The 122,487-nt window shown below is 51.1% G+C and overlaps 29 protein-coding genes and 1 non-coding gene across 30 annotated transcripts; 14 read left to right on the top strand and 16 right to left on the bottom strand.

Moving 5' to 3' along the window:
• Window positions 1–1,747: 1,747 nt before the first annotated feature.
• Window positions 1,748–4,282, bottom strand: STE12 (homeodomain transcription factor ste12; the record flags this gene model as incomplete). The annotated part of the gene is made up of 4 exons (XM_024471343.1): window positions 4,096–4,282; window positions 3,925–4,024; window positions 2,233–3,867; window positions 1,748–2,111 (listed from the first exon to the last, which is right to left on the bottom strand). The coding sequence occupies exons 1-4, from the start codon at window positions 4,235–4,237 to the stop codon at window positions 1,748–1,750; spliced, it is 2,241 nt and encodes a 746-aa protein (XP_024320991.1). The 5' UTR covers window positions 4,238–4,282.
• Window positions 4,283–7,472: 3,190 nt separating this feature from the next.
• VC83_07777 (uncharacterized protein) lies at window positions 7,473–8,712 on the bottom strand (the record flags this gene model as incomplete). Its single annotated transcript, XM_024471342.1, has 2 exons — window positions 8,142–8,712; window positions 7,473–8,024 (listed from the first exon to the last, which is right to left on the bottom strand). Exons 1-2 carry the CDS (start codon window positions 8,610–8,612, stop codon window positions 7,473–7,475), a joined length of 1,023 nt encoding a protein of 340 aa, XP_024320988.1. The 5' UTR covers window positions 8,613–8,712.
• Window positions 8,713–8,761: 49 nt separating this feature from the next.
• HIS6 (Enzyme that catalyzes the fourth step in the histidine pathway) lies at window positions 8,762–9,786 on the top strand (the record flags this gene model as incomplete). Its single annotated transcript, XM_024471341.1, has 3 exons — window positions 8,762–9,123; window positions 9,207–9,393; window positions 9,488–9,786. Exons 1-3 carry the CDS (start codon window positions 8,821–8,823, stop codon window positions 9,784–9,786), a joined length of 789 nt encoding a protein of 262 aa, XP_024320987.1. The 5' UTR covers window positions 8,762–8,820.
• VC83_07775 (uncharacterized protein) lies at window positions 9,587–18,109 on the bottom strand. The gene is made up of 5 exons (XM_024471340.1): window positions 18,007–18,109; window positions 14,092–17,741; window positions 13,897–14,020; window positions 11,039–13,809; window positions 9,587–10,989 (listed from the first exon to the last, which is right to left on the bottom strand). Exons 2-5 carry the CDS (start codon window positions 14,095–14,097, stop codon window positions 10,459–10,461), a joined length of 3,432 nt encoding a protein of 1,143 aa, XP_024320990.1. The 5' UTR covers window positions 14,098–17,741; window positions 18,007–18,109; the 3' UTR covers window positions 9,587–10,458.
• On the top strand, window positions 14,521–16,807 carry VC83_07774 (uncharacterized protein; the record flags this gene model as incomplete). The annotated part of the gene is made up of 2 exons (XM_024471339.1): window positions 14,521–14,853; window positions 14,903–16,807. 2 exons carry the CDS (start codon window positions 14,521–14,523, stop codon window positions 16,805–16,807), a joined length of 2,238 nt encoding a protein of 745 aa, XP_024320989.1.
• Window positions 18,110–18,333: 224 nt separating the features above from the next.
• On the top strand, window positions 18,334–20,561 carry VC83_07773 (uncharacterized protein; the record flags this gene model as incomplete). The annotated part of the gene is made up of 6 exons (XM_024471338.1): window positions 18,334–18,450; window positions 18,500–19,232; window positions 19,367–19,847; window positions 19,903–20,268; window positions 20,316–20,396; window positions 20,448–20,561. Exons 2-6 carry the CDS (start codon window positions 18,502–18,504, stop codon window positions 20,559–20,561), a joined length of 1,773 nt encoding a protein of 590 aa, XP_024320984.1. The 5' UTR covers window positions 18,334–18,450; window positions 18,500–18,501.
• A 631-nt stretch (window positions 20,562–21,192) lies between these two features.
• VC83_07772 (uncharacterized protein) lies at window positions 21,193–24,055 on the bottom strand. The gene is made up of 4 exons (XM_024471337.1): window positions 23,693–24,055; window positions 23,544–23,610; window positions 22,512–23,491; window positions 21,193–22,457 (listed from the first exon to the last, which is right to left on the bottom strand). The coding sequence occupies exons 1-4, from the start codon at window positions 23,752–23,754 to the stop codon at window positions 21,566–21,568; spliced, it is 2,001 nt and encodes a 666-aa protein (XP_024320983.1). The 5' UTR covers window positions 23,755–24,055; the 3' UTR covers window positions 21,193–21,565.
• Window positions 24,056–24,590: 535 nt separating this feature from the next.
• VC83_07771 (uncharacterized protein) lies at window positions 24,591–25,875 on the bottom strand (the record flags this gene model as incomplete). The annotated part of the gene is made up of 4 exons (XM_024471336.1): window positions 24,591–25,085; window positions 25,139–25,203; window positions 25,255–25,553; window positions 25,601–25,875. The coding sequence occupies 4 exons, from the start codon at window positions 25,873–25,875 to the stop codon at window positions 24,591–24,593; spliced, it is 1,134 nt and encodes a 377-aa protein (XP_024320986.1).
• Window positions 25,876–26,291: 416 nt separating this feature from the next.
• On the top strand, window positions 26,292–27,926 carry VC83_07770 (uncharacterized protein). Its single transcript, XM_024471335.1, has 2 exons — window positions 26,292–26,567; window positions 26,620–27,926. Exon 2 carries the CDS (start codon window positions 26,750–26,752, stop codon window positions 27,743–27,745), a length of 996 nt encoding a protein of 331 aa, XP_024320985.1. The 5' UTR covers window positions 26,292–26,567; window positions 26,620–26,749; the 3' UTR covers window positions 27,746–27,926.
• VC83_07769 (uncharacterized protein) lies at window positions 27,927–31,464 on the bottom strand. Its single transcript, XM_024471334.1, has 2 exons — window positions 31,185–31,464; window positions 27,927–30,986 (listed from the first exon to the last, which is right to left on the bottom strand). Exons 1-2 carry the CDS (start codon window positions 31,422–31,424, stop codon window positions 28,008–28,010), a joined length of 3,219 nt encoding a protein of 1,072 aa, XP_024321081.1. The 5' UTR covers window positions 31,425–31,464; the 3' UTR covers window positions 27,927–28,007.
• On the bottom strand, window positions 31,465–32,575 carry VC83_07768 (uncharacterized protein; the record flags this gene model as incomplete). The annotated part of the gene is made up of 2 exons (XM_024471333.1): window positions 31,465–31,727; window positions 31,785–32,575. 2 exons carry the CDS (start codon window positions 32,573–32,575, stop codon window positions 31,565–31,567), a joined length of 954 nt encoding a protein of 317 aa, XP_024321082.1. The 3' UTR covers window positions 31,465–31,564.
• Window positions 32,576–32,604: 29 nt separating this feature from the next.
• ITT1 (translation termination inhibitor protein itt1) lies at window positions 32,605–35,175 on the bottom strand. The gene is made up of 2 exons (XM_024471332.1): window positions 34,146–35,175; window positions 32,605–34,092 (listed from the first exon to the last, which is right to left on the bottom strand). Exons 1-2 carry the CDS (start codon window positions 34,729–34,731, stop codon window positions 32,795–32,797), a joined length of 1,884 nt encoding a protein of 627 aa, XP_024321079.1. The 5' UTR covers window positions 34,732–35,175; the 3' UTR covers window positions 32,605–32,794.
• Window positions 35,176–35,920: 745 nt separating this feature from the next.
• VC83_07766 (uncharacterized protein) lies at window positions 35,921–40,103 on the top strand. The gene is made up of 2 exons (XM_024471331.1): window positions 35,921–38,859; window positions 38,917–40,103. Exons 1-2 carry the CDS (start codon window positions 37,595–37,597, stop codon window positions 39,485–39,487), a joined length of 1,836 nt encoding a protein of 611 aa, XP_024321080.1. The 5' UTR covers window positions 35,921–37,594; the 3' UTR covers window positions 39,488–40,103.
• Window positions 40,104–40,161: 58 nt separating this feature from the next.
• On the top strand, window positions 40,162–41,523 carry VC83_07765 (uncharacterized protein). Its single transcript, XM_024471330.1, has 2 exons — window positions 40,162–40,395; window positions 40,458–41,523. The coding sequence occupies exons 1-2, from the start codon at window positions 40,370–40,372 to the stop codon at window positions 41,326–41,328; spliced, it is 897 nt and encodes a 298-aa protein (XP_024321077.1). The 5' UTR covers window positions 40,162–40,369; the 3' UTR covers window positions 41,329–41,523.
• Window positions 41,524–43,931: 2,408 nt separating this feature from the next.
• NAM2 (Leucyl-tRNA synthetase, mitochondrial) lies at window positions 43,932–46,956 on the bottom strand. The gene is made up of 2 exons (XM_024471329.1): window positions 46,401–46,956; window positions 43,932–46,348 (listed from the first exon to the last, which is right to left on the bottom strand). The coding sequence occupies exons 1-2, from the start codon at window positions 46,911–46,913 to the stop codon at window positions 44,009–44,011; spliced, it is 2,853 nt and encodes a 950-aa protein (XP_024321078.1). The 5' UTR covers window positions 46,914–46,956; the 3' UTR covers window positions 43,932–44,008.
• A 44-nt stretch (window positions 46,957–47,000) lies between these two features.
• Window positions 47,001–49,435, top strand: VC83_07763 (uncharacterized protein). The gene is made up of 2 exons (XM_024471328.1): window positions 47,001–48,288; window positions 48,339–49,435. The coding sequence occupies exons 1-2, from the start codon at window positions 47,281–47,283 to the stop codon at window positions 49,161–49,163; spliced, it is 1,833 nt and encodes a 610-aa protein (XP_024321075.1). The 5' UTR covers window positions 47,001–47,280; the 3' UTR covers window positions 49,164–49,435.
• A 44-nt stretch (window positions 49,436–49,479) lies between these two features.
• On the top strand, window positions 49,480–53,031 carry VC83_07762 (uncharacterized protein). The gene is made up of 4 exons (XM_024471327.1): window positions 49,480–51,038; window positions 51,090–51,250; window positions 51,297–51,673; window positions 51,721–53,031. Exons 1-4 carry the CDS (start codon window positions 50,773–50,775, stop codon window positions 52,816–52,818), a joined length of 1,902 nt encoding a protein of 633 aa, XP_024321076.1. The 5' UTR covers window positions 49,480–50,772; the 3' UTR covers window positions 52,819–53,031.
• Window positions 53,032–53,797: 766 nt separating this feature from the next.
• On the bottom strand, window positions 53,798–58,967 carry VC83_07761 (uncharacterized protein). Its single transcript, XM_024471326.1, has one exon. It carries the CDS (start codon window positions 58,493–58,495, stop codon window positions 54,062–54,064), a length of 4,434 nt encoding a protein of 1,477 aa, XP_024321073.1. The 5' UTR covers window positions 58,496–58,967; the 3' UTR covers window positions 53,798–54,061.
• Window positions 58,968–59,162: 195 nt separating this feature from the next.
• VC83_07760 (uncharacterized protein) lies at window positions 59,163–60,973 on the top strand. Its single transcript, XM_024471325.1, has one exon. It carries the CDS (start codon window positions 59,378–59,380, stop codon window positions 60,794–60,796), a length of 1,419 nt encoding a protein of 472 aa, XP_024321074.1. The 5' UTR covers window positions 59,163–59,377; the 3' UTR covers window positions 60,797–60,973.
• Window positions 60,974–61,121: 148 nt separating this feature from the next.
• VC83_07759 (uncharacterized protein) lies at window positions 61,122–63,831 on the bottom strand (the record flags this gene model as incomplete). The annotated part of the gene is made up of 4 exons (XM_024471324.1): window positions 61,122–62,588; window positions 62,638–63,164; window positions 63,243–63,496; window positions 63,581–63,831. 4 exons carry the CDS (start codon window positions 63,829–63,831, stop codon window positions 61,122–61,124), a joined length of 2,499 nt encoding a protein of 832 aa, XP_024321000.1.
• Window positions 63,832–64,882: 1,051 nt separating this feature from the next.
• On the top strand, window positions 64,883–66,397 carry VC83_07758 (uncharacterized protein; the record flags this gene model as incomplete). Its single annotated transcript, XM_024471323.1, has 3 exons — window positions 64,883–65,040; window positions 65,752–66,206; window positions 66,262–66,397. 3 exons carry the CDS (start codon window positions 64,883–64,885, stop codon window positions 66,273–66,275), a joined length of 627 nt encoding a protein of 208 aa, XP_024320999.1. The 3' UTR covers window positions 66,276–66,397.
• A 4-nt stretch (window positions 66,398–66,401) lies between these two features.
• VC83_07757 (uncharacterized protein) lies at window positions 66,402–69,728 on the bottom strand. Its single transcript, XM_024471322.1, has 8 exons — window positions 69,458–69,728; window positions 69,218–69,395; window positions 68,900–69,106; window positions 68,645–68,840; window positions 68,495–68,588; window positions 67,853–68,441; window positions 67,274–67,779; window positions 66,402–67,215 (listed from the first exon to the last, which is right to left on the bottom strand). Exons 1-8 carry the CDS (start codon window positions 69,554–69,556, stop codon window positions 66,865–66,867), a joined length of 2,220 nt encoding a protein of 739 aa, XP_024321061.1. The 5' UTR covers window positions 69,557–69,728; the 3' UTR covers window positions 66,402–66,864.
• Window positions 69,729–86,032: 16,304 nt separating this feature from the next.
• Window positions 86,033–87,226, top strand: VC83_07756 (uncharacterized protein). The gene is made up of 3 exons (XM_024471321.1): window positions 86,033–86,343; window positions 86,395–86,546; window positions 86,652–87,226. Exons 1-3 carry the CDS (start codon window positions 86,215–86,217, stop codon window positions 87,037–87,039), a joined length of 669 nt encoding a protein of 222 aa, XP_024320995.1. The 5' UTR covers window positions 86,033–86,214; the 3' UTR covers window positions 87,040–87,226.
• VC83_07755 (uncharacterized protein) lies at window positions 87,227–88,324 on the top strand. Its single transcript, XM_024471320.1, has 3 exons — window positions 87,227–87,606; window positions 87,665–88,114; window positions 88,175–88,324. The coding sequence occupies exons 1-2, from the start codon at window positions 87,322–87,324 to the stop codon at window positions 88,067–88,069; spliced, it is 690 nt and encodes a 229-aa protein (XP_024320994.1). The 5' UTR covers window positions 87,227–87,321; the 3' UTR covers window positions 88,070–88,114; window positions 88,175–88,324.
• Window positions 88,325–89,087: 763 nt separating this feature from the next.
• Window positions 89,088–91,966, bottom strand: FAR11 (Factor arrest protein 11; the record flags this gene model as incomplete). The annotated part of the gene is made up of 6 exons (XM_024471319.1): window positions 89,088–89,983; window positions 90,036–90,372; window positions 90,422–91,264; window positions 91,311–91,399; window positions 91,444–91,598; window positions 91,647–91,966. 6 exons carry the CDS (start codon window positions 91,964–91,966, stop codon window positions 89,088–89,090), a joined length of 2,640 nt encoding a protein of 879 aa, XP_024320993.1.
• A 939-nt stretch (window positions 91,967–92,905) lies between these two features.
• VC83_07753 lies at window positions 92,906–93,004 on the bottom strand (the record flags this gene model as incomplete). The annotated part of the gene is made up of 1 exon: window positions 92,906–93,004. It is a non-coding gene; the product is annotated as a tRNA-Glu (tRNA).
• Window positions 93,005–93,032: 28 nt separating this feature from the next.
• On the top strand, window positions 93,033–95,227 carry VC83_07752 (uncharacterized protein). The gene is made up of 2 exons (XM_024471318.1): window positions 93,033–93,441; window positions 93,504–95,227. Exons 1-2 carry the CDS (start codon window positions 93,304–93,306, stop codon window positions 95,079–95,081), a joined length of 1,716 nt encoding a protein of 571 aa, XP_024320998.1. The 5' UTR covers window positions 93,033–93,303; the 3' UTR covers window positions 95,082–95,227.
• Window positions 95,228–95,355: 128 nt separating this feature from the next.
• On the bottom strand, window positions 95,356–96,153 carry VC83_07751 (uncharacterized protein; the record flags this gene model as incomplete). Its single annotated transcript, XM_024471317.1, has 4 exons — window positions 95,356–95,449; window positions 95,504–95,760; window positions 95,915–96,077; window positions 96,128–96,153. The coding sequence occupies 4 exons, from the start codon at window positions 96,151–96,153 to the stop codon at window positions 95,356–95,358; spliced, it is 540 nt and encodes a 179-aa protein (XP_024320997.1).
• Window positions 96,154–96,474: 321 nt separating this feature from the next.
• On the bottom strand, window positions 96,475–96,927 carry VC83_07750 (uncharacterized protein; the record flags this gene model as incomplete). The annotated part of the gene is made up of 2 exons (XM_024471316.1): window positions 96,475–96,582; window positions 96,631–96,927. 2 exons carry the CDS (start codon window positions 96,925–96,927, stop codon window positions 96,475–96,477), a joined length of 405 nt encoding a protein of 134 aa, XP_024320996.1.
• Window positions 96,928–97,598: 671 nt separating this feature from the next.
• On the top strand, window positions 97,599–101,932 carry NEO1 (Putative aminophospholipid-translocase). The gene is made up of 2 exons (XM_024471315.1): window positions 97,599–101,663; window positions 101,716–101,932. The coding sequence occupies exons 1-2, from the start codon at window positions 97,765–97,767 to the stop codon at window positions 101,831–101,833; spliced, it is 4,017 nt and encodes a 1,338-aa protein (XP_024321083.1). The 5' UTR covers window positions 97,599–97,764; the 3' UTR covers window positions 101,834–101,932.
• Window positions 101,933–122,487: the final 20,555 nt, after the last annotated feature.

The following is a 122,487-nucleotide window of genomic DNA, read 5'->3' as shown; positions in this document are numbered from 1 at the left end:
CGGCGACAGTGGCTGCTGTAGTCTGCTACTAGATCACTACTAGGCTACTCACGGTACAGGATAGCTCGCAAATGCGCAAAACCGGCGAAGGGTTGTGCCGGCAGCGCAGCAGCAGCAGTGTGTTGGCGGCCAGCTTCTGCTTGATTGCTGCCAGATTTCTGCCAGATTGCCGCCAGATCACCACTAGGCGACCGTGGTGCACGGTTGCGAGCTGAACTTTGCGCAAAACCATCTATGATTGTCTACAAATGCGCAAAATTCAGCGTAGAGGTGGGCGGCAACAGTTGTAGCAGCACTCCTCCTGCACTCTGCTGCTAGATTGCTGCCAGATCACCACAGACGACTGTAGTGCACGGCCCCCAAGCGAGAGTGCGCAGAGGGCAGTTCTAAAATGCGCGGAAATCAGTGAGGAGGGGGCGGCAGCACTGGTGCACTGTTGCAGTCCGCCGCCAGATTGCTGCCAGATTACTACATACTAGCGACTGTGGCGCATGGTCTGCAAGTGAAAATGCGCAGGATTGGCTAAAACTGTTAAGCAATGCGCGAAACCGGTGAGGGTGGGGCGGCAGTGGTCGTGGCAGGCGGCGTGTGGCTGCCACGTGGGGAGGAAGAGGGCGGCTGTGGGTGGACAAACTTGGTGGTGATAGATAGGGGGAGGGGGCACGGAGAGATGGGCAGACATGCACGAATGTTTTCATAGTTGTTGCCGTGGGAAGACCAAGGCACACGGACGGCTCCTCACAGACCTGTTGACACTCTCTGCTATGTTATGGAGGAGAAGCAGCTAATTCCCCTACTGCACTATGGAAAGGGTGATAAACAAGTTTGCGTGAGCTGGAGATGAGTCTCCTTCGTTGCCCCCACCCCCCTTGGAGAAATACAGAGTTCTTATGATGTCTAAGCAAGTCTATAGATGTTCATTCCCTTTCTCCACCCTACACTACCCCTTTTCATTCCCGAGTTTGCCCACACCCGCTGCAACTGTCCAACCGCACGCAGCTGCTCCCACCCTCGCCATCTTGCTTCTATTGCTATAGATGCGCGTATAGATGCAATTGCTACTCTCACAGTGAAAATGTGGTTTGTACTTGCTAGGTGCTGCTGTAGCTGTAGTTTGTGCTCGCGCTGTTGGGGTTGTGGTGGAGATGTGGTGGCACCCAACTCTGCCATTTAGACACCGCGCCGCAATAGAATAATGGCCATATAGAGAGTCAGACAGAAATATCAATAAAGCCCCATCCATCCATCCACCCTTTCATCACCTTGGAATCTCTTTCGTCCAAAGACAATTGACACATCACAGGCCCACAAAGACACACATCCACATCCACATCCATATCAGCGCAACAAAACACGAAAACGGCCAAATTCTAAACCTCATATCACATCATATTATTTTCTTCCACTCCCCTCTACATCTCATCAAGAAATTCTACCACAACACAGTCCCCTTTCTTTCCTCCTTCCATTCCTCCTTCCGTTCCTTTCCATCATTCCTCCCTCCCTCCTTTCTTTCTTTCATCACCAACAACCACAACCACCAGCGACATCATAAACCACCACCACCAACATTCCAACATTCCACCCTCCAACATTAAAAACAAAGAATTACAAAAACAGAGCAACAACAACCGCAAATAATAATGAAAGAAGATTTTCGATCTGATCAGCGAACAAAATGATCCTCAAAAAAAAGCTAAGATGGCGAATATCATCCATCGGGGACATGGGGCAAAAAATCAACCATCTACATCAACCCCCCCGCCACAATCCCCATCCCCCCAACGCCCCCCCAGCGCCCCCCCCAACCCCCATCATCCCCCCTCAAACTGCCCCCAATCTCCAACCCTTCCTCCACAATCTCCAGCCCCCCCTCTTCGAGCCCCATCAAACTCCCATGCCTCGCATGATGCGACACAACAGGGTTCGAGTGGCCAGGGTGCGAGGAGGAGGAGGAGATGTTATCGAGATTAGCCGCCACCTGCTGCTGAAGGGACGAAAGCTCGTCCTCGCCTTCGTAATCCTCCTCCTCCTCGTCGTCTTCGCCGGAGAGGGAGGCGTAGGCGCCGCCGTCGCTGGAACCGTCGCCGCGTTCGTGGGTGCGTCTGTGTCTGTTTTTTTATTAGCTGAGGCTCCTCGAAAAACAAATCCTCCCCCCCGCTTCACTAACCCCCCAAATCGGGAAAGCTGACTGACAAAAGGGTAGATTACAGGAAAAAAAGGAATACTCACTGCGCAAGATTATCACTCCTCGAAAACGCCTTCCTACAAACCCCACAAACATACGGCCTCTCCTGCGTATGCGTCCGCACATGCCTTTTCAGGTGCTCTAACCGCTTAAACAGCCTCCCACAAGTCGGAATCGGACACGAGTGGCTCTTCTGCGGATACGGGCTCCCGAGCTCCATGATCGTCGCGCTCCGAGCCCTGCGCACCGCGCCGCTGACGCCGACATTGCTGCCGCTGGCCGTCACGCTGCCGCCGCGCCGGCTGTCCAGCACGCCGTTGGATTTGGAGGTGGACTCGAAGTCGGGAGAGAGGTCGGTGGTGAAGTCGTGGTGTAGGGAGAGGGGGTGCACGCTGCCGTTGCTGGAGCCGTCGGGGGTGCCCGTGCGAGAGAGCACGAGAAGGTCCTTATGGTGGTGCGCCATAGCGTGGGCAGGGTAACTCAACCTCGGTGACCTAGGCTCTACATCCTCCGACACAGGGTCCACAGAATTCGAGACCGAGCGACGGAGATCGCTAGGTCTGTGAGGAGGGTGGGAAGTAGTCCGCTGCTGCCCCCCCTGCGCCGGGGTAGGAAGCGCCGACAATCCCGGCGGAATCGACGATCGCCGTCTCCTCTGCTTATAAGTCGCCGACCCCTCAATAACCGAGTACGACGCCCCATACGGCCTCGTGTACGCCGGCCCGGGGAGCGACGTAGGCGGCATCGACATCATCCCGTGCATATGAACCATGTGCTCCGGAATCGCCGAGTACAACCCCGTATCCTCATTCGCGATATACGTCGGCTCGGGGCCCATCCCCGACGCCTGTGGGGGGGTGATCGGCTCGAACGACAGGCCGCGCGAGGTGTAGTCCTCGTAGTGCGACGACACGAAGGAGGGCGCGGGGGAGTACTCCATCCCGTAGGCGGGCATGGAGGCGTGGCGCTGGTGGGTCTGCGTGAGCGGGACGCCGTTCTGGTTGTATTGTAGCCGTCCGAAGTCGTGCTCGCGCTTGACGACGTGTTGGGCCATGGTGGGCATGTTCATCTGCGCGTAGGCGAGGTGCTGGGACATGTCGTCTTGCATTGGCATTGCTTGTGGGATCATCTGGGGTGGGGGCATGGAGTCTATGGCGCGCATGACGGGGGAGGTGGATTGAGATTGCGAGTAGGATGGCTGATGTTGTCGTTGTTGTTGCTGGTGCTGTTGCTGCTGCTGCTGTTGTTGCTGTGCGGAGAAGGACGACGAGTTGGCCTGCTGCGCCTTGGTGAGCTGCTCAAACAGCGACTGCGAGGAGTCAAACTCAAACGACAACGCGGGCTCGTTGGTTGCCATGGTCGTCGCCTCCTGGCCCATCTTCTCGCGCTTAAGGTCGCGCTCGAGCGCGTCGAGGAAGAGGCGGTCATGCGGGACGCTGTACCAGTAGAACACCTTCTGCTTCTTCTGCGTGCGGATGCAGTTGTTCTTGTACAGGAAGTCGAGGAAGCCGCTCTTGGGCTCCTCGAGCGACGCGTCGGTGCCCGACTTGAGGTTGCGCAGGTCGGAGAAGATGCCCTCCTCGAACTTCTTCGAGTTCTTCACGGGCCGGCCGAAGGCTTGGAAGCGGAACGAGAGGCATCGTACGATGTCGGTGCCGGAGATGTGGAAGAGGTTGTTCCTGGGGGGGAAGGGTTAGTTGGGTTTTCGCTGTTAGGCGCCTTGATGGATCACTCACCACAACACACACGACACGTATTCGCCGGTAGGTAATAAAAAGCGTCTAATGTACTGATCGGACGTCCAGTCAACCGGTGCCGAGATAAGGAAATATTTGACTACATCGCATTAGTCGGAGTTGCTCGGCATCATCACCACTCGCGAAGCCGTCGCGGATTCGGAAACTCACGATTATCAACCTGCTGCAACGCAACCTGCGCATCCTGCGGCAGGCTCTGCTGCGCCTCACTACTCAACATGAACGTCTCCGGCTTCTGCGGCGGCGCCATCGATGCATGCGCATGATGCTGGGGATACATCATGTGCGCCATGATGCGCGAGGTTCGAAACGCCGACCTAAAACGGCGCGCGTGTGCGAGGGCTGGTTATCGACGTCGACGTCGGGTGGTGGTTCGCGGTTGAAACGACTACGGCGTGGAAGAGCAGCGGCGCGGCGCGGCACGGTGTGAAGCGCGCGCGGTGTCGTGTGTCGTGTCGTGTTGTATTGTGTTATTGTGTTGGACAGTTGTGGTGTCGATGGTGCGGAACGTGTTTACGCGCGGTGGACCAATCGCTCTTCTCAGTCTCAGGACCAGCCTCAAGTTTCGATAGCGATAGCGATGGCCAAAAGAAACGGATGTGTGTGTGGGTGTGTTGTACTTGTTTCGCGCTCGGCGGGGTGAGGTGAGGTGTGAAGCGTATGCTGTTGCGGAGGAGTAGCGACGAGGTCAACTCGGGGCTGCTATTCAAACTCGACTCTGGGGACGGTGTGTTTTGCAAAACCCGCTGGGTCTTGGGAAGGGGGATGGGCGAGGGCGGTTTCGTCGAGCGGGTGTGAGATGATCCGCGGCTGATGAGGGCGACAGTGCGTTGATTCTGTTTTCTCCGCGATATGTAACGCGCAGATGCTTTCGCGATTGACGGTTGGTAGTATTGGATGGGATAGATGGTGTATGAAGATGCTCGCCTGCGACGTTTTGGAAGTGGGGTAGTAGTGCTGTAGGGGAAACGGGAGATGAAGCAGAAAAAGAGAGACTGGGAGATGCAAAGGAATGCAAAGAATGGGATGCAAAACGAGAAGGGAAAGATGGATGAGGGAGGACGAGGAAAGCGTCAGATGGGTTTGAGGATGGGGGGGGGTGTATGGTGTATGGGGAGGGGGGGGGATTTAAAGGGAGGTGGTAGGGATTTGGGGGGGGGGGGTGTGTGGATGGATGGGGATGTAGGATGGGGATGTAGGATGGGGGTGTGGTGGTGGTAGGTGTGGTGGTAGTGGTGTGTGGTGTTAGGTGTGGTGGTAGGGTGGTAGGGAGAGGGTGGTAGGGAGAGGGTGGTAGGGAGAGGGTGGTAGGGAGAGGGTGGTAGGGTGAGGGTGGTAGGGAGAGGGTGGTAGGGTGAGGGTGGTAGGGTGAGGGTGGTAGGGTGAGGGTGGTAGGGTGAGGGTGGTAGGGTGAGGGTGGTAGGGACTGTGGGTGGTGGTAGGGTGTTAGGGTGGTAGGGTGTTAGGGGATGGGTAGGTGGTAGGTGGGTGGTGGGTGGTGGGTGGTGGGTGGTGGTAGGTGGGTGGTGGGTGGTGGTAGGTGGGTGGTGGTAGGTGGGTGGTGGTAGGTGGGTGGTGGGTGGTGGGTGGTGGTAGGGTGTTAGGGGTGGGGGTAGGTGTTAGGGGTGGGGGTAGGTGTTAGGGGTGGGGGTAGGTGTTAGGGGTGGGGGTAGGTGGTAGGTGGGTGGTACAGTAACAACTGTAGAGGGTGTTAGGGGGGTGGTGGTAGGGCGGTAGGGGTGGTGGTAGGGCGGTAGGGGTGGTGGTAGGGCGGTAGGCGGTAGGGGTGGTGGTAGGGCGGTAGGCGGTAGGGGCTGTGGCTGTGGCTGTTAGGGGTGCCCGAAACACGGAAGACGGAGAAGAAAGGAACTCGCTCCCATCAATCACCCAACCACGTGCCCCCCCCATCCATCTATACTTACACCCAACCACGTGCCCTCCCCCCCTCCTCCAATCCTCACCACAGCAAAAATACGTACCTTTGTCCCAGCGACACGCCCATATCTAGCGTCTTGGCATCATCCACATCCCACACCCACGCCCCCCCCTGCCAAACGCCCCACCAAGACGAAACCCGTGGACCAATGCGAACACCCCACTCCCACTGCCACTCCCCGTCCGTGCCTGCCAAGAAGGGGTTTCAGATGAGCCGCTCCGTGCGTCCCATGCTCCTGTGAACCTGCATCTAGACCTACGATGATGCATGGAGCTTTGTCTGGTTTGTTTATGGCTATTTGTGGAGCTTGCTGTACGGATCGGGGGAGCTGGCCCGGGGGGGGCCTGCGTTAGCTCCAGGGGAGTGCATAGGCAGGTCCATGTGGGCAGCTGGGCAGGGGGGAATGGATGGATGGATGGATGGAGGGATGGATGGAGGGATGGATATCGATTAAACGGTGGGGAATGAACGGCGTCTCCGATGTTATGCATATGATGCGTGGTGGTATTTATAGATTCGCCCCCCCCCCCCCCCCTTACATGTCAGTGTGTGTGTGTGTGTGTGTGTGTCTGTGTGTCTGTGCGGCGAGGATATCGGAGTTTCTTCCTGTCCAGAGGGGGGGCGTGCATTTGGGTGTAAAAGAGTTTTTCACGTTAATGCTAACCACTAAACCTAATATAATACAGAGATCTTACTAATACGATACACGGTTCTGATATCCTTGCACCGATGTCGGGGTTGGTAATCAAAATCACCAGTGAAGCCGGTGATCCTAGTGCAAAGCCCCGAGTGCTGTTCTTGGCTGTTGGCTGATGGGTTGATAGAGGGGCGGATGGATGGATGGATTGATAGGTGGAGGGGGATAGCGAGGACGCGTATCGGCACCCAGGCAGCGGCGAGGCGGCTCGGTGTGCGTGATCTCCTTTCTGTCCATCCTTCTGCCGCCCGTTTGTTCACCGAGAGTGTGTAGAGAGGGTGCTCGTTACCATTGCACCTCAGAAGTCGAGAAGGGGACGTTCTCGTGAAGTGATACTGATATTAAAGCTAGTGATGAGGGTTTCTACTCTTTAGTTTCAAATCAGATACATAGCTAGGTTATTAAAGGAGGAGGGATATAATTTTAATATTATCGGATTTGAATACAAAAACGCTTTTTGTATTACCATCCACTCATAGAAGGGGGGTATACCTGCAATGAAGGATCTATATAGCTGTATTCTTTCCTCTTTGATACCCGGGGGGCTATTACACACTCCTATAACGGTATCACATCCATAATCAAATACACTAGCCCATACATGTAGGCGTCAGCTTTAATCACTTTTTGGTTAATAATAATACTAAATAGGTCCCGGTTATGCTCTTTTTATATCTAGATATTTTATATTTTATAGGTTTTTTTTAACTGCAATATAAAAAATCACATCTCGAGCAATATTAAATCTTCAAATGTCTCTTTAATTTATAATCGCTATAAACATCCACAGCCGCCATAGTGTCTGCGGGCTCATCCTAAAGTCTGGGTAACTGACTCTTTAAAACCACATACTCCGTACTCCCCCCCTCTTCTCATCATCTCCGCATCTCACCCTCACTTCCCCCTCCCCCTCCCCTTCCCCCTCCCTCCCTTACCCCCTCTACTCTTCGGCCCCTCAATCTCCCTAACCTCCTGTTTACTAATCCTCAACGCCCCCCCCACAAACCTCCCCACCCCCGGCGCCCCCACATCCCCCCTCCCCCCCCCCTTCCCCGCCCCCCCTCTCCTATCCCTCTCCTTCACCTTCCCCCCCATCCTCTCCAAAATAATCCCACCCTCCCTCGCCCCCTCCCTCCTTCCCCTCTCCCTCTCCTCCGCCTTCGCCGCTATCCCCTTACGCATATGCATAGGCATCTTCGCCTGCACGAATAACGATCCCTTGCCGCCGAGGGCTTGGATCCGGAGATCGGTCGCGCGGTGCCGGTTTGTGCCTTCGAGGGTGTGGGTTGTGTGCGAGGAGGTGGTGGAGGAGGTGAGGAGGTGGGATTCGGTGAGGAGGCGGTGCAGGGCGAGGTCGTTGGCGGTGTTGTCTTTGTCGGTGGGGTCGGTGGGGGTGGGCGTTGTGAGGGCTGTGGTGGCGGTGGAGGAGGAGGGAGGGCGGGCGGACTGGGGGGTGTTAGTTGGATTCTTGCTTTGGTGTTTGTTCATAGTCGTTGCTGGCTTTGGGATGGTGGGAGGGGTTGAGGTGGTAGAGGGCGGAAAGACGCCGGAGGGAGAACGTACCATGAAAGCTTTCAACTCTGCCTTTGACATCTTCGGCGCTGAGGCGGTAGAGGTATGTTCGACAACATCAACTTTCCGCCTCTTCACGCCGTCATCCTCATCGCTGTCTTCCTCATCGCCATCCTCGCTATTCCCAGAAAGCCCACCACATTCTTCATCTTCGTCCTCATCCTCTTCTACCACGACCGCACCCTTCTTCCCACCCTTCATCTCCTTCACATCAGGTAGCGGCTTAAACCTTGCCTCGAAATGCCGCCTAAATATCTCCGCCGCATCGAGCTCTTCCTCTTCCCCTTCCCCTTCCTCATCCTCGTCCTCGTCCTCGTCCTCGTCCTCATCCTCGTCGCTTGACCTCTCATCAACCTCTTTCGTCGCAGACTCCTCCTCTAAAACTCGAATTTTCCTCGCCGATACACCCTCCTCACGCTTCCGCTTCGTAGACACACTCTTAGCCATCGTTTTCGCTGCCATTGTCGTGATATGCTAATCGCGAAATAAACTCGTCGTCTCGAACATTGCCTCAAGGCGCTACAAATTATTTTTCTCAGCCTCGCGTGCACGGACCCTTCCGTCGCCGGCCCTCCCCCTCCACCACACCACCCCTCCTCCTCGCTGTGCCAATTCCCGATTCCCAGCCACAAAACATAATTACACGGCACCTAAAATAAAGGCAGGCACAATGACCCGATTCCGCCCCTGCATCGACCTCCACGCCGGCGCGGTAAAACAGATTATCGGCGGTACGCTGTCTACTTCCTCCCCGAACACGCTGAAGACGAACTTCGTATCGACCCTCCCCGCGGAACACTTCGCGAAACTATACAAGGAGAACAGATTAGATGGGGGACATGTCATAATGCTTGGACCGGGGAATGAGGAGGCTGCCACGCGGTCGGTGGCGGAGTGGAGGGGGGGGTTACAGGTTGGAGGCGGGGTGAGGGGGGATAATGCTGCGAAGTGGATTGAGAGGGGGGCGGGGAAGGTGTGTTTATTTTCCTTTTGCGATGGGGGCTGCAGGTGTTGATATGGATGGTTTGTGAGGGAATGAATGGCTAATGGGCGCAGGTGATAATAACATCGTACCTCTTCCCCTCCGGCGCCTTCTCGCAGGAGCGCCTCGACGAGGTGCTTGCTGGGCTGGGTGGGGACAAGGAGAAACTCGTTATTGACCTGAGTTGTCGCCGAAAAGATGGGACGTGGTTCGTGGCTATGAACAAGTGGCAAGATTTGACAGATATGGAGATCACTGAAGGTAAGCCTCCCCCTCTACCGTCTCCCTCCCCACCACTCCCCCAACCCCCCCGACAACCCAGACAACCAAGCTAACCCCAACCCCAACCCCCCAGAATCAATCAAATCCCTCGAACCCTACACCTCTGAATTCCTCATCCACGCCGCCGACAACGAAGGCCTCCAACGCGGCATCGACACCGACCTCGTCCGCGCCCTCGGCTCCTGGTGCTCCATCCCCGTCACCTACGCCGGCGGCGGACGCAGCATCGCTGACCTCGAGCTCGTCAAGAGCTTGAGTGGCGGGAAGGTCGATCTCACGATTGGGAGCGCGCTGGATTGCTTTGGAGGTGCGTTGCCGTTCGAGGAGTGCGTGGCATGGAATCGGAAGCAGGAGTCGGAGGAGGGGAAGTGATGAATCTGGGGTGAAGGGTTGGAAAGGCGCTTTTGGGTAGAGGTGGGGGGGTGGGAAAAGCCTGGATGTTTATAGAAGAGGGAGATTTATTTGGGTATAAGTGCTATAGAGTAGGTCACTACAATAACTCAAAGCGCTTGACAATGCAGTATATTGCATGCTAGCTCGCTCGGTCGCTCGAATTCTTCTATCTTGGTATGAGTGCTACTAATACAATTCTCAGAACCAAAAACCAAAATTACGTTCGACGAATACCATATCGCTGCCTAATAAATACCACAAGGTTTTCACTACCCAGCTATTATTGGAGTCACGCACCAACTGTCCAAGATGATCTATTCGCGTTTGGCTCTACAATCCACACTATAATAACCGGCCTTTACCCTTTTCAAGAGATGGACAGCGACGAAGTCATTAAACGCTACGAGGCTCACGAGTGGCCCGACTTGACGGGAGTACTGTGTGGAGAGATAATTGAGCAATGCTGGCGGTGCGAATTTGTTTCTGCGAAGGAAACAACGCCATTCAAGAGAAGATGAAGACGAGTAAGATTGATATTCCCTTCCTGGCTCTACAACCACAGCTAAAGAGTGCTACTTTAGTTGACAAATTGGAGACATCCTAACAACAATCTAGCCGTCTCACCACAGACTTCTCCCACCAAACCAGCATTCAAGCACCACCCCCCCCAACCGCCTCCCATCCCCTCACCGCCCTCGCCTCCTCGAGCTGCACACACCACCACAGCGCCTCCTTCGCTTTCCCCTCCATTCTCGCATCCTCATACGCCCTCGCAAGCCCAAACCACGCCTCACTATCATTCCACCCCCCTCCAAGCTTCGTCAAGCGATCCAGCAAGCCGTGTGCGCGATCACGCGCCGCCAGCCTGTCGAAGAGCGAGAGCTTTGTTGTAGGCGGTGCTGGGCCCTGAGAGGGCGGCGGAGGCAGCCCGAGAGGTGTCGAGGTGGTGGAGGTATGGGTTGATGGCTTGTGCGAAGTGGAGGTTGCGGAAGCGGAAGCTGAGGGCGGCGTGGCGATGGTGGGGATGGAAGGTGGATAGACGAGGGTCTCGGACGAGATGTCGAGGAGGATGTTGGAGAGTCCTACGATGGCGGCGGGGTGGTCGGGGAAATGGGTCAGTGCGGACTCGAAGTGTGATAGCGCCACGAATGGCCATGATTCCGCGAGGGAGACTTGTCCGCGCTGTGAGGTGTTAGCAAGGTGTTTTGTTTGAATCGGGGTTAAGACTTACCTCCGTACACACGTCCGCCCAGAGCTCCTCGACGCTCTTCCCTACTCCCCACTCGCGTGCGTCAACAAGAAGCTGCCCGCTCGCATCGCGCAGGATATCCTCCTCCAGCCCTTGGACGAGCTCGCTGGCGGCTTCGATGGAGACCTTGGCATCCTCATACTGCTCTGCGCGGCGATAGAAGCCGGATATCAGGAGCCAGACGCGCACTAATATCCCAATGTGGTGTCGTCGCGATTTACTCGGCGGCAAGCGCGTTGCCGGGCTGCTGAAAGGCAATAATGAATATGACTTCAACGGCTTCGTACCCTGTCCGTTAGGTCGAGAAGCCTCTTGCGCCTGTTGAGATGTGCTATCAACTATTTTCGTAGGCGAGATCTCCCCGTCACTCGCTGGATTCGACGTCGCTTTCGAGGTAGCTACATTCTGATTCCGGATGCTAGCGTGGCTCAACTTATGGGCCAATTTGTCTCCTTTGTTGGTCTTTGTTGAGGGGTGCTGGCTCCGCCGAGTGAGTTTTGCTGACGCGCCACTCTCTCCTGTCAGCTGGATCTTTGGAGCCGCGGTTGCAGTTGTTTGAGAGGTTGGTGGCCGGGAAGCAGTGCTTACGTTTTCGGTCGTAGATGAGGCAAACGTCGTGGCACCAGGTGCATCGCGGTTGGAGCGTTTTGAGCGTCCAAATATGCTGCCTTTAACGCTGCGAAGAGTGCTAGTTCCGGTGGCCGGAGAGATTTGCTGCGACTTCCTTGGACTGGCAAACGGAATTTGGGTCTGGCCAAAAAGCCTTGAATAGAGACTTAGAAGCTCTTCAGTCCCGTTGACGGCGACGTCTGGCCCGTCTTGGATCTCGATAAGAAGCAACTGAGACATTTTGACTTCTATAATTGCCTCCTTCTCATAGTCGTCCATATCGTCAATAGCCGAACTGTGCTTTTCTTGCATGCCATTCAAATGCTCGCTCTGGTAGTCTTCTTCCCTCTCGCCGAAAAGGGCTTTTAGGTCGCCAAATTGCTTAAAGGCGCCCTCGCAAGCATGGAATGCTTCCGTAAATTGCTCTTTTGCGCTGAGCAACAGCGCTAGTAAATGCCACAGCCGTATTAGAGACCTCTCTAGGGCAAATTTGGCAGGGTTTGGGGCTTTGTCGGCATTTCGTTGTGGTGCTAACGCAACTCCAACAATCTGGATGGCCTCTCCAATCTGTCGTCTCTCTGAAAGGACCAATGCAAGTGCAAATAGGGTATCAACGTCATCAGTGCATTCGTACTGTGGTTTCAGCGCTGTTCGTAGATTCGTGATAGCTTTCGTTTGGTATTCAGGTCGTGATTTCGCATCAGGAGTCAATCGTGCCCACTGAGCATTACTTATGCCAATTGCACGCCAAGCGTGCGCATACACATGAGGTGAGACTGTGGACGTTTCCGCGGTGGTACCATTCCCGAGCAGCTTTTTGTTACCAATTGTAACCCCGCTAGAGTCGCCATTGGTCAACTCCTCCTGGCTATGTGACGGGTCGTGCTGTTCTAACCATGACTCGAAAAAATGGGCAAGTTTCTTTGCTTTCTCAGCCCCGGCAAGCCCTCCAAACTGGCAAAGAGCCCTTATACACTTGGATGCCGTGACTAATACATCCTCGTTGCTGTCCAGTGAATGTTCTGGTTCTCCTGTCTTTTGCACCCGTTGTTTCCCTTTATTGACAATCTGAAAGTATGTGTCAAAGGCTTTGAAGGCTAGTTCAAAGTCGGCGAGAGCTAGATGGACTGTGAAGAGGCCTCGTAGAATCTGGGTTGAATGGAACGTTTTTGTGGCGGCCCTGTAAAGGATTTCGAGCACACTACGGCTGATGCCAACTCTCCCACCAGATCCGAGATCGTGCTCATCCCAACAGCTGCCACACAGCACCGCCCAGTTGCCTAATACAAACTCAACCAATTCCTCAATCTCTTCGCTACTTTGTTCCGCCTTTGGGAAATGCGCCTCTTTGAGAAGTAGAGATTCATACCGTGCTTCCACTCGCGCCAATTCACCTCGCTGTATGATCCTCATTCCATGGTTGTTGGTGGTTGCCCCCAGGGCAGTGGATGGGTATGGCAGGTCGCTTTGGACAATAAACGAAAGCGTGGCATAATATTCCTTCCAAATCAGCCGTCTCGGCACGTCCGCTTCCGTTGCATATCCCCCAACTGCCGCCGTCGACGAGCTCGCCAGTCTTTCCCAGAAATCCGCCCATGCTCGGAATGCCACCAAGGTCTCTGCCTCCATCCTCGGTGAAGCATTGCTCTTTATGGACTGGCTCGTGATTAGGCAGAACTTTGTCAACAGTAGCTCCGTCCACTTGCGCAGCTCCAAGGCTTTTTTCAATTCCGACGCCGTCGCAGAAACTATGGGCATCCCCGATTCGAATACCTCAATCGCATCGCCCAGCGACCTAGACCTCTCTAGGGCCACGCCTTTTATGTATATTGCCTTCAAAGCGCAGGTGCGCGTCCATCCCGATGCTTGTTTTGAAGTGCCGTCGAGCAGCGAGAAATCCCCTTCAATGTTTTTCGGCAGTCGCAAGGCGGCAAGCTCTGGTTCGCCGAGCGCCCAATGCACCCATCCAAGAGCGACCCGAGCCTGGAAGACATCTTCGGGGTGGTTGTGCTCCGCATCGATGGCTCCGATAAGGGGAGGTACATATTGGACGAGACTTGAGATCTCTGGGTTCGTGCCTGTCGAGGGTTGGTGCTTTATGGCTTGTTGAACGGCATGTGTAGCATTCGCGGCGAGTGTAAGACCTATCTAGAGCAATCAGTAAACGAAGTTCAAAACGTGGACGTCGCAATGAACGGGCGCAAGGGGGGCTACTTGGGGCCTTCACGTACATGCTCGGGCAGGGGCGTGTTTGCTGAACTTGCGAACCAAATTCGGAACTGCCTCCCAATCACCATCACATTGTGCCTGATCGAGCTGCTGGATATACTTCACAGCCTTCGACTGATCTGGGCCCTGGGGTTTCAATCAGTATAGTCTTCGTTTGCTGGCCCCGCTCGATATTGACCTTCGGAATTGAATCTTACCCCCATTTTGGACGGATTACTGAAGCAATGGAGTTCCAGACAGATCCTCGGCCAGAAACATTAACACAAAACAACACAACAGTTAAACATTCATTCTGGTCGACACCCAATGGAATCTACGTCAATGGCCAAGTTAACGTACGGTCCATCTCGGGACCTGTTTCGCGACGATCTGAATTCAAGCCCAGGTAAGTAAGCATGCGGCCAATCAGAGAGAGCTGGCCCAGAAATTAATTTATTCTGAATTATGTACCGAGGCTGGATCCCGTGCAATTGAAACTGCAGCGAAAAGCGAAAACTAGGAATCTAGGTCTGTTTTTGGAGACAGAGAAGAGTCATTACAGGTGAATAAATAGACACGGCCGTGCTTGTTATATACTACGAACGATACAGCCAACTCCGAGAAGCAGAGAAGCAGAGAAGCATCAGATGTCTATCCCACCCGAGTTACGGGTGCTGAACCACCAGCTCTCCACTGTTCCGGCCGCCCAGTTGCCTCAGATAACACCTCTTCTCCTGCGGAATGTACTGAGGTGCCAGGGACCTTTATCGTCGCCGTCTACGAATGCTGCCAAGGATGATTCGTCTGAGGCATCTGCTGTCCACACGCTCAAAAGTCACGTGTCCAGATTATTATTTGGCAAAAGCGCAGAAGGAAGATTCGCAGCGATAATACTGGCCAAAGGTATCATTGACGTCGGCGGATGGGAAGTTCTACGAGGGGCTTTGAAATGGGTGCAAGGGCTGTTGGCGATATTGACAGTAAGCAAATCTACGACGTTTTTGATCCAGACGACTGACATTTTTGTAGAAGCCAGATCCTGCCGCATCAAAGAGACTATGCATCATTACATTGACAAGTATATTTGTCAAGACGCATCAGTATCAGAGCATCGTCAGAGAGATCACTACGCCACATCTGTCACCTTTTGTGACGTCTTGCCTTGCCTCCGTCTCCTCAAAGTCCACCGGCAAGGTATTGGAGGTTCCGGCATCTCTTACAGAGTCTGTGTTGGACGCCTTTTCTACGCTGATGCCTAGACATCCTGCAATCTTCCGACCTTTTGCCAACCAGATTAGGCAAGTGACGAGAGTGTATGTGGCACCTACCTTCTGTGATGCATTCTTCGTGCCCGAATCTCTGAAAGAGTCCGCCCGCTCTCTCGCCGTATTATTGCATCAGACAGCGCCAAAAAACACCAGCGGAGAAGAATGGGGCAAAAACGTCCGAGAGCTTGTCAAGGAAATTCATGCCACGACAGATCAAGTTTATCGTGCTGTTGTAGAGGATTGGGAGTCTGCTGCTGGGTACGTTCCACAGCCGATTGATGTCAACGAGGAGCTTCATGGCGGTGGGAAATCAAAGGATGACTATCCAGCCTGGACTGGGATCGACTCTGGGTTGGAAAGGCTTCAAGGCTTACTTGGTTACCTGGAAGAGCACTTCAGACACCACACGGCGACCGCTGTTACTGTGCCTCTCGGTATTATCGACGACCTCCTCACTAGGCTGATGTCCATTGCCGCTCCCCAGCCATCGAACAATGGATCAGGCCAGGGTTCCATGCGACTCCACCCGGCAATCTCTCGTGAAGAGCGAGAAGGTTTATGGTCCGGTCTACCGCAAACCTACGTCGGAGTCATGGAAGTGTATGGAATCCTCATTGAGCGTCTCCAGCACAATTTTACGTCTCTAGCGCAAGGTTGCCTTGAGCAGATTACGTGGACCTTCCGATCAGGAAAACAGGATGAGCAATACCGCTCAAAAGCCTACGACGTCATTGCAACCATTTTACCACTATGTGCATCGGGCCTTCCAAAACCTTCCATTCATAGAATGACGTCGGTGATAGTTTCCTGCTGCAAAGAGTTACGTACTGTCGACGAGGTGGTTCCCGCTATAGCGCTGAAAGACAGTAGCGGAAAGGCTATTTCCAATGGCGTCGCCAATGCGGACAGTTTTCTCAAAAACAAGTCAATTCTGTCATCTACTGACGTGCACGATACGGCAGTTGTTAGAAGCGCCAAAGCGCTCCTGCCACTATTCTTCACACTTATTCCTCAGCAACACCTTGAGGCATATACACGAGCTGAGCTAGATAGGACAGCCATTCTATCACACCACAAAGAAGCAATGCTGGCTAGCGTTCTGAGCCCATTCTTGGGGCGGAATGAAAAGAGTTTACCTAGCATTCTTCCGCACCTTTGCCGGGCATATCCGCGAGATGCCGCTGTGGAGGCGCTACTGAGGCCGCGACTGCCTGTTATCCGCCAATCTGGGCCTGTAATGGGTGCGCCGCTCGAAGAGCAGCTTGTCGAGGACGACGATGTAGCGATGGGTGATCTGCAGCCAGTGGACGAACAAGAAGAGCTCTCCGAGAATATCGTTAATGCCACTACGACATCGATATCAACAAGCAACGATGCTACTTCTACTGATGCTGCGATCGCGTCAACCAATACGAGGGAACCAGAGACTAACCATTGGGGGAATATCGCACCGGATAAGGTTTACGCTAGGAAGGACCCACAAAATAAGGATGTGGCGGCCCCTGCCGCTAGCATTAGCGAGGGTACGTCAAGGGTCGAAACAACGTCACGTACAACAGTACAGTCCACGACTACAACTGTGGATGTTGTCGAGGAAGAGGACTCTGATGACGAGTCTGTGCATTTGGAGGCTGGTCTGTCTGATTCTGAGGAGGAGGAGGAGTAAAATATGGGCTTCATGGTGTGATAATGGTATATTACTTGTTACATCTCGCTGAGATACAATGTTGTACTTTTGACATAATTATTACCGGAACGCTCCTTCCTTACCTGTGACTTAGAGTGATGACTAGTTTGCCTAGTCAACTGTACGTTTGTACCTTCCTTTGCTATTATCTACTAGAGCCAATTTGCCTAATCAACCGTACGTTCGTACCTTCCGTTGCTATTATCCGACTATATTCGCTCCATCGTAATTGCCTTCTCACGTCAATCTTGACACTTTTACCTTCCGCCGTCGATATGTTGCCTTTCTTCCATTACTTTCCGCCATAGCTATTGTAGTTATGGTTCTCATAATGAACCTTGGCCATATGTGAAAGCTAACATTCCATCTGTACCAAGTTACCATTACTTGGAGGTCAGCCGCCAGAAAGTGTTCAACAAGCTCTCGACAGAGATGTAGAACGCTCTTCTCAACACTAAATTCGTACCTAGCGGTACCAAAAGTTCCAGATGCTTCCTGTCTCCCGCAATTGTTAAGATTTTAGCGTCAACCTGGAGCGATTGGCCATCAACTCTAGGTCGGCAGCTGGGAATTGAGCCCATAAGGTTTCCAACAGTGACCTAACAAGAACGCCCATCAACACTAAAACAATCGTCCAGAAGCTTCATATACCTGCCAATTGTGAACGATCATGCGTTCTCTTGATGCAAATAACGCCAATCCGAGGCCAGCCGCCAGAACTAGCGTTCAAGAAGCTTCTGATAAATAGTCAACTCCATGACGACGACGCTAGATGTCTGACTCCTCTGTTAGCATTGATGTCAATGGTGCTCTACTACTGCCTGGAGCCATTCAACGCAGTATCACCTGCCAGAAGTAGCGTCCAAAAAGCTTCTGGTGCCGTATTAACTCTCCTGACGACGCCGCCAAATGCCTGACTCCTCTGTTAGTGTATGCTAATGGTGCTCTCTCACCGATTGAAACCATTCCACGCTGTATCACCTGCTCCTCGCAGTAACTTTTTAGTCTGCTTCCCAAATACCTATAATAGTATGGCCCTTTTCGCCCTCCCCCCGATTTGCTCTTCCCTCCTACAACACCAGTCACACACAGCTTCCAGGGCCACCTTTGCACATCTCAAGCACAACGTTTGTTCAAAGCTAACTTACGTTTGTTCAAAAGCTCACTTGAACACCCACCTTGTCAAAGTACAAGATCTTGCCAAAGTACAAGAACCCTACATTCTGAGGAATAGATCAGCACGTCCGCTGCATCACCCAGTCATCTACGAGAGATACTGGATTTTTAAGTCTTGAATTTGTGTCTGACACAGAAAATTGTGAATAACAGTAGAAGGCCCCTGGCAGAAGTGAGTACTCCTATCACATATATATGGACTATGGACTTGGATTCTAACTCACAGGTAGAGCTGTGTGTCCACTGGTGTCGGTATCACTGATATTGGATATCCATCAAAGATACCAGAGGTCCTCAACGACAAAGTTCGGAAGGACCCTCCTGAGTGACTACTGTCAGGTTAACAGTGCCTGTCGGTTAGTATCTTTATCATTTTGACTCTGAACATGGCACTGATAAATAGCCCAGTCTCTCTTTCAGTCACTCTACCGACGTCCAACTAAGGAGTAAGTCCCCCCAGTAACTGACTTTGCGGCCCCGAGCTAACTTCAGTAGCAATGCATTCCAAGTTGAACACAGTCGCTCAGGCACAGATGGCGGAATCCAGACTCCAAGCTGCCGTGATTGAGGCCACTGAGCAAGCAACAGCCTCTCGGCCGAGCGAGACTGCGTCGGTATTCAACATCCCGCCAGCGATGCCTCTCCAAGGTGCAAAATCCTGTGTCCAAGGCCTGCCCGTCCATGAACTCTATCCCATAGAGGTTTATAATAAACAACACTCTGTTGAGCAAACTGTAGCTCCAGGGCTCGAGCAGTCTGAGTTCGGAGAAGGAAGTTCCGGCGGAGAAGAGGGACAAAACATTGAGCCACAAATGGCTTCGATCATTGGTGAGTGGCCCTACAAGGCCCGGAAGTCCGCGAAAAATCCAATTCCAGCCATGATCGAAAATGGCCAGGCTCGCGCCATTGCTGGAGAAGATACCGCTCGCCTCAAGGCAGACCAGAGAACGGCCGATGAAATCTACGGCACCGACGGCCCGGTGACCGAAGGATCACATCCACACACATTCTCGGTGCAGTTCCTGGAGCATGGCCTCGCAATGGACGCAGATTTTATGGGAGTGCGTAGCTTCCAAAATTGTCTGGAATGCTACGTTGCTGGAGAGGCGCCAGTAAAGCAGCGTTCTTCTCACAGACCTGTTGACACTCTCCAACGCATCGGGGAGAAGAACCCAATTCCTCCACCGCACTACCCAAGAGATGATAAAAAAGTTTGCGCAAGCTGGAGGTAGGTGACCCCCTCTCGTTACCCCTTGTAGAAATACCGAGTTTTCGGCATGTCGGTTGAGTTGCCGAAGACCTCCTTGTTTCTCATACAAGCGTATGAATGACTGGACAGAGACATAGACTAACAAGTTGCAGACATGAGATCAACTCAAAGTGGGTCAGCCACGACGAAAGAGTCTACAGACTCACAAAAGCCAAAGTCAGAGCATACGTCCCAGAAATGCCAACAGAAAATTGGTACACCCTCCTTGCCACAATCCACCATGATCACGGGCACCAGGGTCGGGACGCAGTCTTCGAAAAAGTCAAATCGATCACCCCGAGTATTTCCAAAGGCTTTGTGGCCGCGTACGTCTCATGCTGCTGCTTACAGAGGAAGTCATCCCCTCGTAAGGACAAGAACGTACGCGAAGCCTTTGCCGGACAGGAGCTTGCAAAGGCCGGCAAGCCCTCGAAGGGCAAGAAGAGGGCGATCGCGGAGGCTGACCCCGAGTCTCCGTCTCCAGCGGCCAGAAGGCCGAGAGCGCATTCCACCGAGCCAGCCATGGTGAACGCCGGTGATGAGCAAGATCCGTCCTTGCGAATTGACTATAGTCCGCCCCAAATGGGTGTGGAAGTAAGTACCCATCCTCCAATAACCATATGAAAAACACCGACTTACTGTAATGCAGTTCCCAATTGCCATGGCAGACCCATACCGGGATGTCGCTGGCCCGGTTGAGAACCACAGGGAGGTGATCGCGCACCAAGCCGCTCCGTATATCCCGGAAGGTCCGAACAATGCTTTGGCCTTCGACGTGGCGGGTATCGCAGCAGTGGCTCCTGTTGCTCCCGGGTCAGAATCGACCCAAAACGACTCTTGGTCTCGGCCACAGGACATGTACGGATCGGGTGCCGAAGAATGGCAAGGTGATGACAGCGATTGGCTAACGCAAACTGCCTCTGATGTGTCGGGGCTCTCAAGCTTGGGCGGGAGCTTCCACACTGATGACGCGGCGAGAGAACAAGCCTCGCAAGCTACGATAGACCCACGCTTAGTAAGTCCCCATTCCGCCAAAGAGAATTAACTGACCTAACATTTCAGTTGGCACTTCCTGCACCACAAGGAGACAATACCAGTCGCCTGCAGCCGAACGACAATGACGCTGGGCTATCGTTGGGCCTTGTGAGTTTTACCACCTTAATTCCGAAATGCCATTACTGACAGCATTTTCAGGAGGACCCATCTGTTGATACAAACGGCAGTCTCTCAGATGCGGAATTCGGCCAGTTGGTGGAGGACATGTCAGAATGGGATCTGACTGAATACCCGTTGGATCCTAGTGCATAGTCGCCGATTTTACATTTGCGGGAGTTTAGAAAGCGTCAAGCACGGAAAAAGAAAAACGGATATACCCACGAGAGGAAATGGCAACGGAGTTTTAGGAGTTTTTGAAGTTTTGTTGTCTTGTTTTTTGTCATGCCTCCCAGAGGCCGCGGGGGTTTCTGAGGGGATCATGTGCAGCGGGACGCCGTTGCATGTGACCCCTGAAGACACTCCTGCACAAGTGCGTCCCTGAGCATAAAATACAAAGGGAGCGAAAGCATAAAATGCTATCCTTTGAACGTTGTTGGAGATTTGTACCATGGGGGAGTCTCTGCGGAGAACCTGTCGAGCGATGACCTGGGGCATGAAATGCAACAGGGGTTAGAGCATAAAATGTAATAACTTAACCACTAATATTGAGGTATTATGACGTGAACTTGCTTCGTGACTGTGAATAGAAGACCCTGAGATCAAACCATGCTATCAGTTGAACTTCATCAGCAGGCTCACAGTAAGGCTCGGTGGCATGGTGCTTGACATTGTATGGACAATAAGAGTTAGTGAACCAGCTGAGTTGACAGATAACAGTGAGACTCAAATGAGAAAGGCAAAGTATTCACGGTCATAAACATGATGGAGAAGACAGTAACAAAAGCAAGCAAGCACTACATTGGCTTAATATAAAATCATTTGACAGAAGTGATGCACACTCAACGACTATAATCCTGGATGCTTTCCTGTAGTTGCCTTAGCTTCCTTTCGTAGCATTGCCCTGAATACTAAGTCCGTGTGAGGAGCTTAATACCGGTTGGGTTCTCTGCCGCCACTATCTCCTCCTAAAATTAATGCGAGTTGTAACCGACATCGCTGGCCCGCTGCCCGTGCCACGCCTCCTTACCAACTTGCCAATGGCCCCCATAAGGCCTACCCGATGTACCTCTACCCGAAAACACCAAATCAACAAAAGCTCCCTCCAACTCCCAGCTATGCACAATTCTTCATTGACACTTCTATACAGAGCCGGGCGGTTAATAATTCCCATTGCTCTTCGTAGGCGACGCATGGGCTTTGACACCCGGCGTGTTTTGAATCTCCCCGAGAACTTTGCTTCCTTTCCCAACATCTGCTCGCAGATCCTCCTCTGGATCATCAATGAGATGATCCATAAAACTGACATAATCGTACTGTGGCATGCCTCGATCCTCCTGCAAGTCTGGCCCCTTATGTGCTGGGATTATCTTGGTTAACTTCTCAATGACGTCGTCAGGCACGAGACTATGTCGCAGGTCCATCTCTGTAACATAAGGCTTTCCATCAGCAACCTCTCGGAAACTCTGGAAGACTTGCTCGGCCGTGTTTTGATCCTCCGTGACGTCCACCATGAAGTTGATAAATTGCTCAAAAGTCACGTGGTCATGGCCGCGAGATGTCTCCAGGAAGTAGTCGTGCATCTCGTCCTCGCTAAATACCAGCCCAAGAGACGCCAGCGCGGCGCTAAATTCCAGCTCCTGGAGACTGTTGGAAGCATCACGATCGAAATGGCGGAAGACGCTTTCGAACTCCTCCAGCTGTATAGGTGTGAGGTTTGTCATATTTCGTGCCACCACTTGGTTGTCTAAGAAGGCCAGCTTCTTAGACACCGAACCCTTTACGAGGCCAAGTTCGTAGGAAAGCTCATCATATGTGTATGTCGTGAAGTCGTTCTCTTCGATGTTTGCTTCTTCACATTTCTGGTCGAGCTCGGCGATCGTCTCGAGATACGAGTCGAGGGGTGCCACGCTTTCATTTAGACGTTTGACATGCCTTAACTGATCTTCAACGTCGCCTTCCAGCCCCGAAACGGCAAGCTGCATAGCATTCAAAGCAAGTGCAAAGTCATTAGCCTTGTCCGCAAAAGTTCTCCTCAAGGCATTTTTGATGCTGGATGGAATGTTAGACCTGTAGAATCTTGAAGGTTGAAAGGTTTAGTCTTACTCTCTGATCGTTTCATTGATGAGCTGTCCCCTTGCCATCTCGGCCCTCATCAACACTGCCCATTCTTTCTCCAGCGTATCCAACCGGAGCTCCTGCGGTGGGTCGTAGGGCCGAAGGCGGTAGGTGCTCATCTTTGTCTTGATATTACCCAGCAACGCTGCCAGTTCGCTCTTCTCGGCCACCCACTCCCTCTTCTGTCCCCTTTTATACACACCAAACTCCGAAGATTGACTCTTTGCGTCGACATATGTGCCTTCAAAGTCAGCATCCTGCCAACTTTGACCTTGCTCTTTGATGGCCTTCAAGAGGGCTCGCATTCTCCGCTCAAATGCACTCTGCATCTCCCAGGCGCCTTGCATGCTGCTGACAAATTTCTCAACTCGCCGGCCTGCATTTTCAACCTTCTCCATTTGTGAGAAAGCATGAAACCAGTATGCGATGTACGTCATCAACGATCTTTCATCCGGTTTAGCGACGTCGCAGACGTCCTCTACGTCGAGAAGATCTGGTATACCGATCTCTTTGCTCGCGATATCAAAAGCTAGTTGCATATTCCCACGATGATCTTTCTTGTCCAGTGCGTCGTAGTCGATCAGATCTGGGCGATGGATATCCAGCAACGCACAGAATGCCAGCCCATCATTCCAGCTTGCACTGAAGTCCCTGACTTCCACTTCATCGTAACAGGCCGTTTTCCTTTGGCACCAGAGTAGCAAGCCTTCCTTCGCAGTCATACCCTCCTGGTTGATATCGGAGATTGTGAACCGTAGAATAAGAGTCCATATAAGCCCCAGTATAATTTTCCGGTTTCCATCAACCACATCTTCGGCGCCTATGTTGGTCATCTGAATTCCTTTCGATTTTATAAAGTCGAGCGAGAGGTTGGCATTTTCGAACCGTTGCACTCGTAGCTTTGGCTTCGCCGCATATCGGCCCAGGGACTCGCTGGAGAGACATTCGAGAAGATGGATAAGTATAACCTATGGTAGGTCTTAGCACACTGTAGTTGGATATTGACAGTTCGCAGCTTACACCGTCGCTTAGATCTTTCACCAAGTCCTTTACTTCGACCTCCCTAGCTGATATCTTGGCGTTCAGCCTGTATGAGGTACCAGTTAGCTAACCATACATCCAAGAAATCGCTCACTGCGCCCCGAGCCAGGGGTTGTATGTCAACGCACCATTTCGTGAATGTCTTCTGCTGCACGTTGATCCACTTATGCTGCTCTGCTGCGTACGCCATGACTGATCGGCTCCTGAAGGGCCCCCCTTATCATGAACTGCTCGATATTCCGCCTGTTTTCCTGCAATATTCGATCCGGCCTTTCGCTGCCTCGGTATCAAGCTTCCTTCCCCACGTATGGCTTGGCTGATATAGATTCGCTGGCGGCTGGTAACCTTTGTAAGAGCTTATTCGCGGGACTCGAGTTTGGTAGTAACGCACGACAGATACCGGCTTAGCAGTGAACAATAGTGAGCCTTATAGAATGTAACCTGAGTTTCGTAGTTATGTGGTTTTCTACATTCGTCGGCGTTGTTCGCAGTGTTTACTTTTGCGGTAGAAGTCGCCAGAGCAACGATACCTAATTGGCAGCCTCGCGATCCACATTTTCTAGCTGGACTCGCCATCATCGCATCGTTCCTAGCCAAACACATGAACGACCCTCCAGCACAGAGAAGCTGCCGAGTTCTTTACCACAATTTGGGACACAAAAGCCATACAAGGCCGATCACAACAGACGGTATTATGTTCACAGAAATGTCTTCATATAACACACTATTTTGAATCTGAATTGGATTTCTTTGTCCAAGATAAAACTAACTGCGTGCAACCGTCTACATTTCAACAATTTCATTCCTTTCAAAAGAGCCTGTGGGATATCCCCAATATGCGGTATTAAATCCAAAAGATAACAAATAATATCCAATTCAAACAGCCGTCTCAGGCGTTGGGCTGCTCGGATATGTAAAAGTATACCTACTCCGACCGCCGTCGTCCATTACGACGCAGGCCATCAGCAACTTGGATATAAACTAACACGCCATGCAGTAAATAGGCCCCGGTGTTGTCGATGGCATCTAACATTTCACGGTGGCCGGCTGGGCGTCACGGTACCAGTTTCGACGAGGATCGCCAAGGCAGGTCCCAACAGTCACCGAGGTGCCATATCCAGCTTCGCCCATTGCCTTGAGGATGTACTCTGTGAGAGAGTATACCGAATGGTAATGGATATCATGCTGGAGGATGAGGAAGCTGCTTTGACTCGGGGCGGCAATGGCGGCGTCCACGTTATGCATCGAGTTGTGGATCAACTCGGCGTCATTGTTCCAATAGTCAACGGTGTCGACGTCGAAATAGATGTTGTGGTAGCCCATCTCGTCGAGCTTCCTAGCGCAATTGTAGTCGCAGGAAATGTATGGTGGTCTCATGTAGGTTGGGATGATGCCAAGGATATTGCGGATGGCCATTTCGTTCCGGTACATTTGTCTGTCGAATTCATCTTCATTTACCCCGCTGAGGTCAGGATGCCCCCAGGTGTGACTGGCAATTTGATGACCTGAGTTATACATCCTCTGTGAGTAAGTTAGCATGAGTTACATTTTTTTTAGTCGGCGCTGGGGCATACCTTGATGATAGCTGGATAACCGGTCGAGCAGTCGTCGATTTCATGTACGCCATTATTATTACCAGCTATGGGAAGTCAGTGGGATATGACTACCATGATAGGGGCATTTTACTTACTGATGAAGAATGTCGCCTTGGCGCCGTACTCGTCTAAGAGATCCAGCAAGTCATCGGTATACGCAGATGGGCCATCATCAAATGTTAAAGCGACAACACCCATCTCGGTACAGTGCCGAATCTCTCCACTTCCTGCATATGGAACAGACCCGACCTTGCGTCTGGGAATTATCGAGGTCGTAGGACCCATTGACCGTTTGTGTATATTGGCGCTGGTATGCGGGGGATAGAGGGTGCCTGAGTTCTGGAACTTGGTGCTGTTACGGTCTCCGCAGTACGGCTCTTGGATGCCACAATAACTGCTCCATGTTAGCGTGATTAAAACGACGAGGAGAGGGATACCAACCCATAATCAGAGCAGCAAGAACCAATCTCGCAGCCACCAAACCCAGATCCACAACGTCCATAATCAAAGCCAACTGTGGCCATGTGCACGTTTACTCGGTTTCTTTGAGAAGTATATGTTCCATTGCTGACCGTGCTTCCGTTGGATGCGTCCCATGTATTGTTATATTCTGTTCCTGGGGTCGAGTCTATGGTCTCGTTGGATTCGAAGTGGTCGAAATTGTGAGGAAGGGCAACTGCGGCAATAGCCGCAAGCAAAACCGTGGCAGGATGCATTTTCACAGGAGATCGTATTGCTGTTTTATTGGGCTTTTACGGGCGAATGTGGATTTAATAAATAGTAATAGCAGAAGTTATATGACCTTTCATTCATATGAGAACTTCTGGGATGTGATAGACGCTTTCTCGATGAGTTACTTGGCACGACTACCGCTGTCGCGCTGGTTGGTGATGAAGCCGTGTACGGTGAAGAACAGGAAGAAGAGAGGAAAGAGGACAGGGAATGGGAATGGGAATTGGAATGGGCGGACTATCGAGGGCATTACGTGAGACATCATAGCTAGTTAGTTTGGAAATGTAAATTGTCTTCAAAATCATACGAATGCTTTACTCAGACTTGGAAGCGTAACTAGCTTTCCATACAAAATATGAGAAGAGCAGAGCATGTTTCGAGTCCCTAACAGTCATTGATTCTCACTTGGGATGCTTATTTACAGGCTAGTGATTTTAGCATGAAATAGCGCCATTTCCCCTTGCTATAACTGCACTAACCTGGATTAAACCCTCGTCTCCTCGTTTACTCCGTCATTTCCATTAGGACTCCTGAATTAGCACAGACACCTGAGATGTAACAGCCCGGACGCATGCTCGCCAGTTCGTCACCTATCATGATATTAACAAAACTCAAGTTATTTAATGGAATGTAGGATGATATATAACTTTATGGCCTGTGTATGTGTTATTACAACGTATGTAGTCGCTATGCCATCGAAAACACGTGATAAACTAACTTCTCATGAGTAATTTTGAGTCACAAACTATACTAAGATTAGTTAGTTAGTGCAAAGATTATAAAGATATACTTCCTGATAATATCGAATGGACTCAAGATTCCATTTCTATTCTATATATTATTTTCTTTGACATAGATATGGACACACCGGAAGCAGTTGCTGGCGCCGTAGTCTTCCACCGCTGGCCCCAAGACCTGGCCCAAACCGTCCTCATATCAGTCCTTCAAGACCACCTCCCCCACAGCAACCCACTCTACAACCGCATCCTCGCTCCCCAAAACACCCTATCCCGACACTGCCTCTTCGCCGCCACCTTCCTCCCTTCCACCTCTCCGAACCCCTCCTCCACCCCGACTATCCTCTTCGCCGACCGCTCCCGCCACACCGAAGCCCAAATCTGGCTCTTCAACCCCCTCACGGCCCTCCCCTCTCTATCAGCTCCTCAGTCTCAAACCCTCAATGCCCACGCCAAAGCCGCAATCGCCTTCCTTCGCGACACCCCGGTCCCCGCCGCGCCAGGCTGGCCTTTCCTACCCCTCCTAAAATTCGGATGCATTCCCGCCCACCTCGCCGACGCCATCACATCCGTTGCGCGCCCGTTCGATGCCGTGAAGCATGACACGAATTGGACGCACTTCAACATCCCATTGGCAGTCCCCCACACCTCGCCGCTGCCGGGGGGATTCAAGATCGCCGCCGTCCCCAGGAAGCAGCTTGGGCTCGTCATAGCAACGAGCGGGATCCCGAGGGAGGCAGAGACGCTGCAGGGGTTGCCTGGGGTGGCTATTTTGGATGAGGGCGGGGAGATGGTTGCTTGGGCGTTTGTGGATGTTGATGGCTCGTTGGCGACGCTGTTTGTGGTGGCGCAGCAGAGGGGGAAGGGGCTTGCGAAGGCGGTGGCGGGGGGTCTTTTGGGGAAGTTGGGTAGAGGGGAGTTTAGGGGGATTAGTGGGGGAGGGAATGGTGCTGTAAGTGGCGATGATGGGTTGCTGCCTTTTGGGCAGGGGAGTGGGTGGGTGCATTCTGAAGTTAAGGAGGGGAATAGTAGGAGCGAGAAGGTGGTTGAAGGGTTGGGCGGGAAAAGGTGTGGAATGAGTAGGTATGTGTTTATTGCTTCCGACTTGATTCCCTAGATTAGGTATTCTCTGTGAATAGGTGGTGTATGTATATACTTTCTAGATATATAGCAGTAGAACTAGACGCTTCAAAATAGAACCATGGTCGTAGATACTATACACAGATCCGAAGCTCATAATCCCTAAATGATATGTAAATAAGTATCAGGTTCCCGCAAGCCGATAATAACAATATTCTAAATAATCAGCTATGCTAAAACGTCGCTCGTCACACATACCTTCGTAACTACAATCCATCCTATCCCACCCACCCCACCTCTCACGAAGCACTGTCCAAGACCCTCACATACGGCGCCGGAAACAGGCCCTTCGCACCCATAAACGACCCGTGGAACCAATCCCCATTCACATCCACAACCTCCCGCACCTCCGCCCCCCTCGGGAACAGCAACTCATTCGCCCCCTCCCCCTCCTTCGGGTACCAGCTCCACAGCGCCACGGCCCGCATACCTACCCCACCATCGGGAGGGAACTCCGTCGTCATTGCCGGGTTACCAGTCGGTGCCGTAGAAGAAACATCATTCGTCACAAGCCGCGCCCTCGTGCCCCCCGCCCAGCTCCACTGTTGAAGCCCTGCATCCGCAGCACCCTGCGTCTTTGCCGGCTCCTCAAAGAGCCCACATCCTCCGACGCGGTCCTGCACGACAACGCGCCGCTGACCCCCCCCCGCATCTTCAAATCCCACAATAATCATACGGTGGCCTTGGAGACAGCGTCGCCAGCCTAAATGACCATTCTCGTTGCTAGTCCGCTTCTTGTTCACCATAGAGTGGTAGCACGTCGTGCAGATATCATAATCCCCGGCTTCGCGCCCCGGCAGTGCTGACGTGCACTGGAAGCAGTGGAAGCGCGTCTGAGTAGGCTGGATGGGATAGTGACACGCATCGCACTCGACCCTGAAGCTTAGCGGCTTGAAGCTGCCCAGCTCCACGACACCCGGTCCTGTCAATAGCGTCGCTGTCCTTGGAGTCTGGTGATCATGGCTGGGGCTCATCGGCTCCGCATCGCGATTATCGGGCTTGTAGAGAAGTGGCAGCAGAGCGTGTGTACAGCACCGTCCCTGGTTCACACAGTTGTTGCAAAATCCCCAGTCTCCCTCATTACAGGAGTCGCAGCGCCAATAACACTCATTTGCCCACTCCTGGCAACTCGCACAGAACGCCCCGCTCTGTAGCCTCCTCGCCGGGTCCTCTGTCGTCAGCGTCCTCCTGCCCTCTGCACCACCAGGCGTGATTCTCGGCGGTAGATAGCGCTCGGCGAACAGCATATGCGGCTTCTCGGCATTGGGTGGGATGTGACCGGCAGTACGGGCTTTCTCCCATTTCGCCCACGCGGCGTACCCGAAACCGAACCACTGCTCGCAGCCGCGACCGGACCGGTAACAGCCAAGACACAGGTTCCACTCGCCTCTGGCGCAGATTGGACAGGAGTAATGGAGCTCGTATTCGATGTGTGATTTGTGGCAGCGGTTGCATTGGATTGAGGGCTCTGGGAAGCGGGGGAGGGATACGCGCTGGGAGGCTGTTGACTCGGAAGACGTGGGGCGGCTGACGGCTTGGAGGGCGGTGGCTCGTTCGGTGGCTGTGCAATGATGGGAGAGTGTCGCGGCTGGGATAAGGCCAGGCTGTGAATCCTGTTGGGTGGTTGCTACAGGTACGGGTGGTGGGGGGTAAGCTGAAGTTTGCGATGCTGTGCGCGCGTGAGATGGTAGAAGCTCAACTGGCGACGCAGCGGTTTCAGCTTCCCCTGCAACCTGGCTTCTCGGAGAGAGAGTCGGTGGTCGCCGTCGACCTGCCGCAAGCTCAACAACGTCAGCAACTGTCGACGATGTTGGCACCGGCTCAGTTGTGCTTCTTGTGTCGACGGACATGAGAGGACGTGTAATGTGTGATGAAGTAGACCGCTCTGTAAGATCGGTGGCAGATCGAGCTGCAGGTCGTCTTACTGGGGATGATGATGGAGCGGGTGATGTGGCACTTCTTGTGCTCCTATTTCCCCCACTAGCCGTCCGCCGTCGTCTCCGTCCTTCATCACTTGATTGTGGTTCGAGGCGAGTTGCACTAGTACGGGGACTTGCTCTCGTAGCCTCATCAGCTTGGCTAGCAGCACTCAGTGATCTAGAGTGTGGAAGTCGTCGCGCTGTCGCCATAGGAGGTGCTGTAGTTGTGCTCTGGCGAGTCCTGCTCGATGTAGCTGATCGATGTTCATTGCGATCGCTCGGGCTTCTATTTCTTGGCTCTGAGGCAACGACTTGTTCAGCCCTTTCTCTCTGGCGTCGTCTAAATGCTTCCGCAATTCGCTCACTGATCTGGTCTTCCTGGTTGACATCGATGTTCTCGAGATCAATGCCGTCTAACAAGCCTTCTTCGCGAATCTGGCGTAGGATCTCTCCCTCCATCTCGCGCGAATCCACATCCGAGGAGCTTATCAAGGAGCGCAGGGACGACTGGTGCTCAATTTGCCTCACAGCAGTTCGATTTGCGTCGTCGTTCCTCCTTCGCGAGTCATCCTGACTTCTGCGAGCTGCTTCTTCGCTCCTTCGGCGTCTCCTCTCTAAAGCTCGAGTAGACTCGGGATGCAATGTAGTTGGTGATGAAGCAGATGCCGCTGCCCTCTCCTCGCGCCTCTCCTCGCGCCTCTCCTCGCGCCTACGCCTGCTCTCACTCCCGCTGTCCTCCTCGGCTCTCCTTCGCTCTCTGTCCGGCCCTGACCCCGCGCGGTCACTGTTTGCCTCTCTGCTAGCAGTCCGGCTAGATGTGCGCCCTGTGGCCCTCGCCCTTTCTTCTCTTCTCCTCCTCCTCTCCCTCCTTTCTTCTGGCAGCTCGACCCCAACCTCCCTCAAACTAGCCATTTGAACCTGCTGTATCAGCCTCCCATCGTCATCCTCCGCCATTCGTTCCCTCAGCGTCTTCTCCCGCTCCTCTGTTTTCGGAATAACATCGTCGCCCGGGCTGTATTTCTTCTTTACATCCTCCTTCTCCTCTGCCGTCCTGCCTTTGTCCGGGTTCGCGGCGAGGAACATGTCGAGGAGCGTCGTGACTGTCGCATTGTTCTTCGTTGCGCGCACAACGGCACGACATGACGGGCAAGTGACGGGGTTGCTGCTGCGCGCGGAAGAGGCGCCGGAGGCACGCGCCGAGTTGAGCTGGAAGGCGAACCATTCCTTAAGGCACGCGCCGCAGAAGGTATGGAGGCAATCGAGGAGGGTGAGGGGTTGGTAGAGGACCTCGGTGCAGATCTACAGGGCGAGCTGTTAGCTAGTGATCAAGATAAACGCGCTGCAAGGCGTCGCCATAGGAGCCAAATGCGAGTAAGCATTGCTCCCAAGCTGTCGTCAGCGTCGTCACGACTGCGGCTTAGCTGTCGAGGCTGAGGTCCGCTTGTGGCCGCTGTGACGTTCGCCTGGCATGAAACAAACGGGTTGTGGCTTCCTCACCGAACATGTCAGCTCCCTCTCCAAGTCCAGTCCTTGGTTTGCGGCCTCCATAGTTATGGTGTCTGTGCTCGCTCGATGTACTCGTAGCGGCTTCAACTTTGTGAAGGTAGGAGCTGATACGAGATGCTCGAAGAGCTCATGGCCATAAGCCGCCACTGGTCTGCGCGTATACGAATTGTTGTGCCTTGCCTGGCGGTTAGTACCATATGCGTATGGAGAACAAAGGAACAGCAACATCATAAATAGTAACTACGAGCAACAGGATCAGGGCATCTGCGAATATCTTCACAATATATTATATCTCCCCAATAAATATTTACACCTATTGCATTACGCACTATAGCCATCCACCAATAATTCCAACACGCACCAGGCGCACATCACCTCGCCTTCTTACTCTCCTCCCTCTTCAGCTTCTGCTCGCTCGCGACAATGACCTCTGTGCGGACATCAAAGGCATTGCAGATATCCTTGTACGAAACGTAAATTGCATACATCGGGATCCAGACCCACAGCGTGTTGAAGAAGAACAGGTACACCCATCTATCACATGTTAGCTTCAGAACCCAGCCTCAACTGCCAGGAACAGGGAAAACTCACGTAAAGACCCAATTGCTCGTATCCAAGCTGGGGCTTCCAGTCAACCACTCCGGCGCAAACGTCATGAACCCGCCATACAACTCCGCGACCGCAAGCGCAATCATCCAGATACTTGCTCTCGCATCCCCGCGCGCGATCAAAATCGCAACGTACGCAGCCACTGGTCCGGCCAGGAGCACCGTCAGAAGCTCGATGCTCACGACCGTCGCGTCGGCGCCTCCCCATCGCGAATCAGCCTGCGCGTACACCCTCCACAGCGCCGCGAGGTGGTTCTCTGGGCCGCCGAAGTTCGAGCCATAGAGACGGTCCGTGTAGCCCAGCCAGTTCGGCGCAGCCGTGGCGAACGACGGCAGGGAGACGTACGTGAAGAGCGCGTTGTAAAGGAAGGAGCCTTCGAAGATGAAGTGGATCAGGGCATCGAAGGCGTGCCAGATGAAGAGGAATCGCAGCGCGCAGGAGGTGCCGCGGCGCAGTGTGGCGAGGGAGAGGACGTAGGCGGAGACGATGAGGGCGAGGACGAGTGAGAATGAGAGCACTGTTGTGCGGTCTGCGAGAAGCTCCGCGACGGAGGTGGGCGGTTGAGAACTCATTGTTGGCGATGCCTTGTGTGTATGATCCAAGAAAGCTTGATGGTAGATATCTACTATAGCCGGTGAGGCGATGCTGGTTGTTGTGAGTGCTTTTGGGAAGAAAGTACTGTACCCAAGTAAATTAGGGGTCTTTGAAATACCCCAGACCGATGGGAAGAACACCAGTCCCGATGCACGTGCGCGGTCCGCAGCACAGCTCATGTCTCACCTAATGAATTGAATTTCAACGACTTCATTTCTATCTATGAATATCTACTGCTAGTGCCCTAAGCAATACGGCAACGCCTAAAAAACTTCTCATAACCATAGAGTTTTAACTCCATGTCAACTCCATGTCAACTCCGTAATTGATCCCACTCTACGAAATGCATGACTGATAGACCCATAATCATCTACTAAAAAGCGCCCCAAAACCATGCCTCACATATCTGGTCCTCCGTGCTCAGGTCGCGCATCACGACCCATACGTCTATTCCAAGCCGCATTGCGTGCACCGAGACGTCTTTCAGCTTCTTCGACCTCGGCTGCCGCGCGACGTGCAGCGGCACGGGCAAAGCGCCCGCCTAAGCGGCCAGGGGCTACCTGAGGATTTGGTTGTCCTTGTCTTGCACGAAGAGCAGGCGCACGAGCAGGAGCAGGGCCCGGGGGAACTAGGGCAAGACGGAGGACGAGTGGTCCATCGTTTTGTGCCGGTGGCGGGTCTCCAGGATCACCTCCATGTGCCCCGTCGGCGATTGGGTCTTGTTCAGGCTCAGCTATAAGAGGTTGGGGTTCAAGGCGCATGCCCTCAATCATATGTAATTGGCCATCGATATGGCCGGGGCCGTCATCTTCAGAGCCATCGTCTGAAAACTCATCCTCATCGGGACGGTGGTCCCCGCCCGCATAGTTGTATCCGACATCATTTCCATCACCACCTTCGAGCTCCCACAGCCGTTGATAACACCCTGTTGTCTCGGTGTTGTAGTGCTGGTATGGGTTGCCCACATCCAACCAGCTAGAGCACAGGTAACAGAAGTGAGTACCACACCGCTGGCATATCATGTGGTTGCATCCGTGGGTTTTCTGTGCAGGCACTGCACATGTAGGGCAGGGTGTAGTGTGGTACTTGATGTATTCCAGAGAAGCTTTGTCCTCAGCGCTGAGCTCGTTCGTATTCCGTGGCGGCCCACACAGCACATACTCCCCGTGCCAAGTCTGGAGGCACCGACTGCAAAAAGCAAACAGACAATCTTCACAAACACGGAGAAGGTTGGCGCGGTTTGGAGGCTTGGTTGGGTCAATGGTTGCCAGCTCATCATCAGATTCTTCGTCCGCCTCTTCGTCGGCAGTAGCTGTTACAAAGGTTGGCGTTATTATTGGCTTTGTGTGCTTTTTCGATCGTGCGGCTCCCTGGCAGAAACTTCTTGGGCAGTATACCGTGCTCTTGTCATTCTCAAGTTCGATCTTGTGTCTCATGGTGACATACCGTTTAACCATGTCGTGTTCCAATGGGATCAGAAGAAGCTCACTCGGTAGCAACGTAACATTCGGCTTTCGTTTTCGCCCTGATTTAGCCAACTCCTCTTCGCGCCTTTTGGCACATCCCGGGTCAAGGCACTTGACCGAGTCGAGATCGCCTTCGGTAATGGCATTGTTATAGAAGTCCTGCAGGCACTGGCGGCAAAAGACGTGCCCACAGTCATTCAACTTGTGACAAGTAGTTCCTCGTTTCGGTTCTATTTGCCGTCAGTAACAGGTTACATTCCATCAATATCGTCAAGTCACTTACCCAGGCAGATCCCGCAGTTGTAGCTTTGTCTATCAAATTCCGCTTGCTTTGCGGATTTATCCTGATCAAGAAGTTCGATCTCAAGGTCAGGAGATAGTTGTAGATGTTCTTCCCCGTCGAGGAGTCCAAAAGCCCCAAGAGCAGAGTCTTGGATGTGATCTATGAACAGGTATAGCACCTGGTCATGCCCCATATCCTCCCAGAACTCCTTGCACTGCCCTAACAGCTCCTGTATTTTCCCGCGAGGGAGCCAGTTTGGTGTCGCAGACAACTCTAAGACTGGAGGGTTTTCAGCAGGGTAGCCGTCGGGTAGGGTAATTCCAATGTGAATGTTGGGCAGGTAGCTCAGTCGATGGATCTGGGGCTGTCTGTCGGCTTCGATGGGCGATTTATCGGACACATCTTTAAATACAATAGGAACCGGCTCTGAAGGCGCAACGGGTAGCTCTAAAGTGGCCGTAAATTGTTTCTTCTCGTCTATAATAAGCTCGGGAAAGATTGCTTGGAGAGCAGAAAGCTCCATAGTTCGCTCGTCATCTTCGCTGGCGCTGGCCATCGTACCAGTTTCCCCCGAGTCATCCGCCATTGTGAGATCGTCTGTATAGACTGTCGAGAGACGACATTAGGGCGGAACTGCAACCATGCAGGGCTTTAGTAGAGACAAATAGATAAAAGATGGAGGAAATGAAAGGGAGTTTGGATTCAGAAGCAACAAAGGCCAGTTCAAAGATCCAGAGGTGGCGGAACTTTTTGACGTTGAAACTATCGCGATTAGATATCCGCTATCGTTATCCGCCCTCGTCTCCTCCCCTCCCTCCTCTGGAGAACGATGTCTCATACAAGCCGAAATATTTAAAAGGCAGAGAACGATAACATAGTGAAGAATGACGAAGTGAAACGATTTTTAGTCTTTTGATGTCTTTCATCAGGCCGGGAAGTGTTATTCTCGCCTTCTCAGGGTAAGATTGTGTGAGGGACCTCCTAGTCCAGACATTCCAGACATTCCAGACATTCCAGACATTCCAGACATGCCCGGTCTCTCGATCCTCAAAGGTGACGCTCAATACTCCGCTCAGACATGTTATGCGCGCAGCAATACCTAGGCATCTTTCATTCAGCTTCCATTATTCCCTGTCGACACCGGAAGAGCTGTAGCTCTTCCGGCCTCCCCGCGCATACATGCATCTCTTTTGTCAAGGAATGAAGTTGCTGCTTGTCAGTGCAGGATCTGACAGGCGAGACAACGACAACCGCCGGTATTTCCGTCGCCTCGCCTTGGCTCTATTCGTCCCACATCTAGAACAAGGTTTGTGTTATTCTTCCCAAGGGAACATATTTGAATTTGACTTTACCCCCTGATTCTAGCATGTGCTTCGAACATAACGGCGCAGTTCACCTACTCGCAAATGCAGGGAAAGAAAGGCTCGACGGGTGTAACGGACGGATGGGTGTCTGTTCTGCCACGCTACTGCATGTGGGCGTAGTCGAGGCCGCTGGATCGGCCTAAACAGGGGTATTTCGAACTGATAGTGCGTCCTAAGCCCTGCTAGAGTAATACCTGGGATAGGCACTTATCCCAAAGTATAGGTATGGGAATACTTTGGTTACTGGGACAGGCCCTATTAGAGAGAGTGCTATGTATGGCACAGGAATATGCACCAACCGTGGCTTCAAAGATTGATTTGTGTTTGTATATTTTTTTATGAGCGAAACTCCCCTCTGTTGATGGCAAAGTCCGAGATTGCGAAGAGCCATGACGAAATATACAACGCCGGGAAATTTGAAAGTCGAGAAATATTCGATTCGCGCTGTAGATCAGCATTGGGGAGGGAGAATAGCATTACCGCCAGGGGTTCACGGGCAAATCGGATGCGTCTGCGTCCGATAATCACAATATTTCACTTGTACTCCGCATCTAAAGCTCAGCACATGATGCCTAAACCGGACCGTTGGGCGCGGGGGGGAGAGACAGGCTCAAAGGCCCTGACCGACTTACCATCCCCACCGCAAAATGAGTCGTTTTGGGCGACTCGTACTCTCCTCCAGTGGTCGTAGCCAGTATCCACGAGGGAGCACCGGGATTCTCGAGATTAATTGGCATGGGTTATCAACCTTGGCAACGGCACAGGGCTCTCCTCGTTTCCTTACAGGCCCCGTCAGCGCCAATATGCTGGCCCCGCCTCGAGACACAAAAGTGTCTCGAGTGTAGCGGCGGGTGGCACTTGTAAAAGGGGCTTTTCACGATTTGGGGCTGGTTGGCGATTTGCTATGAGAAATGCCCTCCACGGGTTCGGCCAAATTGGACACCTCTCCACTCCAGGAAGGCGGCGTCAGGGGCAACAAAAGCTGTCAGTATGACCCCACCCCAGCATTGGGTCTGTCTATTCACAACAGGTCTCACCTCACCTCACACCACACCCCCCATCCTCACCGATCGATCCCTTAAACGTGTCTCTGATGGCTCTAAAAACCGACGTTTCTCCGCCCATGGCTAGGCGTCTTTGGGCCGAGCTCGGGCAACTTGTAAATAACTGACCACTGCGCTTGCTAGGTTTTTTTGCACTACTGATCCCCTCTTTCATGCCTCTCAAGAGACATAGCGCCACGTGCTATCCCTGTTCGGGGCATACGTACTTTCAGACGAGAGCCCAGCGCCAATGTGGTTGAAGCGCCTTCTACTACTCCGTAGGTTTCAGGGCGCCATACAGTCCGGTCCTTGGTACCGCTACTCGAACCTATCCTCGCTGTTCTGGAGATACGAAGACTGTCATCTGTTCCTGGGGGCGGCCGTTCTTACGTCAGGAATCGTTGCTAATAGCGCGCAGCAGGGCCCATCAACTCTTCGAGAATGTGGAAATGTGGACGCTTTAAGTGTATGCGCGACCTTCCGCAATACCGATATCAATATGCATTCTTCTCCCTGGCCCCTTTCCTTCTTTTGTTCTTTCAATTTAAGAATAAGGGTAGCGTTCCGCCAGATAGCATTACAGACATCAAGCAAGATATAATAACTCGAGCCGTTTCATTTTCTTGTCGCCACTCCAGCGGCCAATTCGGTTTCCATCTCCTGTTTTATTATTTGTCTCTCCCACCGCCACTCGCCACTCCTTGTCTGAAGACATTTTGCGACTGATCCCTAGCGGCTAGAGTTGCCACTGGCATGCACAGTGGTAGCCTGTGCCCAGACACCCATCACCGCTCTAGCTGTTGTTACTTAATCCCAGAGTGTCGGCACGCCTCATCCGGGACTTCCCTTCCACCTAAAACAGTACCTAAAACAGTGTGGAGCTCCCATTCAAGCTTCTCCAATGTCAGCGATTCTTGTATTGTTATGCTTAGGTATCTAGCCTCCTCTTTCTTTCCACGTTTCCTGCTCTTCGGCCGCCTTGCTAGTTAGTCCAACCAATTCAAGACATGTGCGGGCGTCGTTCACAGCATTCTCACTTACGATGGAAGATATAAAACCAGAGGAGCCTGGGTCGACTGGAACTTCGTTATGGAACGGCTGTCGAGTCCCCCTCCCGGCGCCAATGTCGCTATTCTCTCATCATTACGAGCAGAGTGCTCCAGTATTTGAACCACAGGAAGTACTATACAGCAGTAGCGCAAAGGACCCCTACAGCCCATCGACCCAACACCAGCAGTCACAGCAGCAACCACAGAATGACATGCTACCGCGCCGAGGCAGCGAGTCTCTTGGCGTTTTTGGGGTCCCCAAGCTGAATCCCGGATTGGCTTCCCATCGTAGCTATCCAAGCCTTAAGAGGCCGCATGATTCGTTCGAAGAGCACCCGTACGCCAATGTTGCCTCTTCACTGCACGAAAGCATACCGGAGTTCGACGATTCGACGAAACCGACGATTCAATCCGACCATCGCCTACTGTCGTTTGAGCCGTTGTTGCCACATAGGCATACGGTCCTAGACCAGTATGGAAGGCCCGCCAAACTGGATGTTGTTGCGCAAATACATGGCATGTTCTTCTTGTCTGAGATAGCAACTCATGCTGGCGACAACATTATCATGCAGCCGGAACTCACTTGCTACCGGCGCAACCTCTTCCAGATATCAGGTTCAATCACATGCCCAGCAGGGCCTCTGTCAGTCGTCAATGGCCACGGGGAGTCCATATCTACTGTGTCGCATGAGATTACAGTTTCAGCTACAGAATCTGTGGATGGACATGTTATCCGACTGATTGTTATCCCCTGGAAGACCCCACCAGCAAATTCCCCAGATCACCCATCTGGCCAAGGGCAGGAGCCAGCGGCTATATCAATCGACAGCCTTGGAAACGAAGACAAGAACAATGAGACGGTCTCTCAACAAATAGCATGGAAGAGGCTCCAGTTCCGTGTTGCAACAGCCAACAATGGCCGTAGGAAAGAACTACAGCAACATTTTGTCTTGCGCCTAAAACTAATATCCACGCTGGCCGATGGATCCAAAGTGTCCACAGTCGAATCGGCAACAGCGCCCATTGTGGTACGCGGACGAAGCCCCAGGAACTTCCAAGCAAGAAAAGAAATACCGCTAGTAGGATCGTCAGCTTCGCTGAGGGGCCATAATTCTCGTGTGTCTCCATCTCAGAAGAAAGATCCCTTGATGGCGGATAGGCCTGGCATTGCGAAGCCTACGATGATGGATTTACCGAAACGCCCATTTCAGTTCGATAATGGCAACTTTCCTCCGTCTCCTCTGATAATCCACGGCGGGTAAGTAGCATACATAGGTTAATAATGTAGAAATGTATGCTGACTAGAAATTGATAGCTATCCACAGTGGAATCAAGCGCAGCAACACTCTGGGCACGCCGCATCCGCCACAGCGACGTTTCCGCAAACAAGCAACAGCATATCTGCATACCATAACGAACCCCAAAGAATCCATGCGGTCCAGGATCCGTCCTCGCATCACGGACTGCCAGAGCTAACCTCACCGATTGAGTCTTCATCACGGCATTTCTACTCACCCCCAACGTCGTCACCTGCGCAATTTGACCCTAACCCGCGTCCGATGAAGTCTCCACGACATACGGAGGTGCCCCATAGCTCGGTTTATCGGCCATTCGAAACCTCGTATGGAAATAACCTTGCGGGCAACCCAAATCGCCTGTACTATCCTCATGCGCCAGCTCCACCGCCGTGGTCAGGCACCGAGCCAGATGGGTCAAGCTATAGCACGGCTATGAACCTACCACCCCAACAGCCACTCCAACATCCACCCCATCAGACAGAACATGAGCGGCAGCCATCCCCAGATTACAACTTTGCTTCAGAAGCATACGTTAATGCTAGGGATGACACCCAGAATATCGGATACACATGGAGCGCCGCTGGCTGATTCATAATACGCCACATTCCAAACATTTATCAATGAGAAAAAAAACAAGTACGAGCCACGATATACCCCTTTGTACCATAGCCGGTTAGCTATCTACTCTAAAATTAGCGTTTTGACGTCCGTTTTTCGATTTTTTAAAATATTAATCTTCTTGTTCCTCGCCATTTTCTTGTTCTATAAGCGATGATATAGCTTTGAGATGCGAGCATTGTCCAGCGTCGGAGTTATAGTGGCATACAACTGAAAAAGGGGAAGGTTTTAGGGGGGAGAGGAGCTCAGCGTATTGCCAATTATCATTATTAGGCGAATCTGTGTCCAGCTTGAAATTGTTTACTCATCTTGGGTCCGGTGCAGAGGTTGGGGGGAAATGTATTTCATTACACGGATGGTGAATAGGGGATATAACGGATCTCTGAGACGAATCTTCCATACCTACAGAACAATATACTGACATACCCGTCGCGGCGGGCCCAGAGGGGCTGTCCTGCGCCGGCTCGTTCTGTCTATTCCATCCATCCACCCGTCTTATCATATTCATACTGGGTGAGCTACCGCACATTGTGCTTGAAGCTTGGTACTTATTAATTATCTGATTAAACTGCTGGAAGTGAAGTGCCCCATGTAGAAACCAAATATACTCTATCAGACTTTATAGTCTCTGAAGCCCCGCATCACTTTACTAAGCATTAGTGTGCGGTTGGTGCTGGTCGATTATCCATTAAAATTTGGCGCTTGGGCGGGAAGGCTGGCGCGGCTGCTTGTAATCGTAGCCTTGTGGGGAACTTCACGCAATCAATCAAGGATGTTGTCGGCTGGGTAAAAACTCCAATACTCAAACAATTTCAACAGCCTCCTCTTTAAATTCAAACATCGGAAGGACCCATGTTTGATCTGCCCGACGCGAAGCGGTATGTGCTCAATTTCAATTGCCACGGAAAAACTGGAAGTGCCTGATCTGACATATCTACAGCGTCCGTCGCGACGACCTATACAACTCCGACGACGGCAATGAAGATGCCGCTTCACCGATCGATGACTCTCGCGCGAAGCTCCTTCAAGACCAACTCGCGCAACTCTATGGCCCCATAACCATTTCGTCACAGGACCCTGTCGCTCCTGGTGGCACAGAATTTTCGCCAGATGCACCGCCAGCAGAGGCAGAAGACGAGGAATTCGAATTCAGATTATTCGCTCCCTCCACCACAGCGGTCGCCTCGAATGGCAACCAATCCCAATCTTCCAAACCTGACGAAACGGCTACCCAACGAATTATACTATCCAATTCAGATGACGAAGATCTAGGTGATGGCGCGTTTACCGTACCACACAGGAGGCTGAGCTGGTATATCGCCGCACCAGCGACAGGAACGAAGAAAGCGGGGTTTGAAGAGGCAGCTGTGAGTGCGGATATGGTGCAGCGGGAGAGAGAACATAGGGCTTGGGCTCTAGAGAAGCCATGGAGGGTGACAGTTATACGAACGGGCTCAACATCAACCTCACAACCTGAGGCTGCACTGGCAGCCAAGTCAGTCAGCGTGCGGACTGCTGAAGGAGACGGGAAGACTAAAAGGTCAAAGCCGAATAAAAAGCGACGCATTGAAGTTAGGGTAAGAGAACGAGCTCTTGCTGAGAAGTTGGAAGCAGAGCGGTTACGGTGTGCGAGAATGGAAGAAGAGAAAGCGAGCAGAGGTGCCGATGACGCGCAGAAGAGGACAGCGCGGAATAGAGAGAGGAAGGTAAAGAGGAGAGAGAGGGAGAAAAGGAAGAAGGCAGCTGCGGCCGCTGGGATGCCTGAACCCTCGGGGGAGGCAGATAGTGGAAGTGGAAGTGATGCGAACTAAACGGGCGACTAGTTGGAGTGCGAACCACTTAGAAATATAATTGGCTTGCTGCGTATAACCTTATAACAAACATGATATCAGTGTTCGGCGGATCGTATCCGGATCTGATCCTGAGCCCTCACGGGTAAGATCATGATCCGTCTGATGTTTTGACGGATAGATACGGGTTATATCCGGATCTTCAGGATAATGAGGCTTAAAATATAAAAATAGAATAGATAAAATAACTTATATAACTACTCTTCCCCCTCGTCATCAGCATCTTCGGCTTCACTTTCTTCAACCTCTAGTATATGACCCCAATCTCGTAAACAGAGTAAATATCGAAGCGTTTCAGGAGAGAGCCTGTTCCTTTTCTTCGTAAGAATATCAGCTCCATTACTAAAGACCCGTTCTGATGGAGCTGATGTTGCAGGAATTGCCAAATGGTCTCGAGCAATTGCAGCTATAATTGGATATTGATATTGCTTTGCTGCCCAATATTGACGATATCTGTTGCTGGACCTGGCCGGGGCTCAACAAGCCAGCGCTTCCATTCTGGTTCTTGGTAAATACTATGAGAGAGATATAAATCGTCGTCGGAGTCAGGTTCTGTAGGTAATTGTCGTAAATCAGCCTCAGCTTCCCTTTTCTCTTCTTCAAGATAGTATTGGCGGTCTCTATATTGAATAAAGACGTCGTGGAACTGCTGCTTAACCCTATTCTGTTTGACTTCTTCAGTACTGCTTGGCCAAAGACTGTTGAATACGTTAAGATCGCAAATTGTAGCTACCCCTGAATGACTCCATCGTTGATTCGTAGCAAGCGTATAGTACTCATTAAGCTACTTATGAGCAGCGATACAAGCTAGGCCGATCGTTGATGATATACCAACTTCCTTCTGTAAAGCCTCAAGCTTTTTTATCATCATTAGATACTGAGGAATTGCGAAGTTGAGCATTGGATATAAGCTTGCTTGTAGCTTTTGCGACGGCTTAACAAATATAAAGAAGAAATTCTGAAGAGCGTGGAGCGTTATCCAATCCTCTGCTGTAAGAGCGATACCTCTCATACTTAGATCCATTTTCTGAGTAGCACAGATCGCTGTAATTGGCGTCTGTAGCTTAATAGCTGTTGAAACCATTTCGTACGTTGAGTTCCACCGGACTGGCATATCGAGTGATAGTTGTAGCTTCTTAAGACCAGCTGCTATAGTCTGCTTTTGAAGAGCATCTTTCCATTGCCTTCGATTTCTGAATACATAGATATGTCTTCGTAGCTTACCAAGAGTATTCTTAACTTCAATATTACTATCGAAGCTTACTGGAATCCGCGCAGCTCCCTGCTCACACCGATAACTCTCAACTTGCTCAGCAGGGGCCGCTTTTAAAGTCTTAAGAGCATCTTGAACAGCAATAATGATAATATGGGCTATGCATCGTACATCTCCTTCCTTGACTCTAAACGTCCAGGGTTGTTATGTTGTAACTTCCTGGTCTCTGGCTATTTTCTCATATTTCGCAAGCATAACAGTATTAGCTGAGGCGTTATCCCTTGTACAGGTAAAGACAGCTCCTGTAATTGTTGAGCTAGATATTCGCCGCTATGGATAGGCTCTTGAAGATGTACAACGTCAAGTACTTTAGATTTCTGTTGCCATTTATCGTTGATCCAGTGTGCAGTAATCGCAGCATAGTCTGTATAATTCCGTGCAGACCATGCATCTGTCGTTATTGATATCCGGCCTCCTCTCTTAATATGAGAATGAAGCTCAAGTTGTAGCTGGCCTCGGTGATATGAGAACTGACGCTGTAGTTCTTGTTGTAGCGTACGAGCTGATATTGCCATAGTTGTTGGGCTTAAGAATTAAACTAATCCACGGAATGAATAGCTTCAACAAGGTGTATCGATAGATTATTCAACACAATGAACTGTAGTAATAACTCCTTATACTTTGAAGGATTACCAGGTTGCTTTAGTAGAGCTGATGGGCGTGGGTTGAAGAACGATGATGTACAGCTTGACGCACTAGACGGATGTCTCTTCTCATTTTTAAGGGCTATGATACTGTTGAATGCTTTAAGGAATAATGCCTCCATAGATTACCGGTCGACGATTGCTTTAATTCTTGTGGCGGTAGTGAATATCCACAGCCTGGTTGTTGGCATATCATTTTTATGGTCGGAGGCCGAGTATCAAGTAATTCCCGACGATATAAGCCCTTTGTGAAGAGCTTCGACGATGTCGGTGGTAGTACTACCCTTGGATGTTGAGGTAGATTAATCGATACGTCAACTGCTTCAACTGAAGGCTGAATAGGGATAGGTTGAGGTGGAAGATGTGGTAACGATAGCTCTTCTATTTGAGAATAGCTCTCATGATCTGACGGCAAATCTGATAATTCCGAGTCGCTCATTTTTACTGTAATCGTCACATTACGATGGTATTTGAACCAGTATTACAGAATCAATTCTACGTCTATTATGTGGCCTTGGCTACTCTTGGCTATTCTTGGCATTATCCGTAAGATCCGGATATATCCTCAGATCGTACGGATAGATCATAATTATGGCGGATAGGATATATCCGGATCAGTATCCGGATCAGCTCAGGTCATACACGATCCGTGCCGAACACTGCATGATATTGAGTGGGTCTAACTTTAAATATTACACCAAGGGTACAATACAGTTTTTTACAATTATATGACAAAATTTACAGTCTTCCCACCCTTAACAACAATAACCTTCTTCGCCCCCTTGAGCTTCTCCACAAGAGGATTACTGCTCGCCCGAAGCGTTATTTTGTCTACAATCCAATCCTTCAAAACATCTCCCTTCAACTTATCGCTTGGAGTCTCGATTTCAAGTGTGAATTTAAGCTTTCCGTTGACTTGTACCGCACATACGTGACGGCTACTCTTCAGACTCTCTGCCGTACCATCTTCTACTGGGAAAGCCTCCATTAAAACCGATGGTACAGATGTGGAATCATGAAGAATTTGCCATGATTCTTCAGCGAACGCTGGGGTGATGGGCGCTAGCATCTTGACCAGCATTGCAAGTGCGTGGACCTGCACAGGCGAGGACTCCGGGAGGTCGAGAACAGTATTCGTTAGGCCCATTAGGTCAGACACGACTGTATTGAGCGCGTATGTCTTTGACAAGGATTCGGTGATGGAAGTTATCGTATTCTGCACAGCGAGCCAGGCGGCGGCCTCCTTATCCCGGAGTGCCGACGAGGTCGGATCGCTAGGCGTGTTGCCGAAGTGCACTTTAGGGTCTGCGGGTAGCGAGGAAAGGACACCACGGTTGCGCTCCATCCTCTGATGTAGGCGCCGCAACCAGCGAGTTACGCCGCTTATCTTCTCCTCGTCCCACTCGAGAACATCAGTGGGTGGTGCTTGGAATAGCATATGGGCGCGGGTCGCATCAGCACCGTATTTTTCGGTGCAAGTGGCAGGGTCGACACCATTGAACTTCGACTTGGACATCTTCTCGTACGTAATGTTTGCTGTCTGGCCTGTCGCTATGATGATGGGCTTGCTGGGATTCTCCATGTCCACTTCTTCAGGCTTCAGGAATCGTCCTGTTAATGGGTCCGTGCAAGTCTTTCCGTGAACCATGCCTTGCGTTAGAAGCTGCTTAAATGGCTCTCCAAGCTCCAGCGCGCCCGTGGGCCAGAGTGGCGTAGTTGACAGGAATTTAGAGATGAACCTCGCATATAGTAGATGCAAAATCGCATGCTCAACTCCGCCAATGTACAAATCAACTGGCATGGTGGAATCAGCACTATCTGCCGAGAAGGGATTTTCTGTGTTGTGCGGGTCTGCGAATCTCATAAAATACCAACTCGAATCTACAAACGTATCCATGGTGTCGGTATCACGTTTAGCTGTATGACCACATTCCGGACAAGGTGTGTTGACCCAATCATGCGCCTCTTCGAGCGGGTTTCCAGCTTTACCACGTAACCAGTGCCCCTCGACAGAGGGTAATGTGACTGGCAATTGATCAACTGGCACTGGAACAGGGCCGCACGAATCGCAATGAATGATGGGAATAGGGGTGCCCCAATAACGTTGCCGACTAACGAGCCAATCTCGAAGTCGCCATGTTTCTGTTGGTTTGGCGGCTTCTCCGTTGTCAGCAAGTAGCTTGACGAGGGCGTCCCCTGCTTCGGCAGACGTCTTGCCGGCATATTCGCCGCAGGCGTCAGTCAAAATGCCAGGATGGAGAAATGGCTCTGACAGCGACGAGTTGGATGCTACCTCTACCGGCTCCGATGCCGACCGAATAACAACTCGGACTGCGTCTTCCGAGTTTTGCTTCCAGAATCCAAAATCTCGATTATCGTGCCCCGGCACACCCATAACGGCACCATGACCGTAATCCCCGAGTACATACGGAGCTACATAAATGGGCACGGAGGCTTTCGTTGCGTCAGGCGTTTTTGGGTCAAATGCTAGAGGATTGATGGCTCGTACAGATGGGAGTACGTAGCCTGCTTTTGAGTCGGCTGCTAATGTCGGCATGGATTCTAAGAACTTTTGCAGCTCATTGTCTGTTTTGGCGAGCTCGATAACCAACGGGTGATTGGAGGCTAGTGCGATGTATTGGACCCCAAACAATGTGTCCGGTCGAGTTGTAAATGGTTCGATGCCTTCATGGCTCTGCTTGTCAAAGGATAGCACGGGGAAACGAACCTGGGCACCCTTTGATCTTCCCAGCCAGTTCTTCTGCATTGAAACTACCCGCTCCGGCCAGCGCCCGTTTTTTGCAAGGACATCAAGATCCTCCAACAGAGATTCCCTAAATTCTGATATCTTGAAGAACCATTGTTTCAGCATTCTCTTCTCCACTTTGGCGCCTGATCGCCATGAGAGCCCATTGGAGTCGACTTGTTCGTTTGCTAGAACTGTTTTATCAACGGGGTCCCAATTGACCATGCTCTCTGCTTGGTAGGCGAGACCACGTTCATGAAGCATGAGGAATATGTGCTGGGTATGTTTATAAAACTCTGGGTCGCAAGTCGCTAGTTCCTGGGGCCCGATGGTCAGATATAATCCAATATACGTTCCACGTGGGACTTACTCTGCTCCAATCCCAGCTTCCGTTCATTCCCTTCAGCTGATGCTTCATATTCGCAATGTTATCCTTGGTCCAGACAGCAGGGTCAATCCCTCGTTCGATGGCTGCATTCTCTGCCGGAAGCCCAAATGCGTCCCATCCTATGGGAAGTAGCACATTGTAGCCTTGCATGCGCCGAAAACGTGCCAGCACGTCCGGTATGGTATAGTTGCGGAAATGTCCCAGATGGAGATTCCCAGATGGGTAGGGAAACATTGGCAAAATATACATTTTCTTCTCATCATCTGAGGGCGTCGTCACCGGCCCCTCCCTCTCGCCCCATATATGCTGCCATTTCTTGTCCAGGGCGACTAAGTCAAGCTTCGCAGCATGGGCATATGTCCTCTGGGAAGCAATAATAATATTGTCGAGTTGGCTGAAACTTGAGCTCCGCGATGCCGCCAGCCTGCCATGGTGTCGCCACGAGACTAGCTGAGGCTGGTTCCAGCCAATTCGAGATATCAGAGCCTTGCGCATTCTTTTCGCTCACGCATTGCGCGGCTTGGTCGTTGCTGATGGGTTGTCGCTGTCAATAATTGAGCCTTGTAGGTTCCGCGCCTTGAAAGCACGGACCAACTCTTAGTGTCCAAGAGCGGCACAAGCCCGCTATCCATATCTGGTAATTCAAAAAGGTCCCTGTCAAGGCACGCTGCAAGAACACAATAAACAACGCCCTTTGGTTCAATCGACCAGACGCGCCCACTTCAACAAATCGAAAACCGCCGCCGGATTTGTTCGTTTTGGCTACATATATCAACCTGCACGCGCGCAGCATGAATGGTGGGTGCATGATTGGACGCCAAACAAGACCTTCTAGGTCAACCTTTACATATTCACGAACGCGATGTCTCGATACACACAAGTAAACTACGATACCCGCGACTCTCTTGAGCTTGCATCACTTGCCTCGTCTTTGCCAGATGGCCGCGCCTCTACAGATTCGAGTTCGTTACAAGGCGTCTCCTCGTCGCGGAAACTTTCACTGGAAGCCGAAGACCCCTTAGATACACATAACGCCGCGGCAGATGGCAGACCCGCGGGGCACAATAGGACATTTTCTATGTCATCCGCTTTCGAATTCACATCCAATCTCTTCCCGTTATCGTCAACCACTGCCAGCGGATATGCTCGAATAGGAGAGGCGATAGCCCCGTCGGCAACAGGGTTAGGTGGGGTGTCATTGGAGAAGCACAAGACGTTGACATACTTGAACGGGCTGTCGCTGATAGTCGGTTTGATCATTGGGTCGGGGATTTTTTCTTCTCCTGGCCAGGTCATCACCAGAGCGGGCTCACCGGGAGCATCTCTGATTATATGGGTGATCGCCGGAGTACTGGCGTGGACGGGGGCAGCCAGTTATACCGAATTAGGAGGCGCAATACCACTCAACGGGGGCCCACAAGTCTATCTATCGAAGATATTTGGAGAGCTGTTTGGATTTTTGTTCACATGGTGCGCTGTGGTTGTGCTGAAACCGGGCTCAACCGCCATTATTGCCATCATTTTTGGGGAATACCTGGTGCGCGCGATTGTTGGCGCGGAAGCGGAGAGTGTCAATCCATGGATTAACAAGGGCGTTGCGTTATTTGGGCTGTTGTCAGTGACGTTTATGAATTGCTTATCCACGAAGCTAGGAACACGCATTGGGGATATGTTTATGTTCTTGAAGTTCATTGCTTTACTGGGCGTTACTATTATTGGGATCGTTGTGGCCATTACCGGATACTCTGCATCAGGAGAAGCAAATCGCGACTGGAAAACCCATGGATGGTTTGAGGGTACGAGTAGAGACGCCTCTTCGTGGGCTGTTGCTCTGTATTCGGGGTTATGGGCCTTCGATGGCTGGGATAATGTACGTTGTTTTTTGCTAACTCTAGAACTTGCAAATACTAACTGTTATAGACCAACTATGTTGTCGGAGAGTTCCGTAATCCGGGCAGAGACCTTCCTCGAGTTATACATACGGCAATGCCAATGGTTATCGTGAGCTACTTGTTGGCCAACGTTGCATACTTCTTCGTTCTTCCTCTCGACGCCATCAAGTCCACCAATACCGTGGCTGTTGTCTTCGGTGCTAAGGTATTTGGCACCGCAGGTTCTCTGATTCTTTCCCTTATCGTCAGTGCGTCTTGTCTTGGTGCGCTTAATGCCACTGCTTTCACTAGTGGCCGGCTGGTCTACGCTGCTGGCAAAGAAGGATATCTACCATCTATCCTCGGCAAGGTCGGTGTGGGCAATCAAGTCGAACATCCGTCACTATCAACGCTGCGGACACGGTCTTGGTTGTCAAAGAAGTTGGCCGGTCTGTTCGGCGACAGCGAGACGGGGCTATTCTTTACACCCGTCAACGCACTGGTGTTCAACGCGCTCATCGCAATTGTGTATATCATCATTGGCGATTTCAGCACACTTCTCACCTTCTACGGCGTGGCGGGGTACACCTTCTACTTTTTGACGGTGCTCGGCCTAATCGTTCTGAGGGTCAGAGAACCACATCTGGAACGTCCATATAAGACCTGGATAAGCACGCCCATAATATTTTGCTGTGTAAGTCTGTTTTTACTAAGTAGGGCTGTGTTTGCTGAGCCGCTACAAACCCTTATTGTTGCGGCATTTGTGGTTGTAGGGATTCCGATATATTACTGGCGTATACGGGGTAGAGATCAGGTGTCTCGGAGGCAAGCGGAAAATGGGGAAAGGCCGTGGTGGAAGTTCTGGAAACGCTAAAATAACGAAGATAATTGTACTGTACATATACTGTTATACCCATAGATCACCTATAGACGCAATCAGACGTCTGTTGTCATATTTAATTTATCGAGTTTGCGAGCATTGGTGTTGGAAATTTGGGGGAGGACGACCGTGGGATTCTGGGTTTTTAGCCTCCCTACGCCACGGTTGGCGCACGGCAAACTGGGCTGATACCCGACTGTAACACAGTTGAGGCACTGAGGGTTTTGGCGGTGCTCCCAGAATTCCCATATATAGCTACGTAGGCCCATTAGATAGTGTAATTTAATTCAATTTAATTCAATTCTATATACTGTAGTCTACTGTCGAGTTTTCCTGCCCGTTGCGCAAAAAGCCCGAAGGTCCGGGTCACCAAATACGCCGCACGATTTGCGCGCGGTCGGAATATTTCGGTCCTTCCCACCAACAATTGGATGGCATCGTCAATCATCACGTGACATATTTTACATCCCTCGAAGAAGCTGTGAACGAGCATCTTGTCGTGGTCTTCGACATCTTCGACATCTTCGAACAAGTTTCATTGCCGGTCGGCGAATGTATCACCTCGAGTTTTTGTTCCACTGCCTTGTCCCTGTAGACGATCAATTGTGATCTGAGCGTCGCGTCTCACACCCATGCGTTACCGTGTGCCGCGACCAACTGCGACAGCTCAGGTTTGAAGTTCCAGGGCACCTTCGCCTTGACTCACCATACCCGAACAGAAGCTTAGGCGACGCCCTGATCCGTCTGGATTTCAGACGACCAAGGGACTTGGGGGAGTTTGAGACGCCGTCACGTTTCGGAATCACCCCGACCACAATCTTGACAAACTCGAGACTCGCAACGTTGAAGACTTTGAGCAGGCATATTGCCAATGCCCCATGAATGGCCATCCGCATGGGTCTGGGCTTATCGATACATGCACAGAGAAACACTTTGCCCACGATGAGACGCACGAAGGCGTGAAGATGGCGTCAGCGATGGACTATCAGATAGATTGCTAGGCAGAATGCGACCAGAGTTTGGATGCATTCTGCACTATTCCACGTTTGGGACAAAAAAACTACCTGGAAAGGGCATTCCAGTTTATTTTGGAAGATAGCACAATAACCTGGAAGATCCCCACCAACGTATCCCACCCCGCCCGCGTCCAAAACCTTGCCATCGCGATGGAAAGGGGCAGGCTCGGATTTCGAGTGACCCGTGTGCAGGGCCCTCGAACCTATTCTATCGTCATAGCCCCCTTGCCACAGTTTCGTTCTTATAATGCATTCCTCCCATATGCCCAGAAGACCACACAGCCTGGTGCTTTACGTTCTTTTTGTTGGCGACGTCGATTATTCCCTTCTGTCGGCTTCATTGCTTTAACTAACATTTGTCACCTCTTCTGCTGGCTCAGGACTTTCGTTTCTTGTTACAGTTCATCTTCGCCAACTAGCTACTTCTCCTCGAGACAATATCTCACCCTGAGATTATCACTACTAGAAGTCCTTTTCACTCTCTATGACAGATACAACACACATTGCTCTAATGGTCTTCACAAGCGGCAATACACTTTACCGTTAGGCCAGTCACTCAAAGGATCACATCTCGACTCGGCTTCAACATGGTGAATGCAATATCTTGGCTAGAAAGAAGAGCAAGTGATGCGATCGCAATTGAGATATGGCAGGCACAGATGGGAGAGGGTAGTGACCAAACAGAAGCACAAAGACTGATATCAAGTCTTTTCTTCGAGAACAGCAAATCTATCCGAACAATTACAATCATTTTAGCAGCATTCAACGGCGTCGCCGCTTTTGTCACTGCTTTCAGCATACTTTACGACTGCTATTGTACCTCTAAACGTTATGGGAACACTTCGAATTCTAAGTATGACTTTCAGGATGCTCTCTCGATCCACTTAGCTTACCTCTGTTATAGGAAGTTCTTCCTTTGGGCGATGCATCCTGCAGATACATTTCCACTTGTGCTCGCGTTGGGTATCGTTGTTCAGGGATTTATCTTTGCGATTGCTCAAAGTTTTGGTCTGGAGTCCTTGATGATTGATCGTTGCAGTACTATCGCACAATTTGTATTTCCCGGTACGTTACCAAGCTGCCACTACGAGACTGTCGCTGACAATCATAGCAATATTTTTGCCTTCATATATTCATATAGTGTTTGGTGTCGAGTGCGCAATACGATCCTTACGAAAGGAGCCTTTTAAGCCGAGAGGCAAATACGACGTAACGATATGCATATCTGTCATTGCCTTGATGGCTATTGGTAGCTGGATACCAACACAGATTAGCAAACAGCCAAACCACTGTTTTGCATCATTGATGTGGTTTGTGACAAACTTTGGCATTGCTGGACTCGGCATTCTCTGTTCTATCGCGTTTTTCGCCATTTCTAGTTCAGTCATCATCTGCTACCGCTTGTCGAGACACAAGGCAATTGACCAACACCAGCGTATTGCAGCATCTCGGGTGGTGTACTATCTTATCCTAAAACTGGTTGGACTCGTGAGTGAGCACTATTATATGATATGGGCCAGCCTAACGATTTGTAGGCATTTGTAACACCTTGGTTTGTCAAAATGACAATAAAAGAACCAACCATTCTCACGGCCATGATGGCAGCGGTGGTTTTGAATCTCGTGGGCCTCATGACGGGAACGTTGCAGCTGTTCCTACGAGTAAACACTGCGACCACGTCCTTTCGACCAAAAGGAACCCCTGGTTGGAGCGGAAAGAAGAACGAGATAAGAATGTGGGGCCCCAACGACCTCGGATTCGGTGGACACATATTACAACCATTATCTGGCCCCCAGAGCCCTGCATCTTCCAGCAGTGAAGGGGGCTTTCCCCGTGAGAAATACTGGCCGTCAACCTCGGAATCGTCACAAAGCCCCCGTCGTTTTGATATGGCACCAAAAGACACCAAATTATCTTTTAGCAATCCACCTCCCGTGACACCCACAGGGCTCCCATCAAGGCCAAATCAGAATATTACCACTGGGTCCTCACCGCCTCGACTACAGAGGCATAAGCAATCTCAATCATACTCCCTATTTCCGAATGAGCAGGCGTCTACAAGCCCGTCTCGCTCACAAGAACCAAGCTGCATCATCTCAACCACTAAGCTTCCATCCACGACCTTCACGCTACCATCTCCTCAAATAAAATTTGACCAGTCAGCCGAGCTTCAACCCCCACCGCCATTATTTGTTCCTCGCGGACACTGGAGAGACTCATCTATGGTTTCTTCTGCAACAGTACATATTGGGCTTCGACTAACGTATATGGATGAAGAACCGTGTCCATTTCCGACAGATGCTCAGAAAGCAGCACATGCACAAAGTACGGGTTCAAAAGTACTACCTAGGTCTAAATCACCTGCGTTGCAGGTCCAGACCCAAAATTTGCCATCACTGCAGTTACAGTTGGGAAATGAACGTCTGTCACCTCAAGAGAGAGCAGTTAAGATGAAGACTCTGCCCCCGGGACCACTACTTAATGAAGCGCGGATCGCGGAGAGTGTCTCTAATGACCCCGAGAGTAACGAGCCACGGCTATCACCTACGGTGTATATGCCACGGAACAAGTCAAAAAAGCTCCCTGCAGAACAGGATGAGAAGCCGAGGGCAAGTAAGGTAAACTGGATATGAGTGTTATGAGTTATGGTGTTCTTCGATTCTTTATGGGTATATAGGGAGCGACAGGGAGATATTGGATGGGTGCATCAGCGGATCTACATCAGGTATTCGAAGTTTCTGCTTCACTTGCTACGGCTGTGTTTGGATACTAGATAGGATGGACAGATTCATGGGTGTATATAAATGTAAAAGATAGCGGCAAGAGAATTGAGGAGGTCTATCTCGTATGGCAATTCACGTAAATTGGTTATGGGTACGAAACTTTGTGCTTCCTAGACCTTACAAACTCGACAATCTATAACTGTTTTCGAAAGAGTACGATTGTTCAAAAGCCAGTTCAACTACCCTCACAACCTCTTCCTGATATTACCAATCTCTATCAACAAGTACAACAAGCTGGGAATGTACACGACTCTATGGATCTTTCGAGCTTTTTAAATCCAGTCGATGAGGATATACAAGAGTTAGAGGGGTGGGAAGATTTTCAGGGGGGGGATGCTATTCTTGAGGATATCATGTCACAATACGTCCCAGATACCACTCAAGATGATGAGGAAGAGGATGAGCCTTCTTCACAGCCTGTGCCAACTACAAAAGCTGTGATTAACGCCATTCAAGTTCTGATTGAGTTTACGGAATCTGGGAATAGTGACACCTCAGAAGCACCAACATTCTTACGTTCTTTTGAACGTTTTGAGAGACAGTTAAGGCTCCTTGAAGCCAATTCACAAAGGCAGGGGACATTAGACTCATGGTTTATGTAAATAGCTTCAATTTTTAATTTAATCACGTGTAATACATTTACTCGATATATGCATTAAGTCGATATATTTTTGTGGATCCGAGGCATCGACTTATCGTATTTTTACTGTAGTAGTCCCTTCTATGAAATGAATTGTATAGGATTATAATACAAATTACTATCTACAACTATAGAAAAGGTTTTGTCGAGGAATGGCGGTGAACAGACGCACGTCGCGAAACTGCGTTCCCCCATTTCTCAACTGCGCATCTCGCTTCCTCCACCCTAAAGCGAAGCGAAAAGTTTAGTCACGACGATTACGTTTATCAAATCACAAGCAGCAAAATGTGAGAACTCTGTTAAAGTGCAAGGTTCTCTTAATTCACCTCTTAGAAGCTCATGGGATAATCTCAAAACAAAACATAGCAAAAGCAGACTCCGCCTTGCCAAAATCCTTCGCCCGTCCGTTTCCGTCGAGGTCTTCTATACCCAGCCCCATTATTACCCCCCAAATCATTGGCCCTTTCGAAACACCCTCGTCGTTCCCCCAACCTGTCCGAGCGCCCCGAATCCATCTTGGCTGCTCTCCACGCTCACCTGACGCACCTTTTCCACAACTCCCTCGACCCACCTCTTGCGTCCCTCGTTCATCTCTCCCTTCTTATTCTTTGGTCCCGAAGGCCCAAGATGCACCTCCTCGCCGTCAGGCCCCACGCTCCAAGCCTGGCGCGACACGGAGCGGGCCGGCGGCGTCTGTCCCTTAGCTGCATTCGCCCGTAGCGTTGTGCTCGTGAACGGCAGCGGCATAGACGGTGAGCGCACAGAGTTTTCCCTGCTATCCGCCACGTCCGAGACCCTCGCGCCTCGCTTGCGTACCTGCAAGCTCGAACCCGGTCGACTGCCCAACGATGATCCGGGGCGGCTTCTAGGGCTAGACCAGACATTCCCATTATGGCCTGTGCGCAGCATTCCTGGCGCGGGGTTCAAGCTACCAATGCTACCAATGCTACCCATGCGTGGCCTGGCGTTGGTCGAGAGCTCAACTTGGATTTCGCCAGAGCGCTCGGCGCGCCTCCCGTGATGGCTAGAGTATTCCTTCAGATATTCGCCAAGATCTGCCCAGCCACCGCCGACACGGACCATTACGCGCTCGCCTCTCTCGCCCACAAGACGCACAAAGAGTTTGATTGGTGGGTCGCCAGTGCTGCGCATCAAGTGGTAGAGTTGGATATCGGAATTGCCCTGTTGCCGTGGACGGGACAGCCGAGATTCGGCCGGTGCAAGAGTGAAAGATGGTGTTGGTGCTCTTGAATAACTTGGTCGAGATGCGGGGCTGAGAGTCGGGCGGGACGGGCGCTTTCTGATGGTGTGCTTTGGCTTCATAGGAGACTTCTGTGGAGAGATCGGGGCATTGCTCAGCTCGATCTTTGCTGGAATAGACTCTAGAATTTCGCTTATTTGTTGTTGAAGCTGATCGTCAGAAATTTTTGTAGGACTTGCTTGTGAATATTGAAGATCAATATCCACGTTTGTAAAACTTGGAGCCTCCAATGCCAATTTATCTACCGATACTAACGGCTCAGCTACCGACGCGTCTAACTCTGTATCCTCTGTGCCAAAGAAATCGAGGGTGGGCGGCACCGAAAAAATCGGTGTGCTAGGCTCGCTATAGCCTTCTTCAAAACTCTGGCGGATGTCGTTGCTATACAGTATTGACCGACGTGTGGATGGCGAGAAGTCTAAATCATAGCCGTCATCAGAAACCAAATCTTCAACAATACGAGGCGATTCAAATGCAATGATGCTATTGAGCACGGGCAGTTTGCCTGCGGAATCTGCGCGGCTATGGGCTTTGAAAACAGTATCGTTGGAACGGAATGACACGACGCTACCATGGCGAGAATTATCCAAACCATAGGATCTGCCACCATCGACTTGATAGCCCATCAGGGGTGGAGTCTCCTTGTCGTTACTGACGCTTGTCAGTGGTGATACCTTGGTCGGTTTCTCTGGGTCTGAAAATCGAGACCAATCGTGACATGCTTCCTCGACCGGGGTTATTATAGCTTTAAAACTGGCCGATGCCCCAGATCCGTGGGTTGTATTAGATGTGGGGTGCTCCGTCTCTGTGGTATGAGGTACGGCTGAAATTTCTCTATGATCCTGTTCTTGAGTGACGAAAACATCGTCGATGACAACCTTAGCTGTATGATGGGTAGGTTGTGGCTCAGGAGAGGTATCTGCCACGTTGGGTTGGCCAGAAAACTCGGACGCTTTCTCCAGAGGTGTACTGGGCATACCGTACCTCTTTTGGGGGTCTTTCTCGCCGAGGCTGGCTGTGGAATTCCTCCTGGTAGAAGACATCGACTCAGAGTTCTTATTCCGTGCCCAAGGGCTCCTAAGCTCAAACTTTGGCGCACCCTCTTGTAGTCCAGGCCATCCAGGTTGTAAGGCCGGTTTGTTTGCTGAGCTCCGTGGGTTCTCATCATCGTCGTCGCTCATCGATAACAAAGGCAGCCTCCGCTCTTTGGGTGATTTCCTGCCCTTCTTGGGACTGCGCGGTGTACCACCATCGTCTAATACAATTCTTTTTGACGGACTCGGTGGACAATCATCGTCAGAAAATTGACGCGTAGGACCAGGCTGATTTGATGGTGACATAATTGCGTGCATAGACTCTGAAGCGGCCATTGGCGGGGGAGTAAGCGGGGCCGCAGCCTGCGTCGTAGGCGTGGGCACCAGCCATGGGACGTCCGTAAATGGATCCGACGTGGATATGTCCGGCCTTGGCGAGCTCTTCGGCTCATTTGCGGTATGACCCCTGCGAGCTGGTGGTGTACTTAACATCTGAGCGGCGTGGTCGCTCGCAGCTGCAAGCAAGGCAAGCTCTTCGTCGTCGCTAAATACTGTTTGTGACCTTTTCTTGCTTCTGCTTGAACGAAGGCTTATCGATGATGACCGCGAGCCAGGGAATAGGGGACTCCCTCTGAATGAAGGAAATATTGGTGATGTGGGCGAAGTTTGAGAATCTCGTCTTGATATTGGGTTGCCTGACCCCGCATTTTGGGAGTCCCCAATATCCCAGCCGGAAGGCGCGACCGAGTTTCGACTGCTCCTGCCTCGTGGTATAATTGGCGATGGCGGCTGAGAACTAACAACGGCGCTAGTGCCCAGGATGAAAGGCCGGAGGTTTAAGTTCCCTGTCGGCGATGGGGACGCTGCCATGGAAGGGATGGTTTCTGGAGACCCGGACCGAGAGCCCTCAGTGTGAATTCGGTATGGCAACGGCAGCCTGGGAGGGGTATTTCGTCCCATGACGGAAGGCGTTCGGCTTCGCCCGAGGCGAAATGACCCCTCACTAGGTTCAAGACTAGCTCTAGACGGTGTCCAAAAGCCTCCCGCATCATTTCTTGTACTAGGCGGCGAAGGGCTCTCATCGCCTCGCTTGTGCGTACCCCGTCCAGCTGTTGGGGAGCGATCATCTTGGCCATCGAAACCCCAAGGGATATTAAACGCTCGAGACTCTTGTAGCTCCGTAGAAGCCTGTAATGTGCTTGGTACATCCGATTGCGGCGCTTCGTTGGTGATAGGTGACCCCACGGCCAGTGGTCTGCCAAAGTCGGAGCCATTGTCAGATATGTCCAGGCTTCCTATTGGTAACTCTTGAACTTGGTCGTCGGATATCGGTATGTTTTCCACTGTCGTGTCGGGGATAGACCCACGATCAGACATAGCAACGTGTTCTATTTGTACCTTCTCCCACTCCTCTTCGATGGCCACTTCGTCTTCAGTCCCAACATCAGCCATAGCTGCCTGCTGTTCAGCCAATTCTTGGAGCATCTGTACAGACTTCTCCAACTCCGCCTTCTTCGCGGCCTTGATTGCCCACTCTCCCTCCTGCGCCTTCCTCTCAGCTGCAATAGTCCAATTCCCATAATCCGTCTCAACAGCGTCCATTTGATCTAGCCATGGCCCGGGCACAGTATCAACACGCCCATCGAGCCGATCCAACATCGAATCAATCATCTTTCCCGTGTCACTGATCGTCTCACCAAGCGCCACCTGCATGGTTTCGTAGTCGGGGCGTGTGAGCATCATTTCTTCGCCGCTGGGGTTTGTAGCTTTAAGCGACGCCCAGGCGGACTGCAGCATTGTGTCTGCGTCGCGCAAGGATTCAAGGGTAGAGGGGATGTCACGCAGAATGTCTATGCGGATGCTCCAGACATCGAGAAGCAGGCGCAAACGGTGTAGCTTGGGCAGGGCGTCGAGGACGGTGTGGGTGATCATACCAGTGAAAGTGTCGAGACGGGTGTATTTAGATTTCACTGGTGTGGTTGGCAGAGAATGCTCCCCAGTCGTAGCTGATGGTTGTGCATCAGTCGCAACGAGATCGAGAACCTTGTTCTTAATCTCTTCAATGTCCAGATCGAACATGTCGTCAAAAATCTCCGAGACCCGATTGGAGTATAGTTCGACGAGGGGCGCAGGATGGCTCCCCCAATATTCCTTAGTATCGGCCTCCTCCTCCAGCCCCATATCATCTTCTTTCAGGTCTCCAAAAATTCCATATGTTTTCTCTGGCATCACAAATCCGTCGGCCCCAATACTAGGCCACGGCCAACCTCCAACCTCGTTTGCCCATTCTTCAATCTTCTTACTGGCAACCGCAGCCCTTATCCCAAATTGTTTCTGATCCGGGGTCGAAGCTTCGATGCTCTTTGCCAGCTCGCCGCTTGCGGAGGTGAAGCGTTCCAAGATCCTCGCAGGGGAGAGATCCTCAAATATATCATCTGTTATGCGCGAGCGGGTCGGCGAGCGCGTGTGTCGACAGGGCGATTTCGACGGTGATCGCGGCCGCATCCGCAGCGAGGTGGGCGAGAAGCGGAGAGCTGGCGGCGCATCTCGAATGCTGAACGCCGACATGTCGCGTTTGTGCTTCGCCATCATGATGGATGGCTGTTGTATTAGGGGGTGGGGATTTGCTAGGTCATGTAACCTCGAGGAAGACGGGAGATCCAGTATAAATAGCTCGCATCGTGCCGTGAGTGTCGTGGTTCTGTGGTGTCCCGTCGTTGTAGGGTTCAGGGTTCGTAGATGCTGTGGGAGAGGTGAAAATCGAGATGGGTTTCTGTGGCCTTCCGTCTTTGACCTGGGTATGGGTATCTATTGACGTCTATGACCAGCGACCACCGCTGTAACGCTGACACAATAAACGCAAGAACAAGTCGACGAGAGGGAAACCCACGTCCCTTTACTAAACATGGAAAAGGGAAAATCAAAGAGAGGACATGCTGGAAAACCCAGCAATAAACAATTCGTGTCGGACGCCGAAGATTGGAAAGGGCGGTATCCGATGCGCTGGACAAACAAACAGAGGTCGTCAGAGTCGATTGGGTGACAAACGGGCACTAAACGCGGCTATTGATTGCCCTGCTGGCCTGGATCATTCAGGATCAAGTTTGTCGCTTCGGTCGTTAATTTCTCCGTTTCCATTCGCTGGCGTCGCGATGAATCGTGCCGATCGGCGCGTCAGACGCCCTGCCACTGAGACAACCGTGCGGAGCAATATTTCCCCACAACCGACGACATGGAGGGACCATCGCATCGACACAACATCTTGTCGTATATTCCTATCAATATTCGAACGTATTACTACAAATGTAAGAGTTTATGTGACTACCAGGCCATGGCCGTCTTATTTTCAGGGATGGGCTTCTCCGGTATGGAAGTGTCCATGTGCCTATGAGAGTACCCCAAACAGCTCTAAGATTAGTTGGACCCTGGAGTCTCAAACCACCACATGGCGCCACCATGAGCTGTTCCTAGAGCATGAGCTGTTCCTGGAGCATCAGATGGTTCCTGGCTAGCCCAGCATTATTATACCACTTCAAACCACTATATCAGCGTTATTTCCTTGCCCTCCCCAAAAACCCAAGTACAATCTCCTATCGTCACCTCACTCTTCCTCCCTCTCCCTCCCATCCCCTTGCCGCCGCAGCAATACCCCCTATCCCCCTCATCCTCCACATATACCTCACCGTCGCAAAAATGGGCTCCACCCAAGCCATCCTCTCTATCCTCATCCTCATCCTCGTCATCGCCCGCAACCACTTCCCCGGCCGCCTCCTCGCCCTCCTCCATCGCCAGGGAAATCTCCTCACCCACCCCCTCCCCGCCTTCGTCCGCCGCCACCCCCATCTCCAAGCCCTTTTCCACCACCAACCCCGCCTCCAGCCACTCATCCACATCCCCCCATCTCGCCCACCTCGCCCACCGGCCCTCAACTACTCCCCCCTCGGCCGCCTGGCTCCGGAAACAATACAGCTTATCGCCTCTTTCCTCCCCCCCTCCGCCGCCGCATCCTTTGCCAGTACGTGCCTCGCCATCCGGCTGATGACAGGGACGCAGTACCTCGCCCTCCTCTGCGCCTCCCCCGCCGAGCTCCTCATGCTCCTCGAGTACATCACCGTCGACCTCCCCCTAGACCCCATCACCGAAGTCCCCCCCCGCCTCCTCTGTCTCTACTGCGCCCGCCTCGTCCCCTACATGCACCTCTGCACCGCATCCCCAACCCCCCTCTGCCAACAAGCCTACGCCCAGTTCTGGCCCTACGTCCCCCCCAACTTCCGCCACCAGATCTTCCACACCGCAATGACCATGTGCCGCCACGGCCGCTCGCCCTGGGCCCTCCTCGGAAACCTCAAGCCCCGCTCCACGACCACCACCCGCTACGACGGCGGCATCACCTCCCAGACGGCCTGGGAGTACCGCATCATCCACGGATCCCCCTACCAGCGCACGAGGGTCTCCATGATCCTCCCCCGCGAAGACGCAAATTACAACCCCACCGTGCAGCCATGCCCGCACTACGCCAGCTACCACAAGGCCATGGGCCGCAAGGCGCTGGAGGTGCAGGACCTGGTGCGCCAGACGCCGAAGCTGCGCGCGTGCTCGGACATGGTGTCGTGCCGGCACTGTCGGACCGTGCTGCGCGTTGGCTGCAGGAAGTTCCGGGGCCTGGGGCTGGGACTGTTTGTGACTTGGTGGATGGATGTCGGGGATGGGGGGTGGATTATGGGGAGGAAACAGGGGTTGGGGTGGAAGGATGTCAGGTATACGAGGAAGTGGGCGATGAATTATTTTGAGCATATGTGTTCTACGCAGCGGTATTTTGACTTTGAGGGTATGGATTCACTAAAGGATAGGAGGGAGTTGTTGGCTACGGCGAGGGGGGTTCTTAAGGGGTAGAAGCTTTATAGGGGTTTTATGTTTGTAATCGCTGTTCTCTTGGTTTATAGTAATAGACGCTCATATACTGTCCTGTTATCCCATGGGAATAGACCTCCCCTCCTTCTACATTTACAACTACTAGCACCCCTTACAAAAAGAACAGACAGAATCATAACATAACATATTCTCAATTCCTCTCACCTCAGATCTACCCTAAAAACATCCATCCCCCCATCCCAACGCCAAAATCCCCCATCCCCCCTAACCTCCCCCAAAAACGCCAGTTCCTAATTTAATACACCCCATACTCCCATCCATCATCATCCCACCCAAGATCCCTCAATTACTCAACCATCACACCCCCCCAACTGCCACCAAACTCCATCCCACCCATCATAAACCCCCCACTCTCCCCATGCATCCCCCCCACCATCTCCGCACCATCCGCTCCCGGACCACCCTCTCCAAAATCAACCAGCGCACCGAATTGCTCCTCAAACACCCCCTCCTCCCCAGCACCAACACAGTTACCAAGTTTCACCTCGGCGTCTGCGTTGTCATCGGGTGGGGTGGTAACTTCACCAACACCCATACCATTAGGTGTGCCGTTAACACCATCCCAAAATCCGGCTTGTGGCGGCGGTGCACCGGCACCACTAGCCCCCGAGTCCGGTGGCGGGGTGAGCCCAGCCCGAGCGCTCGGGGCATCCCCTCTCAACGGCGACTCCGCAGAATCAATCCCCGCCTTCCGCATCGCCGCGCCGAGGAACTGCGTCGCAAAGTCCGCCGCAGCGTAGTTATCGCGCAGCAGCTCCAGAACAGCCATACACATCGCGAAACCCCTTCGGGCCTCATCGCGGGTGCCGCTGTTCGGACTCTTGATGTCGAGGAGGTGGATTATGATGGCGGGGAGGAGGACGGTGACGCCGGTTGTGGGGAGGTAGCGCGCGAGTTGGAGGTGGAAGAGTGCCTGTGCAGCGCGCGTGATCTCGCGGGAGGCCTCGCGGACCTGCCGGCGCGAAACGTCCTGGAGGGCGCGGCATTGTGGGTGCGCGGCTGTTTCGGCCGAGGGGAGGACCTGCGGGCGGTGCAGGGCGGAGAGGGTGGCGTGATAGCACATGTGGAGGAGGGCGCGCTGGACGACGAGGCTGGCCTGGCCGGCGTCGACGTCGGAGGGGGTGGGGGCGCGGTAGAGACAGGGTTCGGGGAGGGAGACGAGCCATTCGGCGAGTTCCGAGTCGCAGTCGCGCACCTCGTCAGTCTGGTCGAGTTTCTTGGGGAAGAGCATGACGCTGCTGCGGGTGTTGCCTTCTTGGCCCATGGCTTGGCCCTGGTCGCGGATGAGGACGGAGTACTGCGCGCCGAGGACGTGGGAGATGCAGAGGCAGAGCTTGGCCTTGGCGATGCAGAGGTGTGCGAGATCGGTGAGGAGGACGGAGTTGCGGAGTGCTCCGCAGGATGAGAGGATATGCGAGGGGAGCTCTTCCGTCTCAAAGTCCTCGACGTCAAGCATCGGCACGTCAAAGTCCTCATCCTTTATGCGGGTTGGTCTGCGCATGCCGAGGGCAACGAGGCGGTCGCGCATGAAGCAGGACCACCATATCCGCTTCCATAGCTTCTGCTTGCGCGGAGGCATAGAGGTCGGTGACGGGTTGCGGTGTAGGCCGATTGTGTGGGCGAGGGATATGGCGACTCCCATCCAGTGCCAGGTGTCCTTCTGGTCGTCTGGGGTCTCATACCAGTAGGTCATGAGGAGAAGGGCCTGGACGATGGCGACGCGGTCGGTCTCGTAGTCGAAATCGTACAGGGCCTGCGCACGTTAGTTTCTGGGCTGTACCGGAGAAGTGATTGAGACATACCCTAGATTTCAAATATAACGCCTTCCTTGCACCCTTCCTTGTGGCATAGCCCGCCGCGGTGAGATAGGCCATATCCACGAACGCTACGCCCGTAAACATAACCGCCTGAAACAACAACAGGCTGATCCTTCCAGAATCCCCTGTTCCCTCGTCCACGATGTTCAAGAAATCGCGCAGCTCGATGAGCGGCATGTACGGGTGCACGTATTCGACGTACGCGCTCAGCAGGGCGTCGCGGAAAGGCACATCGGGGAGGGTGAGCGCACCCTTCTTCCAGAGGTGGCCAACGTCTTCGATGGAGATGCGCGCGTTTAGGGGCTTGATGTAGGCGGGGAGAAGGCCGTTGGTGAGCTGGCGTGCTGATTGCGGACGGTGTTGCGGGGGCGGGGGGAGCGAGTTGGTGGGCACGAAAGACGGGGGTGCAAGTTCCGATGCGAAGCCAGAGACGAGATTTGTGAAGGTAGGTGGTTCTAGGGAGAAAACACTCGGGGTGGCGGATTGGTCGAAATTCGACATTTGGTTGTGGTCTGGTGGTGGTCAGCTGAGTTCTCAAGAGACAAAAAATGAGAAATGAGAAATGAGGAAAAGTAAAAAGTGAGTCGTACACAAACCATGCGGCACGTGGAAATTTCCCATCTCATCATCCTGATCGACAGAGCTGACGGAGTGGTCCTCGCCGAGGAAATTCCCATTCCCATTCGAGATATCGATAGGGTTCACGCTGCCGTTCGCGAGCGCCTCGGCGGTTGAGAAGGGGTGGTGGTGCGGGTGCTGCATGTGCGTGTGCGTGTGCACCGCCATCGTGGGACTCCCTATACTCTCCTCCGCGGTGGGCTTGAGGTTGTGGTATGGGTGCTTTCTAAGGTGTGTTAGTTATTTTTTCTTGGTCGACGCTCTGATCACGTGAGGCAGGCTGGCGGAGAAATAAAAAAGGCAAACGTACTTCCTCCTCCGGCTCTCAGTGACGATGCAGGGCACCTCGTCTAAGCGGCAGTTCGTACATGGAGCTCCATGCTCGACGACGTTGCAGCGGACCTTGCGGGCGCGGCAGCACTGGCACGCTTTCGAGGCACGGCGCTTCACGGGGCGGTTGGAGGCGGTGGTGTTGGACGCATCGGCCTTGCGTTTGGGGGATGGCGGATGCGATGAGGGGGAGCGCGGGGAGCTGTCTGGGGAAGTGGTTGGAGGCGTCATTGTGATTGTGGTGGGGAGCTGCGAGGCATCGATCTGTGGGCGTGTAGTCGTGTGAGCTTATTTATAGCTGATACAGTTTTTTTTTTTTTTTTTGCCTGTTTCTTTTCCCTTCCTTTCTTTTCTAAAGGGAAGCAAATTGGCCTAGGTAGATGAGATGGTATCTGGATTCTTCTCTCTCTGTATATTATGAAGATATTGTGGTGGTGGTGGTGGTGGTGGTGGTCGTCGTCGTCGTCGTCGTCGATCTCTTTGTAATAAATTAATATACAGTTAGAGCAGGGTTGGTGGTGGAGTGGAGATTGGTTCTGTTTCTTGGATATGATTCCTCTATAAGGCAATCAAAAGCAAGCAAGCAAGCAATTATACAGGATAGTATAAACAAAAGCAAATAGCAGGAACGTGGCGGGGTCGTGGAGGGACTGTGGGTGACAGAGAGGGGGGGAAATCCAAAAAAGTGAGGAAAGTCGGGGGAAGGTGGGGATGGGGCTCGACTTATATGAAATCGAGCTTTTCTTGGTTGGGACGGTAGGGAAGGTAGGTACGTATACTACGGAGTAGAGGTACAGAGGATTGTGGGATGGAGGGGAAAAAGAGGGGATGGGGATGGGAGGGGATGGGAGGGGATGGAGGGGAGGGGAGGGGAAGGGGAGGGGAGGGGAGGGGAGGGGATGGGATGGGATGGGATGGGATGGGATGGGAGGGGATGGGAGGGAAGGGGAGGGGAAAAAGAGGGGATGGGATGGGGAAGGGAAGAGATGGGGAAGGGAAGAGATGGGGATGGGGAAGGGAAGGGGGGAGGAGAAGAATGGAGAGAGTGGAGAATGGAGAATGGAGAATGGAGAATGGAGAATGGAGAATGGAGAATGGAGAGTGGAGAGTGGAGAATGGAGAGTGGAGAGTGGAGAGTGGAGAGTAGAGAATGTAGAGTGGAGAATGTAGAGTGGAGGAGAATGGAGGATAGAATAGAGAATAGAGAATAGAGTGGAGAATGGAGAATGGAGATGGGTAAAAAAAAGGGCAACGGCAAGTAAAGTACCCCATCAAGTACCCCATGTCTTGGGTGGTGCAGAGAGCAGAGGGGGGACTTGTGAAGATGGTCGATGGTAGTACTGAAACAAGGGAGGGGGTACTTTGGGATCAAGTCTCGACCAAGGCGCCCTCGGTGCAGTTGCAGGCTTGTGACGAAGTAGCGGCGGCAAATGTGGACATGTAGGGAAACCGCAAGTCAGATCAGGGACGCAGGTACTCGAGTACTGGATGTACTTGGCGTGGTCACTCGGGCGTCCGCCATTTGGCATCGGCCGAGCGCCGAGTCACATGCACGCTAGAGTGATATGCATGCTGGAAAGACTGAAGATGAAGACTGAAGACCATGAACCATGCACCATGAAGACAAGACCATGAACCACCATGCACCATGAAGACAAGACCATGACCATGCACATAAGCCAAAGACCATGACCATGCACATAAGCCATGAAGAGTGCCGTGCAAGTCCCGTGTCTATATATCCCTCAAGGTCCCACGTGTGTCTGAATCCGTCATCCGTCATCCGTCATCCGTCATCCGATACCGTGATGCGTGATGCGTGATCCTCATCCGATACCGTGATGCGTGATGCGTGATGCGTGATGCGTGATCCTCATCCGATACCGTCATCCCTCATCCATCATCATCCATCATCCGTATTACCGTCCATCTACACGATTATACGCCCCCACAACAATAGAGTATGGTCGATGATGCCGTCGTATCCCGTATCCATGCCATCCGTGTAGGTGGTGTACGTGTAGGTTAGGTACACACACCCAGTCATATCCACGTGCCCCACTTCCCTCTCACCCAATCAATCACCGACCGACCGACCCAGCCCAGCCCAGCCAGGACAACAAATAAAACCTCACTCACCTTCCCCCCGAGTCAGCCACAGCCACCGCCACAGCCACCGCCACACCTACACCACCGCCACCGCCACCGCCACACCTACACCTACACCACAGCCACAGCCACAGCCACAGCCACCGTCACACCTACACCTTTCACACCTACACCCACCCACACCTACACCCACACCCACCCCCATCCCCTCCACCCCTCCACCCCCTCCCAATCTCCAAATCTCCAATCCCTCTACCCACTCGCAGAATTTGGAGAAAACAGTGGGGCTATCCACTCCCTTGTAACCTCAACGGATAGCGGTGCATTCCAGCGTGCGGAGGTGGAGAGCGCGACACGACCTGGGGGGGTGTCTCCATCCACCATCAGCACAGGCGGAGATTACACCACCACTGTCCAGTACAGTCACATGTCTCTTTGCCGAGATGCCGAGAATTCCACGTCCGTGCGTGCTTCATCTCAGGCTACTGTCTGCTCAGGTCAGCACGTGCCGCCGATGACTTTTATCTTCTCACAAGCTCACGAGCTCCCCAGCTCACTCACCATAGCGAGGTCCGATCGATCGCCCCCAACGCTTCCCCTCTTCGGCCGCCTGTGAAAGGGGGGGGGATTAGACTTTCCTACCCTTGGCTGGCTATTTTCTCTTTCTCTCCTGGGCCTGCGCGGCCCGCGCTGGGGGGGGAGGGGGGGGGGATGATCACGTGAAATGGGGTGGTTGTTGTGCCCCCCCTTATTTATTTTTTTGGGGGGGGAGGTAATACTGGTGTGAGGATGATGGTGAGTGAGATGGGCGTGCTGGGTTTATTCACTGAGGACTCGGGTGAAGTTGTAAAACATGCCATACTCCCCATACTCCCCACGGGTGGAGAGTCCGATTGAGAGGGGGAGGTATGGACATGGCACGCTTGGGGGGGGCGTGGGGGCCCTTGAGCGGGCGCGTGAGGCGAGTGAGGGGGGAGAGCGGGAGCGGGAGCCGGCATGTCTGTGTAAGGTCGTGAAGGGTTGCGGGAAGAGTGCGATTCGTAGGAGGCGGGAATCATAAAACGTTGCGATGGCATATCCCCATCTCACCTCCTTATTTACAACACCGACTCCCATTTACAACACCGACTCCCATCCACAACAAGGTTAACTCGCTTAAATTCCCATCTTCGCAACCCTCTTCTCCATCACCCTCACAAACCCCTCCATCCCCTTCTCCAACACCTTCATCTTCCCCCCACTCAGCGAATACACCACTCTCCTCCTGTTATCCTCTTCTTCCTCGCCTCGGCCCCCTTCGTCCTCCCCGCCGTTGGTGAATACCTCCCCCTCCACCACGCGGCGCACGAGGTAGCGATCGTGCGTCACCAGCACCACGGCGCCGCTGTAGTCTATGAGCGCTTCTCCCAGGGCGATGACGGTGCGATAGTCGAGATGGGTCGTGACTTCATCAAGAATGAGGAGGTTAGGACGGGACCAGAGGATGCGGACGAGAGCTAGGCAGACCTAAAATAACAATGTCAGCTGTGTCAAATCACGACGAACGAAACAAACAAAAACTCACAAGTTGACCACCCGACAACTTCGCAAGCGGCACATCCGACGCCGTCCGTCTCTGCAACCCAAACGACCCCAACAACCCCCTCATCTCCTGCTCCGCCATCTCCCCCGCCGAATCCTCCGCCAGCAATTTCAACGCCGTCAGCCCCTCCTCCTTGCGCCCAAGAACCTGCAAATCCTCCACAGCATGCTGCGAATAATACCCCAACTTCAGCCTGGGATGCCTCGTCACCGCCCCCCGATTCGGGCGGAGAGACTCAGTGAGCAGGTTAAGCAACGTCGTCTTACCGCCGCCGTTGAGCCCGACGATGCCGATGCGGTCGCCCAAGTGGATGGAGAGGGTCATGTTCTGGAGGACCAGGGGGGAGGTGGGGGCGTAGCGGTAGGAGACGTCTTCGAGGGAGAGGAGGGGGCCGGGGAAGCGGAGGTCGGGGGCGGGGAGGAGGGAGATGGAGACGCCTTGTTCGTCTTTGGGGATTTCGATGGCGGCGTGTTTGCTGTCGAACCAGCCTGTTGTTATTAGTCAGTTGCTGTTCGTTATATGCAAAGGAAGGGGCATCAGGAGCTCTCAGGGGGCTCTCACCCATCCGATCAGACAGCTTAAACCGCTGTCCCTTCTCATTAACCTGCATCCCCGCGCCATCTTCAAGTCTCTTCTGCCGCGACTTCGCCATGCGCAACTTATTATCATCCCCTGTCTTCTTCCCCACCTTAATAGTCTCCCGAATCGACTTCTCCAGCCTAGCCGTCTCCTTCCCCTGCGCCTCCAGCATCCTCGTCAAATTCAGAACCCGTGACCGAAAGTCCTCCTCGTACGCTGAGAGATTGCCGCGGAAATACTCGAGGCTCTGCTCCTTAACCAGAATAACCTCCTCAGCGACACTATCCACAAACTCGCGGTCGTGAGAGACTAGGAGCACAGTAGTACCGGCTTGGCTATCGCGCAGGGCGATGAGGTGCGATTGAAGCCAGATGATTGCTCGGAGATCGAGGAAGTTGGTGGGTTCGTCAAGGATGAGTAGGTCGGCTTTCTGGAGGAGGGCGCGCGCGAGGGCGGCGCGCATGCGCCAGCCTCCTGAGAGAGTGGGGATGGGTTTGGCGAGGGTGGCTTCGGTGAAGCCGAGGGCTGTGAGGATAGAGCGGGCGCGGGTTTCCAGGGCTGGTAGGGGCATCTGGGGTATGTTAGATGGTTGGGATGGGGGCCGGGATGGAGGGTTGGACGTACCGTTTCCAGCTCGGCTTCGAGGTCAACTAGGAGGGACGACGCGGTGAGGAATTCATCTTGGATAGCAGGGGAGTCTGTGATTTCTTCTGCAAGCCTACACCGTAGCATCAGTACATATACTATTGCATAACCTGATCGTGAGTGCCATACTTCTCCGTTGCTTCCGCAACCTCCTTCTCAAACGCAATAAGGTCCTTCCTGGCCTGCGACCCACGCGCTCCACTCCGTCGATAGGCATTATTTTGCACCTCGAGCAGATCACGGTTCAGGCGGTTATATCGCATCTGGCGATACCTTCGAACCTGTGTTATTACATCCTCACGATCTGCATCTGTTCCTGCCAAGGCTATGGCGCGGGTAAATATTAACTATACTGGTCGCCGAATACGGGGAGAGGTGGCAAACCTTGCAGGTCCTGGATTAGAGCAGTACGTGACTGGTCTCCTTCGATGACATGCTGCAACACTGTTGTGTCCTCCGGCACTGAGGTTCTCGGACCATCCTTTGCTGGCCTGGGGTTTTCAGCATCTGTGCTTGTCTGTTGAAGGATGGCGACTCGGAGAGAAGGTGGAAGACCGGGGATTATCCTGTCTGCGAGTGCGCGGAGGATTGCTGGCCTACGTATTAGCCTCTATGATCATTCCTGCTGCATAGTAGACGAGTTTCGGATTTCAATGGCTTCCAATAGCGGGTAATGCTCTATATAGCTCTCGGAGAACATACTTGACTTCCCGCTCCCATTGCGCCCCAGCAGCGCATAGTGAATGCCAGACTTCAATCTTAGCTCGGCATTGACAAGAAGCTCTTTCTCTTGGGCAGAAGCCGCCTTGCCCTTCCCTTTTTTCGCCTTCCTAGCGGCTCCAGAGGGCGCAATTCCAAGGCTAAGTCCAACAATATCAATCTACCCCCATTGGAGCTACGTCAGTCGAGGGTTCGTGAGGGGGGTGACGGAATGGAAACAACCTCTGTAGACTTGTTGGTGTCTGATATATGAAAGCGCGTCTGCTTGCAGCTTGCCACGATAATTGCCTCTGTGGCCTCGTCATCGGCGATGTTGGTCATTTTGTATGTTGAGATACCAGGGTGCGTATCCAGCCAGGCCCATCGTACTGCCCTACGATTTCTGTGGCTGCTATCGAGATCTTATCAGGTACCCTTGTCCCACTCTCATCGTGATTACATAAGCAAGGGGATTGGCCTATCGACTCACACGGCGTGGGATCGTCATGGAGGCATTATATTTGTATACTAATTTCTGTAACGTACATGCATAGCGAAAGCTCTAGCATAGCGAACGCTCCACCCCACCACACCTGCACATTTTGTAACAGCTAATCGTCGTGACCAAACTTTTCGCTTCGCTCAAGGTTGGAGTAAGCAATACGCGGCTGCCCAACTCGAGAGGAAGCAATACGCGGCTCGTCACAATTGCGACCGTAAGTACCTCTCCATAGTAATTTGTATGTAAAGGTACATAATTAAGCCATTCTATGAAACTATCACTTCTTCGCTCCCACTCCTACCCTCTCTCCCACTCTCACCCTCGCCCTCGCCCTCGCCCTCACTCTCGACCTCAGTTTGGAGGGCTTCCGGGTCAGGAATTAGGTCCTCAAACTCTGGAGGAATTGGGAGGCCAGCTTTCCGAAGAGCTGCTACCCCCTTCTTTCGGAGGCGCTCTTCCTTCCGGGCCTCAATTCCTGCCCGGCGAAGCTGCTTTTGGGCCCGGTTGGCAGCCTGGCGGGCTACTCAAACCCGCTTGGCCTCAAGCTTCTGAGCTGCTAGCTCAGCTTTCTGGGCCCGAAGCTCGTGAGCGTGAGCTGCCGTAAGCTCACCTCCAAACTGAAGGCGAGCCCGGCTTCGGCTCGACCGCTTCTTCGACTCCTCAACCTGGCGTCGAAAAGCCAGTAGGTCAAGCTCTTGAAGCTGGCCTCCTACTACAACCTCTTCCGTTCCTGTGAGCCAATTCTTGTAGCTCTCCCTCGAGGGGCTACTAAAACCCTCTGGAACCCGTTGTTTCCAGTACTGTAGCCCCTCTTCAACCCCCCTAAAAGCCGAGGGTTTTGGTGTAGAAACCCGTATAGGTAGAGGCGTAGGTGTAGGCATAGGAGCAGGCTGTGAGTACGTACGTAGCTTTGCGAGAGCTATAATGTGGCTTACTGGCCAAATTCCTGCTTTCTGGAAAGCTGATATAATTGTAGACTCCTTAAAAGTCTGTAGCCACATTTTGGTAAGATCCCTCATAAAGGACTGTAGGTCATATGTAACATCCATATCACGTATGGCAGCAAGCACAGCCTCTCTGTGCCAGTGCTTATACGGCTGGAAGATCCCCACATCTAGTGGCTGTAAAATATAAAATATGAGTAAGATGGGATGGGAATGTGTATAACGTGGTTTATCAGTACGTCGGACATATCAGTACCTCGGACACTTTTCATTGGCATTCTACTTTGAATATCAATAAATCAACCATAACATATTAAATTAACTATAACTAAGCGGAATCAGATGAACTAGACATATCTATAGCTTCTTGACAAGTTCGCGCATTATGACCAGCTTTTCCACAGATCCCACAGCATCGCCTAGACGGTTGCCCCTCCTTGCGACTACCCCCAACCGCACGTACGTCGCGTCGTACCTGCTCATCCACATCCTTCTGTGCGATAATAGCCTGTGCATCCTCTACTATAAGTGCACCTCCTTCACGGACACGAGCCTTTTTAGCCCTGCGGCGTTTGCTAAGGGCTTCGTTGGCTGCTCGAAGGGTACGTACCTCAGCAGACAGAAGGGTGTTCTCATGTGCTAGTCGCTCCGTACCCTTTTCCAATGCAATAACTGTCCCGAAGAGTGGAGTTGGCGAGCTTCCTTGGTGACGGGCAATTCGATTTCGAACGAGGGTTGTTTGTGAAAGAGCTTCAGTTGGGTTGGAAGGGGTCTGGGAGACCCAAGGGTTGGTGTTGGCAGTAGAGGGTCTAGAGGGAGTTGGAGTCCGTAACCTCACGTCAAGCTTTGAAAGCACTGCTTGCGGGTTGAAAGGCACTAAGCCAGCTCCGCGGAACCCGGACTGGGCGTTTTGGGCTGTCATGGATTCCAGATATGCTGCTCTAAAGGCGAGAAAGAACTCGACCTTGGTAATGTGGTTGATATGAGCCTTAATGAAGGTCTCAATCTGCCGACCATATGCCCGCTTCAACACACTAAAGCACCCGACATCAAGTGGCTGAGTTAAATGAGACGAGTGGGGAGGTAGTCCAAGAGTTATAATGTTGTGTGCCTTGCAGTACTCTTGGAACTCGGCCGATTCATGACTCTCGTGCCCGTCTAACACCAGCATTCGATATGGACCCCTTGCACGAACAGCAGTATGTTTGTCGAAGTGTTTCAACCATTCTAGACCCGTCTCATTGTTTGTCCATCCATTGCTTGTCAGTTTAACAACCCAGTTGTGTGGAAGGCCGCCGTCTGTATACCAATTTGCAAGATGATTCTTGCCTTTAACTACCAAAAATGGAGGAATACTCCAGCCGTCACTGTTGATGTAACGCTGACTTCTAAACGATAGAAGACACAGAGGTTCTCTTGCGTAAAGGTTTACTTATCAGAGGAGGCAGGGGATCAGACACAAAGGCTTCAAGTAACACGTTACTAGTATATAACAAATACTGTATTGAGTTGAGCACGAAGCTCCTATCTAAGGAAATACTATCTACTTATATAGTGGCGTCGTGCCTAGTGGACTCTTGGGAACTCACTTGAGTCCTCGGAGTCCTGGACTCTTAGGACTCTTCTCATCATCCTGCGAGTCCATCACGTGCCTAGTGGACTCCTGGGAACTCACTCGAGTCCTCGGAGTCCTGGACTCTTAGGACTCTTCTCATCATCCTGCGAGTCCGTCACGTGATACTTTCGGAACTACTATTCCCCGCTGCCCCTCCAGGTACCAGGGCCGGTCTCATGCGACCTCCCTCCTTCCTGTCCTGTAGTTGGCCAGCCTTCTTGTTCCGTCGTAACACTCGCTCCCTTCCCCTGGGCATTCGTCTCGAATCCTATAAGTACGTCCATGTCCCCGGGACTCTGCTGCTCCTCAGCGAGTCCTTCAATATGCAACATGCCTACTGACACTGCCCGCAAACTCCAGGAACGCAACGATCTTGTCCGTCGAATAAAGAACCACGGATACGAACTACCCGAAATGGATTCTTGCTCGAACTGCGTGAGGCGAAACATTACTTGCGTGTCGTCTCCAAATGATTCACGGCGGTGCGCCGAGTGCGTTCGTCGCAACTTGAAAGAAAAGTGTGACTGTATGGGTCCTGAGCATCCCGACTGGGTGAAGCTCGAACGGGAGGAGGATCGCCTGGATCGCGAAGAGGAAGAAACCCTTTCGAAGTTACTTCGTCTGCGAAAGCAGAAACGCCTCATCCGAACCCGTGGTAAAGATATGCTCCGGCGAGGTTTGAAAACCCTCGACGAGCTTGATGCGGCAGAGGAGGCCGAACGTGTGGCTGCTGAGAAGCGTGACGCTGTTGAGGCTGAGGAACAGGCAGTTAGCGCTGCCTCCTCGTCTGTGACCGGGACCCTCGCTTCCTCCGATCCACTGGCCTACTCCCCTGCATCTTGGGATCAATGGCTGGCGGATGGCGGCGTCGATATTCCTCCAGCAGTTCTTTGCTGATGTTCCTTGTTGGTTCCCACGAATTATCCGTAGGTTCGTAATTTTCCCATTTTATCAAAAACTCTTCTCGACGTCCTACTAACCTTCTGTCTAGGATCGCTTCGACCTCATATTCGATTATCTCATTCTCGGGTTGGAGTTCGGTGTCGGTCGCAATTGGGGTATTTCCTCTTGCTGGTTCCAGTAGTGAGACATGAAATACCGGGTGTAGTCTAGACTTCTTAGGTAGCTGCAGTCTGTAATTAACTGAGCTGACTTTGTTCAATATTTTGAATGGTCCCAATTTCTTGAAGTCCAACTTTGTGCTTGGTCGTTTCGTTTTGATATGTTTCCGGAGTAGGTATACTTTATCCCCCTCCTTGAAGGCAGGTTCCATACTGCGCTTCTTGTTTGCGTATGCGGCGGATCGTTCATTTAAGAATTGGATGTCCGTCGCAAGTTGTTCGTGGAACGATTTCAGTTGTTCCACCACGATCAGGGCTTGTTCAGCTCGTGATTCATCCGGTCTTGGTTGCCTATATGCTTCTGGCTGGTAGCCATAATTGGCAAAGAACGGTGAGACTTTCGTTGCTTCTGTCATCGCGCTGTTATATGCAAACTGTGCGATGGGTAAGATCTGAACCCAGTTATCCTGTTGATGATTGACATAGCTTCGCAGGTACTGTTCAAGGGTCTGATTTAATCTTTCTGTTTGGCCATCTGTCTGGGGATGAAAAGCTGTTGATAGCTTATGATTTGTTCCCAGTAGCGCCATCAATGATTTCCAGAATTTCGAAGTAAAGAGCTTGTCTCTATCTGAGATGATTTCTTCTGGCATCCCATGATCGGCTAATATGACTCGAATGAAGGTATATGCGAGCGCCTCGGCGTCGCTAGCTTCTAGATATGGTATAAACTTCCCATATTTCGTGAGTCTTTCCGTGATGACGAGGATAGAGTCATATTCTATTCCTGTTAACGGGTCCTTGGAGGGTGGAAGCTTGACGATGAAGTCCAAAGCTATTGATTTCCACGCTCCTTTTGGTACTGGTGTCGACTTGAGTTGTCCGTATGGCAGATGCCTATTGGATTTTGACTTGCTGCAAATGTCGCACTCTCTTACCACTGTCTCTACCTGCTTCCTCATACCTGGGAAGTAGTAGTGTCGAGTGATTCGTTCGAAGGTTCGTGTTACTCCCTGATGACCGTGTGCTGGTAACGAGTGTTGTTCTTGCACCAGCGGGCGTCTCATTTGACTTGGGACATACACTAACCCTTTGTATCGAATCAATCCTTGTTCGTCGATGGTGAAGTCGCCTTCGACTTTGGACAAGACTCGCTTGGCGCATTCGTCTGTTGCGTAAGCTTTCTTGAGTCTTTCCTCGAGTTCTGTATCTTCGATGACTGAGATCGTCGCTAGTAACTCGTTGTACTGTATTCCTGCATCTGTTTTCTTCAGAATTGCTCTAGGTCTTTCTTCCTTTGGGCCGGCGTAGTCGGTCCGTCTGCTGAGAGCGTCTGCTCTTGCATTCTCGGAGCCCTTGCGATAGGTTATCGTGAAGTTGTAGGCTGCGAGGGTTTCTGCCCAGCGGACTTGTCTGCGGTTTAAAACCTTGGTCGTGGTGAAGTATATGAGGTTCTTGTGATCCGTCCATACCTGCACAGGGTAGGTGGATGTAATGGTGGGTGCACCAGATGTGAGAATCTAGCCACCCAAGGAAGGGATGATTTTACTAAGACAACACACTGTCTTAGGAAACAGAGCCAAAGGGTTGTAGCTTAGACTATTCCACAACGCAGCAATCAGGTGTGTGATGTAGTGAAGTGGTTCAGACAAGTTGCAACAAATGTTGAGTCTGGGAACTCAGGGGTAAGTCAGAGGTTAACACCTCACTGACTTTTCAGAAACAAGGAGTAACAAGATGAATGCTTGGAAGCTTGGAAAAGATGTGGAAGTATGTGATAGTCGATTTACTGTATTGTCTGCTTGCCCTTTCTTAAGGAAAGGGCAATCCTATTTATGCTAAAGGAATGTAGTTCTCTCATTTTCCAAGACTTTCCATGACTTACCAGGCTTGGTAACTGTAGTTGACGTAAGAGAATCCCATAGAACCATCTCTTAGGTTCGTAGCCTATAGGAAGTAAAAGGAGGTCCAAGGTCAGAGTACCCCTATAGACAAATTATGTCATAGACAAATTATGTCATAGACAAATTATGTCATAACTTAACCAATCTTGTGGGTAACTAAAGAGCGATGACATGTAATGAATCATAGAGGTTCGTAGGAGCTTTTAGAGCTATCGTTCATGCTCCTAGGCCTCTAGTTGGTAGAGATATGTCATGTGGTAGTATGAGTGATGTCATGTAATGAATCATAGAGGGTTGTAGAGATATGCTATGTGGTAATATCGGCCCAGTAACTAAGGAGCGATGACGTGTAATGAATCATAGATGGTTGTAGCAATTGTTGAGTAGTATTGCTCTTGTTGTTGGTGTGATAAGCCAAAATATGTATAGTGACTTGTAGGTTTGAGGAGGAGATTTCCAAGTTTGCTCTTGAGTTTGATAGCAAACTGAGTGCAACGAATGTCAGTATGACAGAAAAGCATCGGACTTCCTGCGGGTGATGTGGATGGTTTGATGAATCCTTTTGCTAGGTTATCATCAATGTACTCCTTGAGTACCTTTAGCTCTTTTTCTGATAGCTGATATATTGGTCCGAACGGTGGACTCTTGTCTTTCTCTAGGGGTATCTCGTGATCCCATGGTTGGTGCTTAGGAAGCGCCTCGTTCTTAGGGCCTTCCTGGAATAATTGCTCGTATTCCTTGTACTCCACCGGTATACTCGTCGGTGAGGATGCCTGGGCTAGGTCATCGAGCTCGGAGGTTGCACATAACTCCTTCCGGCCCTGGGAGGGTTTCTCCCGTTGTCGCGTGTCCGTCCGTTGTTTACACGCGCGCTGGCTCATCACAACTTTCTCGTTCCACCAGTCGATCTGGGGGTTGTGTTTCTTGAGCCATGGCACACCAAGGATGCACGCATGGTTGTCCATGTGCACGATGTCAAACTGAATCGTTTCCTTGTGCCCATGTAGCATGACCATTTCTAATGGGACCGTTTCGTGGGTCACCATTCCTTCATTAGTCGAGATGGGCTCTCCATCTACGACCATTAACGGGTATGGTTCGGCTTTCATTGTTGTTTTGAAGCCCTGTGTATCTGCTACTTTCTTTGTCATAAAGTTGCCCGTCGCTCCGGAGTCAATCATTGCTCGGAGGTGTCGCTGTTGTATTTTAGCGACCACATATAGTTGCATGCTGCCCGTCGTGGCGCATAGCTGGTCTGTACTAGGCCTCTTCGTGTCACTCACCGGTGGCCTACCGTCGAGGACTCCTAGTTTTTTGACTCGTCCGAGGAGGGATAGTATTCATCCGCTTCCAATGGAGGTCCTGGGGGAGATCGTCTCCCTGTCTCTGCTGCGTCGTTCAGCAGGTGTGGATATCTTTCGTATACCTGTTCGCTTTTGATAGGCAAGTCCCCTTCAGACTGGCTTCGCCTGAGGGCGTGAACTTGCTCTGCGTCTCTGAAGTGTATCCTGGGCGAGGATCGGGGAAACAACTGATTCTGGTGTTTCTTTTTCCAGTGGAGCTTGCAGTCATCTTCGCTGCAATACTCCCAGTAGACATACGCATGCCAGGGATGATCAGTCTCTGTTGCGTCTGTTGTTGATAGTTCCCGCTGTCCTCTCACCCATGCACTATCTTCCCTCAGAGGCGTGGAGAACATGTCTAGTTGCTCCATGGCTCTCCTTTCGATGCGTGGAGTGGGTCTCGCATTTTCCCGTCGGAGCATATCTCTGGCTTTCTCGTCGTACTTCTCCAGGGCTCTCCTGCGGTCCTGGTAGTAAAGTTCGACGCTTTTCATATTCTTCAGTTTAGCCATATGCTCGACATCCTTCTCCAGTTCTTCCGCTTCTTGGGCTTCCAACTTAGCTACGTCTGGGGACGTGCCAAGCAGCCTGCGGGTATTCGTTAGTTGGTCGTAGTATCTCCAGAGGTCGTCCTTGCAGTCGTCCACTAGACATTCTTGTGGTAATCCCTGCAGTAGGTTTGTGTAGATTCCTTTAAGCGTAGGGATCCTCCTCCGGCTGTTAGGTTCGTTTCTCGCGTTCCTAATCTTATTATGGGCGTGTCTGGCCATGCATTTTACTACATCACATCCTTGCACCGAGGACTCATTGGACCTGTGGCTATGAACCAAGAATGAGCTTCGATACAGAGCAGCAAGCATATCACAAAGCCAAACAAGAGCACAAGAACATAGCTCAGACCATGGCAAAGGTTTGGGAGTTTCTTGTAATGGTGGGTGCACCAGATGTGAGAATCTTGCCACCCAAGGAAGGGATGAATTTACTAAGACAACACACTGTCTTAGAAAACAGAGCCAAAGGGTCGTAGCTTAGACTATTCCACAACGCAGCAATCAGGTGTGTGATGTAGTGAAGTGGTTCAGACAAGTTGCAACAAATGTTGAGTCTGGGAACTCAGGGGTAAGTCAGAGGTTAACACCTCACTGACTTTTCAGAAACAAGGAGTAACAAGATGAATGCTTGGAAGCTTGGAAAAGACGTGGAAGTATGTGATAGTCGATTTACTGTATTGTCTGCTTGCCCTTTCTTAAGGAAAGGGCAATCCTATTTATGCTAAAGGAATGTAGTTCTCTCATTTTCCAAGACTTTCCATGACTTACCAGGCTTGGTAACTGTAGTTGACGTAAGAGAATCCCATAGAACCATCTCTTAGGTTCGTAGCCTATAGGAAGTAAAAGGAGGTCCAAGGTCAGAGTACCCCTATAGACAAATTATGTCATAGACAAATTATGTCATAGACAAATTATGTCATAACTTAACCAATCTTGTGGGTAACTAAAGAGCGATGACATGTAATGAATCATAGAGGTTCGTAGGAGCTTTTAGAGCTATCGTTCATGCTCCTAGGCCTCTAGTTGGTAGAGATATGTCATGTGGTAGTATAAGTGATGTCATTTAATGAATCATAGAGGGTTGTAGAGATATGCTATGTGGTAATATCGGCCCAGTAACTAAGGAGTTATGACCTGTAACGAATCATAGATGGTTGTAGCAATTGTTGAGTAGTATTGCTCTTGTTGTTGGTGTGATAAGCCAAAATATGTATAGTGACTTGTAGGTTTGAGGAGGAGATTTCCAAGTTTGCTCTTGAGTTTGATAGCAAACTGAGTGCAACGAATGTCAGTATGACATCGAGTCCTCGGAGTCCTGGACTCTTAGGACTCTTCTCATCATCCTGCGAGTCCGTCACGTGCCTAGTGGACTCCTGGGAACTCACTCGAGTCCTCGGAGTCCTGGACTCTTAGGACTCTTCTCATCATCCTGCGAGTCCGTCACGTGATACTTTCGGAACTACTATTCCCCGCTGCCCCTCCAGGTACCAGGGCCGGTCTCATGCGACCTCCCTCCTTCCTGTCCTGTAGTTGGCCAGCCTTCTTGTTCCGTCGTAACATATAGCAGTATCTACATACGTCGCTCTATATAAGTGATAATGGCCTCGAAGCCGCTCGAATTCCTGGCTTATGAGCCCCAATCCTTACCCCAAAGACATCGCCAATACTCTACCTTCGAAGAAGATGGCAGAGGAAGCCCTGCTCTGCCTATCCCGCCTACGATTGAGGGGCAAATCGAAGCTGAAACACCAGAAGTATCGCAGCTCTCTGTCATACTGACATTCGTTGCACTCAGTTTGCTATCAAACTCAAGAGCAAACTTGGAAATCTCCTCCTCAAACCTACAAGTCACTATACATATTTTGGCTTATCACACCAACAACAAGAGCAATACTACTCAACAATTGCTACAACCATCTATGATTCGTTACAGGTCATAACTCCTTAGTTACTGGGCCGATATTACCACATAGCATATCTCTACAACCCTCTATGATTCATTAAATGACATCACTTATACTACCACATGACATATCTCTACCAACTAGAGGCCTAGGAGCATGAACGATAGCTCTAAAAGCTCCTACGAACCTCTATGATTCATTACATGTCATCGCTCTTTAGTTACCCACAAGATTGGTTAAGTTATGACATAATTTGTCTATGACATAATTTGTCTATGACATAATTTGTCTATAGGGGTACTCTGACCTTGGACCTCCTTTTACTTCCTATAGGCTACGAACCTAAGAGATGGTTCTATGGGATTCTCTTACGTCAACTACAGTTACCAAGCCTGGTAAGTCATGGAAAGTCTTGGAAAATGAGAGAACTACATTCCTTTAGCATAAATAGGATTGCCCTTTCCTTAAGAAAGGGCAAGCAGACAATACAGTAAATCGACTATCACATACTTCCACGTCTTTTCCAAGCTTCCAAGCATTCATCTTGTTACTCCTTGTTTCTGAAAAGTCAGTGAGGTGTTAACCTCTGACTTACCCCTGAGTTCCCAGACTCAACATTTGTTGCAACTTGTCTGAACCACTTCACTACATCACACACCTGATTGCTGCGTTGTGGAATAGTCTAAGCTACGACCCTTTGGCTCTGTTTTCTAAGACAGTGTGTTGTCTTAGTAAATTCATCCCTTCCTTGGGTGGCAAGATTCTCACATCTGGTGCACCCACCATTACAAGAAACTCCCAAACCTTTGCCATGGTCTGAGCTATGTTCTTGTGCTCTTGTTTGGCTTTGTGATATGCTTGCTGCTCTGTATCGAAGCTCATTCTTGGTTCATAGCCACAGGTCCAATGAGTCCTCGGTGCAAGGATGTGATGTAGTAAAATGCATGGCCAGACACGCCCATAATAAGATTAGGAACGCGAGAAACGAACCTAACAGCCGGAGGAGGATCCCTACGCTTAAAGGAATCTACACAAACCTACTGCAGGGATTACCACAAGAATGTCTAGTGGACGACTGCAAGGACGACCTCTGGAGATACTACGACCAACTAACGAATACCCGCAGGCTGCTTGGCACGTCCCCAGACGTAGCTAAGTTGGAAGCCCAAGAAGCGGAAGAACTGGAGAAGGATGTCGAGCATATGGCTAAACTGAAGAATATGAAAAGCGTCGAACTTTACTACCAGGACCGCAGGAGAGCCCTGGAGAAGTACGACGAGAAAGCCAGAGATATGCTCCGACGGGAAAATGCGAGACCCACTCCACGCATCGAAAGGAGAGCCATGGAGCAACTAGACATGTTCTCCACGCCTCTGAGGGAAGATAGTGCATGGGTGAGAGGACAGCGGGAACTATCAACAACAGACGCAACAGAGACTGATCATCCCTGGCATGCGTATGTCTACTGGGAGTATTGCAGCGAAGATGACTGCAAGCTCCACTGGAAAAAGAAACACCAGAATCAGTTGTTTCCCCGATCCTCGCCCAGGATACACTTCAGAGACGCAGAGCAAGTTCACGCCCTCAGGCGAAGCCAGTCTGAAGGGGACTTGCCTATCAAAAGCGAACAGGTATACGAAAGATATCCACACCTGCTGAACGACGCAGCAGAGACAGGGAGACGATCTCCCCCAGGACCTCCATTGGAAGCGGATGAATACTATCCCTCCTCGGACGAGTCAAAAAACTAGGAGTCCTCGACGGTAGGCCACCGGTGAGTGACACGAAGAGGCCTAGTACAGACCAGCTATGCGCCACGACGGGCAGCATGCAACTATATGTGGTCGCTAAAATACAACAGCGACACCTCCGAGCAATGATTGACTCCGGAGCGACGGGCAACTTTATGACAAAGAAAGTAGCAGATACACAGGGCTTCAAAACAACAATGAAAGCCGAACCATACCCGTTAATGGTCGTAGATGGAGAGCCCATCTCGACTAATGAAGGAATGGTGACCCACGAAACGGTCCCATTAGAAATGGTCATGCTACATGGGCACAAGGAAACGATTCAGTTTGACATCGTGCACATGGACAACCATGCGTGCATCCTTGGTGTGCCATGGCTCAAGAAACACAACCCCCAGATCGACTGGTGGAACGAGAAAGTTGTGATGAGCCAGCGCGCGTGTAAACAACGGACGGACACGCGACAACGGGAGAAACCCTCCCAGGGCCGGAAGGAGTTATGTGCAACCTCCGAGCTCGATGACCTAGCCCAGGCATCCTCACCGACGAGTATACCGGTGGAGTACAAGGAATACGAGCAATTATTCCAGGAAGGCCCTAAGAACGAGGCGCTTCCTAAGCACCAACCATGGGATCACGAGATACCCCTAGAGAAAGACAAGAGTCCACCGTTCGGACCAATATATCAGCTATCAGAAAAAGAGCTAAAGGTACTCAAGGAGTACATTGATGATAACCTAGCAAAAGGATTCATCAAACCATCCACATCACCCGCAGGAAGTCCGATGCTTTTCTGTCATACTGACATTCGTTGCACTCAGTTTGCTATCAAACTCAAGAGCAAACTTGGAAATCTCCTCCTCAAACCTACAAGTCACTATACATATTTTGGCTTATCACACCAACAACAAGAGCAATACTACTCAACAATTGCTACAACCATCTATGATTCATTACACGTCATCGCTCCTTAGTTACTGGGCCGATATTACCACATAGCATATCTCTACAACCCTCTATGATTCATTACATGACATCACTCATACTACCACATGACATATCTCTACCAACTAGAGGCCTAGGAGCATGAACGATAGCTCTAAAAGCTCCTACGAACCTCTATGATTCATTACATGTCATCGCTCTTTAGTTACCCACAAGATTGGTTAAGTTATGACATAATTTGTCTATGACATAATTTGTCTATGACATAATTTGTCTATAGGGGTACTCTGACCTTGGACCTCCTTTTACTTCCTATAGGCTACGAACCTAAGAGATGGTTCTATGGGATTCTCTTACGTCAACTACAGTTACCAAGCCTGGTAAGTCATGGAAAGTCTTGGAAAATGAGAGAACTACATTCCTTTAGCATAAATAGGATTGCCCTTTCCTTAAGAAAGGGCAAGCAGACAATACAGTAAATCGACTATCACATACTTCCACATCTTTTCCAAGCTTCCAAGCATTCATCTTGTTACTCCTTGTTTCTGAAAAGTCAGTGAGGTGTTAACCTCTGACTTACCCCTGAGTTCCCAGACTCAACATTTGTTGCAACTTGTCTGAACCACTTCACTACATCACACACCTGATTGCTGCGTTGTGGAATAGTCTAAGCTACAACCCTTTGGCTCTGTTTCCTAAGACAGTGTGTTGTCTTAGTAAAATCATCCCTTCCTTGGGTGGCTAGATTCTCACATCTGGTGCACCCACCATTACATCCACCTACCCTGTGCAGGTATGGACGGATCACAAGAACCTCATATACTTCACCACGACCAAGGTTTTAAACCGCAGACAAGTCCGCTGGGCAGAAACCCTCGCAGCCTACAACTTCACGATAACCTATCGCAAGGGCTCCGAGAATGCAAGAGCAGACGCTCTCAGCAGACGGACCGACTACGCCGGCCCAAAGGAAGAAAGACCTAGAGCAATTCTGAAGAAAACAGATGCAGGAATACAGTACAACGAGTTACTAGCGACGATCTCAGTCATCGAAGATACAGAACTCGAGGAAAGACTCAAGAAAGCTTACGCAACAGACGAATGCGCCAAGCGAGTCTTGTCCAAAGTCGAAGGCGACTTCACCATCGACGAACAAGGATTGATTCGATACAAAGGGTTAGTGTATGTCCCAAGTCAAATGAGACGCCCGCTGGTGCAAGAACAACACTCGTTACCAGCACACGGTCATCAGGGAGTAACACGAACCTTCGAACGAATCACTCGACACTACTACTTCCCAGGTATGAGGAAGCAGGTAGAGACAGTGGTAAGAGAGTGCGACATTTGCAGCAAGTCAAAATCCAATAGGCATCTGCCATACGGACAACTCAAGTCGACACCAGTACCAAAAGGAGCGTGGAAATCAATAGCTTTGGACTTCATCGTCAAGCTTCCACCCTCCAAGGACCCGTTAACAGGAATAGAATATGACTCTATCCTCGTCATCACGGAAAGACTCACGAAATATGGGAAGTTTATACCATATCTAGAAGCTAGCGACGCCGAGGCGCTCGCATATACCTTCATTCGAGTCATATTAGCCGATCATGGGATGCCAGAAGAAATCATCTCAGATAGAGACAAGCTCTTTACTTCGAAATTCTGGAAATCATTGATGGCGCTACTGGGAACAAATCATAAGCTATCAACAGCTTTTCATCCCCAGACAGATGGCCAAACAGAAAGATTAAATCAGACCCTTGAACAGTACCTGCGAAGCTATGTCAATCATCAACAGGATAACTGGGTTCAGATCTTACCCATCGCACAGTTTGCATATAACAGCGCGATGACAGAAGCAACGAAAGTCTCACCGTTCTTTGCCAATTATGGCTACCAGCCAGAAGCATATAGGCAACCAAGACCGGATGAATCACGAGCTGAACAAGCCCTGATCGTGGTGGAACAACTGAAATCGTTCCACGAACAACTTGCGACGGACATCCAATTCTTAAATGAACGATCCGCCGCATACGCAAACAAGAAGCGCAGTATGGAACCTGCCTTCAAGGAGGGGGATAAAGTATACCTACTCCGGAAACATATCAAAACGAAACGACCAAGCACAAAGTTGGACTTCAAGAAATTGGGACCATTCAAAATATTGAACAAAGTCAGCTCAGTTAATTACAGACTGCAGCTACCTAAGAAGTCTAGACTACACCCGGTATTTCATGTCTCACTACTGGAACCAGCAAGAGGAAATACCCCAATTGCGACCGACACCGAACTCCAACCCGAGAATGAGATAATCGAATATGAGGTCGAAGCGATCCTAGACAGAAGGTTAGTAGGACGTCGAGAAGAGTTTTTGATAAAATGGGAAAATTACGAACCTACGGATAATTCGTGGGAACCAACAAGGAACATCAGCAAAGAACTGCTGGAGGAATATCGACGCCGCCATCCGCCAGCCATTGATCCCAAGATGCAGGGGAGTAGGCCAGTGGATCGGAGGAAGCGAGGGTCCCGGTCACAGACGAGGAGGCAGCGCTAACTGCCTGTTCCTCAGCCTCAACAGCGTCACGCTTCTCAGCAGCCACACGTTCGGCCTCCTCTGCCGCATCAAGCTCGTCGAGGGTTTTCAAACCTCGCCGGAGCATATCTTTACCACGGGTTCGGATGAGGCGTTTCTGCTTTCGCAGACGAAGTAACTTCGAAAGGGTTTCTTCCTCTTCGCGATCCAGGCGATCCTCCTCCCGTTCGAGCTTCACCCAGTCGGGATGCTCAGGACCCATACAGTCACACTTTTCTTTCAAGTTGCGACGAACGCACTCGGCGCACCGCCGTGAATCATTTGGAGACGACACGCAAGTAATGTTTCGCCTCACGCAGTTCGAGCAAGAATCCATTTCGGGTAGTTCGTATCCGTGGTTCTTTATTCGACGGACAAGATCGTTGCGTTCCTGGAGTTTGCGGGCAGTGTCAGTAGGCATGTTGCATATTGAAGGACTCGCTGAGGAGCAGCAGAGTCCCGGGGACATGGACGTACTTATAGGATTCGAGACGAATGCCCAGGGGAAGGGAGCGAGTGTTACGACGGAACAAGAAGGCTGGCCAACTACAGGACAGGAAGGAGGGAGGTCGCATGAGACCGGCCCTGGTACCTGGAGGGGCAGCGGGGAATAGTAGTTCCGAAAGTATCACGTGACGGACTCGCAGGATGATGAGAAGAGTCCTAAGAGTCCAGGACTCCGAGGACTCGAGTGAGTTCCCAGGAGTCCACTAGGCACGTGATGGACTCGCAGGATGATGAGAAGAGTCCTAAGAGTCCAGGACTCCGAGGACTCAAGTGAGTTCCCAAGAGTCCACTAGGCACGACGCCACTATATAAGTAGATAGTATTTCCTTAGATAGGAGCTTCGTGCTCAACTCAATACAGTATTTGTTATATACTAGTAACGTGTTACTTGAAGCCTTTGTGTCTGATCCCCTGCCTCCTCTGATAAGTAAACCTTTACGCAAGAGAACCTCTGTGTCTTCTATCGTTTAGAAGTCAGCGTTACACTACACTCCTTTGGCATAAATAGGATTGCCCTTTCCTTAAGAAAGGGCAAGCAGGCAATACAGTAAATCGACTAGCACATACTTCCACGTCTTTTCCAAGCTTCCAAGCATTGATCTTGTTATTCTCTGTTTTTGAAAAGTCAGTGAGGTGCTAACCTCTGACTTACCCCTGAGTTCTCAGACTCAACATTTGTTGCAACTTGTCTAAACCACTTCACCACATCATACACCTGATTGCTGCGTTGTGGAATAGTCTAAGCTACAACCCTTTGGCTCTGTTTCCTAAGACAGTGTGTTGTCTTAGTAAATTCATCCCTTCCTTGGGTGGCTAGATTCTCATATCTGGTGCACCCACCATTACATAAACCTTTACGCAAGAGAACCTCTGTGCCTTCTATCGTTTAGAAGTCAGCGTTACACTATACTACTGTATTCGCCTTACAATTACATGACGTCTATCCAAGGTGATTACTAACTTATATTCTAACTACAATAGGAATCTGGCTGGCTGTTAGCCTTGAACAGATAACTGTCTGACGCTGACAGTCTTACTTCCTATTTAGGAAATAGTGGGGTTCACGGCGAGCAGGGTTTGTACAGGGTTTATACAGGGTTCCTGGTCAAATTTTCTACACTAACTACATACAGGACTGTCGAATGAGGTGTCTAACACCTGCTGAATCGCTCTATTGGTAGGGGTTCGTGGGCCAAGTAGCACGCACCAAGGCACCGCGTGGCCGACAAGAAAGATAAGTCGTGTTTCCAAACGAGGACCTCAATTCTTTTTGCGTGTTGGCGTTTTGTCTCTTGTCTATAACTACAACCCTTTACCTTCATTTTGTCCTTTATTTTGCAACTATTTTATTTCATCAGGCATTCACAAAAGTACACGAACCACGCCGACAACAGAACCATGCGTCCCGCATCCGTCAGCCTCGTCGGCCTCGCCTTGGCCACCGTCTCTGCTGCGCAGAAGGCAACCGTCACTCTCTTTGTCCCGAGCACCGACGAACAACCTCTTGTTGCCTCCATCATTGGCTCCGTAAGTACATCGCCTACCCAGATCACCAGGGTCTCATACTAACAACGCCAGGACGCAACAGCGACCACATACGCCGTTTCATGCGACCCTGGGGCTGAGGCCCAAGACTGCGGTGTCGAAGGAACCATCACGCTTACCGAAGGGCCCACGACAGTGAAATATACCATTGCCCCTGTGATAGACCCCAACGGCCAAACTGCGTTGTACGACCCCCTCCCTCACAACCATGAGTCTCTTCCGGCCGGCCACCTGCCACTGCCCCTCTCGCCCCCCATCTACAGCCAAAGACACATAACTAATGTACGTAGTGCGGGACATTTCGATTGTTCCCTAGCAGGCACCACCTCCGCAGTTTGCGTCGAGTCCCACGGCGGCAGCGAGGCCAGCTTCCCGGGAGTTAGCACCGAGACATACATTGGCACCGACCAGCCCTACATTCACATCACAATCATGGCGGGCGCAGTAGGCGCAAACCGCATCGCGCCGTCAACCACGGGGTCTGGTGCAGAATCGACACAAACATCAGGTGCAGGCGCAGGCGCGGGTATGTCGGCTACGGATACCAAGGGTTCGGGAGTCGCGGCAACGACCACGGACTCGGGACCCGGGGGCGCGAGTACAGGGGCTGCTGCGGCGGTTTCACAGGGAGCGGGATGGGTTTTGGGTGGGGCTGCTATGGCCATGGCGATGCTGTAGGGCGTTTGTTTACGGATATGGGATATTTACAAAGGAGTTGTTGATGCCAGGGTTTGGGTACTTTAGGAGCTATTGGGAACGGGAAGGAGAGGGTTACACTACAGGAAGGAGCCCACATAATTTGATTCATAGACATGAAGCGATCGAGGCCATGGTTTCTATCTGCCCCATGAACCTGTGAAATATATTCGCAATGGTACTACAAACCGTCGATGTTCCAACAGCAACAACCGTACTCTCTCAACCCATCCACCGCCATTCCACCTAGAAGATGGATATTTTATGACCACTCTCCCCACCCCCACTGACCCTGAAGAAGCCCCTCTAACCCCATTCCTCAAGCTCAAGCTCGCCAGCGCCCCCTTCGCCTTCTTCACGGCCGGCGTCAACGATGGTAGTCTCGGTGCCTTGGTCCCCTATATTCTGCATACGTATGGCATCAGCACTGGCTCTATAGCAATCCTCTTTGCCTGCGCCTTGGCTGGGCTGTCGCGCGCCAAGCTCGGGAGCGGAGGCGTGCTCATGCTCGGCGCGTTCCAGGTCCTCACACACGTGCTGAGGGTGTGGGTGAGTTTCCCCTTTTAATTGTACCATAAGAGATATTCAGCAAGGGCTAACCCGTCAGACCCCACCGTTTGTCCTCTTCGCCGTGACATTCTTCCTCGCCGCCGTCAGCGCTGCGTTCCGAGACGCACAGGCGAACGCCTTCGTTGCAACTGTCAAATCGGCACACCGCTGGCTCGGTGTCATCCATGCCAGCTACGGAGCCGGATGTGTCGTTGGTCCGCTCGTGGTGGCTGCGATCGCCTCGACGCGGCCAGGGCAGTGGGCGCTGTTCTACGGATTTGCGATTGGGATAGCGGGGCTGAATATGGCGCTTGTGACGGTGGCGTTTTGGGAGAATACGACGTTTGGGAAGAAGGCTGTGAATAGAGTGGAGAGGAGAGCGAAGAGGAGGCGCAGGGGAGCTTTGGGAAGGCGTGGGTGGAGATGCGGGAGACGGCTGCGCAGAAGGAGGTTTGGCTTCTGAGCATCTTCAACTCCTTCTACTTGGGTTTGGGTATTACGCTTGGAGGTAAGGATTACAGCGTCTCACTTGGCTTTATTCTGGGAGTGTTGCTAACTTTGTATGAAGGCTGGCTCGTTGAGTATCTCGTCACTGCGCGACACGGCGAGCTTTCGAAAGTGGGATATTTCTCTACTATTATCTCCGTGGGGACCACGCTTGGCCGGCTAATTCTCGTTGAGCCTACACACCGATTCGGCGAGAGGCGCATGCTACTGATACACTCTCCACGAGACTATCTGCAGCCCAAAGTTGTGCTTTGGGCTGCAGATAGTCTCGTGGAGAGTGAACAGTATTGCTGCGACTGCCGTGTGTGCGGCGTTGATGAGTTTTTTCCTAGGCCCATTTTTCGCTGCTGTAAGTTTATGGCCCGCTCCTATCAACGGATCGGTGCTGCCCTGTGCATGGCGGGAAGATAGAACTAGCTGCTATGATACCATGGCATGACAACTGGGAAGATGTTGATGCCACCCGCAAAATTGGCGCCATCACTTGGTGCGTATTCAATATCCCCAACGCGGCAGCCAGACTAACAAAGGACGCTAGGAATCATCTTTGTTGTAGCCCAAGCTGGCGGTGCCGTGTTCCCAGCGGCAACTGGTGTCATTGCAGCGAAGGCTGGTGTTGGAGTCCTGCAGCCGATGATTGTTGGTCTGATCGTCTATGACGATATCCTGGGCTTGTGTGCCAAAGCCGCAGAGAAAGAAGCTTAGTTCTGGTGACATGTCCAGACAGAAACCCTGCAGTCTAGTGGCCATGTCAGCGGCTATGATCCGTGATCGTGTTTCTCAGATACTGTAGGTTAGGAAGGCACTTACAATCATCTACAATTGCACAATGAGGACCGAGTGCCTAGAGAAAAATAAAAAGAGGTGGGATGCTACCAGTTACTTCAGGTCACATAGACACTGTCCACCTATATTCACGCGCCAGGCTCCAACGCTCCATCCATAAAGCTACTACGCCGGATCCACCCCTTGCTCTACTGCCAACCTTGGCCAGCACCCTCCCACCCCGTCTCAGCCTCTGCCTCTTCCCCATCCGACCCCGCCATAATCTCCATCTTCTCCAACTCCCTCCTAAAAAAGTCACCTTCCCCACCATCCGTCGAAACCTCCCCAGCCATAACCTTCTTATACCTCCTCACATTCCCCCAGTACGTCAGACTCCTCAGCGCCTGCTCCAAAGGCAGCGCCTCCTCCATATCCCCATCCACATCACTCCCACTGAGCCACTCATCTCTCAGATCCGGGCGACAATGCAAGTATACCGCCGTAATGACGCGCATATTCCCCTGCCGCCACTTGCGTCCACAGTACGGCACCTGGCTCTTAAACAGCTTGAGCGTGTACAGGCGCAACTCCTGCTGTGGCACTTTCAGCGCCTTCTTGATGATGTTGCTGCTCTTGTACTGCACGAGGAGCAGGTTGCGATGAGCTTTGCCCTTGCAGATCTTCTGCATCACGCGGAGCAGCGTAATGGCGCTGTAGAAGTTGCGCCAGGAGTAGTTCGTGCTAGGCGCAGCGGGGACGATGGGGATGGGAGCGCCAAGCTCGTCGACTTGGAGGGGGGAATGGATTGCGGAGGGGCTGCGGTAGGTGACCGCTGGAAGCTTGTCGGTTGCTGAGGACGGGGAGAGACGGTTGCGTTTGATTGGGGGCGGGGCGGCGTCGTCCTCAGATTCGGAGTTTTCGGCTGGGGAAGGGGTGCCGGGGTGTTTGCTGGACTTGTTGCAGTATGTGAAGAAGGAGAGGGCAGCGCGGTCGGAGTCAGTATCGACAAGTTTGTCGACGTCTTGATGGGCAAATAGCTTCAAGATTAAGGGGAGGTAGTTGGAATCCAGGAGGAGCTGGGTGAGATACTCGAATTTAAGGATGTCTTGTTTGTCATTAGCATGTAATCTTAGCTTGATAGGTAATGGGAGGCTTACAAGACACTTTGAACCATTTCAGGAGAACCAGAAGAATTCCAGAAACAGCTTTCAGTGTGATTTCTCGTTGCCTCAGTGCCTCTAAATCTTCAATTGGTAGATCGCGAACGTCAAATACCGCTGGCTGGGACGGATTCTGAGCCTCTTGAGCGTGGGCTGGTCGTCGTTGACCTGCAGTGCTATTCCTTAAATTGGATTCCGACTGGAAGCCTGGCTGGAGTCCATTTTGTTGCTGAGGCTGCCCCGTAATTGGCTGGGTGATCAATGCGGTGACATTGGCCAGAACAGCCTTGAGCAATACAATCACCAGTGATTGCATTTGTAGGAGTGCAGCCCCCTAGAAATGTCAGTTTGGGAGCGGAACTTGGCGATGCCATGTGACTTACGTAGAAATCTTCAACCACTTCAAGGCGCTTTTTGACATCTTCGCTCACAGGCCTCGACCCAACGTCTAGTTCGACCTTCTTTTCCTCCTCTTCTTCTTCTCTCCCCAAAGCTTCCAGTCTCCTCGACAGTGCTTCATCTAATTCCAATTCATCGACGTCAAAGTCTGGGTCATCTTCGCTACCCTGTCCATCCCATCCCCTTTCATGCTTTAGAAAAGCTTCCCGCTCATCCCAAAGTTGCCTCATAGCTCTCGTCATCTTCATTCTCTTGGCAAATAGCTCTCCAGCCTCCAGAATAGAAGCAGGAATCTCACTTCCCTCCCATTTTCGGCCAACTAGCTCGCCTTGACGGCCTGCTGTGCCTTTGCCACCGGCATTGTTGCTCGTACTATCCAGAGGTGGATACATGAACGGGAAGTTCTGGTTCGTTTGGTAGTTTTGTTTCTTGCCAGCCTTCCCGCCTACTGGTGGTGACGGCGGGGGTGAAGGTGCTGGCGTGGCAATGTGCACGGGTTGATGAAGAATAGAACCGCCACTGTTGGCAGTTGCAGGGGTCGGTATAATGCCGTTTTGGCCAGTGTTCCGAGGAGGGTGGTTTGGAAGCGGAGGTAGTATCGAGTTATTATCAAGCTCGAGGGGAAGAAGCGGCGCTGGTGGTATATATGCTGGGTATTTTGAGGTGATTTCTTGTCGAAAAATGTGGTAGTCCAACGGGGACGCGGTGATCAATTCGCTCTTCTTTCCTTCCGCCTGAAGGTTCTCTGCAACGGCAGCCTTTACGGTGTCGAGCTCGCTCATGTTCCCAAAAATAAGCAACAAAGATTTCCAGAAGAGATTAAAGACCTAATCGGTTAGTCCGTAGTTATCAAATGGAGATGGGAAGACAAACTTTATTTTGTGGCAGCTCAGGGATGTCATCCCAGCGGAGTTTTGCAACAGTAGTGAGGAGATATTCCAAAAGGTTTGGCTTCAAGGCAGCTGCAATTGTTAGCTACATTAGAACATAACCCAGTTGTACATACCGAGTGCTTCTTTTGTGGCTGAAAACTCTTCGGGCCAGGTTACCGTGACGTGGATCAGGATGTACATGACTGTCATAGAGTTGTCGATTTCATCGGGCAACTGGCCAATTCCTTGCAGCATCTGAGACTCTCGGAGTTCACGGTATTCCTCATTCCTGATCTGTCAGTAAGAACAAAAGGTAGTCTTCGTTCATATCACTTACCGGACTCCATCTAGAATGGCTGCCATCGCCTGAAACGCAGCAGCAACCCCACCACACTCCGTGACTAGGGCAACGCCGTCCTTCATAGCATCGACCTGGCTCTTCGTGGCCTGGCTCCTGATTTGAGGCTCTTCCTCCCCCACCCCCACATCCCTTGACGAATGCGCAAGAGGCTTCGCCGTCCCAGCACTCTCATCCCAAACACCAAGTAATATATGCATAATCCTCTGCAAGCTCTTTCTCCTCCCTCCCGCCTCCCCCTTCAGACCCTCACACTCCTTCCTCACAAACTCGCTCTTAACACTCCTCTCCTCCTCCATCCATAGCTTCTTGCTACTCTGCTTCCACCTCCCTCCCCAGCATATCCTTGCCCGGTTCACCCTCAGACTCTCTGTATTCGCATACCCGAACCATTCATCGATCTCCTCTTCGAAGCTTGCTGTGTCCGCATAGGTGAAGGCATATGAGGTGGGTTCCACGCGCGGCAAGTCGGACACAATGCGCTTCAGCTGCAAGAGTGAGAGTGAGTCGTCGGGGTGGCCCACCTGCTGGGGCGCTGGAGGCGGCGGGGGCTGGTGCGGTGGGGGAGGGGCGACTTGGTCGCGCTGGATCTGGGTACGGCTGGGGTTAGGTTCGTGGGAGGGAGGTGTGCCGGGGGGGGGGAGATGTCGACGACGCCTGTGTCGGCTATGTCTGCATTAAGGGCAGCATCGAGGGTGGCATCGAGGGTAGTATCTTCGGGAGCTGGGTCGGACGGTGGCTCGGAATGGGAGTTGCTGGGGCTCCAGAGGCCGGTCATGGTGGCGGCGGTGGTTGTTAAGGCGCAGTCAATGGCGGTCACGTGTATGGACAGCGTCTATTATTATATGGTGATGTCGAGATGTCTATGCATCTTCAAGGTATACAGCACAGCACAAAGGCCGGGCCAAAATGAAAGCTCTGGCTCCTTGGCTTATCGTGGCTTTTCTCCACAATCGTGGTCGCGATTGTACCTCGCCTGATAAGGTTAGCGTACTATGTATATCTATTTAGAGAGCTCCTGCTCGTTAATCCTCGCTTCCCATACAAAAAAACAAAAAAATAGTTTGCCCTTCGAAATAATTATGTCTACACAGAGTACGGAGTACTGTAAGAGGCCATAGTTTATTTGCTATTGCTCGACTGTGCTTATGGATTGAAATATAATGTATGTAATATATACAATCTATAAAAAAAAATGCAAAAAAAATAGACTTTATTCATCTTAGATGAATGGTTCTTTCCGAACCGGGGAGTCGAACCCCGCGCAACCGCGGAATCTTTTCAAGCGAAACTCGAATATTGAGAGGCGGATATGTTACCGATACACCAGTTCGGATCCTTTGATGTAACTAGACGAGTTATTAGTCCACATATATAGCGCAGGCTTAAATCAAACTTCCAAAAAATGCGTCTATTCGACGTTCTAGAATACATATTTATGGGCCTTTTAGCGTAGCGTCCGGGGTAGCTCCCTGCTAATTTCCATAGGTGGCATCACTATCGGCCCGTCGTCATTGTGCCATAACAGGCCTGTAGAGCTCCCACCAGTGTTTGCGACTGCCCAGCGCCCTTCAACATATATCTGTGTCTCCGACACTCACGGAGTCACACGTTCACACAGAAACCGGGACTCACCATGGCGCCAGGAATTGCGTCCGCGAAAGTGACGCTCTCATATCCCCTCTACGCTTGCGACTTCGACCCCAATGATGCAACACGGCTTGTGGTAGCAGGAGGCGGCGGCGCGGGCAAGAATGGAGTTGGGAATAAAATTGTGAGGCGCCTCTCGTGTTGGGAAAGAGATTGTCGCTCCATGCTAACGTGTTGCGCCTGCAGTCAGTCCTCGACGCCTCAGATCCTGACAACTTGGGAGAAATCGCCGAAGCGGAGCTCAGCAAAGAGGAGGACAACCCCACTAGCTTGGCCGTGAGCAAGACCGTCAGTGGCTTCACGTTCATCTATGCCGGCGTCAACTCCAGCACCAAGGATGTCGAGAAAGGGAATAACGAGCACTTCCGCGTCTATGCGCTTGGCAAGAAGCAGAAGAAGGGCAGCCCGATAATCCAAGAGGTTTCGAGGGAACAGCTCTTCAAGTCGAACGACAAGGCGACATACCAGCGACTATTGAGGTTGTCGCGGCCGTCTGAGAAGGGCGTCCAACTCGGCGTTGTCGCGACGGGCTTCGCAAACCCCTCGAGGCTCGCCATCTTCGACACATCAGATGGGAAGAAGAGCTTGAGCTCCCGCGGGGTCATCGAGCTGGATAGGGAGGCAGAGGATGTGGATGTCATCCAAACCGGCCTGGAGGAGTACCGTGTCGCATACTGCGACAACCACAGCATCTTCCTCAAGACCATCTCTCCCCAAGCGGAACTCGAAGACGCCATCTCAATATACGACATGCCTGACTCCATCGGCGAGCGCGAACCCGGCTCCCCACCACCTTCCTCATTCCGCTCCCTCTGCTTCCTCACCCCCAACTTCCTCGCCGTCCTGATCAACAAACCCGCGCGCACCGGCGCCCAGATCCGCATCCTGCGCATCACGCTCGAGCCCACAGGTTACGTAGCCAACCCAGCACAGACGCTCTTCCTACCCAAGAAAGTAACACAGGCAACTAGCCTCGCCGTCGCGAACCTGAATCCCCCGCCAATAGCGGGTGGTGTACAGGATAACGCGCGCTTCGTGCTTGCGGCTGCCGACCAAGCCTCCATCTCGATCGCGACGTTGGGGTACGCGGTCTCTCGCGCGGTCACGTTAATGACCGCACCGAAGCTCTTGACGCGCGTTGAAGATGTACACCCGATGCAAATCACCGGTCTGGCGTTCGCTCCATTCACTCCAACGGAGAAAGAAGGCTCAGCTCAGACGCTGCGCCTGGCCAGCGTGAGCGTAGGCAACACAGTCGTCGTGCAATCCCTCCCCCTCTCCTTCTCACAAGAAAAGAAGCATTACCAAATCGCCCTCAAACCCGCCGGCACAGCTCCTGAATTCGGAGTCCGCAACGCCATCTCCGTCCTGGCCATCGTCGCTATTGCCATCCTCCTCCAAACCATCCTCGAGCTGGGCGGCCGTAGCCCCCCTATCCTCCGCGCGGAAGAGCGCCTCCCGGCTACCATCCGCAACTATCTCACCACGCGCGAGCCGGCCCACTGGCAGAGTCCGAACGAGGGTGCGAGCAGCGGTGGTGCGGCGAGCTATGAGGCGTTCGCCGACCATCCTGTTGCATCGCCCCTGGCCGCGCTACGCTCGGAAGCCGCAGAGGGGCAGCCAATTGTGATGAGGCCGGCGGTTGGAGAGCGTGGAGCCGACGAGGAGACGGAGAAGCTCGCCACCTTCAACGCCGGGGATGAGGAGGGTGCGAGAGAGGAGATAGAGCGGGATATCAAGGCCGGCGCTGGGGGGCCTGGTTGATGCCCACCTGGACAATAAGGAGGAGCATGGCCCGCATGATGGGAGGACGTGGGAGGAACTTGGGGAGGAACAGAAGATGGCCTGGGAGAGGAGGCTGAGGGAGATGGGGCATTGGGCGGGGGATCTTCCGAAGACGCTGTTCAAGGGGGTCTTGTTCAGATTGCTGGGGCAGTGGGAAGGGGGATTGCGGGGATGTGAGGAGGGAGTCGGGACATTGTATACGGCCGTATTGTGTGTAGTATTTTTGTGTAGGTAAAATGGATATACATTTGTTTCAGTTCTGTACTACTCCTCTCTTCTCGGGCATATCATCCTTCGCACATTCTCCCTCGGCGGGCGCAACGCCTCTCGCCACGTCCACTGCCAGTCTTCAAAAGTATCAGAATCCCAAAACAAGCCCATCAATTCAGCAGGGGACTTACGCGTCAATCATGCACTTTATGTCAGCAATATCGTCCATCTCCACGCCCAGCTGCTCGGTCTTGCACTGGTATTCCCAAAGCGCCTTCCTCCTTTTCTCTGTGGCGTGCCGGTATTTCTTCTTGACGTCCATGGTGAACAAGGCTGATTCGTGCATCTCGCCCCATTTAGAGCGTATTCTGCAGGTCTCGTAGTACTCGGTGCGGTTTGCGATGTCGACGGCAAGGAGTTTGTGGACTCCGAGGAAAAGCGTCCTTGACTGTGGATATCGTCAGTTCTTGGCCAAGTTTTTGATAGAGTGGATATTTGATCGAGAAGTTGATGGGGAATTATAGACCAGCAATATTTGAAATGACTTGAGAGGCAACGTGACGAATTAATGGGCGTGAAAAATAGAACGCGTCCAAACTTACGTCGTCAAAGTTCTCTTTGTGTTCCTTCAGAATCTCGATTTCTTCCTCCGTCACGTGAAATCTTAAGCACTTTCCGCACTGTCTCCCGATCCACAGTTTCCAGAAAGACTTGGCCTGGTCGCACTGCTCTTTCATCTCATCATTCCAGAAGGGTTCTTCCAGCCTGGTAATGTCAGTTTCCTGGAGCAGAACAGGTTGGCACGGCCACCTTACGTTGGGTCGTCTCGGATGGAGGCCATGGTGCAGGTTTTGGTAGGTCTTGACGTGACAAAATGCCCGCATAGGTAGTTATATTAATAAAGAATATAATCTTGCCTGGAAAAACTATTGTGCTGATACAGCATAGATTAACATCTTATCACTATTGATTCTGAGATACATGACAGTTACTCAGCGGAAGATACGCTGAATTGGGAAATCTGTCTGAGAGTATCTGTCCAAGATACCTCTATCGATGGAACCTAGCAGCAAATTTATCCCCTGTGGGCCCCATCGATTTATAGTTCAAGTAAAGCCTTTGACGACGGGAAAATCTAGATACAGTGATACCTCGAGGCCCTTTATATTCTCGGAGCATTATCAAGCGCATCACGAGCCGGCTGGGCCATCACCCCATCTTTAACTAGTAAATCAACATAACGCTTGAGCCAGCTTTGGCAATTATCAACCTGTAATACCCATTAGTCTAAATCTCTTCTTATACAAAAGTGCCTTACCTCGAATCGATTCAATGGATTCTTGCTAACGCCAGGTGCTGGAATACTCCGAGCCTTAGTATCGAGTTGGGATAGCCCGTTATCATTTATAGTCCCGAGGGAGATTATCTCATATTTTCGTCCGTCCTTCGAAATGTCGTACTCTGCGATTTCAAGCTGGTAGCCTTGGAAGGGGTTTCCTACGGCATGGATCTTTTTCCCCTGGACATCTCCGTCGCTGTTCGGGATGAACATAGTCCAGTGCGCCGGCGTGTTCAGGGATTGATGGTAAACTACCAGGAGGATTTCGCGAGACATGACTATGGATGGCTATTGGTATTGATTTATATTAGAGTTTCTGACAAATAGTAGGTTTTTAACAGGTTTCCAGCGCCGAAGCGGATCGTTAAGATATGCCTAAACGCTGGTGCCTATTTACGAGGAGAGCGAGCTCGCTTCGCTCTGGATTTTAGGTAGGCTGCCGTCTAGCGAAGCGCTAAGTTAATGTTAGACGCGACTCCTCGCCGCAAATTCCGCGAATCCCTGCGAAACATGCAGATCGAAGAAATACAAGGGATTTTAGGATTGTGACGGGAATTATCAAGTTCCCTTATAATTTCTACAATATCAATCTATGAAATCGCCACGTTGTTCTACGGATGCCGCTGCAGCAAATACGCTCTACACAGTTATGATACTGCATAAATGTGCTTTCCTGGTGTGACACAAACCCGTTTAAGAACGCAAAATGTGTGCAGTAGAAGCAAGGACTTTAGCAAGACAATGCATTCTACACAATGAGAAAAGATAAATGGTTATTATACTTTATACTTGCCGCAGTATAAAGATTCTCCGTTGGGGCTTTGGGCTTCAAGAAGGCTGAAATCACCAAGGCAAAGCTTCGGTGTCACGTGAGTGGCCAGTGGGAGGCGGCACAATTGTGGCCGACTTGGCTTCTACGTATGTCATTGCGTACTCGTCCACCCGAACGCCAAATATCATAACGCCCTTTTACAAGAACCCAAGGTTCGGTTACACCTCTAAGACACCAAATTATGCTTGAAGAACACTTGCGGCCTATATATTTTATTTCGAATACGTTACCACACGTAACCTAAAAGGCACCCATACCCCCGTGCTCTCCGGCAGCCTGGCATGTCGTCCTCGACACACTACAGCAAGCCAAACGCCCAAAGCCCCCCAGTTGAAGATTCAGATTCCGACCTAGATATTGACCTGCAAGAGCTCGACCCTATCACAACCTCAAACCCGTCGAATGGGCTGGCATCCGCTGCGAGCAGGAGGAGCCACGAAGAGATTCGGGCGCATCAAGAGCGAAAAGGGCATATAGCACTACGAAACTTGCGCATGGGCGGACTTCGGGGCACGGGCGCGAGGCATCGGAGATATGGCGAGCTAGGCAGAGGCAGAGGTGGGGAGGATAGCGGGGCACACGATGATCAGGGGGGTGATGGAGGTTGGAATACAGACAACAGCGCCACCAATGAGGACGATGCGGCTTTATTGCAGGGCTCGAAGAGAAGACGCTCACGTCCAAGCCCCGATGCATACCGCAGCACAGTCAGTAGGATGGGCTCCCGCTTTCGAATGCCCAGCTTCTTACAAAGCCCTCCCAGGCCTGACGAACCTGACGACGACGAGAACCCGGAGGAGGAGCACGATCCTGCGTCGTCGCGTACAGTAGCTGTTGGGAGATCTCAAGCCACGAAATTTCCCCCTAATGCCGTCTCAAACGCCAAATACACACCGTGGAGCTTTCTTCCGGTTACCCTGTACAACGAGTTCTCATTCTTCTTCAACATGTACTTTTTACTTGTCGCTTTATCGCAAGCCATACCCGCACTGCGAATTGGATATCTATCCACATATATTGTTCCGCTGGTGTTTGTTCTGGCCATCACATTGGGGAAGGAAGCATTTGACGACATAGACCGGAGGAGGAGAGACAATGAGGCAAATTCGGAGGGATATACGGTTGTAAGATTTGATGCCGCTGGATATGATAATGAGGGGATGAGTTTTAGAAGAAGAGCACCGAAATCGGCGAGAAAAGCAAGCAAGACGAGTCGCAGGCGCGATAGGCTTGGCGACATTCGAGAGGAAGAAGAGGCGGTAGAGAGTGATGGGATTTTATCCCCCCCGGAACCGTCAGCTACCTACATTGAGGTTGTTAAGAAGTCACGCGATTTGCGTGTTGGTGATGTCCTGAAACTTGGAAAAGACCAACGTGTGCCGGCTGATGTGGTGATCCTCCAAAGTTATACACATGATTCGTCGGCTGGAGACGGCCCAGATGGCCAACCAGATGCGACCAACGAAACCGAATATTTATTAGGAGATTCAGTTTCTACATCTAGAGTGGAACAAACGCCACCGGCTGAGAACGCCCCTTCGCCTGCTGGTGACGGAATCGGAGAGACCTTCATCAGGACGGATCAGCTTGACGGAGAAACTGACTGGAAATTACGTCTTGGTTCTCCTTTGACACAGTCCTTGGCAGTGTCTGAATTTGTGAGACTTCGAGTCACAGCTGGAAAACCTGATAAGAAGGTGAACGAGTTTATGGGCACAGTCGAGCTTGAACCGAGATCCTACGGGTGGGGTTCGAGACAGTCGATTGATAAATTACAGGGTGGCCCATCGAATGTAACTGAAGGGGCAGATGAGGAGCATCCCGATGGCTCAAAGACCGCGTCACTATCAATAGACAATACTGCGTGGGCAAATACAGTTCTCGCATCGAACGCTGTTACCCTTGCCGTCATAATTTACACCGGTTCTCAAACGAGGTCCGCCTTGTCAACTTCTCAATCTCGGTCAAAGACTGGCTTGTTGGAATACGAGATTAACTCGTTGGTTAAGATACTCTGCGCTCTCACAGTTACCCTTTCTATCGTCCTTGTTGCCTTTGAGGCGGTTGGGCACACTGTTACTGGGAAATGGTATGTTAAGATTGTGAGATTCTTAGTTCTCTTTTCGACCATCGTTCCGATAAGTCTCCGAGTGAATCTTGATATGGGAAAATCTGTATATTCCTGGTATATCCAAAGAGACAAAGGCATCGAAGGAACGGTGGTCCGTACCAGCACAATACCGGAAGAGCTCGGCCGCATCGAATATCTCCTGAGCGACAAAACTGGCACATTAACACAAAACGAAATGGAAATGAAGAAAATACATGTTGGCACAGTCTCGTATGCCAACGACGCTATGGATGAAGTGGCGTCATATATTAAGCAAGGCTTTTCCATTCCAACCTTGAGGAATAACGGCGCTACTCTAATAACACCATCTTCAACCTATGTCGCCACGGCCACCAATGTCACGGCCACACGAACAAGACGAGAGATTGGCTCTCGTGTTCGTGATGTTGTTCTAGCCCTAGCGCTTTGTCACAATGTAACTCCTACTATGGATGAGGAGAATGGGGAGACCGTCACCACATACCAAGCCTCTTCACCTGACGAAATTGCCATTGTCAAATGGACGGAAGCCGTGGGTCTGCGATTACTACACCGAGACAGGAAGGGGATGCTACTCCAGTCTGTGGATACTGGCCGTTCAGTTGTCCGAGTCAAGATTCTCGACATCTTCCCGTTCACTTCAGAAGGAAAGCGTATGGGAGTTATTGTGCAGTTTTATGAAGGCAATGAGTCAACTCTCCGTTCTGACCTTGAGGCTGGAGAGATCTGGTTTTACCAAAAAGGCGCGGACACAGTTATGGGTAACATTGTTGCAGCTAATGATTGGCTTGACGAAGAAACGGCAAATATGGCCCGGGAAGGATTACGGACGCTTGTTGTTGGGAGAAAGCGACTATCCGCCCAGCATTACAAAGAGTTTGCAGTGAAGCACAGGGAGGCATCTATTGAGATCCAGGGTCGCGATGGTGGCATTGCGCGAGTGGTCTCCCAGTACCTCGAGCGTGACCTCGAGTTACTTGGCGTGACTGGTGTCGAGGACAAGCTACAAAAGGATGTGAAGGCATCCCTCGAGCTTCTCCGCAATGCAGGTATCAAGATTTGGATGTTAACAGGTGATAAAGTCGAAACAGCCCGCTGTGTTGCTGTGAGCTCCAAGCTTGTCGCTCGTGGTCAATATGTGCATACTGTCGCGCAGCTCAAGCGCAAAGATAACGCTCAAGACCACCTGGACTTCCTCCACAGCAAACTGGACGCTTGCCTTCTCATCGACGGTGAGAGTTTAGCCCTATTCCTCAGATACTTCCGCGACGACTTCATCTCCCTTGCCGTTCGCCTCCCTACCGTTGTCGCTTGCCGTTGTTCCCCAACTCAAAAAGCCGACGTTGCAAAACTCATCCGCGAATACACGAAGAAGCGAGTCTGCTGCATTGGTGATGGCGGTAACGATGTTTCTATGATTCAAGCCGCGGATGTGGGCGTCGGAATTGTCGGGAAGGAAGGTCGGCAGGCGTCTCTCGCTGCAGACTTCTCCATCGAGCAATTCTGTCATCTGACTAAGCTGCTTGTCTGGCATGGCCGTAATAGCTACAAGCGCTCAGCCAAGCTCGCACAGTTCGTCATCCACAGAGGACTGATCGTCGCCGTTTGCCAGACCATGTACAGTATCGCCTTGAAATTCGAGCCGGAGGGTCTGTATATAGACTGGCTGATGGTCGGATATGCTACTGTGTACACTATGGCGCCTGTCTTTTCCCTCGTGCTGGACCGCGATGTGGACGAGGACCTCGCGAATCTGTACCCGGAGCTGTACAAGGAACTCACATCTGGTGCATCGCTCAGCTACCGCACGTTCTTCATGTGGGTTGGGGTGTCGATCTACCAGGGTTGCATTATTCAGGGGCTCAGCCAAATCCTAACAGAGGTCGATGGAAATAGGATGGTGGCCGTGAGCTTTACATGTGTGGTGGTTAACGAGCTGTGCATGGTGGCCATGGAAATCACTACGTGGCACTGGGTTATGGTGGTCTGCCTTGTCGGGACGTCGCTTGCGTATGTGGCGAGCGTCCCGTTCCTTGGGGGCTACTTTGATTTGGGATATATGATGACCTTGTAAGTTTACTATCCACATTGTGGCTAGCGATTAAATGCTAACGGAGAATAGGGGGTTCTATTGGAGAGTGGCGGCTATTTGTGCAGTCAGCTTGATTCCGTGGTATGCGGGGAAGCTGATTAGAAGGAGGATCAAGCCTCCGTCGTACAGGAAGGTTCAGGGGATATAGGCGTCGGAGATCAGTCGGGTTCCGGCGGCTTTTTTATTAGCATAGCATAGCGAAGCGTTGTAATGAGATAGAGATTGTGTCGCATATATGATTTCAAGCCCCCCACTTAGTGATATAATGCGACGGGCGCCGCTACTACGCCGTAACTTAGATAAAGATTGTGTTGCGTATCTGCTTTCAAATCCTCCCACTCGGTGATATAACGCGATAGGCGTCGCTTAGAGAGATTGTGTTACATATCTATGCTAAAACCCCCCTATACGGTGATATAACGTAACAGGCGCTTGGGAATGGCCAACCCTACCAAAACCCTACTTTATGATCTCCCGTTAGCTTATACCATACGTAAGTCTCCTCCCTATACAAAAACGAGTCGTATAGAAGCTCTACTATTACAACCTTTAATCGAAACCTAGGAGCCCCTACTACCCCTTAATATGTCCCGACTCTCGGGCGTGGTTCTTACCAAGAACCCGAAAGTTGGTCCGTGCGCAAGGGCACACAAAGATCGCGATGGATGGTTCATGGTCGGAGCAGGGCAGCCGTCGCCCGCACCACAGACTTTAGAGGGTTACCTGTTACATAGAGCGACAGGCGAGCGATTTGCTCCAAGAGTCGTGGAGTTATGAGCGTCTAAAGTGGTGCGACATGACCGAACGCCAGATGAATAATCGTCGTGACCAAATTTCGCTTCGCTCAAGGTTGGTTGGAGTAAGCAATACGCGGCTGCCCAACTCGAGAGGAAGCAATACGCGGCTCGTCACAATTGCGACCGTAAGTACCTCTCCATAGTAATTTGTATGTAAAGGTACATAATTAAGCCATTCTATGAAACTATCACTTCTTCGCTCCCACTCCTACCCTCTCTCCCACTCTCACCCTCGCCCTCGCCCTCGCCCTCACTCTCGACCTCAGTTTGGAGGGCTTCCGGGTCAGGAATTAGGTCCTCAAACTCTGGAGGAATTGGGAGGCCAGCTTTCCGAAGAGCTGCTACCCCCTTCTTTCGGAGGCGCTCTTCCTTCCGGGCCTCAATTCCTGCCCGGCGAAGCTGCTTTTGGGCCCGGTAGGCAGCCTGGCGGGCTACTCGAACCCGCTTGGCCTCAAGCTTCTGAGCTGCTAGCTCAGCTTTCTGGGCCCGAAGCTCGTGAGCGTGAGCTGCCGTAAGCTCACCTCCAAACTGAAGGCGAGCCCGGCTTCGGCTCGACCGCTTCTTCGACTCCTCAACCTGGCGTCGAAAAGCCAGTAGGTCAAGCTCCAATAATTCGATATATCAAAAACTGCCATAGTTGTCGAAGATCGAAACCATCTCAAGATTCCTACAATGGACTTCTACAACCAATCCCTATTGACAGTCGACCATGGATGGATATATCAATGGATTTCGTGACAGGATTACCACTCTGTGAAGGGAACAATGCTATCTTGGTTGTTGCATGCAGGTTGACGAAAGAAAGACATTTCATTCCGTGTTTCGCTGGGCAAGAAGGGACTACTGCAGAAGCTACAGCACAGCTCTTACTTCGACATGTATGGAAGCACCATGGTCTACCAAACTCGATAATATCAGACAGAGGTCCTCAGTTCATTGCAGAAGTCTGGAGTTTGCTCTGCAAAATTTGGAAAATTTCAGCCAAACTTTCAACTGCCTTCCACCCAGAAACAGATGGACAGACTGAGCGATTCAATGCAGAGCTCGAACGCTACTTGCGAGCTCATGTGAACTATCTTCAAGACAATTGGGTTTCATACTTGTGCATGGCGGAGTTTGCTGCCAACAGTTTGCCATCAGATGCAACCAAGACAAGTGCGTTTTTTGCGAACAAAGTGGGTGCGAGTTCGTCGAAGGTCTCCTGTTCCGAGACGGTGAACGATTCCGCCTCCGACCCTTCGTCTGAGGTCTCGTCTTCTGAGGTGCTCTCGCCGTTTATTCCCCAGTCCTGTTTGCTCACAAACGTTGCGTTCAACTGTCCTGTCCAGGTGGCGTTAAGTTGCTTGCCGAACTTCCTTCCACCGTCCCCTTTCTTTGACTGCCTGCAGTCCCGGGCCATGTGGCCAGGTTTGTCGCAGTTGAAACAGAGTCGTTCCTTAACTTGTCTCTCCTTCTTTGGGTCACGGGGTCGTCTGGTTTTGAATGTGGCATCAAGTTCCATAGGGTCTGACCAACGATTGTCTCGTGGGTGGTTGTCCCGTCTTCGGCCTTCGTTCCCTCGGTACTTGTTGTACTTCTTTGGGTTGTCGTAGGTTTGACGTTCCTTCTGGAATTCATACATCCGGTTGTCGATTCGGACGGTGTGCTCGATGACAGACACCATATCCGTTGGTTGAGTTTCCATGCGTGCAAGTTCCATTCGGACGTTACTCTTCAGCCCACGGCGATAGTGGCTGATGAGTGCGCTGGTATCCCAGCCGGTCTGATTGCCGTATCTCTGGAACTCCGTGGCATACGTGAGAGTGCTGCCAGTCTGTTTTAGTGCGTACAGATGGTCTTCCGCAGTCTTGATCTCATCGATATCGCCGAACATGCGACGGATTTCCTTACAGAATCCTTTCCAACCACCAAACATGCCTTGGGTAGTTGCCATGCTTCCATTGGTACTTTCATATTTGAAATAATCCTTGAGGAATGGTTCGACCCATCGCAGGGCTTCCCCCCTAAGGTAGGACGCAGTCCACAGGGCATAGCTCTCCTGGGTGGGAAACTTCTCGTCATTGAAGTGCTGGTACAGTTCGACCTGTAGCAAAAACACCTCAAGTTCCTTTCGGTTGCCGGAGTAAGTGTCGGGCAACTTGACACGTAGAGTTTCCTTGAGTTCGTTGATGGTGGGTGCATCGGGCATCTCTTCATTCTCAACCTCTGAGACGAAGTTGGCGTGGTGGGGGTTTTCCCCTTCGAACTGACGACAGACATGTTGCTTTGTGTATGAGCCAGTGCCTCGTAGAAGTGGTGCTCAAAGTGTAACGCTGACTTCTAAACGATAGAAGACACAGAGGTTCTCTTGCGTAAAGGTTTACTTATCAGAGGAGGCAGGGGATCAGACACAAAGGCTTCAAGTAACACGTTACTAGTATATAACAAATACTGTATTGAGTTGAGCACGAAGCTCCTATCTAAGGAAATACTATCTACTTATATAGTGGCGTCGTGCCTCATGGGTAATCTGGATAGTTGGCGGATAGTTAGATATTCAGGATAGTTTGTGGATAGCTCAACTATCCAATATCCACTAGTTTCTGCAACTATCCATTAGCCCCGTCACATGGCAGCCTACCCCGCTTGCCCCCTGTGACTCACATGTCACGTTACTAGGCCCTGGTCCTGTAACCATGACATCACGTTACCATAGCCGTAACACTCATCTTGAGCATTCGTACGCTGCTGCGCAATTGGCTTCGTAGTAATAAAGTGATATTCCTTAAGCTCATTCTGTATAAATTTTGTAAGCCAGCTTTGTGACGGGGGCAGCTGTGGGCTCCACAGCTTACATGTCATACTGACATTCGTTGCACTCAGTTTGCTATCAAACTCAAGAGCAAACTTGGAAATCTCCTCCTCAAACCTACAAGTCACTACATATTTTGGCTTATCACACCAACAACAAGAGCAATACTACTCAACGATTGCTACAACCATCTATGATTCATTACACGTCATCGCTCCTTAGTTACTGGGCCGATATTACCACATAGCATATCTCTACAACCCTCTATGATTCATTACATGACATCACTCATACTACCACATGGCATATCTCTACCAACTAGAGGCCTAGGAGCATGAACGATAGCTCTAAAAGCTCCTACGAACCTCTATGATTCATTACATGACATCACTCATACTACCACATGGCATATCTCTACCAACTAGAGGCCTAGGAGCATGAACGATAGCTCTAAAAGCTCCTACGAACCTCTATGATTCATTACATGTCATCGCTCTTTAGTTTTACCCACAAGATTGGTTAAGTTATGACATAATTTGTCTATGACATAATTTTGTAAGGATGCCTCCTTACACGGGGTGCATTCGGACCCCTAAGGGGACGCGCAGTAGATAACATAGTAGTACAGCAACATAGGGGTTAGAGTCGGGGTCGATTCGGATTACCGACTAAGTAGTACCGAGGGTACGCTAAGCTTGATTAGAGTCGGACCCGAGACGGATATTTAAGGGGTAGGAAGCTGTAAGCTCCCCCTTTATCTTTTTTGTATCCTTCGTAGTAGACCTATAGGATAGAATACAGCATCACCTCCGACTCGCACTCCCATATGCACCTACGGAGAGCCGTATTCCCTGTGTCCTTACATTATACAAAAAAGATCACGCCTGCCGGGGACGGCCGTACCTAAATAATATCCCACAACCGGAACGACTCAGGAGAACTGTCGAAACACCACCGACCGCGACTCGGTGACATTTCGAAGTAGAGACCGGATGACTCCAAATAGCCGTGACCCCAGAGAACTCACGGACAGCCAGTGGATCAGGGTTTGATCCTGCAGAGCAAGCTGGTAAAGTCGCCGACGCGTTGGCGCCGAATAGGATACGAGATCCTAAAGAACCCCCTCAAGCACAGAGGCAATTGTGAACAAGAGTGTTGATAGCTACGAGCTACCGGAAGTCAAACTCTTCCGTATCGACTGCGACTCGATACACCCCCGAATCAAGATGTCGCGCAAGACGACACAAAACCCACCACCCGATAATGACGGTCAACCGCTACGAATGACAACTAGGCAAACCGCCACAGCGGGCACGACCGCAGGGCCATCCGAAAGCCCCCCGGATCGCATAGCGAACCTCGAGAACGAGATGCGGGAGCTCAAGGCGATGGTAGCCAGCCTCGTAGCTAGCCAGACCCGAATACCGTCTACGCCACCACCGGCTGCCGACGCCCCAGTGCGCACCATTGAGGCCGACGAAGACGAACAGCCTGCACCGACAATGCGAAACACGCCCGGCACCGTTCGACTGCCACCTGTCGACAATGCGCGCTCTCCTTCAATCCCGGGTCTACCCCGACAGTACACCGTGGACCCTCCGAACCGTTACAAGAAATCCACCATCTCTGAGAAGATTACGGCGCTCAGCGATGGGATAGAACATACCTTTATGCAATGGAGCGCGTCCATTCGGGACCGACTTGTAGTCAATGAGGACCACTACCCTACCGACGTCTCGAGAAGAGCGTTGATATGGGGAACTATGACCGGCCTGGCAAAGAAATATCTGGAACCCCAATACCTATCGGATACGCATGGCTTCCAGAGCGCAGACGAAATGATGAACCTATTAGGATCATATTACCTTACGGGTAATGAGACCGAACAGGCCCGGAACGAATTCGACGATATGCAGATGGGCGAAAAGGGTCACTTACACGAAACCTTCCCCGAGTTCAAAGCCCGCTTCCAAAGTGCGGCGATTACGGGACAAGTATCACAATCGGAGTGGTTTCGGTATATGTGGAACAAGCTCACACCGCAATTCCGCAGCCGCGTGGCGGTCGTGAAGGACCAATGGAAAGGCGATTACCTCACCATGGTCCGAGCCTTAACCGCCTTCGACCAAGAGCGACGCAGGAACGGCGAGTTGAGCTCCCAGTCCAAGAGCGGCGAGTCGAACTTCCCAGGACGGGCCCGCCTCGGCTAATCCAGGTTCCCGCCTGTGGAGGCCGCCAAGACCCAACCACCGAAGACGACAAGAAGTCCGTTGGGTTCCTTCCAGAGGACTCCTTTCATACCCACCGCCCCCAAGCCGGACATAACAGGTCGCGTGCGGACCGCCGTGCCGGCTGCGTCCGGAAACTGTTTCAAATGCGGGAAGCCCGGTCATTTCCAGGACAGGTGCCCGCTCAACCCCACAGTCAAAGAGATTGACCGCGAAGCCCCTGAACCCGAAGAGCAGTGGGAGGAGGCAGTCGAACTCCAATCGGATGCGTCCCTGGAGGAAAACGACGAGGCCTAGGGAAAGGCTCCTTCCTAGGTCTACGCAAATGTGATCTGCGAGATCTCGACCTACAAGAACTCTTGGGCGGAACCCAGTTCTTAGTCGACACGACGCTGAGTCTGAACGGACTCGGTGTGCAAACGAAGGCTCTCGCAGACACAGGAGCAAACGGATACCTCGTCATCAACAAGCCCTTCGCGCTACGACTGTCGAAGGCACTTCAGAGCCCCATACGGAAACTGCCCTACTCTGTACCCATACGTGGTTTTCAGCGAAAAATCCAAAGTCACGTATCGGAGTATATTCGGTTGCACTTAACAGTCGAAGGACGCCGAATATATAACTGCCCCTTTGTGCTCCTGGACCTCGGTGTAACGCTGACTTCTAAACGATAGAAGACACAGAGGTTCTCTTGCGTAAAGGTTTACTTATCAGAGGAGGCAGGGGATCAGACACAAAGGCTTCAAGTAACACGTTACTAGTATATAACAAATACTGTATTGAGTTGAGCACGAAGCTCCTATCTAAGGAAATACTATCTACTTATATAGTGGCGTCGTGCCTAGTGGACTCTTGGGAACTCACTCGAGTCCTCGGAGTCCTGGACTCTTAGGACTCTTCTCATCATCCTGCGAGTCCATCACGTGCCTAGTGGACTCCTGGGAACTCACTCGAGTCCTCGGAGTCCTGGACTCTTAGGACTCTTCTCATCATCCTGCGAGTCCGTCACGTGATACTTTCGGAACTACTATTCCCCGCTGCCCCTCCAGGTACCAGGGCCGGTCTCATGCGACCTCCCTCCTTCCTGTCCTGTAGTTGGCCAGCCTTCTTGTTCCGTCGTAACACTCGGAGCGCAAGATGTGATAATTGGGAGGAAGCTTTTCAGCCGCTTCCGAATACTACTCGACTCTGCAAAGAGCTGGCTAGTATGGCCAAAGGAGTACCCGCCAACTCCTAGCTGGAGCAAGGAGATCACCTTGCCCTACCACTCGCGCGAAACGTCCATTCGACATCCGGCACACCAGTCGGATGCGAATCGTAGGGATGCCGCCATCCAACACGAAGACAGACGCCGCGCAGGCGGACGCCCGATGGAAATGAAAGTGATAATTTCGGACTACGAAGAAATCACCGACTCCCCACCGAGCACACCTCGGAAGGAGGAGGATCCTCCGTCACGACCACCGAAGAGGACGCCAACGCATGGGTTTGCGCCGGTGCAGATCTGCGAGATTAGTGCGAATGCCTTCTATCATGAGATGATGCGGAGCGACGCCGAGTTCTTCCAGGCTAGTATATATGAAATTGATCAGATCCTTCGGCAGAGAGAATCGGAAGAGGACTCATCCAGGAGAAGCTCCCGTTTGTGCATCGAAACTATGCCGACGTCTTCTCGAAGTCGGAATCAGATCGCCTTCCACCACACCGCATATACGATCACAGGATACAGCTCGAGGCCCCCTTACCAAACGCCTTTTCACCGCTCTACCGACAAAGCACCGAGGAGCTAAAGGCTACTAAGCAATACCTGTTGGAGCACCTCGACAAGGGCTTCATCGCCAATAGCGATAGCCCCTTTGCGTCGCCTATACTATTTGTTAAGAAAGCGGATGGGAAACTGAGATTTTGTATCGACTACCGGAAGCTGAATGGCCTCACTCGTAACGACCCGTATCCCATTCCGCGCATCGATGAATTGCTCGGCCGGGTGTCAAAAGCGAAGATCTTCATGAAGCTCGACATCCGACAAGCTTTCCATCGTATACGGATGCATCCCGACTCTGAAGAGTACACGACCTTTCGGACTCGTTACGGATCCTACAAATGTAAAGTGCTACCGTTTGGCCTAACCAACGGTCCCGCAACCTATCAGAGGTACATGAACGATGTTCTCATGTCGTACTTGGATGATTTCTGTACTGCCTACCTAGACGACATCCTAATATACTCCGAAGACCCTTCGGAACACGTAGATCATGTACATAAAGTCTTACAGCGACTACGAGAAGCCGGACTCCAAGCCGACATTAAGAAATGCGAGTTTGACGTTACCCGTACGAAGTACCTGGGTTACATACTGACCACTTCCGGGGTGGAAGCGGACCCTGATAAGATCGAACCACTCCGTAACTGGATCAGACCAACCACCGTCACCGGTGTAAAGTCTTACCTAGGCTTCTGTGGCTTCTACCGCCAGTTCATATGGAACTTTGGGAAAATAGCCAAGCCCCTAACCACTATCACAAGCCCCTCGGAGCCGTTCCTATGGACTGAGGAGTGTGAGAACGCTTTTGAGGAATTGCGACGACAACTCTTAACAGTCCAGGCACTTCACCACTTCGACCCCGAATTGCCTACGAAGCTGGAGACCGATTCCTCAGACGGAGTCGTCGCCGGCGTGCTATCACAGGAGCACCCGGACAAGCTCTGGTACCCAGTAAGCTTCTATAGCCACGTACTAACCGGCCACGAGATCAACTGGGAGATCCACGACAAAGAACTGTTCGCAATCGTGAAAGCGTTCGCGAAATGGAGACCCGAGTTGGCTTCGGTGACACACCGGGTGGACGTCTATACGGACCACCGATCGCTGGAATACTTCATGACCACGAAGGTTCTCACCGTGAAGCAGGTACGGTGGATGGAGCTACTCTCCGACTTCAACTTCCACATTACGTATACGGCAGGTAAGAATAACCAGAAGGCGGATATTCTAAGCCGAAGAGGCCAAGACCTCGTAATGCAGCAAAAAGTCAAGTTAGACAGTCGTGCGAGGGTGTTACTTGGCCCGCCTACACCCCCGTATCAGTGCCGAGTTGGCCGACAGTTATGTAGCATCGATTAATGCCATCGACCCCCTGAAAACGCAGATGCCCTTCGATCTGATTGAGGCACTATGCGTAGACAACCGGAAGTCGTTCGCCGAGACACGCGCGAAACAACCCCTACCGGATGGGTACGCCCTAGCCGACCAACTCCTCCTGTACAAAGACCGCCTATGTGTGAACCGTCACACAGAGCTTTGTACGAAACTCATCCGGGAGGCACACGACCAAGTGTCGACCGCACACCCAAGTGGCAGGAAGACCTACCAGTTGCTCGCCCCAAAGTATCATTGGGTCGGTATGGAAGCGGACTGCTCACGGTACGTACGCAATTGCATGACATGCCGCCTATCGCACACCAATGTCACGAAGCAACAGGGTTTCCTTCACCCCCTACCGGTCCCCGACTACCCTATGCAACACCTTACGATGGACTTTAAGGAGTTCCCCAGGGACAAGCACAGATACGACAGCATCCTAGTGTTCATGGAGCGCCTCGGGAAGAGTTCGGTAACCATACCGTGCCACAAGACTACGGATGCACGGCAAATGGCGCAGCTATTCATCGAATGGATTTATCGATTCGGACATACCCCGGTGTCGATCATTAGTGATCGCGGACCCCAATTCGTGTCGTCCTTCTGGCACGAGTTCTGCCGGATCATCGGCGTCAAGATCAAGCTGTCGACGGCTTATCATAAGCAGACCGACGGACAGACGGAAATCATGAACCGATATATCGATCAGAGACTGCGCCCATTCGTATCCTATTACCAGGATAATTGGAGCGAGCTCATCCCTATCATGGATCGGGTCCAGATGACGCTCCCTCACGCATCGATCGGGATGACCCCGTATCGACTCAAGTACGGAACGGATCCCCGTACCAGTTGGGATTGGAACACACCAAAGGGAACCACCCCCCGAGAAACTCTGAACCAAGACGAAGCTAAGGAGGTGGCTACTCGTATGCACACCGCCTGGGAATACGCCAAAAGAAATATGGCGAAAGCGCAAGAAGAGATGTCAAGGCATGCTAATCGACGCCGAAGAGCTGTCGATTGGAGCGTAGGAGACAAGGTCTACCTCTCGACGAAGAATCTCAAAAATACCCGTCCTAGCCGTAAGCTAGGGCAACAATGGGTCGGACCGTATATGGTATTGGAACAGGTCGGTCACGCATTCCGATTACGACTACCCACTGGGTCTCAAATACACGATGTATTCTCGCCGGACGTACTCATTAAAGCTCCGAGTAACCCCTTACCTGGGCAAGCACCACCAGAGCCTAGCAGCGAAGTCATTAACGGCCTAGAAGAATGGCAAGTGGAAAAGATCCTCGCTGTGAGACTTCGCCGCCGGCAGCTACAATACCAGGTGAGCTGGGTAGGATTTGACCCCGACCCGGAGTGGTACCCGGCAGCCAATTTCGAGAACTCTCCGCTCAAGCTTCGAGAGTTCCACATGGAATACCCCAACCTACCAGGACCGCCGAAGGACTTACCCGGATGGATCACGGCATGGGAGACGGGCGGGCCAAGCTACGGTCATGGAAGGCACGGCAAAGCAGAAAAAACAGACTCGTTGCTACCCACGAATCTAAACTAAATACCCTCTGAGCCAGGGCACACTCGTCCCGGGCTCTTGCGGGAGCCACCCTTCCCAAACGTCCCACCGGCGTCGCAACAAGCGGCTACCACCATGTGAGACGAAGGGTCGAAGCGACCCCACGCAAAGAGCCCAGCCCGAGTTCCCTCCGACACAGAGTCTCATCCAATGGGCGCGGAGAACGTCCCCTCCGCCGCCTCATCCCCATCTTCCTCCCCCCTCTTTCTCTTCTGGCCGCGGGGCCCCGCCGCCACGACCACGGACACCTTGTCCACCGCCGCCACCACCGACTTCCCCACCCCCTTCAGGGAGGACTCCAGGCCCTCCAGCAAGGAGCCCTGCCCCTCGAGGAGCGCGGCCGTATCCCTCCCCATCGCCATCACCGCCTGGCGGACACGCTTCACAGCGTCAGTTCCAAAACAAGACATAACACAAGGGGTAGACTTACGCGCAGGCCGTCCTCGACGGCGTTGCGGAGAGCCATGCTCTCCATGTAGGCCGAAGCCTCGGCCGGAGAGCGAAACTTCGGCATATTGGCGGCCGTGAGGTTGGCCACCCGAACTGCCTCCGCGGCAGCAGCCTTCGCGGCGGCGGGATCGGGGTTGGTTGACGTTTCGGCGTCGACAATCGCCTGGTATTCGTCGGCTAGGAACCAGGCCATCTATCCCCACAAGGTCAGCCACAGAAACCAAAACACGAGGCCGTAGGCCACCCGACAACTCACCGGAACACAATTGGCCTTTTGGCCCACACAGTGGTTGCATTTGGAGCTCGAGGCGCTCCAAACACAGTCGTGGGCGGGCTCGCCCGCTCCCACCTTCGCCTTGCGGCGGACGCAGCGCATGCACAAAGTGCGGAAGGCTGCAGTAAGGGCCCCGGGAGGAGGGGGCACCGGCATCGTCGCGGAATGGGTTCCTACGGAACCATCAGCCAAGCCACAGGAGTTATCACCCGCGCGTCGACGCGCAACCATCACCTACGCGATCGTCTGGGTATTGGTTTTGTTTCTATGAAACAATCAGTTAGTATACAATATTCGAACAGACGGGGCCACTTACTGTTCTCGGGAGGGGGGTTCGTGAGCGTTGTTGTGGTAAAAGAAGCTTCGAAATGTGGGCGGAACCAGTTGCTTCATAACATCCGCTTACAACAATGAATCTCTGAGATGGATTAGCGCGCGCACAGTAACTGAGAAATTCGCGACGCTTACTGCTACCCTCGGACACCTCACGGGGTGCATTCGGACCTGCCTAAATACCCTTTATTACGATTAAAGCACCACTCCCAATTTACGCATTCAGCCATACGTTTCCCATAACAAAGACTACGGTTAGGGCCTACACTCGGACACTCCTCGGTCGCGATACTATGCCACGTGCATTGAGGACAAAGCACTTCCTTAAGGCGGGGGGTAATGTAAGGATGCCTCCTTACACGGGGTGCATTCGGACCCCTAAGGGGACGCGCAGTAGATAACATAGTAGTACAGCAACATAGGGGTTAGAGTCGGGGTCGATTCGGATTACCGACTAAGTAGTACTGAGGGTACGCTAAGCTTGATTAGAGTCGGACCCGAGACGGATATTTAAGGGGTAGGAAGCTGTAAGCTCCCCCTTTATCTTTTTTGTATCCTTCGTAGTAGACCTATAGGATAGAATACAGCATCACCTCCGACTCGCACTCCCATATGCACCTACGGAGAGCCGTATTCCCTGTGTCCTTACAAATTTGTCTATGACATAATTTGTCTATGACATAATTTGTCTATGACATAATTTGTCTATAGGGGTACTCTGACCTTGGACCTCCTTTTACTTCCTATAGGCTACGAACCTAAGAGATGGTTCTATGGGATTCTCTTACGTCAACTACAGTTACCAAGCCTGGTAAGTCATGGAAAGTCTTGGAAAATGAGAGAACTACATTCCTTTAGCATAAATAGGATTGCCCTTTCCTTAAGGAAGGGCAAGCAGACAATACAGTAAATCGACTATCACATACTTCCACGTCTTTTCCAAGCTTCCAAGCATTCATCTTGTTACTCCTTGTTTCTGAAAAGTCAGTGAGGTGTTAACCTCTGACTTACCCCTGAGTTCCCAGACTCAACATTTGTTGCAACTTGTCTGAACCACTTCACTACATCACACACCTGATTGCTGCGTTGTGGAATAGTCTAAGCTACGACCCTTTGGCTCTGTTTTCTAAGACAGTGTGTTGTCTTAGTAAATTCATCCCTTCCTTGGGTGGCTAGATTCTCACATCTGGTGCACCCACCATTACAGTATAAGCACTGGCACAGAGAGGCTGTGCTTGCTGCCATATGTGATATGGATGTTACATATGACCTACAGTCCTTTATGAGGGATCTTACCAAAATGTGGCTACAGACTTTTAAGGAGTCTACAATTATATCAGCTTTCCAGAAAGCAGGAATTTGGCCAGTAAGCCACATTATAGCTCTCGCAAAGCTATGTACGTACTCACAGCCTGCTCCTATGCCTACACCTACGCCTCTACCTATACGGGTTTCTACACCAAAACCCTCGGCTTTTAGGGGGGTTGAAGAGGGGCTACAGTACTGGAAACAACGGGTTCCAGAGGGTTTTAGTAGCCCCTCGAGGGAGAGCTACAAGAATTGGCTCACAGGAACGGAAGAGGTTGTAGTAGGAGGCCATGTTTGGCCAGTAATAGTGCTGTTTCATGACTCGCAGCATCTTTCCAGCTCCTGGATGTCCCATAGAAGGTTGTTCATGAACTTCTCTCAACAAGTCCACCTGAATGGTTTCTGGCACCCAAACTCGATTTTGATATTCTAGCATGCCGTTTTTGAGTTCGCAATAAGCCAATGCAACCTCTTTGCTTGTTTGATCACCATTCTCAAGCTTCTGTAGTGTAGCCTTGCAGAATTTGTCTTCCAGTTGAGACTTTTGGATTTTCTCAAGAATTGTCATTTCTCTGATATGAGTTTCCACTGGAGCTAGCTGAGCTGTTTGGCCTTGTTCTTTGAGTTTCTGAATGTCTGGATGTAGCCTCGAAGGTGGTAGCAACACCTGAAGCTGTTGCTTTTGTCGATCATCCTCATCATTGCCTTCTGGTCTGTCACCAGGCCTTCGAGTCAAAGCATCTGCTTTTCCATTTTGCTTCCCAGGCCTATAGATGATCTGGAAGTTGTATCGAGAGAGGAATTCAGCCCATCGAGCTTGTCTTCTTGTCAGCTTCTTGGTGGACATGAAGTATTCCAAGCTTTTGTGATCAGACAAGACTTGGACTGGAAAATCTGTCCCTTCAAGTTCTGGTCTCCATGCTTCGAAACATCTGATGATTGCAAGCAATTCCTTGTCATATATCTCGTAATTGCATTCTGCAGGTGCTAGCTTTTTCGAGAAGTATGCCACTGGATGTAGAACCCCTTGATCATCTTTTTGTGACAAGACTCCTGATGAGATGAAGTCTGAGGAATCTGCTTCGACATAGGCTGTCTTGTTTCTATCGAAATGCCTCAAGACAGGAGCTTCTGTGACTGTTTGTTTCAACAGCTCGAATGCAGTTTGGCATGCATGAGTCCATTCGAATATCTGATCCTTTCTGGTAAGGTTCACCAATGGCCTCATGATGCTGGAGTAATTTCGGATGAACCTTCGATAGAAATTGCAGAATCCAATGAAAGCTTGCATATCCCTGAGCGATTTTGGAGTTCGCCATTCCAATATAGTAGAAACCTTTGCAGGGTCCATGCGAATGCCATTGACTCCCACGATGAGTCCTAGGAATTTGGTTTCTTGGACGAAAAACTCACATTTTGAGATATCTGCTTGCAGTCCAGCTTCTCGAAGCTTCTGTAGGACTTTCCTTATGTGCTCTGTATGCTCCGCTCGAGTAGCACTGTAGATAAGAATGTTATCCATGTATGCAGTGACGAATTGGTTGAGGTAATCCATGAGGGTTTCATTCATGTACCTCTGGAATGTTGCTGGACCATTTGTGAGTCCGAAGGGCATGACCTTGTATTTGTAGGATCCAAATCGAGTTCTGAATGTAGTGAGGTCTTCATCTTCTTCTGTCTGCATTCGAATTCGATTGAAGGCATGTCGAATGTCCAGTTTGGTGAGATATTTTGCTCCTATGACTTGGGCCAGCGTTTCATCAATGAGTGGTATGGGATATCGATCCTTTTTCGTTATGGCATTTAGCTTCCTGTAGTCAACACAGAATCGAAGACCACCACCTGGCTTTCTCACAAACATAATGGGTGAAGAGTATGGGGCTTTGCTTGCTTCAATGAACCCTTTTGGCAAGTGCTCGAAGACATATTCTTCGACCAAATCAAGTTCTTCCTTTGACATATTCCAGAGTGGTGCATATCCCAGCTTTGCATCACCTTCGAGTTCAATATGATGGTCTGAAGGTCGATGGGGAGGTAGCTTGTCTGCTGCCATTTTTGAAAAAACATCCAAAAATTCATGAAATTCCTTCGGAAGGATCAGTCGAGAGTCAATTTCTTCAGTTTTGGTCTTGTTCTTGTGCTCGATTATGTCCTTCATTGATATAGCAAAGACTTGAGCTCCTCTTTGCTTCATGAGCATTCGAAATGGTGCTGCGCCAATCATTGCTATGGTGCAAGGTTTTGGTTTTTCCACTTTCGGAGCAGGTTCCGGAGGAGGCATTTCTTTGGCTTTCTTCTTTGGCCTTTGTCTTTCGCTTTTAGATATAGGCTCTGTTTCGAGGGCTCGATCTGGTATAGAATGGTTGCAATAATCTCCAGTGAAGAGGACTTGATCATTGATCATATCGAGAACAACTCCATGTTGCTTCATCCAAGCTTTCCCGAGAATGATGGAATGTTTTCCCAGCGAAGTAATGAATAATGGACATAGGCTTTCCACATGCTCTCCCACTTGTAGTCGAGGATATATAGCATGTGTGATAGCAGGGGCAGCCTCTCCATTGAATCCTTCAACTTGTTTTGGCTTCACAAGTTCGACTGGGGCTATCCTTCGATTTCACATATTCTTTCTGCATCAGCAGCATTAATGAAGTTTCCACCTGTGGCACCAGTATCGATCAATGCATGGACAATAGCTTTGTATTTTCCTATTCTACAAGTAGCTAAGAAAGGGGTGTCCGGATCAAAACTGGATCTCGAGGAAGAAGCTGCAATTCTGGCTGCACTGCCTCTAGTGATGACTTGTCTAGAGGCTATTCGTTTTCTGAATCGATGATAGACTCAGCTGTAATCGTTGTCTCTCAAACCACCGCCTGGAGGCGGTTGGCGAAAGCGAACTGGGACGCGAAAGCGATTGTGGGACACTTCGGGAGCGGACTCGCGACGCGACATGACTGACCATGAACATGACCGACAACGAGCACAACTACAACCACAACTATGCCGGTAGTTGAAGTAAATAAAAATGAAGCTCTTTTAAATGCCATTGAATTTTTAAATGAAAACCCAACAGAGAAGAGTGCTACAGTAGCACGGATGTACAGAGTAAACCCAAGTACGCTCCGGACTATACGACTACGACAACGATGCGCATCAACACAATGCACCGCTGTGCCACGCGGAGGCCAGAACAGAGTACTGTCTGATGTACAAGTTACAGCTATACACGGTGCAACTAAGCCTATGGTGTGCAGTGCCATCTGCCAACTACGCTCGTACAAAAATGGGTACGGTGCAACTAAGCCTATGGTGTTTAGTGCCATCTGCGAACTACGTGCAGCAGAAACTCCAACACGTGCACCACCATCACAACGGTGGTTCCAGACATGGATTAAGACACAACAACACAACTTCCATACAATAAAAACCCGGCCAATTGAAGCAGCACGGGTTGCATCTCATGAAGTATCAGCTATTAAAGAATGGTTTTATGAATTTAAAGATGTGTGTAATCAACTAGATATTACTGCAGGTGATATCTACAACTTTGATGAAGTTGGATTCCGTGTAGGAATGAGCACCGGTGAACATGTGTTGGTACCATCTGCAGTAAAGGAGGTAAGTTGTTTCTACTTATCTTACTTTATATTATTCTAATATTTATAGCTTTATATACAAGCTCCAGAGAACAGACAAAGTCTTACAGTTATAGAGACAATTTCAGCTGCTGGCATTGCACTTCCACCGTTCCTTATTATACAAGGAAAATTACACATGGAAAGTTGGTACCATGACAATCTACACGGTGATGAGAAAGTTGCAGTATCCGATTCCGGATATACAAACTCTGAGCTTGCAATGGAATATCTACAGCATTTTATTCAACATACACCATCTATAAGAATGAAATTGTTAATAATGGACTCTCATGTCTCACATGAAGTTCCAGAGTTTATAATACTTGCACATCAACACAATATACACTTACATGTGTTTCCGTCTCATCTTACGCATATTCTACAACCGCTAGGAGTCAAACATTTGATAAGATCCTTAGTTCACCGTCACGGCAAAAGTGGGCGTCTTCTTATACTGAAATCCAAACTCAGTTAACAGAGGCTGAGCTGTTCCAGTCAGAGCTTGTACAAATTACTACTATTATGACTGAGCAACGACAGCGGAAGGTTAGAAGTCGGAAATCTATTCAAAAAGGTGGTGCTATTACAGTTGAACATGCACGGCAAAGGATTTATGAGAAGAAGGTAAAGGAGCAACTTTTAGAAGAAGCACGGGAGAAAAGAGAGAGAACACGCATGGTGAACGTTGAGCGTAAGATGCAGCTCCGTGCTGGCATCGATGCACGGAAGGCAGAACGTACACGGAAAAAGGACCTACATGAATTTCAAAAAAGTAACCCAGACACGGAGCCACCAATTTGCTTACGTACAGAAATCATTGACCCGGACGTTACACAGAAGAAACGTGAGGAGGAGGAGGAGGCGGACCGACTGTTAGCCATCGAGGAGAGTGGGTACGTGAACTTTGCAGGCTTGGACTACGACATGATTCACGATGCAAGTGACGGTGGCTGTGATGATCAATCACTGCCTGACAATATTGATCCAAATCTTTTTTAATTATTTAATTCTATAACGTACATGTATAGCGAAAGCGCCAAACAAGCGAAAGCGCCAAAATGATGCGGTGACCAAACCCCCCAACTAAATGTTAAATTCCTCAACAACAAAACATGCCCCATAAAAACGATGAAAGCCAATTAGTGCTAGCTATCCAGGCTATGCAAAGCGACCCAAAGTTACGCCTTCGAGTTGCTGCTAGGATCTATTCTGTGGACCACCGCAAGCTAGGTCGTCGTCTAGAAGGTGTACCTTCACGACGCGATATCCAAGCCAACTCACAGAAATTAACTAACCTAGAGGAGTCCGTCCTTGTTCAGTATATACTCGACCTAGCTGCCAAAGGGTTTCCTCCTCGGCTGTCTGTTGTTGAAGATATGGCAAGTCGACTACTTGCAACACGCGACGCGTCACGCGTTGGGTCGCGTTGGGCTTCAAACTTTGTTAAGCGGCGTGTAGAGCTCCAGACACGCTTTCAGCGCAAATACGACTACCAGAGGGCTAAGTGCGAAGATCCAGAAGTTATTAATGGCTGGTTTGAGCTTGTGCGTAACACAATTGCGAAATATGGTATCGATGAAGCAGATATCTACAACTTTGATGAGACTGGGTTTATGATGGGCGTTATCTCAACTGCTATGGTTGTAACAAGCTCAGACGGGCGGGCAAAAGCAAAGAAGGTACAGCCTGGTAATCGGGAATGGGTTACAGTAATCCAAGGCGTTAGTTCTCAAGGTTGGGCAGTACCACCATTTATCATTGTTGCAGGCAAAAACCACCTTACATCTTGGTATGAGAATAGTGGATTTTCAAGCGATTGGGTGATTTCTGTTACTGAAAATGGCTGGACTACAAACGAGAGAGGCATGGATTGGATTCAGCACTTTGAGAAGCATACAAAGGCCCGGAGTGTTGGTGGTTATCGCTTGTTAGTCCTTGATGGTCATGAGAGCCACCACTCAGATGAGTTTGAGGAGTACTGCAAGGAACACAACATTATTACGCTTTGTATGCCTGCTCACTCTTCTCATCTACTCCAGCCACTTGATGTTGGCTGTTTCGGCCCGTTAAAGCAGGCCTATGGTCGGCAAATTGAAGATATGATGCAGGCTCATATTTCTCATATTACAAAGAATGACTTCTTTCCTGCCTTCCACGCTGCATTTAACACTACAATGACGGAAAGTAACATTCGAGGCGGGTTCCGAGGGGCAGGGCTTCTTCCATTTGACCCTGAGAGAGTGATATCTACACTTGATCTTAAGTTAAGGACACCAACGCCTCCAAGCTCCCGCCCAGGTACTGCTCAACCTTGGGTTTCTCAGACACCAAACAACCCAATTGAAGCTATGTCACAGTCTACATTTATTAAAACTCGGATTTCACGCCATCAAAATAGCTCTCCAACCTCAATCTATGCAGCTGTTGACCAGTTTACAAAGGGTGCATCGCAAATAATGCATCAATTAGCACTGCTAAAGGCAGAGAACCAAAACCTACGACAGGCAAATGAAGTACTAAGCAAGCGCCGGAGAGCTAGGAAAACACGACTACAGCAAGGAGGATCACTTAGTCAACAAGGGGCGCAAGAGCTACAGGATGAGAGGGATGTTGTGCAGCAGGTAGAGCAGGAAATAAGGGCAAGCCGTGGTTGGAAGCCAAGGGAAGAAACCCGTGCCCGTCGCTGTGGCAAGTGTGGTGAGACTGGGCACAATGCGCGCATGTGTCAGATTGTAATAGACACCTCTGAGGAAGAGGACTCCGAGTAGTTTCAATTGATTTCTAATGTTGTGGTAGATTTATCGCAATGTTTGTCGTGAGGGTAGATAATTTTGGCGCTTTCGCTTGTTTGGCGCTTTCGCTATACATGTACGTTATATGCTTTATATATTAACCCTAAATGTTATACCCTACTAAACCCTCTATTACTAAACCATACTACCCTACTTTAAAATATAATAATATTTTGCCTAATCTTACTCTCTGCTCTCTGCTCTCTGCTCTCTACTCTCTGCTCTCTGCTCCCTCACTTAAACACACCCTCACTTAAACACACCCTCACTTAAACACACCCTTATAACTTCTCTCCCTCTCTTCTAAAATCCTCATATAACAAACTCAAACTCAACACTCTATCCTCTATCCTTCACTATCCTCATAACAACTCCATACCATCTCTCCTTCACTATCCTCATAACAACTCTATACCATCTCTCCTTCAATATCCTCCTTCAATATCCTCCTTCACTATCCTCCTTCACTATCCTCATCTCAATTCTATACCTTATCTCCCAATCCTCACATCCTATTCACATCTCAACTCAACTCCATACCATCTCTCCTCCACTAACTCCCACCACCCCCCTTCACTATCCTCATTCACTATCTTACACTTACATCCTTATAACACTTACACCCTTAATTACATCCTTACTTACACTTATACCCTTACACTTACACTTACACCCTTATACTTACAACTACTTATACACTTCTACTTCTCCCTTACACTTACACTTACAACTACTTATTAAACTGCCTCATTCCTACAATTATATGTACATACTACATGTAATATACAAATCTTCTTACCCTTCTTACCTCCCCCCCTTACCTACAATAACCCTCACCCTTTCATTGCCCTTGTCCAACTATTCTCTTCCTATTCTATTCATCTAATCATCTAATCATCCCTGACAATTAATTCAAAATTATTTTAATCTTCAACTTATTCATCTTTCCTCAAAAATTATTTTATTACCCTAACAAATCCTATAAACTTACCTATTATCATATTATACATTACTCTTGTATATTGCACTACACTATTCCATTCTCCATTAAATCTCCCCTATACACTCTACTATACCCTCATTTAATACCTATGCTATGCTTATGTTTCTTCTTATGGGATAACTCTATTTCTATAATAATGATAATATATTTACAAAACTTACTCTAATCTACAAACTGACCCTACCATTGTATGTCTACACCCTAAATACCCTGTAAATGATTCTCCCTACATACCTATTAAATAAACTACAAATCTTTAAACCCTTCTGAAAAAAACACAAAAAAATACCCCCCTCCCCTGCTGTGGAATTTTGTAATATCTCACCCAACTCTTTGCAACTCAACTAACCCTAACACCATTGCATTTGCTTGCTCAAACTACCCTATAATCGATTCTCCCTATACACTCGTATGTAAACTAAACAAAACCCCTTCCTAATCCCTCTATTACCAACCTC

This window comes from Pseudogymnoascus destructans, assembly GCF_001641265.1.
Source record: "Pseudogymnoascus destructans isolate 20631-21 unplaced genomic scaffold scaffold_22, whole genome shotgun sequence".
Classification (NCBI taxonomy): domain Eukaryota; kingdom Fungi; phylum Ascomycota; class Leotiomycetes; order Thelebolales; family Thelebolaceae; genus Pseudogymnoascus; species Pseudogymnoascus destructans.
The sequence above is the reverse complement of the archived record's forward strand: the minus strand, read 5'-3'. Positions and strand labels throughout refer to the sequence as shown.

Bases quoted from the DNA above. Each gene is read 5' to 3' on its own strand.
- VC83_07775 (XM_024471340.1), bottom strand. The intron at 13,810-13,896 runs GTACGTGAAGGC...TGCTCTAGATAG, and splicing joins ACACGCCCCTGCCCGAGCAT to GTCTTACACTCGCCGCGAAT. The intron at 10,990-11,038 runs GTAAGTCTTAAC...AACACCTCACAG, and splicing joins GGGCGGACGTGTGTACGGAG to CGCGGACAAGTCTCCCTCGC.
- VC83_07772 (XM_024471337.1), bottom strand. From the start codon at position 23,754: ATGGCGTACGCAGCAGAGCAGCATAAGTGGATCAACGTGCAGCAGAAG. The intron at 23,611-23,692 runs GTGCGTTGACAT...TACCTCATACAG, and splicing joins CAGAAGACATTCACGAAATG to GCTGAACGCCAAGATATCAG. The intron at 22,458-22,511 runs GTAAGACTAAAC...CATTCCATCCAG, and splicing joins ATCAATGAAACGATCAGAGA to CATCAAAAATGCCTTGAGGA.
- VC83_07770 (XM_024471335.1), top strand. From the start codon at position 26,750: ATGGACACACCGGAAGCAGTTGCTGGCGCCGTAGTCTTCCACCGCTGG.
- VC83_07769 (XM_024471334.1), bottom strand. From the start codon at position 31,424: ATGATGTTGCTGTTCCTTTGTTCTCCATACGCATATGGTACTAACCGC. The intron at 30,987-31,184 runs GTGAGGAAGCCA...CTCGCCCTGTAG, and splicing joins AGAGGGAGCTGACATGTTCG to ATCTGCACCGAGGTCCTCTA.
- ITT1 (XM_024471332.1), bottom strand. From the start codon at position 34,731: ATGGCGGATGACTCGGGGGAAACTGGTACGATGGCCAGCGCCAGCGAA. The intron at 34,093-34,145 runs GTAAGTGACTTG...GACGGCAAATAG, and splicing joins CAACTGCGGGATCTGCCTGG to AACCGAAACGAGGAACTACT.
- VC83_07766 (XM_024471331.1), top strand. From the start codon at position 37,595: ATGGAAGATATAAAACCAGAGGAGCCTGGGTCGACTGGAACTTCGTTA. The intron at 38,860-38,916 runs GTAAGTAGCATA...AGAAATTGATAG, and splicing joins CCTCTGATAATCCACGGCGG to CTATCCACAGTGGAATCAAG.
- VC83_07765 (XM_024471330.1), top strand. From the start codon at position 40,370: ATGTTTGATCTGCCCGACGCGAAGCG. The intron at 40,396-40,457 runs GTATGTGCTCAA...ACATATCTACAG, and splicing joins GATCTGCCCGACGCGAAGCG to CGTCCGTCGCGACGACCTAT.
- NAM2 (XM_024471329.1), bottom strand. From the start codon at position 46,913: ATGCGCAAGGCTCTGATATCTCGAATTGGCTGGAACCAGCCTCAGCTA. The intron at 46,349-46,400 runs GTAAGTCCCACG...ATCGGGCCCCAG, and splicing joins GAAGCTGGGATTGGAGCAGA to GAACTAGCGACTTGCGACCC.
- VC83_07763 (XM_024471328.1), top strand. From the start codon at position 47,281: ATGTCTCGATACACACAAGTAAACTACGATACCCGCGACTCTCTTGAG. The intron at 48,289-48,338 runs GTACGTTGTTTT...TAACTGTTATAG, and splicing joins CCTTCGATGGCTGGGATAAT to ACCAACTATGTTGTCGGAGA.
- VC83_07762 (XM_024471327.1), top strand. From the start codon at position 50,773: ATGGTGAATGCAATATCTTGGCTAGAAAGAAGAGCAAGTGATGCGATC. The intron at 51,039-51,089 runs GTATGACTTTCA...CCTCTGTTATAG, and splicing joins GGGAACACTTCGAATTCTAA to GAAGTTCTTCCTTTGGGCGA. The intron at 51,674-51,720 runs GTGAGTGAGCAC...AACGATTTGTAG, and splicing joins TCCTAAAACTGGTTGGACTC to GCATTTGTAACACCTTGGTT.
- VC83_07761 (XM_024471326.1), bottom strand. From the start codon at position 58,495: ATGATGGCGAAGCACAAACGCGACATGTCGGCGTTCAGCATTCGAGAT.
- VC83_07760 (XM_024471325.1), top strand. From the start codon at position 59,378: ATGAGCTGTTCCTGGAGCATCAGATGGTTCCTGGCTAGCCCAGCATTA.
- VC83_07757 (XM_024471322.1), bottom strand. From the start codon at position 69,556: ATGACCAACATCGCCGATGACGAGGCCACAGAGGCAATTATCGTGGCA. The intron at 69,396-69,457 runs GTTGTTTCCATT...CAATGGGGGTAG, and splicing joins ACACCAACAAGTCTACAGAG to ATTGATATTGTTGGACTTAG. The intron at 68,841-68,899 runs GTTTGCCACCTC...CCCGCGCCATAG, and splicing joins TCTAATCCAGGACCTGCAAG to CCTTGGCAGGAACAGATGCA.
- VC83_07756 (XM_024471321.1), top strand. From the start codon at position 86,215: ATGCGTCCCGCATCCGTCAGCCTCGTCGGCCTCGCCTTGGCCACCGTC. The intron at 86,344-86,394 runs GTAAGTACATCG...TAACAACGCCAG, and splicing joins TTGCCTCCATCATTGGCTCC to GACGCAACAGCGACCACATA. The intron at 86,547-86,651 runs GTACGACCCCCT...TAATGTACGTAG, and splicing joins CCCAACGGCCAAACTGCGTT to TGCGGGACATTTCGATTGTT.
- VC83_07755 (XM_024471320.1), top strand. From the start codon at position 87,322: ATGACCACTCTCCCCACCCCCACTGACCCTGAAGAAGCCCCTCTAACC. The intron at 87,607-87,664 runs GTGAGTTTCCCC...CTAACCCGTCAG, and splicing joins CACACGTGCTGAGGGTGTGG to ACCCCACCGTTTGTCCTCTT.
- VC83_07752 (XM_024471318.1), top strand. From the start codon at position 93,304: ATGGCGCCAGGAATTGCGTCCGCGAAAGTGACGCTCTCATATCCCCTC. The intron at 93,442-93,503 runs GTGAGGCGCCTC...TTGCGCCTGCAG, and splicing joins ATGGAGTTGGGAATAAAATT to TCAGTCCTCGACGCCTCAGA.
- NEO1 (XM_024471315.1), top strand. From the start codon at position 97,765: ATGTCGTCCTCGACACACTACAGCAAGCCAAACGCCCAAAGCCCCCCA. The intron at 101,664-101,715 runs GTAAGTTTACTA...AACGGAGAATAG, and splicing joins TTGGGATATATGATGACCTT to GGGGTTCTATTGGAGAGTGG.